At 46.0% G+C, this 144,179-nt stretch overlaps 1 protein-coding gene and 1 long non-coding RNA gene across 11 annotated transcripts; one reads left to right on the forward strand and one right to left on the reverse strand.

Moving 5' to 3' along the window:
* The first annotated feature begins 3,480 nt into the window (after nucleotides 1-3,480).
* VSIG4 (V-set and immunoglobulin domain containing 4) lies at nucleotides 3,481-72,751 on the forward strand. 10 transcript variants are annotated; one of them, XM_030210403.1, is made up of 11 exons: nucleotides 3,482-3,693; nucleotides 21,117-21,464; nucleotides 30,810-30,875; nucleotides 37,478-37,543; nucleotides 47,421-47,486; nucleotides 48,939-49,004; nucleotides 56,023-56,370; nucleotides 62,129-62,476; nucleotides 64,159-64,284; nucleotides 67,522-67,543; nucleotides 72,530-72,751. In XM_030210403.1, the coding sequence occupies exons 1-11, from the start codon at nucleotides 3,639-3,641 to the stop codon at nucleotides 72,735-72,737; spliced, it is 1,719 nt and encodes a 572-aa protein (XP_030066263.1). In that variant the 5' UTR covers nucleotides 3,482-3,638; the 3' UTR covers nucleotides 72,738-72,751. The 10 variants fall into 10 exon arrangements, with proteins under 10 accessions (XP_030066266.1, XP_030066263.1, XP_030066265.1 ...); XM_030210402.1 differs by having other exon boundaries at nucleotides 3,483-3,693; nucleotides 56,014-56,370; XM_030210408.1 differs by having other exon boundaries at nucleotides 3,487-3,693; nucleotides 56,014-56,123; nucleotides 62,230-62,476.
* Nucleotides 72,752-82,086: 9,335 nt separating this feature from the next.
* On the reverse strand, nucleotides 82,087-104,296 carry LOC115474565. The gene is made up of 2 exons (XR_003942873.1): nucleotides 104,158-104,296; nucleotides 82,087-82,702 (listed from the first exon to the last, which is right to left on the reverse strand). It is a non-coding gene; the product is annotated as an uncharacterized LOC115474565 (long non-coding RNA).
* Between the last annotated feature and the right edge of the window lie 39,883 nt (nucleotides 104,297-144,179).

Raw genomic sequence — 144,179 nt, forward strand, 5'->3', positions numbered from 1 at the left:
GGGAATATACTTCGAGAAGGGGGATTATAGGCTCTACAACTGGGATAGGTGTCTCCAAGAAGTGAAGGGGAGGGTGGATAGATGGAAGGGGTGGAAAATGACCATGGGGGAGCGGGTACAGCTCATCAAGGCACACTTAGTTCCTTTGTTTCTGTTCGTCAGTTACATCTGCCTGCTGCCGGAGAGCCGGTACACGGCCTTGTATGGGGTGTTCTTCCGGCTGCTCTGGGGCAACAGGACGAATCCGGTAAAACGGAATGTTACCTATCTGCCTAGGAGGGAGGGGGGGGTGGGCATGATAAACCCAGTCCTGTTTTTCAGCGCTTTGTTCCTGCAGTTCAATCTGGGGAGGGCGGTAGGGCGGGAGCCACCGGGGTGGGCTAGGAGTGTCCTGCAGTGGTGGCCGAGATATTGGGACCTATGGCGGGAGGGGGGGAGGGTAGTGGCACTGCGAAGGGGGGCTCCGGGGGGGGTGAGTTATTGCAAGACCCTAGTGAAATTGGTGAGGGTGTGGGGGCTGACGGTGGGGGAGGTGAAGGCAGGACAACGGGGGGTCTGGATGGACAGAGTACGGGCGCAGGTGTTCTCAGCTCCTCTGGCGCTGAGGGACGCGCCGGCCCCACGGATGCAGCAGGGGTTACGGTTGATTGCTTCGAACCGCATCCCGGTGAAGTATAAAGACCTGGCGTGGCTGTCCTTTCACGGTAGGACTGTACGTCCGAGGAAATTTGAAATATCGCAATGTGCGGGATAGAGGGTGCCCACGGGAGGAATGTGCTGGAACTGAAGAGACGATGGAGCATTTCCTGGTGAGGTGCCCATTTACAGTCCAGGTCTCTGACCGGGTTTCCTCGTTGCTGCAGATCCCCAGTTTCCGCAACTACAGCTATGCGGACTGGGTGTATGGCCCAGAGGGTGGAGAGGGACGCGGGGATCCGGTAACACGCTTTCTGATTTCGGTGATATTGCGGTACTGCCTCTGGATGGCGCGCTGCAGGGTGTCCCTGTACCAGGAGGTCCGGCCGGCGGAGGTAGTCAGCTGGGATGTGGTAAGGGCGGTGCAGGAAGCGGCGAAGTGGGAAAGGGTGGAAAAAGGGGTGGGGGTGGCTTCGAGGTGGTGGAGACACGTGAGGCTTAAGCCGCCATGAGGGGACATGCTTCCCAGGGGATTGTGTGCCAGTTGTCTGAAGGGGTTGTGGGGGGTCGGGGGGGGGGGGGTTGATCCATTGTATTATTGAGGAGGGGGTGTACATAGATAGGCAGACCATGTCTAGCTAGGAGCCTGGGGTTTGATTTGCATGTCCGGTTTTTTTCTTTGGTCTTTCTAATAAACAGTTTCCACTGTACTATTGAGGAGGGGGAGGGGGTGTACATAGATAGGAGGACCGTGTATAGCTAGGGGCTTGGTTTTGATTTGTATGTTATTTGTTTTTAGTTTTTTCCAATAAAAAGAGTTTTCCAGTCTGCCCAACAAGATAAACTCATTTTACATGGTATGTGATACTTTATATGTATACCTGACCTTGATTTGTCCTTGCCATTTTCAGGGCACAGAACTTAGAAGTCTGCCTTGTGCTTACCCCACACATTTTCGAATTCTCTTACCAGATGGTAAAAGAATTCAAAACTGTGCGGGATAAACACAAAGGAATCCTGTTTAGAAGGAATGGATCCACAGAAGCTTAGTGGAGATTGGGTGGCAATGTGGAAATTATACACATTGGGAAGCAAAGCCTAGCACTAGCTTTGCTTCACAATCCAGCTTATAATCGAAAGAGAAAAACGCCTATATTGCGACCCAAGTCGGGAGATAGGCGTCTTTCTCCCGTGGGCGCCCAAATCGGTATAATCGAAAGCCGATTTTGGGCGTTTCCAACTGCAATCCGTCGCGGAAACGGGTAAAGTTGATGGGGGCGTGTTGGAGGCGTGGTGAAGGCGGAACTGGGGCGTGGTTATCGGCCGAGGAGAGATGGGCGTCTTTAGCTGATAATCGAAAAAAAAGGTGTTTTTACCGTGATTTTGGGTCACTTTTTTTGGACCCTTTTTTTCATAAACAGGTCCCCAAAAAGTGCCCCGACTGACCAGGTGACCACTGGAGGGAATCGGGGATGACCTCCCCGGACTCCCCCAGTGGTCACTAACCCCCTCCCACCAAAAAAAACCCATTTTACAAACTTTTTTTCCAGCCCTATGCCAGCCTCAAATGCCGTACCCACCTCTATGACAGCAGAATGTGTTCTATCCTGTGACAGCCTTTCCCTGGTTCTGATGTGGCTCTCGGGTGAGTGTGACACCTTTTCTGTTATGCGCACTGCAGAGTCACATCAGCAATGCATTGTGGTGGGTTTAGGGTATTGGGCTCCGTGATTCCAGTAGCTTGTGGCAAATGCTCACGATGTTGGTAGTTGGTAGGCTCTACTCCCATGGTGCTTTTCCCCCTGCTTACTGGGTCAGAGTGTGCCCTGTTTTGTTTCCGGTAGTCCATGAGGTAGTGGCCATTTTTGTAAGCCAGTTTTAGATCCCTTTCACGTGTTAGCCACGTTACAGAACTTAGTTCTTCCCTTGAATGTGTCTGAAAGAGGGCATTGTACAGCATTCTGCCAGCTCTGACCTACTGCTAATCTCAGTACCAGGGAGACTCGTTGCCAGTGGGGCACAACCTCTGATCTTTAGTTAACTGTGAGTAAACATGCTTATTCCAATAAAGGACGTTTTCAGAGAGATTAGTCTTCAGGTGTAAACTGGTGTGCCAATGTTATATAGTAGCAACCAGTCCTAGAGGCCTGCATGTATGCAGGTCCCTGGAGCACTTTTAGTGGGTACCGCAGTGCACTTCAGCCAGGCGGACCCAGGCCCATCCCCCCCTACCTGTAACACTTGTACTGGTAAATGGGAGGCCTCCAAAACCCACTGTACCCACATGTAGGTGCCCCCTTCACCCCTAAGAGCTATGGTAGTGTTGTACATTTGTGGGTAGTGGGTTTTGGGGGAGGGGGTTGGGGGTTCAGCACCCGTGGTAAGGGAGCTATGCATGTGGGAGCGTTGTCTGAAGTCCACCGCACTGACCTCTAGGGCGCCCAGTTGGTGTCCTGGCATGTCAGGGGGGGCGAGTGTACTACGAATCGTGGCCCCTCCCACCACCAAATGGCTCGGATTAGGACGTTTTTGAGCTGGGCATTTTTAGTTTCCATTATCGCTAAAAAAACAAACGCCCAGCTGAAAAATGTCCATTTTTTTTCGAAAATACGGTCTGTCCCGCCTCTTCACGTACCCGTTTTCTGACAGAGACGCCCATGGAGATAGGCGTTCGCGTTCGATTATGCCCCTCCACGTGTATCATTTCCACATTTAAAGTTGCAGTGGCTGCCAGTGAACACTGAGCTCTGCTTTGTTGATGAAGGGATGAAAAAGCCTCTGTCCAAGGTTTGGCCTTGAGCCCCTCCTCCCCTGGAAACTCCAGTGGTCTCTGTATCCTTCAGTGTCTACTCCCTCATTTCAAGCACATCGGAGGAGGCAGGAACAAGCTGTATCTTCCTATTCTCTGAAATAAGGAAGGAAGGAGGGAGTAAATAATTTCACATGATATATGGAAAGAGAAAAAGGAAGGAGTCTCATTGTGCCTCAGCGTGTCCAGCAGAATGGAGGCGTTTTACTGGCTAATTCTGCTCACTAGTGTCTTCGCCTGCAGCCATGGTGAGTACCAAAGTGATTCCTTTCACTATTCGCTATTCCTACCACACAAATGCAAGTGAACTTTCTGGGAACATCGTCCACTGAACTGAAAAGACATATTTTCTGCCTTCCCAGTGCGGTGACCTTCATCACAAAAATGCAATCCTGACTCACAAGGATTTATTTATCCCCCGTTCTCTGTGGGCAAAGCTGAGCAAATCAGCAACTCACCTCTTTAACATTGCTTTTGACTCGTAACCACTTGTAACCACTCGCCTCCACCTACCCTCCTCTCTTCCTTCTCGTTCACATTAATTGATTTGATTTGCCTACTTTATTTTTTGTCTATTAGATTGTAAGCTCTTTGAGCAGGGACTGTCTTTCTTCTATGTTTGTGCAGCGCTGCGTTCGCCTTGTAGCACTATAGAAATGATAAATAGTAGTAGTAGTAGGGTCTTTGGAGCCTTTTCACAGGCGTTTGCCGCTTCTACACGTGTAAATAACAACATTTACACGCGCAAATGACTAATGTGTGCAAAGAGGTATTTTAAAAGCCACTGTTTACACATATAGATCTGTAGGGGGGCAGTTTCCTAGAGGGCGTGTTGGGGGTGTCTTTTTGAGCACCCTGGAAATGTCTCCATGTATTCTAGTTTTACAGTGGAAGACACGTGTAATTAAAAAAAATGCAAACAAGGACAGGGTGGCATTCACACCTTTTCTGAGGCAGGAGATAAGTGTCAGTTAACTTGGTATTTGCACAAGCAAATAGTGTTTAAAGAAATAGAGAGAGAGAGGTCCGTCTGTCTCCCCCCCCCCCCCCCCCCCCCCCCCCACACCTTTGTTGCTTTAACGGCTCTTCCCGGACCTTGAGTTTTTTGCAATCTGGGACTAACCTCTTCAGATTGTAAAATCTGGCACTTACACGTTTGAAACCCCACGTGATGCTGCCTATTTTGAATTTCTTATTAATTGACTGCTCCAGCTGACATGCATGCATTTATTTATTTAGATTTTGCTCACACCTTTTTCAGTAGTAGCTCAAGGTGAGTTACAGTCAAGTACTCTGGATATTTCTCTGTCCCAGGAGGGCTGACAATCTAAGTTTGTACCTGAGGCAATGCAGGGGTAAGTTATATATCTTCCCTCCCAGCACCCTTCTATATTTATTTACATTCAACAGGTCTTTCGTAAAATACCACAAACATATAAGTGGTGACCAAATTATAGTGACTTCTGCTTTCTCAAAAGTACTTTTTTTTTTTTTGCAAATTTTCTTTTTCTTTTTCATAATTTTTTCTCTTCATTTTTGTTTATTGGAAGAAAAAGCCTCTGTATGTCCTCGGTCATAGATATATTTCATGTGACAATTCTTCACTGGCTAAAAACCTTCATTTTTATTCATTAGCCTTATAGCCTTTTTGATAAAAAAAAAGATGTGTTATATGCTATAAAGCTAATGAAGCTTAAAGCTATAAAGCACTTGAAAACTCTGCTTTAGGCAGCCGACTTCCCCTTCTATTGCATTGCCCAAACCCAAGAGCTGTGATATATAAAGTTTTGTTTAATGGAACTTTCTCCTATAAGTCATTGCACTGGTGGAATCTATTACAATCATCTACATATTAACATAGTAGATGACGGCAGAAAAAGACCTGCAAGGTCCATCCAGTCTGCCCAACAAGATAACTCATATTTGCTGCTTTTTGTGTATACCCTACTTTGATTTGTACCTATGCTCTTCAGGGCACAGACCATATAAGTCTGCCCCGCACTATCCCCGCCTCCCAACCACCAGCCCCACCGCCCAACCACCGGCTCTGGCACAGGCACAGACCGTATAAGTCTGCCCAGCCCTATCCCCGCCTCCCAACCTCCAGCCCCGCCTCCCGATCTTGACTAAGCTCCTGAGGATCCATTCCTTCGGCACAGGATTCCTTTATGCTTATCCCACGCATGTTTGAATTCCGTTACCGTTTTCATTTCCACCACCTCCCGCGGGAGGGCATTCCAAGCATCCACTACCCTCTCTGTGAAAAAATACTTCCTGACATTTTTCTTGAGCCAGCCCCCCTTCAATCTCATTTCATGTCCTCTCGTTCTACCACCTTCCCATCTATTCGGCAAATTGCGCACTACGCTTTATTTAAGAGAGCTATTAAAACTTATGTTTATGATCTTTTTAAAAAACTTTTTAAAAGGTTTAATTTTTGTTAGTATAAAATTACTACTACTACTTATCATTTCTATAGCGCTACTAGACATATGCAGCACTGTACACTTGAACATGAAGAGACAGTCCCTGCTCGACAGAGCTTACAATCTAATTAGGACAAACAGGCTTAATGTCTCTTACCATATCTCTTACTGTATTGTGTATTTATTTTATTAATCTTATGTAAGCCACATTATGCCTGCATGTGTGGGAAAATGTGGGGTAGAAATGTACCATAAATAAATAAGCGATAAGGACAAAGAGTAGCAAGATTCCATGCAGAATCCCAAAGAACAGCAAGATTCCGGAATCCCAAAGAGTACAAGATTCTGTGCAGAATCCCAAAGAGTAGCAAGATTCTAGAATCTCAAAGAATAGCAAGATCCCGTACATAATCTCAAACACTAGCAAACATTCCGGAATCTTACAGACAAGATTCCGTACATAATCTCAAACACTAGCAAACATTCTGGAATCCTACAGACTACTACTACTTACCATTTCTATAGTGCTACTAGACGTACGCAGCGCTGTACACTTGAACATGAAGAGACAGTCCCTGCTCGACAGAGCTTACAATCTAATTAGGACAGACAAACAGGACAAACAAGAGATAAGGGAATATTAAAGTGAGGATGATAAAATAAGGGTTCTGAACAAGTGAATAAGGGTTAGGAGTTAAAAGCAGCATCAAAAAGGTGGGCTTTTAGCTTAGATTTGAAGACGGCCATGACATATGTCCAGGATATGTCCGGCTTCTTCGCTCTGTTCTTTCCATACTCTTTGGGGGTTTGCGGTATGGAAGGGTTAATGTATTGCATTGTATTGTAAATTGTGGACATTAAATATGTGCAACCTGATATTCAGCCTGTGATGATAAGCGGCATCGGAGCTGCTCACAGCCACAGGCTGAACTGACCTCAGATATTAAATGCCGAGGCATGCGCCATAGCCAATACTGAATATCCAGATATCAGCGATCACCTGGAAGTTAACTGCGCACTGGCCGATATTCAGACCGGTGCCCTGTTAACTGTACAGCATAAAGCTAGAACAGACTTTTTACTATCCTAACTTTGGGTTCCTTTTACTAAGCTGTGCTAGGGCTATTGCACAGGTAGTGTGCGCCAAATCGACCCTACCGCCGGGGGGCGCCCTGTGTTAATCCTGAAGTTGGCATGTGCAGTTTCCCACAGTAGAAAATCATTTTCTATTTTCTACTGTGGGGAGTGTTCCCGGCGGTAATTGGCAGCGCAGCCACATTGGTGCGTGCTGGCTGATTACTGCAGGAGTAGCGTGTGATCCCTTTCCGTAATGTAAATAGCTGCATGCTACTTTTCATAATTAGCATAAGGCCATTTACTGCCTCATTTAAAAAAAGGCCCTTTTCCCAGCCATGGTTAAAAAAATGGCCCAGCATGTGCCAATTTAATGCTCATTTCATTTTTTACACGCGTCCACTAAGCACGCCAGAAATTTTCCGGCACGTGGCGCTAACCGGGCAATAATCAGTATTGTACCCATGTAGACCTTACCACTAGGTCAGTGGATGGCGATAAGGTCTCAGGTCCAAAATGGATGCACGCCATGTGGGGTAGAAATGTACCATAAATAAATAAGCGATAAGGACAAAGAGTAGCAAGATTCCATACAGAATCCCAAAGAACAGCAAGATTCCGGAATCCCAAAGAGTACAAGATTCTGTGCAGAATCCCAAAGAGTAGCAAGATTCTAGAATCTCAAAGAATAGCAAGATTCCGTACATAATCTCAAACACTGGCGATAAGGTCTCAGGTCCAAAATGGATGCACGCCAATTTTTATTTTGCTGCACATACATTTTTGCCCCCCCCCCCCCAAAAAGGACTTTTTTGCAGGTGCGCTGAAAATTGGACCTGTGCAAGTCCAACGCACGTGTCTACCGGGGCATAGCTACGTGGGGCTACGGGGGCATGGGCCCCCGTAGATTTGGCCCTGGCCCCCTCTGCCGATGACCCTCTGGACCTGCCACCAACCCGCCATCGCCATCGGGTACCTTTGCTGGCATGGGACCCCAACCCCCGCCAGCCGAGGTCCTCTTCTCCGGCGCAGCCATGTTGCTGATCTGCAAGGCTTCGTTCTGTTTCTGTGAGTCTGACGTCCTGCACATACAACGTGCAGGACGTCAGACTCACAGAAACAGAACGAAGCCTTGCAGATCAGCCAGCGAGGTCCTCTTCTTCTGGCGCAAGGCTTCGTTCTGTTTCTGTGAGTCTGACGTCCTGCACGTACAGACTCACAGAAACAGAACAAAGTCTTGCAGATCAGCCAGCGAGGTCCTCTTCTTCTGGCGCAAGGCTTCGTTCTGTTTCTGTGAGTCTGACGTCCTGCACGTACAGACTCACAGAAACAGAACAAAGCCTTGCAGATCAGCCAGCGAGGTCCTCTTCTTCTGGTGCAAGGCTTCGTTCTGTTTCTGTGAGTCTGACGTCCTGCACGTACAGACTCACAGAAACAGAACGAAGCCTTGCAGATCAGCCAGCAACGCGGCCGCGCCGGAGAAGAGGACTTCGGCTGGCGGGGGTTGGGGTCCCCCGCCAGCAAAGGTACCCAACGATGATGGCAGCGGCGGGGGAGGGTTAGTGGCGGTGGGAAAGGGGGGGTCGAAAGGGTTGGCGCTGGGGGGGGGGTCAAAGTTGGTGGTGGCGATGGCGGCAGAGGTGGAGGGGTCAAAAATGGCATGGGGGTTGTCGGCGCCGGGGGGGGGGGGCTAAAATGTGCCCCCTCACCTCGGGCTCTGGACCCCCCTCCCACCAAAGTATGGCTACGCCCCTGGTGTCTACACCAGCACAGGTCATTTTTTGGCACACCTTAGTAAAGGGCCTCTCAGTCTCTTAAAGATGCGCAAAGAAATTAGCTTAAATTCTATGATAGATTTCATCAACGGATATTAATCAGATACTAGATCACAAACTTAGTGGCATTCTTTGAAAAGATCCATTCCAGCTGTTTCCCCAGTATCTTAAAATAACAGCTTGAGCTCACTATATAATGATCACATGGGGGACGGGGACGGGGGGGGGGGGGGGACGGGACAAAAAGCACTGGGAGATTAAGGAGGCAGGCCTGCTAACATTACATCTGAGATTCAAAGCATTTGAACTTCAGCTACCAATGAAACAAATAATCTCATTTAATTTGGCCATTTCTAACCAGCCTCTATCCCTTGTACGATGGATTTTGGAACGTGCCCTCATTACAAATATATTTGCAAAACAAAGTTTAATGTGTAAAAGTGTGATGTTGAAATGTGTATCTAGGATTGTTCTGGGAAGGGTACCGTTAGAATGATCATGATTCTTGAGTGTAATTATCATCTTTGTGGGCTGACAGGAGTCGCTGGATCTCTGGCATTGTGAAAGTTAATCGCTATAACACCTGCTCTGGATCATATGATTGTTTACTTCAATGTTACGCTCTAAGAATGTTTCTAGCTCATTATCAAGTTTGTCGGACCTGGCTGGTGCTGTCTAAATCTTTTTGTTTTCAAGGTACAGCACTCTCTCTCTCTCTCTCTCTCTCTCTCTGTCTTTCACTCATTACTGAAGTTAGATGAAGTATTTAATTGACAGATAATTTCTTTTTTTTAATTTTGTAATTTTTTTATTTATGTAGTTTTAATATTACAACATCCAAGCGTTACACTTGTAAAGAAAATATAGTGTAATATGCAAACAATATCCCAGATGCATAGTGAGGCAGCGATCTGCTAACAGTCAGAGCAGCAAACCACAGAGAGCAGACCACAGGTGTAGAATCGTACAATTTATTCTAACCAGATACCTGAAGTGACCACATTAAACCCAATTGTGGAGGAGTGGCCTAGTGGTTAGGGTGGTGGACTTTGGTCCTGGGGAACTGAGTTCAATTCCCACTTCAGGCACAGGCAGCTCCTTGTGACTCTGGGCAAGTCACTTAACCCTCCATTGCCCCATGTAAGCCGCATTGAGCCTGCCATGAGTGGGAAAGCGCAGGGTACAAATGTAACAAAAATAAAATAGATACTATTTTGGAGATTCTACATGGAATGTTGCTACTATTGGAGATTCTACATGGAATGTTGCTATTCCACTAGCAACATTCCATGTAGAAGGCTGCGCAGGCTTCTGTTTCTGTGAGTCTGACGTCCTGCACGTACGTGCAGGACGTCAGACTCACAGAAGCAGAAGCCTGCGCGACCACATTGCTGATCTGCAAGGGCCGACTTCTACATGGAATGTTGCTAATAGCAACATTCCATGTAGAATCTCAAATAGTAGCAACAGTGGAGGAGTGGCCTAGTGGTTAGGGTGGCGGACTTTGGTCCTGAGGAACTGAGTTCGATTCCTGGCACAGGCAGCTCCTTGTGACTCTGGGCAAGTCACTTAACCCTTCATTGCCTGCCGCATTGAGTCTGCCATGAGTGGGAAAGCGCAGGGTACAAATGTAACAAAAAATAAAATTAAACTCTTTGTGGCTTACATAGTACCATCAAGGCGTTTGCCCAGTCTGTTGATAACAGATACAAGGTTGTATAGTGATCAAATGAGTTATAAGTGGAGAGTCGCAAGGGATGAAGATTGCTTGTTGTCTGGTACGATTATAGTCAAGCAGTGTTGCTGGGTGAAGAGGGTTACGTGGGGTCATTGGGGTAGGCCATTTTGAAGAGGTTGGTTTTTAGTGATTTCCTGAAGTTCAGGTGGTCGTGCATTGTTTTCATAGCTTTTGGGAGGCCATGCCATAGTTTTGCGCTTATGTAGGAGAAGCCGGATGCGTGGGTTGTTTTGTATTTCAGTCCTTTGCAGTTTGGGTAGTGTAGGTTTAGGTAGGATCGAGATGATTTGGTTTTGTTTCTTATTGGCAGGTCTATAAGGTCTGTCATGTAACCTGGGACTACACCGTATATGATTTTGTGGACTAAGGTACAGATTTTGAAGGTAATCTGTTCTTTGATTGGGAGCCAGTGCAACTTTTCTCGAAGAGGTTTGGCACTTTCGAAGCGAGTTCTGTTGAATATCATCCTGGCTGCTGTGTTTTGGGCGGTCTGTAATTTTTTCATGAGTTGTTCCTTGCAGCCCGCGTAGATTCCATTGCAATAATCTGCATGGCTTAGGACCATTGATTTTAGGCCAAAGCTTAGGATAGAACGAACAGACACTACACAAGACCCCAGCTACCAAGCCCTGCCCGCAGACACGCAACCAACTTGCACTACCAGAAAGGGGAAGATAGGGCATTCAGGCGGGTCTCATGGCCTAACAGGAACCCACTGTCTCAGAATACAGTCATGCGGGCCTCACGGCCTATCAGGAACCGAGTCACACCCAGGGAAGGGTGAAAGGCAACACGAGGGTCCCCATGGGGACTAGAGCACCAACACACACGAGGTGCTCCCTAAAACACAAGGGAAAGGGAACTAAGAGAGGTAACAATAGGAAACACGTCAGGCTGTACCCCACAGCGTACAAGGGAAAATAAGGGACTGTGGAAATATGGATACCGAACGCAGAGACCCACAGAAAACAGGGGAAGGCAAGGCATCAAAACTAGAGTGCAGGATCTGACACTAAACAGTAAACAGACACTGGGACAGTAAACAGAACTAAAACAGAACACAAGGGAAAAGACTGCTCTGAACACACTGCTGCCAAAGGGAGGAACACTGCAGGCAAAAAGGGTTAACCAGGCTGAGGACTCACAGCTGCCCGAGGCAGTACACTGCAGTCAGGGATTAATGTAAGCACAGGGAAGAGAAATACTGCTGACAAAGGGTTAACCAGGCTGAGGACTCACAACTGCCCAAGGCAGTAGAGGATTAACTAAGCACAGGGAAAGAACAAACAAACAACCCCCACAGAGATAAACAAAGGGCTACAAGGGAAGGACACACCAGACCAAAAACAAACACAGGAGAAAAGGGTAATTCCAAGAGCAGGGAAGCCAAAGGAACAACAGAGACAGGACTAGGCAGAAACTCACCAGATAGCCCAGAGCCCTAGAGAGAGAGCGAATCCCAGGTGTCATCTTCGACTCCTCCCTCTCCTTCTCTGCCCATATCCAGCAGATAGCCAAGACCTGTCGCTTCTTCCTCTATAACATTAGCAAAATTTGCCCTTTCCTCTCTGAGCACACCACCCGAACTCTCATCCACACTCTCTCATTACCTCTCGCCTTGACTACTGCAACCTACTCCTCACTGGCCTTCCACTCAGCCATCTATCCCCCCTTCAGTCCATTCAGAACTCTGCTGCACGTCTTATCTTCCGCCTGGACAGATATACTAACATCACTCCTCTCCTCAAGTCACTTCACTGGCTTCCGATCAGGTACCGTATACAGTTCAAGCTTCTCCTACTAACCTACAAATGCACTCGATCCACAGCCCCTCCTTACCTCTCTACCTTCATCTCCCCTTACGTTCCTACCCGTAACCTCCGCTCTCAAGACAAATCCCTCCTTTCAGTACCCTTCTCCACCACCGACAACTCCAGGCCCCGCCCTTTCTGCCTCGCCTCACCCCATGCGTGGAACAAACTCCCTGAGCCCATACGCCAAGCCCCCTCCCTATCCATCTTCAAATCCTTGCTCAAAGCCCACCTCTTCAATGTCGCCTTCGGCACCTAACCACCACACCTCTACTCAAGAAATCTAGACTGCATCAACTTGACATTTCGTCCTTTAGATTGTAAGCTCCTCTGAGCAGGGACCGTCCTTCTTTGTTGATCTGTACAGCGCTGCGTAACCCTAGTAGCGCTCTAGAAATGTTAAGTAGTAGTAGTAGCAGAGAAAAGGGTTATTAGACACAGGCTGTAAGCACCCGGCAGACAAAGATAGACTCAGAAGGCTGAAGCAAAGTAGGAGTAACTAAACTCCACTATAACACAGAGCAATAGCTCAGACAGAGCGCAGAAAAAGAATACGCCAAAACAAGAGTTGTCAAGAAGGGGAAGCTTAAGTAGCTCAGACTGACGTAGCTCAGCCCAGGTGGGACAATCAGGAACAGTTCCAAGCATTCCCCTGTCAGAGTAGCAGAGTTCACACAGAATCATAACAGCTACTATGCTGAGGCCACTTTTAGCATGGCAATAAAATGGCCGCATTTGTCTTTTTTCCCCATAATGGCCATGCATTAATTTCCCAATTAGCATGTGGTCATTAGCGCGAGAGACCTTACCGCCACTCATTTACTAGGCAGTGTGCCAATCACCGCATGTTAATCCTGTGCTAGGTTTTATCCTTTAGTTTGGGAGGTGTGTTTATGGGTGGAGAGTAGGTGTGCCACATGGGTACTTTGACACGTGCTGCTTGATTAGCACACTATCGTGGGATGCCTCAGCACATTCTACAGCAGTGCTTTCTGGTGCACAGTACACACGTGAAAGTGCCTGTCATGGCCATGAGCGGAGGAGTGGCCTAGTGGTTAGGGTGGTGGACTTTGGTCCTGGGGAACTGAGGAACTGAGTTTGATTCCTGGCACAGGCAGCTCCTTGTGACTCTGGACAAGTCACTTAACCCTCCATTGGCCCAGATACAAATAAGTACCTGTATACAATATGTAAGCCGCATAGAGCCTGCCATGAGTGGGAAAGCGTGGGGTACAAATGTAACAAAAATAAAAAAAAAATTAATGAATGGGCCCCTATATAAAGATACATTGTATAACCAGTGTCAATACATAATGAGAAGCATAGAAGCACTGCTGTGGTAGCAGTGGCGTAGCTACGAGGGGCCACGGGGGCCTGGGCCCCCGTAGATTTGGTCCTGGACCCCCCCTGCTGACAACCTTCTCGAGCCCCCCCCCCCCCCCCGCCATCGCCCATCGCCTACCTTTGCTGGTGAGGGGACCCCAACCCCCGCCAGCCGAGGTCCTCAGACTCACAGAAACAGAACGAAGCCTTGCGCCGGAAGAAGAGGACCTCAGCTGGCAGGGGCTGAAAGGTAGGCGGCGGTGGGAGGAGGGGTCGAGAGGGTCGTTGGCAGGGGGGCAAAGTTGGGGATCAATAATTATCTGTTCTTTTAAAACTAGCTAGAAATACATCCTTAAATTTGGTCGTCCCTAGATTTGGTCATCCCTAGACATGGACGTTTCTGATTTTCGACGATTTTCAAGACCAAGGACATCCATCTCAGAAACGACCAAATGTAAAACATTTGATCGTGAGAGGAGTCAGCATTTGTAGTGCATTGGTCCCCCTGACATGTCAGGACACCAACTGGGCACCCTAGGGGGCACTGCAGTGGACTTCATAAATTGTTCCCAGGAACATAGTTCCCTTACCTTGTGTGCTGAGCCCCCCCCAAAAAACCAAAACCCACTACCCCCAACTGGGCACCACTACCATAGCCCTTACGGGTGAAGGGGGCACCTAGATGTGGGTACAGTGGGTTTGTGGTGGGTTTTGGAGAGCTCGCTGTTTCCTCCACAGACATAACAGGTAGGGGGTGATGGGGCTGGGTTCGCCTGTCTGAAGTGCACTCACCTACTAAAACTGCTCCAGGGACCTGCGTACTGCTGTCATGGAGCTGAGTATGACATCTGAGGCTGGCATAGAGGCTGGCACAAAATATTTTTACAGATGTTTTTTTGAGGGTGGGAGGGGGTTAGTGAACACTGGGGGAGTAACGGGAAGTCATCCCCGATTCTCTCCGGTGGTCATCTGGTCATTTAGGGCACCTTTTTGCGCCTTAGTCATAATAAAAACAGGTCCGGGTGAAAACGTCCAAGTGCTCATCAGAGACGTCCTTTTTTTCGATTGTGGGTCAAGGACGTCCAAGTGTTAGGCACGCCCAAGTCCCGCCTTCGAATGCCTCCAATACGCCCCCTTGAACTTTGGCTGTCCCTGCGACGGAGTGCAGTTGGGGATGTCTGAAATCGGCTTTCAATTATATCGATTTGGACGTTTCTGTGAGAAGGATGTCCGTCTTCCGATTTGTGTCGAAAGATGGGCGTCCTTCTCTTTCAAAAAAGAGCCCGATAGAGAGCCAACATTCTTAGTAGACTGGCCACACAGTTTTATTTATTTATTTATTTATTTGTTGCATTTGTACCCCACATTTTCTCACCTATTTGCAGGCTCAATGTGGCTTACATAATACCGTCAAAGGCGTTTGCCCAGTCGGTGGATAACAAATACAAAGTTGTATAGTGATTGTATCAAATATAAGTGGAGGGTCGAAATGGATGAAGATTGCGTGTTGTCCAGTGCGATCATAGTCATGCTGTGTTGGTAGGTGAAGAGGGTTACATGGGGTCGTTGGGGTAGGCCTTTTTGAAGAGGTTTTTTTTTTTTTTTTTAATTTGTTTATTTCTCATTATTACAATAATTAAACAAGCATATCACTTGCAAAGAAAAGTTCACTATACAATTAAATCCTGAAACCAATTCAGTTCTCAAAATTAAATTAAACCACCATTATATTCATGTTACAGTCCACTAAGGGAGTCCAATATCCGAATATATGGAGAAATACTATATAAAAGAAAAGAAAAGAAAATTTCTAATGATCTCAATTAAAGTACAGACGTGTTTCAAGTTCAGTCATTCTTAAACAGGCACTCTTTTTGTTGTTAAAAATAAGGACAATTGGTCAGGGTGAAAATACACATATTTCACAGCTTGATATGTGATTAAACATTTACAAGGAAATTTGAGATAGAACGTTGCACCTAATTGCAAAACATCTTTTTTCATTTGCTAAAACTTTTGTCGTCTTTTTTGAGTTTCCCTCGATAGGTCCGGAAAAATACATGTTTGTAACCCACGAAAAACTTTTTCTTGCCTCTGAAAAAATTTCTTAAAAATCCAGACCTTATCTGAGGGTAACACTACTGTCGCTATTAAGGTGGTAGCTGTAGTTTGATCTATGTCAGGCATTTCCAATAAAGCAGATACATCAAGTGATTGATCTTGTAGAATATTATTTCTTTGTTGGCTATCTAGTCCTTTCACAGGAATATAAAAAACCTGTGCAAAAGGTGGAAAGTCTTTCTCTTCTATCCCAAGAATTTCTTTAAAATAAGCCTTCAGCATTTCTCTCGGGGAAACAAATGGTTGTTTTGGGAAGTTAATAAAGCGTAAATTATTATTTCTTAAACCATTTTCCAACATTTCTGATTTTCTCCTCAAGTTAATCAAATCTTTAAGCATTGTAGATTGTAATGTTTGTGTTTGTAAGAAATCTTTTTCTTGTTTAGCCAAATCTGTTTTAAGTAATTTCACTTCTGTATCTATTTCTTTAACCTTCCCATCTAATAATGCTACCTCTTTAGTCACTTTTTGCATTTGAGGGCACAAAGTCTTTCCCATTTCAGCAATTAGTTGCCATATGTTATCCAAAGTAACTTCCTTTGGCTTCTGAAAAGTCTTTGCAATATCAGTATTCTCAACTGGCTCTTGTGAAATACGTTTCTCACCTTCCAATGTTTTTAATATCTCCTCCATTCCAGCCGTAGCTCCCTGGGAGAGAGTTGTAAGTTCTCCTCGTTCCTCCACCATCGTTGGTAGTGCTTCCCGTCCTAGACTATCCCGTAGCATTTCCGCATTAAGGGCGTCTGACGCTGCTAGTGGGGAACTGCTTCTTGCCAGCTGGGGAGGAGGAGCCCTTGCGTCGGGGCTCAAGGAAACTTCCAGTTCAGGGATCAATGCTGGGTCTCCACTCCCGCAGCGATCCAGCGAACCGCTCACCGACGCCAAATTCGAACCCTGTGCCCTCCGCAAATATGTTTCAATCAAAGCTGAAGCGGGAGGTTTCAGCTGTTGGGATGCGGCAGCAGCAGCTTTCCCCCTCCGTTTCGGCATATTGAGGTAATTTTCAAGCTGAAAATCGGAGGAGCAGTGGAACACGTCTGCCTTAGTCAGCGGCCATCTTGGACTCCTGAAGAGGTTGGTTTTTAGTGATTTCCTGAAGTTCAAGTGGTCGTGGATTGTTTTCACAGCTTTTGGGAGCCCATTCCATAGTTGAGCGCTTATGTAGGAGAAGCCGGCTGCGTAAGTTGTTTTGTATTTCAGTCCTTTGCAATTTGGGTAGTGTAGGTTTAGGTAAGATCTTGATGATCTGACTTTGTTTCTTATTGGTAAGTGTATGATGTCTGTCATGTATTCTGGGACTATGCCGTATATGATTTTGTGGACTAAGGTGCAGATTTTGAAGATGATCCGTTCTTTGATTGGGAGCCAATGCAACTTTTCTCAGCAAAGCAGTGGGGCACCCAAAGAGGCACTGCAGTCACATAAAAGGTCTCAGGTATACATCTCACTGCTACCCCCTTATATTGTATGTGGAGCCCTCCAAAACCAACGAAAAACCTTCTGTATCCAACTGTACACCACTACAATAGCCCTTGTGGCTGCAGGTGTCACCTATATGTTGGTACAGTAGGTTGTAGGTGGGTTTTGGAGGGCCCACAATTTCCACCACAAGTGTACAGTTAGAGTGGGATATGGCCCTGAGCCCCTTTCTCTACACTACACTGCACTAACCACTAGGTTACTTCAGGGACCTGCTTGTTACTCTAACAGGACTGTCTATAACATCTGAGGCTGTCATAGAGGCTGGTATGTACTGTTTCTTTTACACCTTTAGGGGTGGGAAGGGGGGTCAGTGATCACTTGGGGAGTAAGGGGGGGGGGGTCATGCCTTAATCCCTTCAGTGGTCATTTGGGGCACCTTTCTGTGACTTAGTTGTTATTAAGGCAGCAGGAAAAAGTGGGTGATGGACCACGGGTTCCAGAGACAAGAGAGACAATCTTAAGTTGAAAAAATGTATTGATAAAAGATTTGACACAACGCTGTGTTTCGGCCACAAAGCCTGCTTCAGGAGTCTAAAAGCAAATATACATTTATAAATAAAAAAAAAACTTGTACAATAATACATAAATGATTTAAAAAATAATATTAAAATATAATTTAAAATAAAAAAGTACGAAGGTAAATATATGTATAAAGAATGTATGATTGAATGATAAATTCTTAATAATTATATAGATATATAATTAAATAAAAATATCAGAAATATATGTAAAATAAATAGACAAATATAGGTATGTATATCACTAAATGTATATGAACACACAAAGCAAATAAATACATAAATGACTAAATAAACCAGTGCATAAGTTATGTTCGACAGTTGTAAAGAGCATTAACCTAATACCACATATGAGGAATATATTTTAAAAAAACTTTCTGACCTTAATTTTTAATTCGCCCACACAGGGTTTTTTTTTTGTCCCCGCAAATGTGATACTGTGAAATGTTATTGGGCACTTTGATAGCCTGGTGAAACAGATGTGTAGGTTTCTGAAATGGCTGACATCACGTTTTATGTTAAAAAAGGGAAAAAACAAAAAGCAGAACAAACAACAAGAAAAAGGGGAAGTGACCACTGAACTTCCAACTCTGGGGTATTTATAAACAAGTTAAAACCATTCAACGGACACCTTAAATATGGCTCAACGTTGTCCTGCGTGCCATGATGGTAATTATGGAATATTTTGCTGTACCCTGACATCTATAGAAGTTGATGCACCGATTCATCCCTAAGACTCCTGAAGCAGGTGCTTTTTGTGCCGAAATGCAGGACTGCGTCGAGTCATATTTCGGGTGTTCATTATACGTTTTTGACTTGTTCATAAATACCCCAGAGTTGGAACTTCAGTGGTCATGTCCCCTTTTTCTTGTTGTTTTATCGTGTTTTATGTTGCCACGTTCACTTCATTGATATTTCAGACTTTGATACTTGTAAAATGGACGTTCCTACAAAAGGTAACCAGTACATAGAAACTGCTTCCAGGATGGGTTTTAGAACAGGTTCTATGTTGGCAGATCCTGTTCCAAAATACTTAGTGGAAGTTGAGACAATCTCAACCTAGACCTCTCAGTTCCGACGTGTACCTTCTGTCTAAAATGTGCCTCTTAGGCTCCAAAGTTAGGATCCTAAATCTGACCACTTTTACTAAGCCGCGTAAGCATCTATGCGTGCCCAATGCACGCCAAAATGGAGTTACAGCACAGCTATCCTAAGTACATAAGTACAAAAGTATTGCTATACTGGGAAAGACCAAAGGTCCATCAAGCCCAGCATCCTGTTTCCAACAGTGGCCAATCCAGGTCACAAATACCTGGCAAGATCCCAAAAAAGTACAAAACATTTTATACTGCTTATCCCAGAAATAGTGGATTTTCCGAAGTCCATTTAATAATTCTCCTTTAGGAAGCCGTCCAAACCTTTTTTAAACTCCTTCATATGTTACTTTCCCCTGTTTCTGTCTTCCTGTGCTGCTCTTTGCCAAACTGCTGAAAGGATAAGGGGGAGAGACTTTTGGGAAAGAGCATCAGTCAACATTCTTCAGTCTGTAACTGTCTCCTGTAGAAAGCAGCAAGAATTAATTGGAGGCTTAATTCTCCGAAAATACTGGATTGGTGTTTCTAGTAGTCTTTAGATTCATCAGGGGGTGGAGGAGTGGCCTAGTGGTTAGAGCACCAGCCTTGACATCCAGAGGTGGCCACTGCTGCTCCTTGTGATCTTGGACAAGTCATTTAACCCTCTATTGCCTCAGGTACAAAATTAGATTGTGAGCCCTCCAGGGACAAGAAAACACACCTGAATATAACTCATTTTGGGCTACTACTGAAAAAGGTATGAGCAAAATCTAAGATATTTACATGTTCATTTTTCCTGCCAAATCTGGTGAAATTATTTGGCCTCTTTGTACAGGTATATGAGAGGGTGGCTGATTGACTCAACGACATGCAAGTCTGTGTTTGGTACTTCAGTTACTGACTTTTATGGGCTATTTTTTTAAATATATTTTTTAAAGTTTTATTTTTGTATGTTTTATGTGATTTTTATATTATGAATGTATGATGTGTGATCTACCTAGAACTTTGGATTGTGCGGAATATTTGTTTATTTATTTATTGTGAACATTTATATCCCACATAATCCCACCAAGGCAGGCTCTATGTGGCTTACAACGCTGAAGGGAGAGTAAAATACAATAAGTCACATGCAAGATGCAGTAGAGAGTAGAGGAGGGGAAGAGAGGGGGGTCAACAGGGGAGAGGAAAGAGGGAATGCAGGGGATCAAGCAGGAGTGGAGTAAGAACGATTACACAGGTAAGTCTTTAGAGATTTCTTGAATAGGCTTTGTTCGGCTGTCTCTTTTAACGGTGATGGTAGAGCGTTCCAGAAGCGGGGGCAAGTGTAGCTGAACGACGAGGCAAAGAGCAGCTTATATCTCAAGTTCTTGCAGTTAGGAAAGTGGAGAGTCAAATAGGTGCGGGAGGACTTCACGGAATTCCTGGGCAAGAGGTCAATAAGGCTAAACATATAGGTTTTTAAATAAATAAATAAATTGTATTGAGCCCATGGCAATCGCAAAGGCGCTGACCGCTTCAGGCTAAACATGACATGGATATTCAATGCCAGGCCTAACCCGAGCACCAGCGTTGAATATCCTAGTTTTCAGGAGCTGCTAGAAGTTATCTGGGTGTCAGGTGATATTCAGATCCATGCCCAGATCACTGTCCAGAAAAAGTTAGGGCAGCTTTCTTGCAATCCAAACTGTATCCAGGCATTTAGCTGTTTATTGAACTAAAAATCACTACTAACTGGGTAAATCCTGGCTCAACCTCTGCTTTGCCCCCAGACCACTCCAACACTAACTGGACAGTGTCATGGCAGTCTGTCCAGTTAAGTGCCACTGAATATCAGTAGCAGAGCTGGCCAGTGGGATTTAACTGGGTAGGAGCCTTCTGACCCAGTTAAATCCTTTTAAATATCTATCCCTATGTTCTTTTTGGTACATTGTTGTACTTACAGATAAATGTATGGAGGACATTGATCCCTTCTTATCAGTAGTGTAGCCAGGAACATTTTACAGGGGATGCATCTCCCCCTCCCACCACTCCCACCACTCCCACCCCCACCCCCTTTAAATGCTCCCAGTGTCTTCATCTGGCAGCGGGACAGTTCATAGAGGAAGTCCAGGAGCAGGCCACAGGCAGCCTATGAGTGCCGCTGCCGGGTGAAGATGCCGAGAGGATTTTAAAGGGTGGAGGGGGGGGGGGGTCTGAGAGGGGGTGCATACGCCACGATGCACCTACCCTAAGTACGCCACTGCTTCTTATATAATACTTTCCAACACTTCATAATCTGGAACGCATAAAAACAGACTCTAGCCTAACCCTAATTTCTTACTCTCTTGCAGCTGAACCTAATTTGTTTATTACGGAAGAGGTTATCGGTAAATGGCGAGATTCCGTCATCCTTCCATGTGTCTACGTGCCCTCGCCTGGTTATGTAGAAGAGGAAGTTATTTGGTCTTTTGGTGGAAAAACGATCCTACGAGTGGAAGGCCGTAGTGAGATGATCCCCTTGATTAAGTACAGAAGAAGGCTGAGCCTTGTGAGAGCCCATCCAGGTGACGTCTCACTCAACATCAGCAAACTGCAAATGGATGACAAAGGCCAGTACAATTGTGAGGTGATATGGAGGTCAACAGACACCAGTGACAGCATTCAGAAGGATGCCACAATTAAATTAAACATCATTAGAGGTCAGTACATCTATCGTTACCATTTTCTCAATCTGCATGGGTAAGACATGTGAAAGTGAATCAAAGCAGCAACTCACATCTTCTGGTTTGAGAACGTTAGGATGAGTTTAGACAGAGCTTTAATTCTGTTAGAGATCAGACCTTTGTAGATGTCCAGTGATCATTTCTGCCTGCATGCCCCATGCCGTACGGCAGGTTCTAGTTTACAGTCTACTTGGGTGACCAAAGTCAGGATATGAGCCGAAATCCGGATCTTCCATGTCAGACTTTTAAGCTTGAACCCATTCATACACAGTCAGTCAGTGGTGACTGCATTTTCTTCAAATTTGGTGAAATTATATGGCTGATACTGAGCCCCTGGGAGTCAGCGATTACAGAGGTTCTGACCGCTGCAGGCAGAGAATGACCCGGGTATTCAATGACAGTGTAGCATTTGCTCTACTGTATGGCTAGGAGGTGGTGATGAATGAAGGACATAGGGTGGTGGACTTTGGTCCTGGGGAACTGAGGAACTGAGTTCGATTCCCACTTCAGGCACAGGCAGCTCCTTGTGACTCTGGGCAAGTCACTTAACCCTCCATTGCCCCATGTAAGCCGCATTGAGCCTGCCATGAGTGGGAAAGTGCAGGGTACAAATGTAACCAAAATAAAATAGATACTATTGGAGATTCTACAAGGAATGTTGCTACTATTGGAGATTCTACATGGAATGTTGCTATTCCACTAGCAACATTCCATGTAGAAGGCTGCGCAGGCTTCTGTTTCTGTGAGTCTGACGTCCTGCACATACGTGCAGGACGTCAGACTCACAGAAGCAGAAGCCTGCGCGGACACATTGGTGATCTGCAAGGGCCGACTTCTACATGGAATGTTGCTACTATTGGAGATTCTACATGGAATGTTGCTACTATTGGAGATTCAACATGGAATGTTGCTATTCCACTAGCAACATTCCATGTAGAAGGCTGCGCAGGCTTCTGTTTCTGTGAGTCTGACGTCCTGCCATGAGTGGGAAAGCGCAGGGTACAAATGTGGACTAGCAACATTCCATGTAGAATCTCAAATAGTAGCAACAGTGGAGGAGTGGCCTAGTGGTTAGGGTGGTGGACTTTGGTCCTGAGGAACTGAGTTTGATTCCCACTTCAGGCACAGGCAGCTCCTTGTGACTCTGGGCAAGTCACTTAACCCTCCATTGCCCCATGTAAGCCACATTGAGCCTGCCATGAGTGGGAAAGCGCAGGGTACAAATGTAACAAAATAAAATAGATACTATTGGAGATTCTACATGGAATGTTGCTAGTGGAATAGCAACATTCCATATAGAAGGCTGCGCAGGCTTCTGTTTCTGTGACGTCAGACTCACAGAAGCAGAAGCCTGCGCGGCCACATTGGTGATCTGCAAGGGCTGACTTCTACATGGAATGTTGCTAGTGGAATAGCAACATTCCATGTAGAATCTGAAATAGTAGCAACAGTGGAGGAGTGGCCTAGTGGTTAGGGTGGTGGACTTTGGTCCTGGGGAACTGAGTTCGATTCCCACTGCAGGCACAGGCAGCTCCTTGTGACTCTGGGCAAGTCACTTAACCCTCCATTGCCCCATGTAAGCCACATTGAGCCTGCCATGAGTGGGAAAGTGTGGGGTACAAATGTAACTAAAATAAAGGAAAACAAGAACGGAAGAGTTGTTTGATGACCATTACAAACTGTAGTGTTGGGCCTATAATTTATACTGTGAATACCATGTCAATTAATTGTTTGCTGGTAATCTGAGTCCACTTATTCGTTTAGCCCCTGCTATCCACTGGCTATTGAACTGCATGACAGCAGCACAGCAGATATGCGAGATATATAACCAGCCTATGGATATACTGTAATAGCATGGCACGTATTCCATTAAGGGGGTAATTTTATAATTAATCAGAGCACATAGAACAATACGCACTAAACTGTCTAGGATATATGTGCAAGAAAGTAGACATGCAGAAAACATAGCGCTTACTTTTATTTTATAACACTTTTTAGACGTTTTTCTCTTTTGAAAATGAGCCCTTAGGTTCCTATATAACTTTGTAAGTCTATGTGCTTTTGAAAATGAGCACCTTAATCTCAGTCTCTCTCTCTCTCAGGGATAAACCACGGCATTCCCCAGGTCTACCTGAGTAATAATTGTTGATGGACTTTTTCTCCAGGAGCTTGGCTGAACCACTTTTAAACTCAGTTATGCTGAATACCCTGAGCACATCCTCTGGCAAACAAATTCCAGAGCTTAATTGTGCATTGAGGCCCAGATGATCAAAAGCCCTGCGCTGTTCCAAATAGCGCCGGGACAGCGCAGGGCTTTTCTGCATCGATGATCAAAGATAATGCATGCAAATCTAAGCAGCGCTATTATCTTTGATTATCATGTTTAAAGTGCGGGAGAATTGTGCCGAGCACGCGCTCAGCACAATCCTCCCGCACTTGTTTGACAGGTCTGGGCTGTCAAAAGCCCAAACCTGTCAAACAGCCTGCCCCGAGGCCCGAACAACGAGCCCCCCCCCCAAACCCCCAGAAAACATCGTGGCCGTCGCCGGCCAAACCCTCTCCCACCCTCCCACCCAGCGACGGGGGTGGGGGCTGGAGGTCCGGTGGGTCTCCAGCCCCCAAAACCCCCAGGATGCAGTGGGCGGTGCTGGGCGCCGCCATTTTGGGCTTCGACTGACTGGAAGAGGAGGGAGGCAGGCATGCTGCGTCCCTCCTCCAACACAAGGTAGGGGGGCTGGGAGGGGGCCGGGAGGGGGCCAGGGGGGTGTCACGACACCACGGACCACCAGGGAATTTAAGGTGAACGCTGGGGGGAGCAATGATTTCTGGGGGTTTTGGGGGCTGGAGACCCACCGGACCTCCAGCTCCCACCCCCCCGTTGATGGATCAACGATTTCTGGGGGTTTCGGGGGCTGGTGACCCACCGGACCTCCAGCCCCCGTTCGCGTTTGCCTTGGGGGGGAAGGGGGGCCTGCCAGCATGCAACTCCCCAATGATCCGCAAAATCTAACGCCAGCTCAGAGCTGGCGTTGATTTTGCTGCGGCCAGCGACCCAATCTTTGGCGCGCTGGTCGCTGATCATTGGGGATGAATGCGTTAAGCGCCAATTAGCATGCATTTGCAAGCTAATTGCGCTAGAAGCCCTGTTTAGCATGCATTTGCATGCTACTTGCGCTGAGAGCCCTCGAGTGCGCTGTTTCAGGCGCTCGAGGGCTCTGATCATGGGTCGGCTGCAAACTCTGGCGCTAGTATGGCGTTAACAGCCTCTAGCGCCAGAGTTTGCTTTTGATCATGAGGCCTGAGTGAATAAATGCTTTCTTTATAAGCACACAAGAAAAGCCCCGCTGAGTCAGACCAAGGTCCTTCAAGCCCAGCATCCTAACTTCAATAGCAGCCAGTCCCGGTTGCAAATACCTAGCAAATCCCAATTTAAAAAACAGATTTATTTCTCAGAACTCATTTCTAGGGATGAGCAATGGCTCTACCAAGTCTCCCTGGCTAATAATTTATTATTATTAGCATTTGTATAGCGCTACCAGACGCACGCAGCGCTGAACACCTGGCACAGAAAGACAGTCCCTGCTCGATAGAGCTTACAATCTAAAATAATACAGACAGACAAGACAATTAAGGGCAAGGGAAGTACTGGGTGAGAAGGAACAAGGGGAGGGCAAGTGAGTAGTGGCTACGAGCCAAAAGCAGTGGTGAAAAGGTGGGTTATCAGCATAGATTTGAAAACAGGTAGAGATGGAGCTAGACGTACAGGCTCAGGAAGTTTATTCCAGTCACAAGGTGCCGTGAGAGAAAAGGAACGAAGCCTGGAGTTAGCCGTGGAGGAGAAGGGGGACAACAAGAGAGATTTGTCCAGCGAGCGGAGGTCACGGGGAGGAATGTAGGGAGAGATGAGAGTGGAGAGGTAATGGGGGGCTGCAGAATGGGTGCATTTAAAGGTCAGTAAGAGAAGTTTGAACGGACAGGGAGCCAGTGAAGTGACTTGAGGAGTGGGCTAGTGTGGGTATAACGATTTTGGCGGAAAATAAGCCGTGCTGCAGAATTTTGGACAGACTGGAGAGGAGAGAGATGGCTGAGCGGAAGACCAGTGAGAAGTAAATTGCAATAGTCCAAGCGAGAGGTGACAAGGGTGTGTGGATAAGGGTTTTGGCAGTGTATTCAGAAAGGAAGGGGCGAATTTTGCTAATGTTGTAGATAAAGAAACGACAGGTTTTGGCGATCTGTTGAATATGCGCAGAGAAGGAGAGAGAGGAATCAAAGTATGACTCCAAGGTTACGAGCCGAGGAGACAGGGATGATGTGAGAGCCATTAACAGAGATAGAGAATGTACTTTTCCTCCAGGAACTTGTGTACACCTCTTCCCAACCCTGCTATATTAGCCACCTTCACCACATGCCCCAGCAACAGATTCCACCGATGAATTAAGTTCTGTGTGAGAGAAACTTTCTATGATTTGTTTTCAATATGTTGGTCATTTCATGGAGTGCCCTTGCTTTTGTGTTTAAAAGGTTAAACAGCCCTTCCCTATTTAATTGTTCCTCCCAACTCAGGATTTTATAAACTTCTCTCATATTTGCTTTCGGTTCCCTTTTTTCTAAGCAGACCTAATCTTTTTAGCTTTTCTTCAGAAGGGAGGCGTTCTAACCCCTTTATCATCTTCTCTGTTATATTTCCACTATATCCCTTTTTGGAGGTGAGGTGAGCAGAACTGTACACAGTACTGAAGGTGTGGACATACCATGGACCTGTACAGAGGCTTGATGATATTTTCAATTTTGTTCTCCATCCCGTTTCTAATCATCCCTAACCTATTTGCTTTTTTTTTTTTTTTTTTTTTAAACAGCCACGGCATACTGGGCTGAAAATTTCAACATACTGTTCACAATAACTTCAAGATCTTTTTCTTGGGTGGTGACTCCTGACTCAGAGGCCATAAGTACATAAGTATTGCCATATTGGGAAAGACCAAAGGTCCATCAAGCCCAGCATCCTGTTTCCAACAGTGGCCAATCCAGGTCACAAATACCTGGCAGAAACTCAAATAGTAGCAACATTCCATGTAGAACCCAAAGAATAGCAATATTCCAGAATCCTAAATAGTAGCAACATTCCATGTAGAACCCCAAAGAGTAGCAAGATTCTAGAATTCTAAAGAACAACAAGATTCCATGCAGAATTTCAAAGTGTAACAATATTCCATGTAGAACCCCAAAGAGTAGCAAGATTCCATTCAGAATCATAAGTACATAAGTACATAAGTGTTGCCATACTGGGACAGACCAAAGGTCCATCAAGCCCAGCATCCTATTTCCAACAGTGGCCAATCCAGGTCACAAATACCCGGCAAGATCCCAAAAAAGTACAAAGCATTCTATACTGCTTATCCTAGAAATAGTGGATTTTCCCCAAGTCCATTTAATAATGGTCTATGGACTTTTCCTTTAAGAAGGCGTCCAAACCTTTTTTAAACCCCGCTAAGCTAACTGCCTTTACCACATTCTCTGGCAACGAATTCCAGAGTTTAATTACACGTTGAGTGAAGAAAACTTTTCTCCGATTCGTTTTAAATTTACTACATTGTAGCTTCATCGCATGCCCCCTAGTCCTAGTATTTTTGGAAAGCGTGAACAGACGCTTCACATCTACCCGTTCAACTCCACTCATTATTTTATAGGCCAGTTTTTGTACTCGTAGTTAGGTTATTCCCCCCCCCCCCCCCCCCCCATGTCCATCACTTTGCTATTGTGGACTTAAAATTTTCGTCTGCCTTTCTTCCTGTGAGGCTGTCATCAAAACGCCATTGTGTTTCACTTATTTATACTGATGTTTGCCAACATTTGCTTAATTCTGATCTGAAGAAGAAGGGCTACCTTCGAAAGTTAATCAAAAAATCTATTAAGTTAGTCCAATAAAAAAAGGTATCATCTTATTTTGTTTTCTCTGTTTTATTTCTATTTATTACCTTTAAAAGTGGACTAATACAGCTACCAGATCACTTTACTCAATATGTTCTCCACATTGATTCCAAAATCTGGGAGAAAAGAACTAGGATTGCTCTTTTCTGTGTGCAACACTTTACATTGGTCCACATAAAGAGGCCAATTCTATAAACAGGGTGCTTCGAATATTATTTCTGGGAGAATTCTGTGCAATTTTTTTTAAAATTCTGTGCAAATTGTTTGAAAATTCTGCACAGACTATTTTAAAATTCTGCAAAGTGTATATGTTGTGTTTTCCAACTGCAGTTCTCCCTCCTTCTAAATCCCAACAAGACCCGTACTTCTCTCTGCCCCTATAGTCTTCTCCCGTATGCAATACTCCAACCTCTCATTCTTTCTCCTCCCCTTCCCAGCTATCATTGTATCACTCCCCCCCCCCCACCCCCAACCACCCCCACCATCCCCTATGGCACATGAGCAGGTTTGATTGCCCACACACCAGTAACACACCTTCACCTTGCTGCTCCCACCCACATGGCACATTCAGCCCTTTCCTCTGCCCCAATCCCTCATGGCACTCACCCTTCCTCTGGCACCATTTTATTTTCAACAACAGGCAGGCGCAACAGCTCCGCTGACTCTCTCTTCCCCTTCCCCGCTGAGCTCCTGTGGCAAGAGCTGCACATCAGGTCACTTCCTGCTCCTGTGCCAGCTTCGATTGTTTACGTGAACCATGGGACCTCCACTCCATAGTGGGTGTTTTCAAAGGGGAGGAGCATGGGCAGAGGATAGGCCTGACTCCCACTTACATGGGTAGCTTACAGAATACTGTACGTTGTCCGCATTCTTGCTGCATCTAGTCACTCACACCAGTTCTTTGTGGCATAGCTGTGTGCACCTATAGGTTGCATATATGCTGATCCTGGATTACACTTATATCCTGGGCTCTGAGACTCCTGTGTAGAATAAGCTCCTACCACGGCCTCAGGACAGCGAAATGGAGACGCTCAGTTATAGATTTTCTCCCAAAGAGGGTAACTCTCTAACAGGTGCCCACCAGAGGCGTTAGTGATGGAACCTGTTTTAAAGAGAGATTGGCATTACATGGCTGAAAACATGACTACATAGCTGGACTAAATGCCTACGCCTAGATGTTAGATGTTAGAGTTCTGTAATTTACATACACACTCATGTGCTCCTCCCACACTATGTGCAAACTCCGCCTATGCCCACACCCATTGGCAAAGTACATACCATCTCATCGTGGTGTATCCTTTCCTGCTAGGTGGTTTTCTGTAAGAGTTCATTTGTCTGTGTAAGTGGCCAATTAATACGCATTAATGACTACAACGCCACCATTTCTGCTCCTTCCTGTCACCTAAAGCTATTCAGCTCCTTTTTGAATTGCACCCTAAATTTTATTTCCCATTTAGACGTCCATGTCTCCAGACTGGCAAGGTTGGACTGTATCGTTCCTCACGGCCTGCTCAAGTTTTAAATACTTTGAATATTTTTGTGTCATCTGCGAATTTGATCAATTCACTCTTTGTTCCTTTTTGCAGACTGGTAAAGAATAACTTAAACAGCAAAGATCCCTGAGGCAATCCACTATTTGCCTATTCCCATTGGGAAAAGTGACCATTTAGCCCTATATGTTAACTAGTTACCAGTCCACAGTAAGACATCACCTACTATCTCATGACCGTTTAACTTCCTGAGGAGTCTTCCGTGATGGGCTTTATCAAACATCATCTGAAAATTCAAATACGTTATAGTCGCCAGTTCACCTCTTGTTCACACGTTCATTGAACTCTATGAGATTAGTAAGGAATGGCTTTTCTACGCTAAATCTGGGTTGGCTTTTACCCAGGAAGCCATGTTTATCTATAGGGCCACGGTTTTGTTCTACTGTTTGTGGAGGACAAGTCCATTAGCCCTTATTACCAGAAGCCTCTTGATGCAATCATGATTGCCTGCCTGCTGCGCTTATGACCTGAGTTCAAATCCTTCACTGGAACTTCTGTTAGGTGGCTGGCCTCTGACCAAGACAGCCATCCTTTCATCCACTTTTGGCCAATAAATGAGTACCCGGCCTTAATCCAGGGGGGGGGGGGGGCGGCTTATGATGACAGGAGAAGGCAATGACAAACCACCTTGCTAATAGTCTGCCAAGAAAATGTCAGGCAAGTGGCAGCCCCCCTTTCATGAGCTCATACTTTTGTACAAGGGACTAACTTTACCTTTGCCCAGGCAGACATGCGGATTGCCAAACGTCTACATCTGGAATGAGTCAATGTGCTTCCAACTAAGACTTCCCTGGTATTTCCAAGTAACCTGGACTTTCCACTATTAGAGTCATGAGTACTGGTTTTGAAGGTCCATTGGTCTGACCCACCATGACACTTCTTAAGTTCAGATCAATGTCTTCACGTACTTACCTCAATGCACACCTTCCCAACTGCAAAGGAATTAAATGCAAAACCTATTATGCATCCAGCTTCTCCTTTTTAGGCAGCCAGATTTGGAACGCTCTACCAAAATCCATCCGAACAATCAACGAATATCTACCCTTCAGAAATATGTTGAAAGCCCATCTCTTCAAGCAAGCTTACCCAAACGACCCGACTTAAACTTACAACCCACCCACACGACTCCTGCTTCGACGATGATCATATTTTAGACCACGTCTCCCAAGATCCTTCATGCTCATCCCCTAGTCTTTTCTTTACCTTCCTCCCTTCCATCCCTCCCAATCTCTTTTCTTCTGCTTATCCTACCTTTGTTGCACCTTTCTATGTTCAACCCACATATTTTTAAGGCCTCTCTATTACTATGTTTACTACAGTTTGTAATATTCTCCTTACAAATCTTTGTAATTCCATTTACTATTTACTATGTAAGCCGCATTGAACCTGCTATGTGTGGGAAAGCGCGGGGTACAAATGTAATAAAATAAATAAGTTCTTAAAAGCAGTGGCGTTCCTAGGGGGGGCGGTGGGTTACTTCCTGTTCTGGGGCAGAGAAGAAGCATGGAACAACGGAGGACAGGCGCACGCGGCACTCCCCCCAGCAGCATGCACCCGGCGGGGGGGGTTTCCTTCGCGGGGGTGTCCTTTAGCCGGGGGGGGGGGTCCGCGCTGCATCGGGGGGCGCTGCACCCGGGGGGCGGGGTGCATCGGCGGTCTGCCCCGGGTGCCAGCCCCCCCCAGGAACGCCACTGCTTAAAAGATGAGCTGTGGTCTCAAAGAACAGCAGGTATAGAAATGAAGGGATGCCTATTTGACATATGTATAAATAAAGCTATTAATAAATGAAATGACTGTGAATAATCCTGTGAACACTTTGATCATTGTTAAATACTATTTGCAGCTTCTCCAGCTACCAAGATACCCACAACCGAGAAGATCAGCACCAAAAGGCCTGAACCTACAGCAGGTAGGGTAGAGTAACCGAAGAGATATCCTTAAATCAGAGAGATTAAGCTTGAGACACACAAGAAAGCCACTTACCACAACTAAAAAGAGGGAAGTCTTAGTTATAGTTGAAATGTCAGAGCCTGCTTTGTTAGAGGTCAAATGTATTGCCCAAGGTTACAGGGAGTTAGGAGCCTTTTTCTAATAATGTGCTAAGCAATTAGGGCCCAATATTCAGATCACAGGAGTTAGCCCAGCTAACTTTCACGGTCGGTGCTGAGCCTGAATATTCAATGCTGGGCTGTTTCCAGTGACTGCTATTGAATATTCGGTTTATTTATGGCTGGTTCAGGCTTAACCGGCCAAGTTGATATTCAGCATTGGCTGGTTAAGTTTGAACCTGCCAAAGATAGGCCTGGTAGTCATGTAGCTAAATATGGCCGCCAAACTTGCGCTGAAAATCAGTGGATAGCCAGTTATATCACTTGATATAACCGGCTATCCACCAGGGGTGTAGCCAGACACCCAATTTTGGGTGGGCCTGGGCCCAAGATGGGTGGGCAGAAGAACCTCGCCCCGTCCCACAGGTGATTTGGTCTCTCAAACATCCCCCCTCCCCCGCATACCTTTTAAATAGCAGATTTTCACCAGCAGCGAGCAGCAACTAATACACACTGCTCATGTTGGCCCCACACCCTTCCCTCTGATGTAACTTCCTGTTTCCGCCTAGGCAGAAATACATCAGAGGGAAGGCTGTGGGGCCGGTGCGAGCAGTATGTGTATGTATGTCACTGCTCACTGCAGGTGAAGATCTGCTACTTACAAGGTATGCAAGAGGGACACTTGTTGGGAGTTTTCGGCTGGTGGGGCTTGGGGATCCCTGCCAGCCACATCAAAGGTATGCTGCTACTGGGTGGGCCTGTACCCAAAGTGAGCCCACCCTTGGCTACGCCACTGCTATCCACTAGCTGCTAACCGCAGATTTTCAATGGGTCACGGCCGGCCATGTCCCACTGAAAATTCATGGGCAGCTGGCTATGGTGTATTTAACCATCCAGGTGTCGATCCTGGCCAGTTAAATGCTTTTGAATATCAGGGGGTTCGATTTTAGTTTATTACTTGATCTACTGCCCTTCGACATTTTTTAGCGTGTGCCAACTGTTAGAGCATGGCACCACCAACAGCAACCCACCCAGTGTGGTTTCAAATGCAATGCTTAACTGCTTAGCGCAGGGTGGGGCAGCAACTGGGTGAGGCATGGGCGGAAATTGAGCATGGACTGGATTTGCAGTTTGTGTACAATAATTAGCGCACGCTATCAAATGTGCAAAAGAGGGCATTAGCTGCATTTATGGTATTTGCACTTGATATTAATATTTGATAGGGAACTTGTCTTTTAGTTAATTGGAGGTGAAATGCTGGACACACCCTCAGCAGTTACCTTTTTTGTTGTTGATGTTGTTTTTTAAAACGTGGCGGCGACAGCGGCAACAGTGATTCTCATAGGCTGCCCTGCCACCAGTCCCGCCCCCTTCTCTCTACTGTGGCCGCCTCTCTGAAATAACTTCCTGTTTCCTCAGAGGCGGGCCATAATAGAGAGAAGGGGCCGGGACTGGCGGCAGGGCAGCCTATGGGAATCGCTGCTACCGCTGTCGCTGCCACGTTTCAAAAAAAAAAAAAAAAAAAGGTAAGTTTGAGGAAAGGGGTTGGGGAAGGACAGGAAGGGGGGGGGGAGATGCTGCATCAGAAGAGTGAGGTTGTTTCATAAGGAGGAGCTCAGAACTCATTTCTGAGACACTGCCAGTGCTTTCTATTGAGGAGCCTTGTGCTTCTGTGTCAGGAGTTCCATGTTCGTCGATCATGAGGGAGCTTAGAGGTCCTTCTAAGGCCTTCCCAATGCATCCAGACATTCAGGACCTGATTACAGCAGAATGGGTCTCAACGGATGTGGGGCTGAGACTTAGTTCTGGAGGAGAAAGATAAATTGCAGGTTGCCAGGATGGCTTTCCTGGTTACAGCAATGACTAAGAAGACAACCTTGCCAGTGGAAGAGGACATTTCCTTGAAAGACCTACAGGATAGGACGCTAGGAGGATCACTGAAACAAGCCTCTTTGGGCCTTCAAGTGAGTGTGCAGCTAATATTTGGCCCTGCGTGTTTATTGGTGAAATCTAATGTGGTTGTTCACGAAGAGATTAATGGTCAATGGAATGAAACTGTTGCTACTTTATGCACGTGTATGTCATCTACTGAGGAAGCAGAAGAGACAGTTATTTGGTCTTTTGGTGGAAAAGTGATTCTACAACTAGAAGATTCTGTGAAGCACATCTACTTGAGATAGACACAGGAAGGCTCAGCCTCAGTGGAGGAGTAGCCTAGTGGTTAGTGCAGCGGACTCTGATTCTGGGGAACTGGGTTCGATTCCCACTGCAGCTCCTTGTAACTCTGGGCAAGTCACTTAACCCTCCATTGCCCCAGGTACAAAAGAAGTACCTAAATATATGTAAACCGCTTTGATTGTAGTTGCAAAAACCACAGAAAGGTGGTCTTTCAAGTCCCCTTTCCCTTTCCAGGAGCCATTGAAAAGCTGACATCCCACTCAGAATCAACTATCTGAAAATGGATGACAAGGGCCAGTTATGAGATCACACGGAGTTCAAAGAGCACCAATGCCCAGATTCATAACAATGCAACCTCTAAGCTAAAAGTCATTAGAGGTCAACTCAGCTATCATAGTTACTTCCTCTTTCAGACTTACTCTGCAGGAATAAGAGAGATCTGTCTCCTGAGCAAGAATCCAAGCACCAAGTCACATCCCAGTGAACAAGAGAAAGGGTGTGAACTGGGCTGAGAAAAAGATTAAGAAGAGTCAGCAGTAACTTATCTTGGTTATATGCTGCAGTAACGTCCAACGGAGATCCCCGCTTCGGAAGCTCCTTCTTCATTCTGCAGTTCAGTAGAAGACTTATGAAGTGCAGTTGCAATTTCCCAGCCTTTAGCACCCCTGAAGAAGGAGCTTCTGAAATGGGGATCTCTGTTGGACGTTACTGCAGCGTATAACCAAGATAAGTTACTGATGCTCGTTACATTGGGAGGTGCTGGGCAGAACTGTTTGTTATATTTATTTGGAAAGTGTCTTCTCTACTAAATTTGATAGAACTCTTGTACTATTATTGAAATTCACTATCAGTGCAGGGGCGTAGCCACGGGTGGGCCTGGATGGGCCCTAGCCCAGCCACTTTTGCTCCAGGCCCGCCCAGCTTCTTCTGTCCGCTCTCCCCGTCCGCATGGTCTGCTTACTTTTACTGCCCTAAAGCGCCGTTCTCCCTCCAGCACCGGCAATTCCCCTAGCCAGCCTTCTGCCAGCGCGCGTCGTCGGGGCCTCTTCTCAGGCACATCCCGCCTACTCTGCAACTTCCTGCATCCCACCTTTGCGGAAAACAGGAAGTTGCAGAGTAGGCGGGATGCACCTGAGAAGAGGATGCAATGACGCGGGCTGGCAGAAGGCTGGCTATGGGAATCGCCGGTGCTGGAGGGAGAACAGCGCTTCAGGTAAGTAAAAATGACCAGAACTGACCATGTGCAGTGGGCTGTTGCGGGGGGGGGGGGGGGAGGTAGCGGATGGAGAGGAAATGCAGCAGCAGCGGGCAGATGGAGAGGAAATGCAGCGGCCGGCTGGGCGCGCGGGGGGGGGGGGGTAGCGGGTGAAGTGGAAATGCGAGGCCTGTGCCCACCCAGTCCACCTCCAGGCCCATCTAAAAATTAAACTCTGGCTACGCTACTGTATCAGTGAATAACTATAGAAAAAAATTTATATTAAAAAATATTGGAATATTTTAAGGGAACTGGTGAATGTAAAGAACAGCTGTTTGTCGACTGGGTTCATTGAGACTTAAGCTCTGCTGAAGGTGCAGCTTATACTGAATTCTCCTATACTCCTTTTACAAATTTACGATAGTGCGAGTTCTTGAGTTTGATTTAAAGGCTATTGGGATTGTTTTTTCTTAATTTTGGTCTTGGCAGTTATATTTACCTCTCCCTTAGCGAGGTTCCTTCTAGTTTTGAAGCGAGTTACACATGTACTCCTGCAGGTATTTTACAAATAGCTGCGCGTTGGCCGGTACGCATTTCTAAACTATCACTGGAATTGAGCACATTCTGACATGAGGGTCTCAATTCAAATCAATACATTTGGTATAAAATGAGGCTGTACACTGTTATAAATTAGCCCCCAGATAACCTGAAAACCTATACAAAAATAGGACTCATAAAATCAGATTGATGAAACAAAGCTTAATTAAGCAATTTATTATTCAAAAATCAAAAGTCATCCTTGCAAGAATGGATGTCTGTTCCGGCAGCTCTAAACTTGGATCTTGCATACACACACACATGATTGCTATAAGATTCCACAGCTTTTATAGTTACATTTAAGTGTCTGCCCCTAAGTTTTTCTCATTGGCCGATGGTCACCTGCCTGTCTGCTAGGGTTCTGTTAACAGCAGCTGGGACTTCTCACTCTCTTCCCCCCTCCCTAACTTCCTCTCTGTAGTCTCTTTGTTCATAGTTCTCTGCTATCTCACAGATGTCCAGTTCCCGCCTCCCGACCTTGCCTCATTCAACAGTTTATTTCAGCTCTGGGGCCTGACTAAAGTTTCCCCTTCCTCCCCCTTCTCCTGTTCCTGCGTCTTACAGAAAACTTCTTTTTGTTACAAAGGAGCTAGTTAGAGCCTCAGTTATACATTTACACTGTTATATGGAAACACAATACCTTTATTTCTTTCCAACAACACTGACCAGCTCACCTTCATCCAGAATGCTTATTCACCACCTGAATGACCACTACTACTACTACTTATCATTTCTATAGCGCTACTAGACGTACGCAGTGCTGTACACTTGAACATGAAGAGACAGTCCCTGCTCGACAGAGCTTACAATCTAATTAGGACAGACAAACAGGACAAATAAGCGATAAGGAAAAAGAGTAGCAAGATTCCATGCAGAATCCCAAAGAATAGCAAGATTCCGGAATCCCAAAGAGTACAAGATTCTGTGCAGAATCCCAAAGAGTAGCAAGATTCTAGAATCCCAAAGAATAGCAAGATTCCGTACAGAATCTCAAACACTAGCAAAGATTCCGGAATCCTACAGACTACTACTACTAATCATTTCTATAGCGCTACTAGACATACGCAGTGCTGTACACTTGAACACGAAGAGATAGTCCCTGCTCGACAGAGCTTACAATCTAATTAGGACAGACAAACAAAGCAAACAAGAGATAAGGGAATATTAAAGTGAGGATGATAAAATAAGGGTTCTGAACAAGTGAACAAGAGTTAGGAGTTAAAAGCAGCATCATAAAGGTGGGCTTTTAGCTTAGATTTGAAGACGGCCAGAGATGGAGCTTGACGTACCGGCTCAGGAAGTCTATTCCAGGCATAAGGTGCAGCAAGATAAAAGGAACAGAGTCTGCAGTTAGCAGTGGAGGAGAAGGAGGAATGTAAGGAGAAATGAGAGTGGAGAGGTACTGAGGAGCTGCAGAGTGAATGCACTTATAGGTCAATAAGAGGAGTTTGAACTGTACGCGGAAACAGATAGGAAGCCAGTCAAGTGACTTGAGGAGAGGGCTAATATGAGCATAACGACAGTGGTGGAATATTAGTCATGCAGCAGAAGTTTGAACAGATTGAAGAGGAGAGACATGGCTAAGTGGGAGACCTATGAGGAGAAAGTTGCAATAGTCTAAGCAAGAGGTGATAAGAATGTGGATGAGGGTTCTGGTAGTGTGCTCAGAAAAGAAAGGGCAAATTTTGGTGGTATTATAGAGAAAGAAACGACAGGTTTTAGCAGTCTGTTGAATATGTGCAGAGAAGGAGAGGGAGGAGTCGAAGATGACCCCAAGGTTTCAAGCTGATGAGACAGGAAGGATGAGAGTGTTATCCACAGAAATAGAGAATGGGGAAGGAGGAGAGGTTGGTTTAGGGGGAAAGATAAGAAGCTCAGTCTTGGTCATGTTTAGTTTCAGATGGCGCTGAGACATCCAGGCAGCAATGTCAGAGAGGCAGGCTGATACTTTGGCCTGGAGTTTGGCTGAGATTTCTGGTGTGGAGAGGTAGATCTGGGAGTCATCAGCATAAAGATGATACTGAAAACTGACCAGAATTTGGAGGACAAGTCCATTAACACTTAATACCCAGGCTGACGTGCAGAGAGATTTGCATATAGTGGAGGCAGTGCATGCAAATATCTCTCATGAATATTCATTGTGGATATCCTGAAAACCTGACTGGCTGGGATGCCTCCAGTATCAGATTTGGGAATCACTGTCTTACATCCAGAACGTGTAACAGGGAGAGGATCTTCCCACTAAGATTTGCCGGATACTTCCAAGGGACCTGGACTGGCCACTGTTAGAGTCATGATACTGGTTTCGATGGCCCATTGGTCTGGCCCACCATGACACTTCTTAAGCTCTTAAAAGATGAGCTGTGGTCTCAGGGTAAGGTGGGTGTAGGAATTCAGAGATGCCAGTTTAACATGTCTAGGTATAAATAAAACTATGAATAAAGGAATGACTGTGAATAATAATGTGAACACTTTGATCGTTGTTCAATATAGTGTCTTCAACCACCAAGAAACCCAAGATTGAAGTGATTAACACCCAAAGGCCTGGATCTATAGCAGGTAGGGTAGAGTAACTGAAGAGATGACCTTAAATCAGAGATATTAAACTTGAGACACACGCCAGACAGTCACTTAATGAAAGAACTGCAGATACAGCATCTAGAAGGGAAGTCACAGTTGTAGTGAACATGTTTGTAGCAGGGGCGTAGCTAGACAGCAGAGTTTGGGTGGGCCTAGGCAAGAAGTGGTTGGGCACCAAGAGGGGCATAATGGAAAGATCGTCCAAGTACGAATTTAGGACGTTCTTACAAAAACGTCCAAAAATAGACATGTATAATGGGAAACTAGTGTGGGCGTTTTTCGATAATCGATTATCCCTGTAAGAAAACAATCAAATGACGAGCGCATAAGTGTGACTAAATTGGGCGCCCTAACACGGTCGATTATTGCAGATGCAAAGGACCAAATCACGTGGTGTGTAAAATAATGTACATAGGTGTATCGCAAGTACAGTACATGTTGTTCAGGCCATCCAGGTACGGGAAAATATGAGGAACGCGTATATGTGTCAACTACAGACATATCATGCTGCTCCACCCATACTTTCATCATATGTGCCCATCTGAATGTCCGGATCTGCATGCACTGTACACCTACTGAACATGCAGCTATATGTATATGTGAAAAGGGTCGGGTGGGGTGCGTCATACTCATCTATATAAGGCACGTTCCACACACGTGCAGGCATGTGCACGGCAAAGACGTCTATGCTTACGAGGGCGTCCACGTGCTGATAGGGGCCATATATGGAATGGTCATCCATATATGGAGCTGTGCATGAAACGACGTCCCTCACGCAAGGTCGTCTATATAAGGCACTTCTTTTCCAACACGTGGAAAAATGGCACAACGGCGAGAACCGAATTTTGGAGAGCAGGAGAGCCTGCTTCTCGTCCGGCTGTGCCTAAGGCACCGGCATCGCCTCTTTGTGAAGCACCACCACCTGCCCCCCAGGCTGCAGGCCTTGCGAGCCTGCTCCCGCATCCGGGACAGGCTAGAAAGGTAAGGTTATGGCCCAACCCCCCTCCCCTCCTGTACCTACACATATAACAGCTCCGTCATCAATGTTACCAGCAGTAACTGGAGTGTCCATGCAAGGATCATGAGTAATATAGGAACATGCACAATCACTAATAATTTGTATGTTATTGAAACGACCACCATTCCCACATCCCTACAAGAATGTATTTCGTTAGGTTAGGTATGTGACTATTGTATTAGTGTTATGTGACAATTTCGTTAGTTATGTGAAGGCCACATTTTCCAACCCCTCTTTGCAGCCAGTGGGTTACAACGCCTCCGAATAGTGGAAGCATGAGACCAATGAAACCTATACCATACTTTATAACATGGTCATGATAACACATATAAAGTAGTTTAACAAGCATACATTATAATGTATACAAACGGTACTGTCTGGCCTCATGCCCACCTCTCTGGCATCATCTGCATAGGAACCAACTCGGTGGCTGCTGTGGGTGCTTGACCACCCCACCCCCAATATCAAATATGTATGGAGGGAGGGGTCATCTCCACTGGGGGTTCCACCCCCCAAAATGTTAAAAAGGTGGCTCCTATGATTCACTACCAATGGAGATGCCCCCCCCCCCCCCCAACACTGTAGACCCTCTCTCTCTGGTATGTGAATAGCAAATGAATGTGTGCAGAGGACAAAAAGGACCAACCCCCCTGACCCCTGCTCTACAAACTTATATCTTACAGACGCTTTGGAGTCCACCGGGACCTGGAGTCCCTCAGGAGGCGGTTCCGCCGTGTGAGGCGGGAGAGGCCCGACCTCATCCGGGCGGTGCGAAGGCACCTCAGGGCTCGCCGTAAGTATTCAAAAACAGGACACCTGTACAGATTACTACATACATTTCATGAATAATGCAAATGTGTTGTACAATATCAATTCCCATGTGCCTAATAGCCACCTAGTAAGTAATACCATATCTGTCCCAGATCAAGGATGCAGGTTGCAGGGGTTCTCCCATGAGCGTGCCTGCAACTTCCGACCATCCCCCCGAGATGAATGAGATGATATGCCTCACTTTACTATTCCCCTTACTGTGGTGGCTGATTAGTGTGTCCTGGTACAGCTGCCTGAGGCCCTACTTTTACTGCATGTTATGGCCTAACTCACGTAAAAGAATTGTGCTCAACACCCTTCCCACTGCCCCCCCCCCCCCAATAACTCCTACAACAACTGCCCATCAACCCCTCGTTGCATCTCACAATGCAAACATGCTGGTCAGCAATGAATTTGGTATGGCAACATGTCCTGTGTGGTGTGTGTCAGAGGAGGATCCAGGGTTCTGTGTCATGTCATCTGATGCAGCTCATTCCCCATGGGCATAGGCTATGCCTTACCACACCCTGCCCCATCCCCTGCCTCATGCCACCCAGCTACTGCACTATGCAAGCCATGTTGTATGCGCTGATCTCAATCACACTCCTTTTACGTACACAGGGCTCCACCAGCAGGAAGCCGAGCGGGAAGATGAGGAGGGCCACCACCTCCAGGAGGAGGAGGAGGAGCAGGAGCAGGAGGAGCAGGAGGAGGAGGAACACCAAGAGGAGGGGCACCTGGATGAGGAGGAGGAGGAGGAGCAGCCAGGCCAGGAGGCGGGCCACCAGGAGGAGGACTCGGAGGACTCGGAGGAGGGGGTCCTCATCATTGATGAGGACATACATCAGGACCCCTCCCCACCTGCAGCTCCGTATGAGGCATCTCCCTCCCCTCGGCCATCTCCATCCCCTGAGGCACCTCCATCGCCTCAGGCAGCGCCATTGCCTGGCCCACCTCCATCTCCTGGGCCATCTTCAATGTCCCCTGGCCCACCTCCAGCCCTTGGCCCTGCAACAGTGGTGCGGCTCCTGCAGCAGCTGGTAGATGGCCAGCAGCAGCTTGTAGTTGGCCAGCACCAGCTGCTGCAGGAGGTGAGAGCCCTACGGCAGGGCAATGAGCAGCTCCAGGGCCCACTAAGGGTACTGCTGGGCCTGCTCATTGCCCTGCTACAGAGGGCCTTGGTCAGAGGGCGTGGCCGCCCTTAATTTAAATAGGGGGGGGCCTGTTGGGGGTGTGGGGAGTGGGTGGAGGAGGGAATTGTTGGGGTTGTGTGTGTGGGGGGAGGGAAATGTTGGGGGTTCTGTGGGTGGGGAGGGAATTGTTGGGGTGGTGTGGGGAGTTGTGGGGGGGAGGAGGGCATTGTTGGGGGTTATTTTGTAGGGGTGGGGGTGGGGGGGAAATAAATGTTTCTCTTACACTATAACTATCAGGGTGTGTGTGTGTGTTTGTCTCCCTTGTGCATTACATATCACCAAATGGTGCTGTTGAGTTGAGAGGAAGGAGGCAGCAATATGCATAGCATTAAATGTGCTGTGTGAATGAGAAGGTGATGTATGTCTGAGAATGTTGGCCATACAGAACGCCACCTGTTCATTCCAACCTGCATGGCCATATGTGCAGGGGGGTTGGGCTGGGGAGGCTGGATGGATATTTGTGTTCATGAATAAAAATGGCCAGCCAGCATCTCTCTCTCCCTCCCTCCCTCCCTCCCCTCCACCATACTGACCCACAATACAGAGTGCCATCAATAAGAGATTAATAGTGTACCACGTGTGATCTGCCAGGTAGACACTTCCACATAACTCCAGGTACCACATACACAGTGTTTGCTGTCTGATGGACACATATCCTTACCCACAAGCCACATTGGTGGGGGGGGGGGGGGGCCAAGAAGGACCTACAAACAGCTGGCTCATATTTTCACATTGAATACATCAGCTATGGTATATAATGCTGAGGAGCAAAAGGGAAACAATGGGAAACCCAATAGATGGATGGTTACTTCATCACAGTTGCAATGTAATGCTTGTGTTAGAGAAGGGCACAAATAAAAATGGTGCTCATTATTTGCAGCTGTGATCACACTTTCTCCAGTAGTCGATCAAGGTGTGTTACATTCAAGTATTCTGGGTTTGTGTCAAACTTTGTCCCTGAAGTGACTTGCCTTAGGTGGGATTTGAGCCAGCAACCTTACGGTTATAAGGCTGGTACTCTAACCACTAGGCCACAGCAGCCACCAGGCTTTAGCCACCAGCAGGTACTTTGGGTTGGGACCTGTACACACACACCTCTCCCTCACCACCACGTCATAGGCCTCAGTGGCACTACCTGTAGCCACCTCGATCATTTTGTCCAGGCTACCAATTAAAAACAATGTGCATGTTCCCTACTACCTATGGAGCAATTTAGGAAGGTGTTCCATAATGTGCTATACACATCCATTGCATTAATCATTCTCCCCTCCCCCGCCTATGGACCTTGAGAATGGGTGGCCACTTCATAAATGGGGACTGGGGTACACCACATAAACAAGGAAGATGGAAGCTACCGGGAACCAATACAGCACCTCCAACAGCTGGCCCACACCACTGAGAACCTGCCAACCCCACAGTACAGTGCACAGGAACCTGGTGAAAAGAGAGCTACCTAACATCTGACTCCAGACTACATACATACAGTGAATGCACACTCCTTGACTATGAGCACAAAGAGAAGAGGTGGCAGACAAATGAGAGCTTACCATGAACGTCTGTTTCAAGACTGTGTAGTGCGCCTTTTATCTTCTGGAACATTAGCTGCACATCTCCCTGATTGAAATGACCCTTACCGAGGGGTGCTTGATTTGGGCCGACTGTACTAAATTCGTGGCCCCCACACACTGCCTGCTACAACCAGGCAGAGAGAATGGGAGAAAGGAAGGGAGCATCAGGGGATGTGGAAGACAGGAAACGGAAGGCGTGGTGGCTGAGGGCCAATAATAATTCCCCCCCCCCCCCTAAATACACAGGTGTACCCAAGCATACATTGCTAAACACATACCTTCATATAAGTGAGGGTAAAACCATGTAAATGATTATTACGAACAACCGGCAAGGTCTCAGTGCAGGAAATGGCAGGTAAAATGGCAATGAAGAAAGGGAAGGCAGGTGGAGACGCCCATACTTATCTACTCATAATCGAAACCATGTGTTCCTAATCGCTATCTGAGCTGGGCACGCTTAGGAATTGTGTGTATAATTGAACAACAAACGCCCATATCAGAAACGCCTATTCCCCGTCTCAATGGGTGTTCTTGGCGCCTATATAAACGCCCACTCCGTATTTTCGATAACCCCATTGGTACAATGCCACCACGCATGCCGCCGACCCGGAAGGGTAATTTTGTTGAAGCAGAGGTGGAGCTCCTGGTGCAAGAAATACTACAGCGGCACCGGAGTCTGTTTGCTCCCACAGGGCAGAGGCTGGCTGCAACAACAAAGCAGCGCGAATGGGAGGCAGTACGGGACAGCCTGAATGCTGTGTTCCATGCTGGGAGAGACGTGGAGGATTGCAAGAGGAAGTGGCGGAAGCTGAGGAGGGATGTTCGGAGGAAGGCGGGGGCCAATCCCCCAGGCAATGACACTGCCAACCTCACGCCCATGGAGCTGATGGTGCACTCCCTCCTACCCCAGGAGGGCATCCATGGGATTGGCTCCCTGGACACCTCGGGCCAGGCTGAGGACTCAGGTAGGTGTTTCATTATGCAGTTGGGGTATCTGTTGTGCTGCAGTACACTTGTGTTATAGAAGTTGGGGTCAGGGGGAGGGAGGTGAGGAGTGGGGGGCAGGAGGAGGGAGGTGGGGGGGGAGTGTCTCTGGCTGTCCTTATGTATATTAACAGGCCACCTTTATGATGCTGTTGTGACCTGGTAACCCCTACTCACTAGCTCTCTACCCTTACTCCCTATCCGTACCGTTGTCATTGGGTTTCCTCTTACTTGTCCTGTGTGCCCATATTTATTGAATTGTAAGCTCTATTTGAGTAGTGGTAGTGGTCATGTGTGTTATAGGAGCAAGCAGACAGGGTGGGTGCTGTGTGTGTGTGTGAGCACCCCCAATATTGAGGAAAGATCATGTAGCTGTGCAGGGAGGAGTGTTGGTCACTGGGCTTAGCACCCCCAATACTACTTTCCAGTTGGCTCCTATGGGTGTGTGTAGGTTACTACTGTGGCAGAACTTTGGGGGCCGTCCTTCCCTACTACTCCCTCCTATTTTCCCATTAACAAACTGTGCCTAGTTCCTCCTGTGACCTCTGTGCTCTACTGAGTGTGGGCCACATGCATTCAACTGAAGGAGCCTGTAATGGGGGTCATAAAGCAGTTCTATGCAGTTTAGCAAGTCAGTAGTAACACAACACATGCTGCAATGTTGTTCAATGTAACAATTATACAACTAACAGCTTGTCCACAACGTTGTGAGTGGTGTCCTTCTCTTGGCTGCTCATCCACCACCTCTACCCAGCTGCCTGTGGGGCTCTCTCTTTCGCACCCGTGTCAATTCCATTCCTCCTCACCATCTCTTTGCTGGGTCATCAGGTTGGGGGACATGCCAATGTATATGAATGCTGAAAGACAAAAGTGGGTTATTTGCACCAACACTATTCCTCACTCTTGTGCTATACAGGTGATGACTCAGAGGAGGCTGGCCCTAGTGGCCTGCAAGGCCAACGCCCTACACCAGCAGTCCAGCCTCAACCTCCACAGCCTGCAGCACCAGCAGTCCAGCCTCCACCACCTACACCAGCTGTGCAGCCTCTGCGTCCACCACCACCTGCACCAGCTGTCCAGCCTCTGCCTCCACCACCACCTGCACCAGCTGTCCAGCCTCTGCCACCACCACCACCTGCACCAGCTGTCCAGCCTCTGCCACCACCACCACCACCTGCAGCACCAGCAGAGGCCGCACCTCCAGCACCGGAGGACTTTGGTGAGGAGGAGGGCCCAGCTCCCCGCCAGAGGCCATCCGGCCAAAGGAGGCAACTCCTGCGGCTGGCCACGGAACTACTCCGCCACAACGTGCGCTTGGAGGAGTACCGGCAGCAGAAACTCGAGCTGCAGCGCCAAGCACTGGAGGCACAGCAGCGAGCTCACCAGGAACTCCTCCAGGCGCAACGTGAAGGCCACCAGGAGGTGCTCCAGCAACTGAAACGGCTGGAGCAGAGCATCCAACACCTGCGCCTTCAGGGCACAGCACCTACTCCAGCCCCCGTGCTGCTGGAGCAGCCCCTGCCATCAACGTCCTCCTCCACTGACCACCACCAACCACCAGCTAAGAGGTGGGCGTTGCGATCATCGGCCTCCGCACCCACTCCTGCAGCACCCACCAAATCTGCTCCCATTCTGGGTCCTGTGGCCAGACCACTAGAACCAACAAGGTGGCCCGATTTCCACGGTGCAGCCGAAGCCGCAGGCTGCCGTGGGGATAGGGAGGAGGAGACTGGGAGCAGCAGCTCAGAAGAGGGTGAAGAGACTTCCCGTGCAGCACCAGCTGCAAAGGAAGGGCGTGGGAGGGGTAGGAGGGGACGGGGGAAGGGAAAGGGAAAATGATGGGACATGCTGTAGGGTGAGGGTTGGTGGGAGGGGGGTGGGTGTGGGAGGGGGGTGGTGGTGGTGGTGGTGGGGTTGAACACACACATGCACTTAATGAAAATAAATAAATGTTCACTTACTTTCACCTAAAACTTGTTTCAATGAGTCTTTGTCTTGCTCTTACGCCAAGCTGGTAGGCATTGAGCTCTGCTCTGTGGGCTGGGGGTGGAGGGGGCTCCTCTTCCAGCTCATCTGGGGCCTCTTCTGGTGGTGGCTGTGGCTCCTCTGGGAGAGGCTGTCCTCTGCGCTGGGCCAAATTGTGTAACATACAGCACGCCACAAAGATCTTGGCCACCTTTTCTGGACTGTAGAGCAGCTCTCCTCCAGACCGGTCCAGACAGCGGAAGCGGTTTTTCAATAAACCAAAGGTGCGCTCAATGATCCCCCGGGTGCTGCGATGTCTCCTGTTGTAGGTTTCTTCTGGCCCTGGTTGTGGGTGGATCAGGGGGGTCATGAGCCATGTCCTCTGCGGGTAGCCTCGGTCACCTTTGCAGAAAAGCAGAATGAGATAGATGAGTGTGTATCGCTTGGAGCAGGTACAGGGGGGGGCGGGGGGATTTGGATAGTGGGTTGTGGTGGAGGAAGCCAGGGCGGAGGGTTGCCCAGTGGAGGAGGTCTAGTATGGGTGGTACATGCATGTTGCACTTACCTAGTAGCCATCCACCAATGAACTCCCCTCGCTCGAACCTGCGGAAGATGCCCAAGTGCTGTAGGATGTACGCATCGTGGCTGGAGCCGGGGTACCTGGCACACACGTCTAATATCTCCCCCTGGGCATCACATACAACTTGCATGTTCATAGAATGAAATGCCTTCCTATTTCTGTAGGTGGCTTCGTGTGGCCGGGGGGGTCTGAGGGCTACGTGTGTGCAGTCTATCACACCGATGACCGAGGGGAATCTAGCAAGAGCATAGAAGGCGGCCATGTTGTTGTGCAGGGCCTGGGGGGTGGTGGGGAAGTGATGTAGTGTGAGGTGTGAGTGATAAAGGCATCCAGGAACTGGGTGAGACAGTGTGAAATAGAAGCCTGGGTGAGGCCTGTGTTAGCAGCTAATACGGATTGAAAACTGCCAGTGGCCAGGACAAAGAGAGCGGAAGTGATTTTGAGGTGGGCAGGGATGGGGTTATTCCTACGTGTCTGGGGCTGAAGGAGGGGTTTCAGCTGCTCACACAGCTGACGAATGGTGGCCCTATCAAACCTGAACCTTGTTAGACACTGCTGGTCAGTGAGTTGTAGGAAGGTGGTGCGGGGCCTAAACACTCGGGGCCGTGAATACCTCCTGCGGTGGGTGGCCTCTTCGTGTAGCATGCATGCCACAAGTGCATTAAGTGCATCCATATCCCCACCACCAGTGCAAGTATTAGGACTAGTAGTCAAACAGCAACACACACAGATCTGTCACTTCCAGCCACCACGCCCTCTGGCCACTCACTCGCCAAACAGTACAGGAACACAGAGACAAACGGAGGTCAGGGAATAGAGTATACACGTGGGAGGAGTGAATGGGGAGGGATAGGGGGAGGGGAAGGGGGCGATGGAGCAAAGGAGTAGGAGTAAGGAACGGTGAAAGGGTATGACACAAAAAGAGGCAGGGCACACAGACGACCGTCACAGGTACTGAACACGCTCGGCTTTCTCTCTGCAACCACCACTTCAGCTCTTCCACCAACAATATCGCCACTCTCCAACTACACACAATCGCTAATGGGTCTAAAGACGCTTTCCCCCTTGCTCTGGTCGCTTTTATTTCGGGTCCATCATATTACGCCCATCTTCCCGCTCAACCAGAGCCATTTCGCTATTCGTTATACGTTGTACCCGTCCACGTCGTATCACCGCCCCTAACATGCCCCCAACACGCCTCTTATTTGGACGTTTTTACGTGAACGTACGAGCGACATGGACGCACTGAAACATTGGTTTCCATTATATGGATTTACTCGTTTTTGTGAGATTAACGTCTATCTCCCGATTTAGGTCGTAATATAGGCGTTTTTGTCTTTCGATTATAAGCAGGCAAGTGTTCTCTCCCCCCTCCCCCCACTCCCTCCACCACCAAAAAAATATCTCAGCTGGTGGGAAAATGCTTCTTTCCACCTTGGCAGTCTGCAGCAGGCATGCGCTGAAAACTGAGCATGCGCAGGTGCTGGTATCATGGACAGTAGCGTTTTCATTACCATCAGGGGGAAGTTTTCAACTGGCGGTTCTTGGGATTCCCACCAGCTACCGCTAAATGTGTGCTACTGTTGGGTGGGCCTGAGCTCTAAGTGGGTGGGCCCTGGCCCACCCAGGCCCACCTGTGGCTACGCCACTGGTTTGTAGTGAACATAATATTATTAATTAATGAAATGATTTTGAATAATAAAGCGAACACTTTGATCATTGTTCAATACTATTGCAGTATCTTCAACCACCAAGAAACCCAAGACTGAAGTGATTAACACCCAAAGGCCTGGATCTATAGCAGGTAGGGTAGAGTAACTGACCTTAAATCAGAGATATTAAACATGAGTCACACACCAGACAGTCACTTAATGAAAGAACTGCAGATACAGCATCTAGAAGGGAAGTCACAGTTGTAGTGAATATGTTTGAAGCACAAACCCACTGTGGTGCGCCACGTGTTAAGTGAGATCAATTAGTTCAGGTCAATGGCTGGTATAAGTGGGCATGCCTAGGTGCATTGATCAACACATGCAGGCACCTGGTCAAAAGAAACCAGACAAAAAAGCTCCAAAGGGAAAAAAGGTTCCCGACATAAAAGTCCCTGACAAAATAGACTCCCGACAAAAGGGCCTGATGATATAGATTTATTTTTGAATGGTGCGAATTTGAAGGGTACAAAGAAGTGGAGAAGCCATAAATTACTGAGAAAGTCCACAGCTTGTCACTTGAAAGTCCTGGCACCTGCCTACGGCTTGACTTCACTATCCACACTTGGTATCTAGTGAGAACCATAAATCTGCTTGAAAACATAATCCAGCTTGATTAAGAGTCTATTTTGTCTTGGGTTGTTTTGTTGTGGGGTTTTTGGGGGGGAGGGTTTTTTTTGTCATGGTCTGTTTTGGTTTTAGTCTGTTTTGTTGGGGGTTTTTTGTCGGGGTTTTTTTGTATGGTCTATTATGTCGGGGTGCCACACATGCATGGCCTGCCCATGCTCTGCTCAAGTGAACACCCCCCCCCCCCTGCAGTTACAAGCTATAGCAATTAGGGGCCCTTTTACAAAGGTGTGTAATGGCCTACGTGAGTGCAACATGTGTCAAATCAGCATTACTGTCTGACTATCGCATGCACCTGGTGGTAATTCCAAATTTGGTACACACCGAAAACCTGCGATAGAAAATCATTTTCTATTTTCTACCGCGGGGGCGTTCCCGGCAGTAATCGGCAGTCGGCACATGCTGGATGGTTACCATATGGTTAATGCCTGAGTTCTTACCGCTAAGCCAATGGGTGGCGTAAATAGACGTGCGCTGGTTTTCATTTTGCTGCACGTCCATTTCTTGGCCCCCTCCAAAAAAAAACCAATACACGCGCCCACACTACCGTAGGCCACTTTTTGACTTGCCCTTGTATAAGGGCCCCTTAGGCAGTAACGTATAGATCAGCACCTAGTGCATACGTGCATCACTGTCCATTATTGGCGCCAATGACATGCGTGTGGTGCCCGTGTACAGAATTTTCCCAATAACCTGTAAAATCATTTCCTGCCCTGAAATCGTGCAGCCCATAATGAAAAAAGCACACAGATAAACAGTGAGCTGTAATCCCAGGCTAAGGTGGACATAGGAATGCAGGGATGCCTAGTTAGCATTTCTATGGATATGTAATACCATTCATAATATATAGTATTATTAATTAATGAAATGATTTTGAATAATAATGTGAACACTTTGATCATTGTTCAATACTATTGCAGTATCTTCAACCACCAAGAAACCCACGACTGAAGTGATTAACACCCAAAGGCCTGGATCTATAGCAGGTAGGGTAGAGTGACTGATCTTAAATCAGAGATATTAAGCTTGAGACATACAGGACAGTCACTTAATGATAGAACAGCAGGCACAACAACTAAAACGGGAGTCTAGTTATTGCGGACATAGTGAAGCTTGGTTTGGTGGTGAGGTCATGTGTGTTGGCCAAGATTACAGGGATGTAAAGGAGCATTTTCGATATGACGTCAAAATCCAAATTGGGACATTTCGCTGAAAAAAATGGTCTAACTCACAGCCATAATTAAACCAGATAAATGTCTAAATTTCTGGTTCGATTATGGCTTTGAGCTAGATATTTTCATGCTCAACACGTCCATCTGTAAATACCTTTTTCAAAAAACAAGTCTCAAAGAAAAATGTAGAAAAGTAAGCCATAGAGACGTCTGTCTGACAGCATTCCTAGTAAACTGGCCAAACAGACACCCCAGCAGTGCAGAGGGGCAGCCTAGTGGTCAGTGCAGTGGGCTTCACTTAAAGGGACCCAGGTACAAATCCCATCAAAACTCCTTCATATTGTATGGTGAGCCCTCCAGGAACAGAAAAAACCTACTGTACCTAAAGAAATGCACTCAATCTGCAGCCCCTCCTTACCTCTCTACCCTCATCTCCCCTTACGCTCCTACCCATAACCTCCGCTCACAGGACAAATCCCTCCTCTCAGTACCCTTCTCCACCACCGCCAACTCCAGACTCCGCCCTTTCTGCCTCGCCTCACCCTATGCTTGGAATAAACTCCCTGAGCCCATACGCCAAGTCCCCTCCCTGCCCATCTTCAAATCCTTGCTCAAAGCCCACCTCTTCAATGTCGCTTTCGGCACCTAACCATTGTACCTCTATCCAGGAAATCTAGACTGCCTCAATCTTGATTGACTGCACTTTTTTGTGCTTTAGATTGTAGGCTCCTTTGAGCAGGGACTGTCCTCTGTGTAAAATTGTACAGCGCTGCATAACCCTGGTAGTGCTTTATAAATGTTAAGTAGTAGTAGTAGAAATTAGGTCTTACCTATTAATTTTCATTCCTTGAGTCCCCCCCCCCCCCCAAAAAAAAAAAATCAGTACAGAACCCTTCCAATCAGTAATGTTTTTCTTCTTTCTGGATGGCGAGAGCAGAGAAGTTAGTGAATGCAGAGTTCTGAGAGGATTTTTTTGTTCCCCCTGTTCAAATTTTGGATCTGGGAAGTGTTGTTTACTGTTAACAAGTTTGTAATTTGCTGGAATGTTTGCTTACCTCTGGGTTTTAGGGGATAGTTTATTTATTTTACTGTGCTTATATCCCACAATTTCCCACCTCTGGCAGGCTCAATGTGGCTTACAACAATTAAATAACAAACAGACAGGGTACAATAAACGGAAAGGGGTAAGCAGGACAGTAAGTTAGAGAAAAATAGATGGGTCAGTCCAGGATAGCAGCGTCAGTCCATACTGGTGGCTTCCTGAGATTAACGAGACCGAACAGGATCTTTGGGGTAGGCTTGCTCAAAGAAGCAGGTCTTAAGCAATTTCCTAAAAGCCAGGTAATCCGGAACCGTTCTCACTGATTTTGGCAGGGTATTCCACAAGTGAGTGCTGACGTAGGTAAAGGTGGAAGCATACATGGTCTTATACTTCAGCCTAGAACACGTAGGGTAATGGAGGGTTAGGTATGAACGGGCAGTCCTGAGTGAGTTTCTAGGAGGGAGGTGGACAAGGGCGTCCATGTACGCTGGGGCTGCTCCATAAAGTATCTTGTGGACTAGGGTACAGATTTTACAATGTATACACTCTTGCACAGGAAGCCAATGTAATTTCTCACGGAGTGGACTGGAACTGGTGAACTTGGAGACACCATAGGTGAGTCGTGCTGCTGTGTTGTGGACGGTTTGTAGCTTCTTTAAGAGTACGCCGGTGCACCCCGTGTAGATGCCATTGCAGTAATCTAGTCGGCTCAAGACTAAGGATCTGACTAGATGGCAGAAAACTTCTCTGGGGAAATACAGTTTCACTCGCCTTAGCTTCCAGAGAGAGGAGTTTACTTTGTCCATTTTGCTTTGACAACAGTAGTAATACAGGATGGTTCAGGACAATTGAGATAGACATGAGGGAAGCCACTGCTTCCCCCGGGATTGATAGCATGGAATGTTGCTACTAATTGGATTTCTGCCAGGTACTTGTGACCTGGATTGGCCACTGTTGGAAGCAGGATACTGGGCTAGATGGACCATTGGTTTGACCCAGTATGGCTACTCTTATGTTCTTATGTCCACCATTACAATAGCCCTCAGGCTTGCAGGTCACTTATATATTTAGGTACAGGAGGTATTTCTATGTTCCAGGAGGGCTCACATATTTGTACTGCACTGACCACTAGGCTACTCCATCCACTTGCTTACTGCTTTCTTAGGAATGGCCATAATATCTGGAGCTATCATAGAGCCTGCTATCTACTGTCACTGTCCCATCTTTGGAGGGATGGAAGGGGTTTATTGACCACTGGGAGATTAAGGGGGGGGGGGGGTCCAGTGGCAGCATATCCAGACAAATATATTTGGGGTTGCAACAGGGGAGCAAACTAAGTATGGAGGGGGGGCAAACCAAAGCAACATTTCTACACATCATGCCCTCCACATCACACACCCCTCCTCTCTCCACCCCTATTTTTAAATTAGCAAAATAGGACACCATGGCCTTCTATGCATAAAGAAACCCTCTCCCTCCAGCTAGTTTCAGCTACCAGGCAAAACCACCATTATAATTGATAGCGTCATTCAATAAATTATTTTGTGTGGTGTGAAGTCTGGCTTCTCTATAGGACTGGACAGAATCTCAATATATCATAGTAACATAGTAAGTGATGGCAGATAAAGACTTGCAAACTCCATGTGCCCCAACAATGGTGCTATTCCTCTTACAACACGTTACACCAAAAAATTATTCAGATTGCGATTATCACCTCAGGAACAGCAGATGCTCCTTCCATTGCCATTCAGATGGGATTTTGTTTGTTTGGTAACTCTACAGGATGTGGAGACCATTAGTATTGAGCATTTTAATTTTGGGTACCAAGGGCCTGCTTTCAAATAGTACATAAGTAATGCCATACTGGGAAAAGACCAAAGGTCCATCGAGCCCAGCATCCTGTCCCTGACAGCGGCCAATCCAGGTCAAGGGCACCTGGCAAGCTACCCAAGTAATGCCATACTGGGAAAAGACCAAAGGTCCATCGAGCCCAGCATCCTGTCCCTGACAGCGGCCAATCCAGGTCAAGGGCACCTGGCAAGCTACCCAAGTAATGCCATACTGGGAAAAGACCAAGTAATGCCATACTGGGAAAAGACCAAAGGTCCACCGAGCCCAGCATCCTGTCCCTGACAGAGGCCAATCCAGGTCAAGGGCACCTGGCAAGCTACCCAAACGTACAAACATTTTATAATAACGCCAGACACTTTTCAAAATAACACGAAACCCTGCAGAGACATGTTCAAGACCTACATAGCAAACCTACCAAACCATAAGAGCCCTAAACCACCTATGAAATAACAGTGCTATAAATATTACACTGGGTCCTAGAGCACCAATATACCTACTACTGGGAAACTAGAACAAGCTGGACTGTTACAACTTCCTACACAGACACCACATGATAGCAGAACCCTTCTCTTCAGTTGCACATGCAGAACACAGATGGATCCACACCATAGGGGACCACAAAGAAACAGGGACAAAAACTGAAACAAAGAAATCCCCTCTGCCCAAGAAAGCCAGATTCTATAGGCAAGGCAATACTGGTAAAAGAGAAACAAATGTATTTTGTCCTGTACTCTGCTAAATAGAAAAACAGAAAAGTTGTACGTTTCCCAATGTGGCACATCCCAATCCTTTAAAAGTATTAAATATTATTTTGGGGGTTTTTTACTGTTGTTGTCTGAGGTTTTTATTTTTCTGATTGGGCTAATCCCAGTCTTTTCCACTTTCCTTGTGTCAGTCTTCTCCCAAATTATTTTCCAGGTTTGCCTTTCCATTTCTTATAACCTCTTGTCTTATTTTCATTCTCTAAATCTTTCTGTCACTGAATTCTCTTTTCATGTTTTCTTTCCAGTTTTCTCTTCCCTGCGTTTATATCTGCCCATTTGATTTTACCTTCTTTCTCCCTTTTTCTCACCCTCTTTTTAGTCTCCTCCTCTTTAGCTCTCATCTACCTACCAGCTTTTCCCATCTCCCTTTCATCCCCTTTCCAGTATTCCCATTACCTCCTCTGTCTCTCTCCTTCCCTAGTTTCCTATCCCCCTCCTCATCTTTCACCCATTCCTTAGTCCTCCATTTCCATCCTCTGTACTCACCCTCTCAACCCTCACCTACCCTCCACTGCCTCTCATCCCCTCACTAGTCTCTTTCCTTCCCTTGCCTCCAGGCTATTCTTCTATCTCTTACCCTCTACCCCATCTCCCATTGCCTCTGTTTCACCATTATTTTAATCCCATTTCCAATTGCCTGCTTGATTTTTAAGATTTTTACACAACAGGTTTCAGAGATACTGGCAACGAGACTTCAAGTATACCAGCCAAATCGCTGATTGAGATCAGCATCTCAGAATCTACTTGATATTCCATCTCATCATGTAATATGTTCAGATGATAGAAGTAAGATTTTTTTATGTTGCTGGTCCAGCTTATTGAAACAAGTTGCCTCTTCGAATTAGAAATATTATTGACTTTAACGAGTTTAAAAGAGAGCTCAAGACTTTGCTGTCCAATCATGCCTATAGTTGGGGCAATGAATGATGATTAGAATCTGCTCTGGGATTTTGATTTTTAAGTTATTCTGTTTTGTCTTTTTTGATAATGTCAAATTTTTTTTGTACATTGTGTATGTAATTTGTAATCCGCTGTGAACTACGGATCAAGCAGAATAAAAGTTTTAAATAAATCAACTCCAACTTCTTCAGAACACAGTGGCAAAATTAATTTATAGGTGTAAAACGTTTGATCGGATATCTCCTTTACTGTGTAAACTACGCTGGTTGCCTGTTGAAGGTAGGGTAGAGGTTAAGGTGGTGTGTTGGGTGTATAAAATTATTATAGGAAATTGTTCATTATCTTTTACTGAATAATTAATTTTCCCCTCTAAGAGGCTTAGTTCTCGTTTGAATTCTTTACTTAAACTGGGATTTCCATCGGATAAGAATATTAAACTGAAACGACTTCATGTAAGCTCTTTTCGTTATCTGTCCAGCAAGATTTGGAATATGGTACCTTTGCAAACTAGATTCTTGTCTAATTATTTTCAAATTCATAAGGATTTAAAGACCTTTCTTTCTAGTAAATTTTATGATTTTAGTTAGTGAATTTTAACTTTGATCTATAATCTTTTCCTATGGTGAATTAGCTGCCTTGGTATCTGCTTTATACTACCCGCTTTGATTCCTGAGTAGTTATAAGCAGGATATAAGCACCAGAATAGAATAGAATAGAATAAATACATTTCCACTCTTATTCAAACTCTTCAGAGACCCATCCTCTTCATCTCATATCCTTTCCCAATTCTTCCATCCCTTTTCAATACCTTTCATCCTCTCTCCTGTCTTCCCGGTAATGCACAGCTCAACTTTTCCCCACATTTCTTCCCCTCTCTCTTACCCCTTATTTCACTCATTTTCCCAACACATCAACACACTCCCACTCATACCTACCAGTCTTGCGAGGCCCGCTGCGCGGCTTGAACTCTCTGTAGCCATTTTGAATCGGCTCCAGAATGGGAGGCAGCAAGACAGTCTGTAGCCGCTCTGAGCAGGAAAGAGGGGGCTCTTTCCTACCCCAAAGAGGTCACTAGACCACCAGGGTAGTACAGTAAGGTAAGGGGAGGGGAAGGTAGGATACACCTAGGCTCACCCGCCTGCCAGCCTGCCCATTTGTCCGCAAATCTGGACAAACAGGCAGGCTGGCAAAACCTGCCCAGTTGCACGGCCATGTCCTCAAAAAGAGGATATGTCCGGGTAAAACCAGACATATGGTAACCGTACCCAACCCCAACCCCAACCCTGTGATCAGACATTTGCCTGGCCACCCGCGAGTTCAGCATCTTTATTTTCCCTGCTCCCCAGCATGGTGCAGCGCAGCCGGCACCTCCTCTCTATTCCTTTCCTCCCCATCTCCTGGTGGTCTTCCAATTATTTGGTGCATTGCCAGCAGTGTCAGCTATTCAAGCAGACTACCGCTAGTTGACTGGAGAACTGTTCTGTGTGCTGTGTCCTGCCTACGCAGGAACAGGAAGTTGCATCAGGGTACACAGGATGCAGCACTGAGAACACCTCTGGAGCTGGCCGGCAGTGACTTGCCTGAATGATTGACACTGCCGGCAACGCATCAAAAGTTGGAGGACTGCCGGGGGGGGGGGGGGGGAGAGAAAGGTGGAGGAAGAGACTTGAGAGGAGGTCCCGAGGAAGAGGGAAGAATACCGGGCCTCGGTGGGGGTGGGGGGGGGGGGGTAGAAGATGCCAGATAAAATTTGGTGGCAAAGGGGTGGCAAGCCATTTTGTTGGCCACCCCATGCCACCCTGTAGTGATGCCTATGTGGGAGGGGGTCAGCTGGTCAGATAGGACACCCTTTTTTTTTTTTACTTAATTTTGACTGAAACAGGTCTAGATAAAAATGTGTACTTCTTTTCTGCCCTGGACTTTGTTTTCTGTTTCATTATTGCTGAAAAACATCCAGATTTTAAGCCCATCCTAGTCTTGCCCAAAACACACTTCCAACACACCTCCTCGCGATTTAGAGGAACCGCGGAGTAAATCATCCCAATTTCTAAGATTCAAAAATAGTGACTTAGATGTTTTGTGAGAAAAACTTCTATCTGCCTCTTGACATTTCTCTCTTTTGAAAATGAGCGCCTTGGTGACAGAGTAGGGCTAGAACTCACAGAATCCCCAAAATCTCTTTTCTTATTTCCCTGTGTTCTAACCAGTATTTCATTTATGTAACTGAAGACCGTCTATACCTTACTTCTGATTCTAATTCCTGCAGTTTATGCAGGTGAGCCTGTCTTGACCATTAGAGAAGAGATTACGGGTCAATGGAGAGAGTCTGTCATCATTCCATGTAGCTACATGCCCTCCACTGAGTACGTAGAAGAAGTCGTTATTTGGTCTTTGGGTGGAAGAACAATCCTACGACTGGAAGACTCTGTGGAGCATGTCTACTTAACTAGGAACAGAGGGAGGCTCAGCCTCTCCAGAAGCCATCCAGGTGTGGTCTCACTCAGAATCAACAACCTGCAAATGGATGACAAAGGCCAGTACAACTGTGAGGTGATATGGAGGTCAAGAAAAACCAATGGCAAGATTCAGAAAGATGCAACGATTAAACTAAATATCGTTAAAGGTCAGCACATTTATTACTTCTCCCTCCTCTGAAGCTAATCTGTCATGTGCGCATGAATTGAAGTACTGGTTCACATCCCAATAAATTATAGAGACAGTGTAAATTGTGCAAGGAAGGACATTGATTACATGCCATTTATCGGCTGCTATTTTACGTACAAGATCCAGTCAAAGCAGCTTACATGACAGATTGCAAAAGCCTAATCAAAATATTTAAAGCTGCCTGTCTGATTTTTCAATGTGCCAAAGTTGATAACCCTGAGTTTTTGGATTGAAGGCATAAATCCCTAGATGTGTAGCGTTTCAAGGTCTTCACAATCTGTTTATTTATAGGCACATGCCTTTTATTTTCTAACACAACACAAAACACAGTCAAAAACTCTGGTTTGGTAGAAACATAAAACCAAAAAAAGCCCTCTGAATTTCAGTTGTTTTGTTTTGGAAATGAAAAAAACCTTGAACATCAAAATTGGAAACCCATCCCAGGCCCTCCCCTATGGCAGCTAATGTCCTCCTACAGATCCCACTTACCCATCTTTTGGGGCATCATAATCCAAGTGAAACAAGAGAGATCTCCAGTCGCTCATGTCCATTGTGAAAATGCTGATGAGCAGCTTCGGTGTAAGGACCTCATAATCCCAGCTGAAGGGTTTGACGACCCATTAGTTGGTCAAAATCCACACTCTGAATAGCTCAGACAATGCAAGAGCAGCCCGCGCAAGTCTGGAAGAAAGGATAACATCTACACAAAAAGAAAATGATTACTTAGACACTTGGTGTTTGGTCTTTGTTCTACATTCATTGTGTGTAGATATTGTTTATCAGTTTTGTGGATTATTCTCTTTTCGGATTGTAAATTGTCTTGTATGGAATAAAGCACAGGCACAGTCCATAGCAAACAGTAGGGGTGAGAGAATCCCCTAAACACAGCCTGGCGTGCAGAACAGTCCGGGCAGACAGGAGAATCCTCTCCCCAAAGTCATGAACAAAAGACAGTCGGTAAGGGATCCGCTCTCCACATTGTGGAATGAGGGGATCTTCTCCCCAAGGTCCAGAACAGAGGAAAGACAACTCAGGTGAGGATGACGTCTCTCTACAGCCCGGAATGATGGGCATAAAGAGAACATTTCTATAAAGGGCACCTCATTGCAGTCTATTAGGCACCTACTTTTCCTTTATAGCAGAGCTTCCCAAATGGGGTCATGAAACCTGTGTTTGAGGTCGTGTCCTGAGCAGGTGCCTCACAGGACATCATTGTCTAGGGTCATGGAGGCAGAAAGATTGGCGAGCAATGTCAGGTATACACACTCATGCAGTTAAGTGCGAGGACTTACGCCAGCTGTAGAGGTGGTGTAAATGTTTGCACCTAGATTACGGAATAACACATTGGGCCAGGTTCTATATAAGGTGCGTAAAAACATCCACGTGGTAAACTCTTCCGGCTAAGCATATAAGATATGTAGCACCTAGAGTTAGGTGCGGTATATAGAACAACCTTAGTTGATATCCCAGTGCCTAAAACTATCCGCCTCTATTTACACCAATGAAAATGTGGCGTAAATCCCAGTGCATAGATTTACGTCCACTGGGCCATGTTCTATAACTACATGCATAAATTTGGGAATGCCCACAAAATGCCCATGACCACGCCCTTTTTGAACTTCGCACATTCAAATTTAGGTGCAGTTCATTGCAGAATATGCTTAGCGAGTTATAGGCGTAAATTTTAATTGTAATTAGCGCTCATTATTACTTGTTGGGTGCTGTTATTGACGTTGATTAGCTTGTTAAGCCAATTAAGTTACATGCGTTGTTAGGGAAAATGCTTAGATTTCAAGGTGGAACATTAGGCGCGCTATATAGGATCCGGCGGATAATTTGTAGCATACCATAACCTATGTGTATAAGAAAGTCCTTAAATCAAACAAGTGAATACTATGAAACTTGGAAAACCAAAATAATTTCAAATGACCTAAACGGCTATTGTATAATTTTTTTATCCAATAGCCGTATAGGTCATTTGAAATGATTTTGGTTTTCTACTTTTCATAGTATTCATTTGTTTGATTTAAGGTTGCACTTATTAATATTCCAGTGAATTAGATCCTGCGGTTCGACTTTTGTATAAGAGAATTCTGCCAACGTTCACCTCTGTATACTTCTACCTGGATAATATGGTTCTCAAACATGTCCTGAGGGACCAGCAGCTAGTTGTATTTTCAGGGTATCCCTAATGAATATGCATCTTTTACATCAAATGGGTAAATAAATTGCAATACCGTTGTAATCCTATTAACTGTAATATATTACCGCAACTATGAATTATCCAAACATTTTATTATACACTTCACAACTTGTACTAAAATAGTATGAAAATATAAGATTGTATGCTTACAGTAATGCTGTATACAAAACCTAAACACCTTCAACCACTACCCTTTATATCACCCCAACTATACTACCTGCAACCCTGCTGTATAACAAGATCAATATATCCAATCAAGTCATAGTAACATAGTAAATGTCGGCAGAAAAAGACCTGCATGGTCCATCCAGTCTGCCCAACAAGATAAACTCATATGTGCTACTTTTTGTGTATACTCTACTTTGATTTGTACCTGTCCTCTTCAGGGCACAGACCGTATAAGTCTGCCCAGCACTATCCCCGCCTTCCAACCACCAGCCCCGCCTCCCACCACCGGCTCTGGCACAGACCGTATAAGTCTGCCCAGCACTATCCCCGCCTCCCAACCACCAGTCCCGTCTCCCACCACCGGCTCTGGCACAGACCGTATAATTCTGCCCAGCACTATCCCTGCCTCCCACCACCGGCTCTGGCACAGACCGTATAAGTCTGCCCAGCACTATCCCTGCCTCCCGCCACTGGCTCTGCCACCCAATCTCAGCTATGCTCCTTAGGATCCATTCCTTCTGAACAGGATTCCTTTATGTTTATCCCATGCGTGTTTGAATTCTGTTACCGTTTTCATTTCCACCACCTCCCGTGGGAGGGCATTCCAAGCATCCACTACTCTCTCCGTGAAAAAATACTCTACAAGATGTGATGTGATGTCCTTATCTCGACAGTCCTCCAATGATGTGTTCAATGAGAAGTCAACCTTGATCCGCACCACAATAATGTGGTACAAGCAGCCACAAATCCGAAACGCGCTCCATAAACAATATATTCTTCAATCGAACCACCCTCCAGAGATATAGCAATCCCGAAAATCTTGTATGCAGTAGGGCGCCAGCGCTATATTATTCCATAAAGCCATCATCTTCATCGGAGGACTATTGAGATAAGGACATCACATCTTGTAGAGACTTGATTGGACCTATTGATCTTGTTATACAGCAGGGTTGCAGGTAGTATAGTTGGGGTGATATAAAAGGTAGTGGTTAAAGGTTTTTAGGTTTTGTATACTACCAACTGTAAAATCCCAAGGGAGAGACAAACAACACAAAAACTCAAAAACAGTTAATCTCAATACATGGGAAGTAGTATAAGGAAATCCAGAAAGAGCTACACATGCCTGTGACAATAAGGAGAACGTGATTGAAAAAGGGACAAAAGGAGAATTCAGTATAGGCTGCTCCCACAGCTGAGCTTAATTTTCAGTGAGTTTAGCCGTTAAGAACGGCTCACTTACAATCTCTACACATCATTTGTACTCCTTGATTTGTAACCCATTAATTTTATTTCTTTTTTATATATAAAACGAATTAAGTCCAAACAAGAGTGCGCAAACTTCAATGGAAATCCTTATACACCCTCCCCAATACCGTTGACTGAAAAAACTAATCAAAACCAATCAAAAAAATATGTCCATACAAAACCACCAGAATGTTGAGAAGCAGAAAGGAGCAAACTTATCTTAACTTGTATTTCCTCACTTTTTCACTTAGCTGCTAAACTCAATGAAAATTAAGCTCGGCTGTGGGAGCAGCCTATACAGAATTCTCCTTTTGTCCCTTTTTCAGTCAAGCTCTCCATATTGTCACAGGAGTGTGTAACTCTCTGGATTTCCCTATACTTATTGACTTATTGACTTATTGACAGTTATGAAGTGTGTAATAAAATGTGTGGATAATTCATAGTTGTGGTAATTTATTACAGTTAATGAGTATGCATGAGAGAGATTTACAAGCCTGTTATCTCTAGTATATGCAAATCACTCCATGCATATTCATTAGAGATATCCTGAAAACCTGACTGGCTGGTGGTCCTCCAAGACAGGTTTGAGAACCACTGAAGTAAGATTTGTGTGTATTTACAGAGTAGTGCATTACTGGATCTTTGGGAGGCTGGGAGGGGGATATCGGTGCTAAAACAAACAAACAAAAAGTTATGCAGGCCCAGCTGAATATTGCTGGAACCTGAATAAGCTCTGGAGATCTTGCCCCCTTCTGTTAGCCCCAGATATTCAGTGCTGATACTTGTATATTGCCCGGCACTGAATACTGGGGGCTAATCTAGCTGGCGGCAATCGGCGTTTAAAAAAAAACTCTGACCATCACCGGCTGAATATTGGCCGGAGTATCTTTTAGGTGTTTCTGGATCACTAAATAATCATCTATCTCACTCAAACTCCAGATGTCTGGAGCCACTATATACACTTCTAAACCGATGTAATAGAGGAGCGACGTAGGCACTTATAGATGGATGATTGCAAGGGCCCAGATGTCTGATACTGTGAAACCTTTTCAGGTAACTGGGGCCTGTATTCTCTTAAGACTTTAAACATAGAACGTTCTTGAACTGAACTCTTAAATTTATTTATTTATTTATTTGTTACATTTGTATCCCACATTTTCCCACCTATTTGCAGGCTCAATGTGGCTTACATAATACCATAGGCGTACGCCAAGCCGGTAAAGAGCAAATACAAAGTGGTATTATGGTAGAATAAGATACTTGTGTTAAGGACATATTTGGGAATCGCAGCGAGGAGGAGTTGCGTTGAGTCCAATTCTAGCTTTAGTTAGTTCCACTAGCAACCACTGTAAACTCACTAACGACGGGGTCTTCGTTTCCCAACATCTGCCTATGATATTATCAACTTTACCACCGAGTTCTGCAGCACTTGTAACCGTTTCACAATTTTCTTAGGGAACTCCTACATAAATGCCGTTACAGTAATCTATATGGGCAGAACCACTGATATAAAACAATCTAAACACCTCACCGATTGCAACTGCCTGGGGGGGGGGGGGGGGGGGCATTTTTAATCTTCAAGTTTTTTTGTTTCCAAACCAAAAAAAAGAAAACTCTTACATTTGAAGGGCCTTTTGTTGTTGTTGTTTAATTTTCTAATGAAACTAAACGACAGTTTTTCATTTCATTTGAAAATGAATCTAAAGAATGTCCTCCTTACCATTTCACTCACTAGAAAACAAATGAATGGAAAAGGATGGGCAAAAGATGGCTCCCATCTACCATTTTCCATAGGTTGCCTCTACTAAATTAAACCCCTTATGGAAGGGTCACAGTGACTATGCCAAAGGGGAGCAAAGGGATGTGATACCTTCTCAGTTATACCTGGACAATGTGAAGCAAAGATCAGGTGAAGGTGCAACTCATTTTCCAAGGAGAGCACCAAATGAGGGGCAGAACCAGGACTTGAACTTAGGTAATCCCAGCAGTTCATTTTGTCCTGCGTTCTAACCATGCCATCCCTCTTCCTGCTCTAACAGTGGAAATCGTATTGTAAACAGACTGTATCTCACCCCCCCGATCCTGACTCATGTTCTTCCAGGTGAACCTAGCCTGGTTATGAAAGAAGAGATTAATGGTCACTGGAGAAGCTCTGTTGTCATTCCATGTACCTACACACCTTGCCCCGATTATGTAGAAGAGGTCGTTATTTGGTCTTTTGGTGGAAGAACAATCCTACGACTGGAAGACTCTGTGGAGCATGTCTACTTGACTAAGAATAGAGGGAGGCTCAGCCTCTCCAGAAGCCATCCAGGTGACATCTCACTCAGAATCAACAACCTGCAAATGGACGACAAGGGTCAGTACAACTGTGAGGTCATGTGGAGGTCAAGAAGCACCAATGGCAAGATTCAGAAGGATGTAACTACTACATTAAAGATTATTAGAGGTCAGCACACCTATCATTATTGCTTCCTCTTCTATAGGGGTGAGAGAGATCTATTCTGATTGAAAATGGATAAAAAACACTAATCTCATCTGCTTCTTGCTAAATAAGAGTGTGTTCAGAAAAGGTCAGTCTCAGGAGGTCTTTGTTGAATGAGTTTAGTTCTCTTCTGGCTGTGTCTGCCTATATGCCCCATGCAGAATCAAGCGGTGTAGACTAGACTAAGCTGCAGGCCAGAGAGTCATCACATGCCAGACAAATTGCAGAATAGTTCTCTACACTTCAGTTACACTTTGTAGGTGACCACCCTGGTTTTCACAAACTAAGAAGGCTGGTGTATGGATTCAGCATCAAGGAAAATGTGATGCAGTTGCTGTCAACAAATTATAGGCGAAAACTTACTGCTGGACCAATGCAATAATTCACCCTCCTCCTGGAGGTGGTCCTTGGGTTTGATTACTGTCTGCAAACACACTGCCTCTCGTACAGTTCCCCACCTCATCCCTACCCTTTCGCTTTACGACTCTTTACAGCTTTCAGAACAAACTCCACAATACAGCTATTATAATACAGTATCCTATTTAATAAAACGCACCTCCAACATTCTGAAGCCGAGAAAGTGAAGCCTTCAAGCCTTGAAGCATTCCTGCAACGTTGCGGAACTACGTGTCGTCAATTGAGGAGATGAAGCCTTACAGAGCGCACGAATGCTTCAAGGCTTGAAGGCTTTACTTTCTCACACACACACACTCACTCTCTGTCTCTCACATACACTCTCTCTCACACACTCTCTCTCTCACACACAGACTCACACACACACTCTGTCTCTCACACACACACTCTCTCTCTGACACAAACACACACATTCACACACACTCTGTCTGTCTGTCTGTCTCTCTCTCACTCATTCTCTCTCACATACACACTCCATCTCTCACCCACACTCTCTCTCAAACATACACACTCAGAGGAAAGGGGGGCATGGAACACGCTGGGGAGGAGAGGGAGGGGGACATGGAACTTGGAGGGAAGGGGGGCAAGAACTCAGAAGGGAGGAGAGAGAGGGAGGGAGGAGAGGAGGGAGAGGCGAAGGAGGGAGGGAGGGGGCCTGCACCTCGTACGGAAGGGGGGCCTGGAACTCGGAGCCCCCCCCCCACACACACACTCACTCTCTGTCTCTCACATACACTCTCTCTCTCTCTCTCTCTCTCACTCACACACACACACTTTCTCTCTCACACACACACTTTCTCTCTCTCTCTCAACCATACACTCTTCGAGGAAAACCTTGCTAGCGCCCGTTTCATTTGTGTCAGAAACGGGCCTGTTTTACTAGTATTGTATATTTAGCCGCATTATCTGTAATTCATTCTGCGTGGAAGAGCTCTCGAAAGCTGTCCAATAAGAAACTTCTTACCTACAACTTCTAAGCATCAAGAACAACATGACTTTGTACAACATTTTCCAAAAGAGACTTTGCTGTCAGGTTGCCTATCAAATAAAGTCAGCTCCTGACAGGTTCCAATGCCTTGTGACCATACAGGAGCTGACTGGGCAAACAGGAAGTGATTCTTTAGCAGTAAACTGATGGAAATAAAGCCGAATAGCTTCATATAAGTAAAGCATAAGTGACTTTTTGTACCAAAGGCTGCTTTAACCAGTCACCTTCTTCTGCTTTGTTCCAGCTTCTTGGGCGGTGGCTACTCTTGGCATCCCACTCTACCTTCTCATCTTGATATGTGTGCTCTGCACTGCCGTGGTCGCTACTGTGGTTATCGTCATCCTGATCACCAAGAGAAGAAAAAAACTCAGTAAGTAATCTTTAGTGACTGAGCTCTGCGCAAATAAAGCATCATCTGGCTGGGAAAACACTGGTAGAAAAGGTGTCTGGCCTGGTGAGTTTTGCTTTGACGTTTTTAGCTGGAATCAGGGCTTTTTTTGAGGGGGTACTGAGTACCAGCACCTTTTCCATTGTCTGCTAAAATTGACCCATGGTCCCCAAGTTTTAATGAAAGTGCTCAGGCTCTACACATCAATTCTGCCTTGTCATAGATTCTGTGACTGGTTGCAGGGGGACTGGTTATTGTGGGGTGGGTCCCTCAGTGATCACCTCACCCCTTAAGGGTGGCCTGGCATTTGAGTACAGGCACCTTTTTCGGGAGAAAAAAATGCACTGGCTGGAATACTTGCTGTTCCCAGTTCTCTTGAGGATTGCAAAACAAGGACCTCAATTAACCCAGGAATCTAAAAAGAAGCCTCTTCTCGTTTTCCTGTTGTGTTGACAGGACTCCTAGTCCCAGAGGCCCTATCGGCCAGCTTCTTATTCCATGGCTGTAAGCAGGATCGTTACGCTCTCACTCCTGCCCACGCTGGCTGCAGCCTGAAAATGGCTGCCGTGAACTCTTTCTGCAGTCTCGTGGTACTTACAGTAGTTGGATAAGTACCGGTGGCCATTTTATACATGGCTATTGAGCACTAATATCTGGTTACAGCCTGGTACTGAATGCTACTACTTGACATTTCTAAAGCGCTACTAGGGTTACGCAGCGCTGTACAATTTAACATAGAAGGACAGTCCCTGCTCAAAGAGCTTACAATCTAAAGGACAAGTGTACAGTCAGTCAAGTAGGGGCAGTCAGATTGGCTCAGATTGGATGAATACCTGGGTATAAGAAACTGTGGCATCTGGCATTTAAAAAAAGCATTGACCGCCTCAGGCTGAATATTCCACCCCCCCCCCCCCCCCCCCCATAGTTTACATATGTGGCTTTTCGACACTGAAAAAAAACAGGTATGGCCTGAGTCATCTGGACCACATGTATAACTTTTTTTTGCGCCCTGCAAACTCTCTTCCCCTTCTGTGTGAGCATTACCTACCTTCTAAAGAAGTTTATTCAAGATTTGTTTCTAACTGTTTCTAGTCCTAACTTCTCTCTTTGCTGTATCTTCAGTTCCGAGAGCTCCCTTGGTGGCTATTTAGACCTTGAACACTGTCTGCACACAGACCCTCTAAATATAACTCAGTAACCAAACACACGTAAATGACCAAGAAACTACGTGGGAGCTCTCGGAACTGAAGATACAGCAAACAGATAAGATAGGACTAGAAACAGTTAGAAACAAATCTTGAATAAACTTCTTTAGAAGGTAGGTAATGCTCACACGGAAGGGGAAGAGAGTTTGCAGGGCGCAACCAGCTCCCTGCTAATCTCAGTCTGCCCAATATTTAAAACCATTTAACTGGCCGGTTGAATGGCACTTAACTGGCTATCTGGCAATATTCAGTGGCAGATCACTGGTTATCTCCTGCTGAGTATTGCTGGTTAGCGCTTAGCAGTTAACCAGTTATATCCAGGGGTGTAGCCAGACTTCGGCGGGAGGGGGGTCCAGAGCCCGAGAAGAGGGGGCACATTTTAGCCCCCCCCTGGCGCCGCCGACCCCCCTCCACCATTGCCAACACCCACCCACCCCCGCCGCTGCCACCACCAACTTTGCCCCCCCCCCGACGACCCTCTTGACCCCCCCTCCCGCCATCGCCGACGTCAGAAACAGAAGGAAGCCTTTTGCGGGAAGAAGAGGACCTCGGCTGGCGGGGGTTGGGGTCCCCCGCCTGCAAAGGCAGGCGACGGCGGGAGGGGAGTCGAGAGAGTCGTCAGCAGGGGGGGTCCAGGGCCAAATCTATGGGGGCCAGGCACCCCTGGCCCCATGTAGCTACGCCACTGGTTATATCCAGTGGCATAGCTATGGGGGCCTGGGCCCCCCCCAAATTTGCTCTGGGCCCCTGGTTGGCTGGCGAGGGTCCCCAACTCCCGCCAGCTGAAGACTTCATCCAGCACTGGTCTGAGGTGGCAGCACCACCGCATTGCCTGCCCTGCTCTCTCTTTCCCTCACGTCCATCACGCTCCTTTTAGTGAAATTGAGAGTTTCACTAAAAGGAGCATGCCAGACGTGAGGGGAAGAGAGAGCAGGGCAGGCAATGCGGCGGTGCCGGAGACCAGCGATGGATGAAGTCTTCAGCTGGCAGAGTTTGAGGATTCTCGGCAGCCCAGGTATTTGCGGTGGCGGTGCTTCAGCTGGTGGGAGTTGGGGACCCCTGCCAGCCAAGATGTACAGCAGCAGCAGTGGATAGGGAGTGGCAGGGCGGCAAGGCAGTGGAGGGGGCAGCGGTGGCGGCAGAGGGAGGGAGCGACGGCCTCTGGCCCCCTCCCACCTCGAGGTCTGGCTACGTCCCTGGTTATATCACGCGATATCACAGGCTATCCGTTAATATTCAGCGCATCGCTGGCTAAATTTGGCAGCCAAATTAGGCTGCTGAAATAACAGGTATATCTTTGGTCGGTTTAAACTTAACCGGCCAATGCTGAATATCAACATGACTGGTTATGTTTAAACTGGCCAAAAATAAGCCAGATATTCGATACCGGTCACCAGAAACGTCCCACCATTAAATATCAGGGTTCAGCGCCGACTACAAGAGGCAGCCCAGCTAATTCCCGTGGTCTGACTATCAGGCCTACATGGTGACCTTCTGAGGTATATAGCAGAGAGACACTGGGAATATCGTCACAATTTTGATTAAAAGGACAATAAAAGATGGAGTCTGACTTGGAAGGGATGTTGGTGAGAAATCACAGGAAGAAAGGAAGGGGTAGTGAATGACTGTCATAGGATGAGGGAGGTGCTGAGGGGTTGTAGGGATAAGGACAGAGACAGAAATGGAGTTGTGGGATGTGAGAGAGTGACTGTCTTAGGTTGGAGATGCCACTGAGGGATCACAGGGAGTCAGAAGATGTGATCTGGAGATAGGGTAGCCAGAAGATTCCACTTCACGTTTAAAACACTGATCCAGCCATGGATTTTCAACCCTGCAGGACTAGCATGGAAAGACCGGGGTAAAACTGTGTCTGGACCCGGCTATTGTAGCATAGCCATGTAGTAACTCAACTGTACCACAAGAGGTCACCACTGACACGCTCAATATAAATCATTTTGTGCCGAAAGATCTTGAATGTCCAACGCTCATCATATGATTTCCTTGTTCTTTCCAGGTGAGATCTACGAAGTGCCAAAGTAAGTACTCTAAACCAGTTTCTAGTCCTTTCCAGCTCTTCCTCTGCGCTTGTGCTGCTGACACACACACGCACTCCGGCCCCTTTTTTTCAGGCATTTGGGACAGAACACAAGCTGTGCAGATGTGTCCAGATGTTTGGATTGTTTAGAGGTTTCAATTCCTTGTGCTATGGAGCAGTGAGACAGGTTAATTAAGGGGTCAAGACAGCACGTTGCAGTTTTCTGTGAAACACACCCTTGAAGAGAGATACATGGAAGCTGTAGCCGTCACTGAGAGCAGTATCTTCATTCTGTGTGTTCCCTGCATTGTCCCTCACACAATCACTGATGCTCTCATGAGGACCATTGAGCTTTCCCCCCCCCCTCCCCCGGGTCTACTACTACTATTTAGCATTTCTATAGCGCTACAAGGCATACGCAGCGCTGCACAAACATAGAAGAAAGACAGTCCCTGCTCAAAGAGCTTACAATCTAATAGACAAAAAATAAAGTAATCAAATCAATTAATGTGTACAGGAAGGAGGAGAGGAGGGTAGGTGGAGGTGAGTGGTTACAAGTGGTTACGAGTCAAAAGCAATGTTAAAGAGGTGGGCTTTCAGTCTAGATTTAAAGGTGGCCAAGGATGGGGCAAGACGTAGGGGCTCAGGAAGTTTATTCCAGGCGTAGGGTGCAGCGAGACAGAAGGCGCGAAGTCTGGAGTTGGCAGTAGTGGAGAAGGGAACAGATAAGAAGGATTTATCCATGGAGCGGAGTGCACGGGAAGGGGTGTAGGGAAGGACGAGTGTGGAGAGATACTGGGGAGCAGCAGAGTGAGTACATTTATAGGTTAGTATAAGAAGTTTGAACAGGATGCGAAAACGGATAGGGAGCCAGTGAAGCGACTTGAGGAGAGGGGTAGTATGAGTAAAGCGACCCTGGTGGAAGACGAGACAGGCAGCAGAGTTTTGAACCGATTGGAGAGGGGAGAGGTGACTAAGTGGGAGGCCAGCAAGAAGCAGATTGCAGTAGTCTAAACGAGAGGTGACAAGCGTGTGGACGAGGGTTTTGGTAGAGTGCTCGGAAAGAAAGGGGCGGATTTTACGGATGTTGTAAAGAAAGAAATGACAGGTCTTGGCGATCTGCTGGATATGAGCAGAGACGGAGAGAGAAGAGTCAAAGATGACCCCAAGGTTTCGAGCTGAGGAGACAGGGAGAATGAGAGAGCCATCAACAGAAATAGAAAACGGGGGGAGTGGGGAGGTGGGTTTGGGGGGAAAAATGAGAAGCTCGGTTTTGGTCATGTTTAATTTCAGGTGGCGTTGAGACATCCAGACAGCAATGTCAGACAAGCACGCTGAAACTTTGGTTTGGATGCAAGGTGAGATATCAGGGGTAGAAAGGTAGATTTGGAAGTCATCAGCATAGAGATGGTAGGAAAAGCCATGGGATGAGATTAATGAACCAAGGGAAGAAGTGTAGATAGAAAAGAGGAGGGGACCAAGAACAGAACCCTGAGGTACGCCAACAGGCAGAGGGATAGAAGTAGAAGAGGATCCACCAGAGTGAACACTAAAGGTGCGGAGGGAGAGGTAGGAAGAGAACCAGGAAAGGACAGAGCCCTGGAATCCAAGTGAGGACAGGGTATCGAGAAGTATGCTGTGATCGACAGTGTCAAAAGCAGCGGAAAGATCAAGAAGAATGAGGATGGAATATTGACCTCTGGATTTAGCCAGTAATAGGTCATTGGAGACTTTAGTAAGCGCAGTTTTGGTTGAGTGGAGAGGGCGAAAACCAGATTGTAGTGGGTCAAGAATAGCATGTGAGGAGAGAAAATCAAGGCAGCGGTGGTGAACAGCACGCTCAAGTAATTTGGAGAGAAAGGGAAGGAGGGAGATGGAGATGGGTCGGTAATTAGAGGGACAAGTAGGGTCGAGTGAAGGCTTCTTAAGGAGAGGTGTGACCACAGCATGTTTAAAGGCAGCAGGGACAGTCGCAGTGGAAAGTGAGAGGTTGAGAATGTGACAGATAAAAGGAATAAGAGCAGGAGAGATGGCATTAAGAAGGTGGGTGGGAATGGGATCAGAGGAGCAGGTGGTACATTTTGAGGAAGAAAGGAGAAGTGTAGTTTCCTCTATAGTAACTTCAGGAAAGGAGGAAAAGGAATGAGGGGAAGGAGAGAGAGGGGAACGGACTAGTGGAGGGAGAGGTGGCGAGGTAGAGAATTCAAGGTTTATCTTTTGAACCTTGTCATGAAAGAATTCAGCAAGGGTCTGAGGAGATAATGAAGGGGGAGTTGGGGGAGGGGGCACCTTGAGGAGAGAGTTCAATGTGGTGAAGAGAAGACGAGGGTTAGAGCCAAGAGAGTTGGTCAGTTGGATATAATAATCCTGTTTGGCACATAAAAGAGCAGATTGGAAGGAGGTCAGCATGAATTTAAAGTGTAAGAAATCAGCAAGGGCCCGAGATTTCCGCCAGAGGCATTCGGTGGAGCGAGTACAGGAACGTAGGTAGCGGATATTAGAAGTCAGCCAAGGTTGGGGTTTTGTCCTGGTGCTTCCCTCTTCCCCTACCACTGATCTTTTTTCCTTTGGTCCTGCAGCTAAATCGGCCATCTGCTGCTGACACTGGAACTTCCCTCTTCTGCGGGCCATGCTTGCGGAAGAAGGAAATGACATCGGAAGGGGTGGGCCATGGCAAGGGGAAATTGCAGTGTCAGCAGCAGATGGCCGATTTACCTACCGGTGCTGCTGCCTGCGAAGGTGGGAGGGGTTCAGGGACGAGAGCGCAGGAGGGGAGGAGATGGGGTCATCCCGGTCCTGGTTCCGGAGGAGAGAGAAGGACGTCACACATCGGGCATGTGGGAGGGCAGCAATGGGCCCCCCCTCCTACAGCCCTGGGCCCTCGACTGCACGGTTGCCCATATGGTCAGTGAGAGATATTCTACCGGGTGTTTCTTCCCTGCAGTCAGTCTGCCCCTGCTCTCAATCAAGGCTGCTTGGGAAGAGTGAACTTGGAAAGGCATCTACCCTGGGTGACAAGACCAGGGGGGGGGGGGGGGGGGGGGCGGGGGGAAACAGCTGCATCACACTTTCAAGTCAGTATCTGAGTCCACAATGATATGAATCTGAAAGAACAAAGGAACACCAAAAGCAATCCCTCCCTGGGATCAGGGAGGGCCGGACACGGCAGACTGGGAAGGCCAGAGGTGTGCTGGTGTGAGAGGAGGGGGCTGCAGGGAAAGGGAGACCCATGTAGCCGGGGAGGGTGCGGAGACCCATGTGACCGGGGGGGGGGGGAGGGGTTGCCACAAACTGAAAAAGTTTGGGAACCCCTGGCCTAGTGTGAGTGACATATCTTCCACTGGCTCACTTAGAATCTCCTGCTCTGCACCATGAACGTCTGGCACCGGCTGAGTTTCTATCTCGCCATGTCTGTTCTCTTGGGGGTCCAGCCTTCACAAACTCACCTGGCAGCAGCTGGTCTGGGGACTTTTCTATCCACATAATTTCAGCACATTTCAAACACACTCTACCTGGATAGTTTCTTTTGAAAATTTGCTAACTCACAGAAAGGTACAAAAATGCCTGTAATCTTTGTCCCTGTTACACCTACAGATGAGGTGGATGGAAACTGTCTGCGTACATTTCGTTATCCACTGTTTAGACGCTTCCTTCTCTTCGTCGATCAATGTTAAGCACCAGCAATGCCCCACATTTAGTCCAGCTATGTTTAGCTGCTTCGCACAGGGCAGTTTTTGCGCCAGAGAATCTGAAGGGCAAATCTGTAACAGGCTACCACATTTCCACGTTACTTACCCACCAAAGTGCCAGCAGGGCAACCGAGCCTAAACAAATCCATGCAGAAATCGTTTCCGCCTAAGCGTATTCATAAGCGGCACCTAGATTTAGGTGCGGTATATAGAATACGCTTAGTTGATATCCCAGCGCCTAAAACTATGCGTGTCCATTTACACCAGCAAAAACATGGCGTAAATCCTGGCGCGTAGATTTAGGCGCAGTGGGCAATATTCTATAACTATGCAGAAAAATTGAGGAACACCCAAGAAATGCCCATTTCCCTGCCCATAAACACACCCCTTTTTGCCTGCGCGCATTAAAATGTAGGCGCTCTGCATTACAGAATACGCTTAGCGATTTGTGTGTGTAAATTCTAATGACTGTCAATTAGTGCTTATTATTGCTTCTTATGCGCTGTTAGCTACACTGTGGCTTACTGGTTAGAGCAGCTGCTTGTAACCATATACGAAGAGCAGAGGGTTGTGGGTTCAAGTCCTACCTCTTTTACATTTACTGATAGCCTAGCAGTTAAGGCAACCGGCTTGTCATCCCGCCTTTATGGGTTTGAAGCCCAAGCCACACTATCTGTTGAGGCAAGCCTCCGTTTCCCTGCACAAAGGACAAAAAGGAATATTGGGAAGGTGTGTAGCCTATGCAGTTGTAATGGACTATCCGTTACGCACAATAACCTGCCACAAAAATACCTTCACAACATCTTCTTCTCTTATGAGTGGAGGAGTGGCCTAATGGTTAGTGCAACCTCAATATAACAGTGAATCGAAATAGTCAAACAGCAGGTAAGAAGAATGCACCCGGGGGGGGGGGGGGTGCATGGAAGTAATGCGCTGGGGGGGATGACACTGCACCCGGGGGGGGGGGGGGTCGAGCGGTGATCTGCCAACCAAGCGGCAGCCAACCAAGGAACACCACTGCCCAGGTGCCATTACAGAATAGGCTTTCACTGTTCAGCATTGGGGCAGCTATAAAGAAGACACCCAGTTGTAGACCCACGTTCCTACCGACTAACGCCTTAGCCAGTTCTAATTATGTAGGAATAACTACAATGAAAGTCCTAACATCCCTCCCTCTGCCCTTGGAGGCTGCCGTGAACTGCAGGGACCAAAACTGGTAGACAGACTGAGATTTAGTTGAGCAAAGGCTCAACGGAAATCTGGAGTCGTTGTTGAGGAATTGTCTCCTTATCTTCCAGCATGAGCACTCTGTTGGCCAGAGAAGGTGAGTCGCATTCACAAGTCAACGGCGGCCAGAGGTGCGAGGAGCCCAAGAGCAGGAATGAGAATGAGTATGAGCCATCACCCGGCGGGGGAGCAGCGAGAGAGGGAACCTACGAGAAGATGGAGTTTGTGAAGGAGGCTGAATATGAACTGTTGATCCCAGAGAGACAGGAGAAGAATTAAACTCTTAAATTTGCCTTTGTCTTTTTTTTTTCAGTCGGCGGCAAACTATGAGTGGGGAGAGAGAAAAGTTTCATTTTTTATGATGGATAATTTTATAAAAGGACAGCCTAATTGAAAAGTCTAAAAAGATGCCTATGTGCCATTATCAGATAGACAGTGATGCTCAAGTTTACAGCTGCCCCGATGTTGCAAATGTGTCCAGGTACTTCCTGGGAAATGACTAAGCACGGTGAATGTAGACACTGGACTGGCCCGACCACTAAGCAGAATAGGCAAATGCCTAGGTCTGCACAATTGAGGGGTGGGGGTGGGGGTGGGTGGCAGCACTAAGGCTTGTCTATAGAAGCCTTATCATGTCCATCACAGGCCTTCAGCATCTGCATATGCTCAAGGCCTGCCAGGTTCAGCCCCCTTTGAACTCGTTTTGGATGGGGTGGGATTTGGCAAGCTCTGAGCATGTGCAGATCTTCAATGCCCTGCTCCAGATGTGATAAGGCTTCTTTAAACAAGCTGACAGCAGCCTTTGTGCTCCCCCAGAGAGGGTAGGGCAGGGAAGCTGCTTAGCACCTCAAGGTAGGGAGGTAAGGAAGGAGAGATGCTGAGCACCTGGGGCGAGGGGGGGGGGGGTTGGAGAGTAGGATCAGAGAAGATCATGAACACCTTTGTGTGTGGGGGGGGGGCAGGAGAACAGGAGCAAAGAACCTGGGGCGAGGGGGGTTGGAGAGTAGGATCAGAGAAGATCATGAACACCTTTGTGGGGGGGGAGGCAGGAGAACAGGAGCAAAGAATCTGGGGCGAGGGGGGGGGGTTGGAGAGTAGGATCAGAGAAGATCATGAACACCTTTGTGGGGGGGGGGGGGGCAGGAGAACAGGAGCAAAGAACCTGGGGCGAGGGGGGTTGGAGAGTAGGATCAGAGAAGATCATGAACACCTTTGTGGGGGGGGGAGGAGGCAGGAGAACAGGAGCAAAGAATCTGGGGCGAGGGGGGGGGTTGGAGAGTAGGATCAGAGAAGATCATGAACACCTTTGTGGGGGGGGGGGGAGGCAGGAGAACAGGAGCAAAGAAGCACAGAGAAAACAATGAACACCTTGGGGGGGATGCTGAATATCTGGGGGGGGCTGGGGGGTAGGGAGAAGATACTTAATACCTCACGGGGAGGTAGGGAAGCAGAGAAATGCTGGACATTTCCTTGCAGAGGGGAGTTAGGAAGTGGAAATGATAACCTATGGAGGCGTAGTGAGGGGAAGGGGAGATACTAGACATGGGGGGAGGTCCTTGAGCAGTCCCTTAGTGAGGGGCACATGGCTAAAGGTTTGTGTAGGGTGTCAAGTACCCTTGGCCTGGCCCTGTATATGTGATCTTGTGAGTGTGCATAACAGTGGCATAGCCAGATGGTGAATTTTGGGAGCACATGATACATTTTCTGTCTGATTCCCGCCTCTCCCCCTGTTCCCTCCCTCCTCAAGTTAAAATTTAAATGCCTTGGCTGGCAGGGATCCCCCAAGCCCCAACATCTGAAGACATCCAAAGCCAACCCAGGGAGTCAGCAGTATCTCTCCCTGCCACCAACACTGGCATTCTGCCCATGGTTAGTTCTCTTGCATGAAATGAGCATGTGTGATAACGAATATGTGTGATAACTCAGCATATGTAATAGAGCATATGTGATAACTCAGCAAGCATAATAACTGAGCATGTGTGATCACTGAGCATGCATAATAACTGAGCATGCATGTAAACTCAGCTTGTGTGATCTGAGCATGTGTGTTAACTTAGCATGCATGATAACTGAGCATCTGTGATAACAAGTATGCAAGATAACTGAGCAGGCATGATAACTCAGAACATGTGACGTGTGATAACTAAGCATGTTTAACTGAGCACATGTGTTAACTCATCATTCATAACTGAGCATGTTATAACAACGTGTAATAACTGAGCATGCGTGTTAACTCAGCTTGTATAACCAATCATGTGTGATAACTGAGCATGTTAACTCATCATGTGTGACATATGTAATAACTGAGCATGCGTGTTAACTCATCATGTGTGATAACTGAGCATGCATGAGGTGCCAGCTGAGTAACGCTGAGGGGAGTTATGGTAGGCTGCAGTCATCTTCAGCTGGTGGCCCTGAGCCAAATATAGAGGGGCCCAGTCCCTCCTGTGCCCACCCCAGGTTATACCCCCAACACGTAAATGGCTACACAGTTTTATAGAAGGGCTTTTATGTGTGGGAAAAACACTTATAAAATTACCTCTATAATGACCCTTGTGAGATGCTACCCTTTGTTGCTTCTCACCGTCTCTCTGAGGGCAACCCAGCAGTGTGAGGGAAAGGGAAATGGGACTTGATATACTGCCTTTCTGAGGTTTTTGCAACTACATTCAAAGCGGTTTACATATATTCAGGTACTTACTTTGTACCAGGGGCAATGGAGGGTTAAGTGACTTGGCCCAGAGTCAAAAGGAGCTTAAGTGGGAATCAAACTCAGTTCCCCAGGATCAAAGTCCACTGCACTAACCACTAGGCTACTCCTCCACTAGCAACAGTCTATGTAGAAGCCTGCCCTTGCAGATCAGCAATGTGGCCACGCAGGCTTCTGTTTCTGTGAGTCTGACGTCCTGCACATACGTGCAGGACGTCAGACTCACAGAAACAGAAGCCTGTGCGGCCGCGTGGCTGATCTGCAAGGGCAGGCATCTACATGGAATGTTGCTAGTGGAATAGCAACATTCCATGTAGAATCTCAAATAGTAGCAACAGAATCTCAATAGTAGCAACATTCCATCTAGAATCTCCAATAGTAGCAACATTCCACGTAGAACCTCAACTAGGGAAAGGGAAATGGGACTTGACATACCGCCTTTCTGAGGTTTTTGCAACTACATTCAAAGCGGTTTACATATATTCAGGTACTTATTTTGTACCAGGGGCAATGGAGGGTTAAGTGACCTGCCCAGAGTCTCAAGGAGCTGCGGTGGGAACTGAACCCAGTTCCCCAGGAGCAAATTCAGCTGCTCTAACCCAATTCCCAAGTTAGCGTGGTGGTTTGCCGGAATTGGATTCTCCTATACAAAAAATATGAGCAGACTGCAGCAAATTCTATTATTGGACACCAGTGGCGTAGCCACAGGTGGGCCTGGGTGGGCCATGGCCCACCCACTTAGGGCTCAGGCCCACCCAACAGTAGAACATGTTTAGCCGTAGCTGGTGGGGATCCCAAGATCCACCAGCTGAAGACTTCCCCCTGACAGTAATGAATACACTACTCTCCACGATACCGGCACCTGTGCATTCTGAGTTTTCAGTCAGGCCTGCTTCAGTCTGCCAAGGTGGAAAGAAGCGTTTTCCCGCCAGCTGAGATGGGGGGGGTGCCTACCCACTTCTTGCCCACCCACTTCTTGCCCACCCACTTCTTGCCTAGGCCCACCCAAAATCTTTTGTCTGGCTACGCCCCTGTTGGACACGCCTCTAGTCTTCAAAAATGGAAATCTTTAGACCTTTTTCTTTCGCCTACAGACTAATGATCAGACTTGAACTCAGCTTGGTGTGTTTTCTCATGCTGTTCTATTTTTGTATTTGTTGTATCTTTAAACTCTAATAAAAATATTTTTAAAAAATCAGTGTAATTTTACAAGAAAAAACTACAGCAAGATACAGGGTCTCAGTCCTCATAATTGTCAGACATTAAAGATTAACACACAAACCTTATGATGGAACTTCATTTTATAAACTTATATATATATATATATATATGAGTGAAGAAAGTTAATTAGAGAAAATTACAGGCACAAAATTTTGTCAACATTGTTGCAAAAGCACAGATTGTTGGCAATGCCTTGTAGGGTTAATGCCCTGATTACATTAAAATTCGCTGAAAATTTGCGGTTAGCGGTTAGCCAGTTATATCGTGCAATGTAACCGGCTATCTGCCAATTTTCAGTGCGAGTTTGGCAGCCATGTTTGGCCACGTAAATACCAGGCCTATCTTTGTCTGGGTCAAACTGAACTGGGCGGCACTGAATGTCAGCTTTGGCCGGTTAAGTTTGAACCAGCCAAAAACAAACTGAATTTTCAATGCTGGTCACTGGAAACAGCCCAGCACTGAATATCCACGCTCAGTGCCGACCGCAGGCATAGGAGCCAACTTTTCAAAATGATTGGTGGTGCTGAATTTTTTTTTTTTTAACAGGTGGTTCAGTCCCCCCTCCCCCTCGTCCCCCTCCCTCGCCCTCCCTCGTCCCACCTTCACCTCCCTCCGAGTTCCAGGCCCCCTCCCAGTTCCAGTCCCTCCCAGTTCCAGGCCCCCTCCCTCCCTCCCCCCCCCTCCCCCTCCCTCCAAGTTCCAGGGTGCTCCCTTCGAGTTCCAGGATCCCCCTCCCTCCCAGTTCCAGGCCCTCCCAGTTCCAGGCCCCCCTCCCTCCCAGTTCCAGGGTCCCCCTCCCTCCAAGTTCCAGGCCCCCTTCCCTCCCTCCCCCCTCCCTCCGAGTTCCAGGGTCCTCCCTCCAAGTTCCAGGGTCCCCCTCCCTCCCTCCCAGTTCCAGGGAGGGAGGGTCCCTCCCACCCTCCCAGTTCCAGGGTCCCTCCTTCCCAGTTCCAGGGTCCCCCCTCCCAGTTCCATGGTCCCTCCCAGTTCCAGGGTCCTTCCTCCCTCCATCTGAGTTCCAGGCCCCCTCCCTCCAAATTTTAAAAGTCATCTATCTTACTTTGTCAGGGTTAGAGCAGCAGCAGTGGTAAAAACAATGCAGGCTCGGCTCGGTGCTTAGTTCAGTTTTCCCTTCGCTCTCTCTCAGCTCTGGTCCCGCCCTCATTTCCTGTTTCCGCAAGGGTGGGACTAGAGTTGAGAGAGAGCGAAGGAAAAACTGAGCTAAGCACAGAGCCGAGCCTGCATGGTTTTTACCGCTGCTGCCGCCCTAACCCCGATGAGGTAAAATAGATGACTTTTAAAATTTGTAGGGAGAGGGCCTGGAACTCGAAGGGAGGAGGGAGGAAGGGAACAAACTTCCGGTGGGTGCACAAACTTCCAGTGGGTGCAATATTGGGGGTGCTCGAGCACCCACAGCACCCACGGAGTCGGCGCCTATGACCGCAGGAGTTAGTCGAGCTTACTCCCATGGACTGAATAACAGGCCCTTTGTTTATAAGGGGACTGAGGGTGTGTGTGCATGCTTTAAGTGGTAAAATATAAACCTGCTTGGCAGTATTTTAGTTCTTGACTAACATATCTGGCCATGTAACACATTAAAGCCCGTAAAGAACACTCACATATCTCTTCTTCTCTACGATTCTCCTAATGTGTCTGTAACGCATGAACCTCTTTCGACAATAACCTCACTTTGTATTTGTTTCATCACCGGAGGTAGCTAACGCCTCAGGGTACTATGTAAGCCACATTGAGCCTGCAAATAGGTGGGAAAATGCGGGGTACAAATGTAACAAATAAATAAAATAAATAAATTAACGGCCTCTTGTACAATACTGTGCAGTGTAGAAGTCAGCAGGCTCACATGATGGCAATGTACTTTTTTTTTAATTTTATTTTATTGATATTTATTTTAACATTACAAGATTAACTTGCAAACTGCAATACAGAGAAAATTACTACTACTATTACTATTTAGCATTTCTATAGCGCTACAAGGCATACGCAGTGCTGCACAAACATAGAAGAAAGACAGTCCCTGCTCAAAGAGCTTACAATCTAATAGACAAAAAATAAAGTAAGCAAATCAAATCAATTAATGTGTACAGGAAGGAGGAGAGGAGGGTAGGTGGAGGCTCAGTCCACCAATAAGAGCCAACTTCATCAGTGATGTCACAATGGCTTGATTGCCTGATACTTGGCTCACTTCTGATATTGTGATGTCATAAGGGAAAGGGAAATGGGACTTGATATACCGTCTTTCTGAGGTTTTTGCAACTACATTCAAAGCGGTTTACATATATTCAGGTATTATTTTGTACCAGGGGCAATGGAGGGTTTAGTGACTTACCCAGAGTCACAAGGAGCTGCACTGCACTAACCAATAGGCTACTCCTCTACTACTACTACTATTTAGCATTTCTATAGTGCTACAAGGCGTACGCAGTGCTGCACAAACATAGAAGAAAGACAGTCCCTGCTCAAAGAGCTTACAATCTAATAGACAAAAAATAAATAAAGTAAGCAAATCAAATCAATTAATGTGAACGGGAAGGAAGAGAGGAGGGTAGGTGGAGGCGAGTGGTTACAAGTGGTTATGAGTCAAAAGCAATGTTAAAGAGGTGGGCTTTCAGTCTAGATTTAAAGGTGGCCAAGGATGGGGCAAGACGTAGGGGCTCAGGAAGTTTATTCCAGAAAATCAAAATATAAGAAAATATCCATCATAGGTTATTTATATGTTCTCTTTCTTAGACCACTAATAAAAGAAGAAGAAAAAAAGAGGGGGGGGGATTATTTCAGATGAAGAGATCATTAATTATAAAGAAAATATAAAAGGAAAAATGCCTAGCCTGAATACTCCATCTTATTCAAATTCTTAATCAGTTGTCATTCAAATTTAGAGTCTATTTGGTTATTCTTTTCGTTTCCAGAAAAGTTCGAAGTTGTTCTGGTTCAAAAAATACATATTTGTTACCCAAGTATCTTATAAGGCATTTACACGGATAAGCCAATAGAAATATTGCTCCGAGTGCCTTAGTCTCTTCTCTGAAAGCTAGAAATTTTTTCCTTCTATCTTGTGTTGTCTTTGTAACGTCTGGATATATCCATATTCTAGAACCGCAGAAAATCTTTGTTGAGTTCTTAAAATACAGCTTTAATACTGTATTTAAGTCTTGCACGAATACAAATGAGCTGGCCGGTTTTAGTTTCCATTATCGCTAAAAAAAAAAAAAACGCCCAGCTCAGAAACGAACAAATCCATGGCATTTGGTCCGTACAAACCGTATTTTCGAAACAAAACAAAGACGTCCATTTTTTTAAAAAATACGGTCTGTCCCTCCTCTTCACGTACCCGTTTTCGGACATAGACGCCCATGGAGATAGGCATTTGCGTTCGATTATGCCCCTCCACGCCAAACTTTGTATTGTTATTTGAATATTCTTACTGCTGTCTATTGCTCATGTTTGATTTATTCTTATTGTACACCACCTTGAGTGAATTTCTTCAAAGATGCGGTAAATAAATTCTAATAAATAAATAAAAATAAATTCAACATAAGGGGATCCTTCACATGCTCATCTTGAAATGTCAATGTAAAACATGTGAAGAAGGGTGCTATATTGGAGAAGCAAGCCAGATGCTAAAGACGAGGCTCAATTTGGCCTCATTTGGCGATCATTTGATGCTGTTTAAGAGCAAGACCGCTCAAGCTAAGTAACAATTTTCTTATATACAGTTGTTGAAAGAAAGTTATTGGGAATTAAAACATACACAATTTTTTTGTCTATTCAACAACAGTTAATAGGAGGATTTTTAGACCAACTACACATAAAGGAAAGAGCAAGTTCCAAGAGTGTAGTTTAAGGTCTAAATAAAGTATTTTCCTCCTAAGTTTTAATTTTAAGCATCAAAACGTTGAGAAAAATAAGAGACTTTACTTCAAAAAAATGTTTAATTTTAATTTCAATCAAGGTACCATATAGTGTAGAGGTATTCTACTGCTTATATGTGTGGTACTAAGATCCGTGGGTATGATTGGGGTTTCTTTTTTTTAAGAAGCATGATGTCATGATCTATGTCTGATCTTCAAGGCCCTGAAAGGAAATGGCCCCGAGAATCTGAAGAATAGGATGATCCTCCACACACCACCAAGGACACTAAGGTCCTCCCAAGGACTTTCACTAACTACACCCTCTCCAAAAGACATTACACGATGTGATACCCGCAAGCGAGCCTTCTCCGGAGTAGCCCCCACACTCTGGAATGCATTGCCTGAAAGGCTTCGCTTAACACAAGACTACCTGTACTTCAGGAAGCAGGTGAAAGCTTGACTCTTCAACCAAGCCTTTAACGGAAGAAGTAACTAACTTGTTAGTCTCACTCACAACACAAGGATTGACTTGGGCTGGACATACTGCAGCGGGACATGTTTATCCACTCCTACCCTAGCTGAGATAATATTTAACCATCTCTCTGACCTCACGTGCAACTTTCTTCAAATCAGTCACCTTACTTTCTAATTCTTCCTACTTTCTTACTCATCTATATGTTACAACTGTGCCTTACCCCTCACTACCAATTATAATGTTCTAGTACATATTTTGTTGTCATTGCAAGTAGTATACCATGCCATATTTTGTATTGTTGTTCGAATATTTTTACTGCTTTAATTGCCTACTACTCATGTTTGATCTGTTCTTACTATACACCGCCTTGAGTGAATGCCTTTGAATGCAGGGGGACTGGAGCCGAGGAGGAAGGCAGGTGAGACCGGGGACTGCAGCACTGGTGGCCTGACCCCGGCGCCGGACCCCCCTTGGAAGTCTGGGCCCGGGGAATTTTTGCCCCCCCCCCCCCCCCCCCCCCCCCCCCCCCCCGGTGGCCTTGGCTGCAGTCACCAAAATGCTGATTACCGCTGGCTAAAAATTGGGCTTCTTGAGTAACAATTTACACACTTAGCCCTAGTAAATTTTCAAAAAGGCTAATTTATGAGCATAGGTCTTAACTCCCCGCCCCCTTTTAAAAAGCCACGCTAGCGACTGCCAGTGCGGTAATGCCGACACAGCCCATTCAAAGTGAATGGGCTGTGTTGGCATTACCGTGCGGCTTTCTAAAAAGGGGGAGGGGATTTAAGAGCATAAATGTTTCAATATTGAGCTCAAAATAATCATTTCTGAACCATATGGGGTAACAGAAGAGAAGGTAAAACAGGATACAAACATAAACAGCAAAAAAAAGCACAACTGGGCCTTCAGGATTGAGATACGTGTAGTCCTTTTAATTCTGAAAGAGAGCCGACATGGGCTATGTTTCGGCATACAAACGCCTGCCTCAGGGGTCTAGCACTAAAACATATAAAAATAAACAGTAATCAAGAAAAACAAATGCAACATATATGTTAAAAAACAATGGTAATTATATAAAAAAAACATTTATATAAAATATACACATAATAAAAACATATAAAATACCATTTTCACAAAATGATAAAACAACATAATAGTATCGAGCAATTGAGGACCAAAAGATTTCAAACAGTTATATAATACAAGAGGAAACCACTACCAATGAAGATATGATGTAACAAAGGAATGGTGTGTCAATCTTACCCAAAGGTTCTTATAAATAAAATAATACAACGTTGAAAAGAACCAAACAGTCAAGGTATATCGCCTATCATAAAACAGAGAAGAAAATGGTATTTTATATGTTTTTATTACGTGTATATTTTATATAAATGTTTTTTTTATATAATTGTGCCTTTTTTGCTATTGAACCATATGGGGCTGATACTCCAAATGCAGACTTCTTGACCCCCTTATCTTATTCCTTGTGGAGCTCAACAGAATCAGTTTCTCTTTACTTAGAAAGATATCAGAATTTATGTTTCAAAATATGGGAAGGAGCTTCCTGTTAGGAAAGTCATTGCATGATTATTGTAGAAAAGTTTCCCAGAATCCTGACTCGAGTATACTTTTGTCACATTAAACTGAATGGATATCCAAAACAAATAACACTTTTCACTGAAAACATTTCTAAAATACATCTATATGTAACAGAATTTCAAGATTCACGAGAAGAGATGAAGAAGGATCAGTACTGCATCTGCGCCCTTCATGGACTGGCCTGGAGACTAAATGAGACAGGCACGTTCGGAGGGTAGTGTGGCTGCTGATCAGACGCCTCGCTTAGAATATTTGATAAACTGACACTCTACCACAAATGAGTGTCAAATTCAGCTTATCAAATATACGGAGCGCAACGCCGTGCCCAGATGTCCACGTGCCATCGATGAGTCAGCATCAGTGGTCAGTTCTGAAAAGGAAAGAGAAGGACGTTAGACCTGCAAAACATGTTCCCAGATGTTTCTGACACAAAGAAGAAGAATCATTAGTCACTAATTTACTGTGTTCCCATGTCACAGTGCCTCTGTCCCCTCTCCATCTTCAACTCTGTGGAACAGCAGAAAAAGGGCAATCTGGTGTGCCCGCCTGCAGCCTTAGCCTGCTCCGTTGGGTTCTCATCTCAATCAGAATGTGCCCCAGCTTTCGCTCAGGTGCCAGGAGTGTTTCATTATTTTTCTTATTTTCAAGTTTATATAATACACATCTGAGCAAAATAATGCTTGTTGAGAAAGTGAACAGTGTAAAGAAATAGTAAAAAAAAAGAATAAACATCAAAGGAACACCACAGAAATGCAGAATATTAGCACGCAAAAGAGAAGGTACAGAAGCCACTCTCCTATGTCTAAATTCTAAGGGGTCCTTTTTACAAAGGCACACTGGTGTTTTTAGTGTACAGATCTTGCTCACACCACTAGGCCACTCCTCCACCCTAAAGAATCTTGTTACTCTTTGGGGTTCTACATGGAATGTTGCTACACTTTGAAATTCTGCATGGAATCTTGTTATTCTTTAGAATTCTAGAATCTTTATTTAGATTTTGCTCACACCTTTTTCAGTAGTAGCTCAAGGTGAGTCACATTCAGATACTCTGGATATTTCTCTGTCCCAGGAGGGCTCACAATCTAAGTTTGTACCCAGTGGCGTACCTAGGGTATTTGACACCCGGGGCCGGTCATTTTTTAACACCCCCCTCCAAAATCCTGTACTAGGCATGCCGAGAATACAAAACACTCAGGACCTATAGAGCAATTCTACCATACCATAAGCAGTAATTTCTATGAGTCACACAAGGAAAAGGAAAGCATCTTAAACACAACTGTGAGTCCTAGAACATCAATTCACCTATTGTAAAATGAAACCAGATAGAATAGTACAGATGGTCAATCCTGCACAGTCAGTGCCAACTAAAGCCCTGTCTTTTCACAGACACACCCTAATCCACTATAGAATAAGTAATCATAAACTTTCTATTTAGACAAAAATTAAACGGAACCCCCGATGCCAGACTCTGCATACAATGCAACACCACAGAAACAGAAAATGTCCCCTAGTACTGTGCAAAATATAAAGACAGCAGATGTAAATTTGAAAAAAACTAACAAATACCAATCACCACTTTACAAATTAACAAACAGAAATAAAACAAATACAGAAAATAAAATCATACCATATTATTGGACTAATACATTTAGCTTTCAGAGGCCAAAACCTCCTTCCTCAGGTCAATACAGTATAGTGCTGTTACAGTATCCTATCCTGTCCTGAGGAAGGGGGGGTTTGTTCTCCAAAAGTTAGTCAAATGTATTAAAATTAGTCCAATAAAAAGATTACGTTATTTCCATGTTCTATTTATAAAAACATTTATTAACACAGCTACAATACTACTTTATCCTAAAGCAAAAAAAAAAAAAATATTTTATTTACAGTTTGTTGTCTCTGGTTTCTGCTTTCCTCATCTTCGTTTCACTGTCTCCCTTCCATCCAGTATCTGTCTTCGCTCTCTCCCTACCATCCAGTGTCTACCTTCTCTCTCTCCCTGCCCCTTCCAACCACTATCTGCCCTCTCTCTCCCTTCCATCTAGCGTCTGCCCTCTATCTCTGCCCCTTCCATCCACCATCTGCCCCTGTCTGCCCTCTCTCTCTCCCCCTTCCATCCACTGTCGGCCCTTTCTCTCTGCCCCTTCGATCCACCATTTGCCCTCCCTCTCCTATCCATCCAGGGTCTGCCCTCCCTTTATCTCCCCCTTCCATCCAGGATTTGTCCCCTCTCTCTCTGCCCCCTCTTCTCAGCCCCCAGTTCCAGCCCCATTATCCCACCTGTCCCTAGTTCCATCCCCAGCCCATGTCTCCCACCTGCCCCCTCCTTTTCAGCCCCCAGTTCCAGCCCCACTATCCCACCAGTCCCAAGCTTCAGCCCCAGCCACTTCTCCCTGTCCCCTTCTCAGCCCCCAGTCCCCACAGTTTCATCCCCTGCCCATTTTCAGCCCCCAGTTCCAGTACTAGCCCCCTTATCCCACCTACCCTCCTTTTCAGCCCTCAGTTCCAGTCCCCTTAATCCACCTGCCTTGCATTAGGGCCCCCCCTTTTCAGCTCCAGCCTCATTCTCTCACCTGCCCTCCTTTTCAGCCCCAGACCCATTCTCCCACCTGCCCCTGTCCCAGGCATGGCCCCATTCTCCCTCTTGCCCCCTTCTCAGACCCCAGTTCCAAATCCAGCCCCCTTTTCTCATCTGAGCCCCCCCCCCCCCCGACCCAGTCTCCTTCTCCCATTTGAGCACCCCCGACCCAGTCCCCTTTTCCCATCTGAGCCCATACGCCAACCCAGTCCCCACCTGCCTACCGTCAGCTCCCATGACAGCCCCCTTCTCTCTGCCACCCGACTGGCTGCAGTTTAAAAATCGCTGAATCGGCGGCGCCCCGGGTGTAAGAACGAGGGGGGGGGATGCTCCGCTCCCGCTGCACCTGACTGAAAGGCTGCTGGCACCGCAGCCAGCTCCTTCGACAGCCCCTTGACCTGCTGCAGTTTAAAAATCACTGAATCGGCGGCAGTGAACCCCCTCATCAGGCCTTCTCTCACTATGTCCCACCCTTGCGGAAATAGGAAGTTACACCAGAGGAGGGCAGGACACATTGAGCGAAGGCCCTCCACTTCTTTTACAGGCCGAGGCAGTTCACTGCACACTAGAGCTGTGCTCCCAATTCAGCGATTTTTAAAATGCAGTGGGTCAGGGGGCTGTTGAAGGAGCTGACTACAGTGCCAGCAGCCTTTTGGCCAGGTGCAGCAGAGCACCCCCCCCCCCTCTCATTCTTACACCCAGGGCAGACCACCCCCACCACCACCCTGCCCTTGGTACACACTGTTTGTGCCTGAGGCAATTGGAGGATTAAGAGACTTGCCCAAGATCACAAGGAGCAGCAGTGGGATTTGAACCGGCCACCTCTGGATTGCAAGACTGGTGCTCTAACCACTAGGCAACTCCTCCACTAGCAACATTCCCTCTAGAATCTCAAATATTAGCAACAGAATTACTAGCAACATTCCATGTAGAATCTCAGATAATAACAACATATATTTTGCTCACACCTTTTAGTAGTAGCTCAAGCTGGGTTACATTCAGGTACTCTGGATATTTCTCTGTCCCAGGAGGGCTCACAATCAGTTTGTACCTGCGGCAATGGAGGGTTAAGTGATTTGTCCAAGATCACAAGGAGAAGGAGCAGCAGTGGGATTTGAACTGGCCACCTCTGGATTACAAGACTGGTGCTCTAACCACTAGGCCACTCCTCCACCCCAAAGAATCTTGTTACTCTTTGGGGTTCTACATGGAATGTTGCTACACTTTGAAATTCTACATGGAATCTTGTTATTCTTTAGAATTCTAGAATCTTTATTTATTTAGATTTTGCTCACACCTTTTTTAGTAGTAGCTCAAGGTGAGTTACATTCAGGTACACTGGGTATTTCTCTGTCCCTGGAGGGCTCACAATCTAAGTTTGTACCTGAGGCAATGGAGGGTTAAGTGACTTGCCCAAGATCACAAGGAGCAGCAATGGGATTTGAACTGGCCACCTCTGGATTGCAAAACTACCGGTGCTCTAACCACTAGGCCACTCCTCCACCCCAAAGAGTCTTGTTACTCTTTGGGGTTCTACATGGAATGTTGCTACACTTGGAAATTCTGCATGGAATCTTGTTATTCTTTAGAATTCTAGAATCTTTATTTATTTAGATTTTGCTCACACCTTTTTTAGTAGTAGCTCAAGGTGAGTTACATTCAGGTACACTGAGTATTTCTCTGTCCCTGGAGGGCTCACAATCTAAGTTTGTACCTGAGGCAATGGAGGGTTAAGTGACTTGCCCAAGATCACAAGGAGCAGCAATGGGATTTGAACTGGCCACCTCTGGATTGCAAGACCGGTGCTCTAACCACTAGGCCACCACTCCTCCAATGCTAGAGATGTCCCTAAGAATATAGTATATGAATTTAAACGGTCCAAGTAAATCAGTGGGGGATACCAAGGGCCCTGAATTCTAAGGTGCGTTAGCGTTTTTAATGCGCCTACAATTAGCACACATGCTAACTGTGTAGGCACCTATAGGGATATTATAGGCACGTACACGTTTAATGTGCGTTAAAAACACTAACCCGCCTATAGCGCAGCTTAGTAAACAGGGTTCTAAGCATTCAAAGAAGAAAACCCAGCTGTACTTAATTGCTTTTTTCTTTTTTCAAACTCAGTTCCAAACAGCACAGCAAAGTTCTTGAGAAGCTGAAATATTTATTATCAAAAAATCCAATATATATCCTTGACTTTTACAAACGTATTTCAGTTCTGTAGAAAAGTTTAAAAACACTCCAAAATAGTGATCCTTCATGAATGAAGGATCACTATTTTGGAGTGTTTTTAAACTTTTCTACAGGCATAGGAATATATGGGCATCTCTAGCGTTTAGATAAAAACATAGTAACGTGTACGGTCCATCCAGTCTGCCCAACAAGATAAACTCATATCTGCTACTTTATATGTATACCTGACCTTGATTTGTATCTACCATTTTCAGGGCACAGACCGTAGAAGTCTGCTCAGCACTAGCCCCGCCTCCCAACCATTAGCCCCGCCTCCCAACCACCGGCTCTGCCACCCAATCTCCGCTAAGCTTCTGAGGATCCATTCCTTCCAAACAGGATTCTTTTATGTTTATCCCATGCACGTTTGAATTCCGTTACCATTTTCATCTCCACCACCTCCCTCGGGAGGGCATTCCAAGTATCCACCACTCTCTCCGTGAAAAAATACTTCCTGACATTTTTCCTGAATCTGCCCCCCTTCAACCTCATTTCATGTCCTCTAGTTCTATCGCCTTCCCGTCTCCGGAAAAGGTTTGTTTGCAGATTAATACCTTTCAAATATTTGAACGTCTGTATCATATCACCCCTGTTTCTCCTTTCCTCCAGGGTATACATGTTCAGGTCAGCAAGTCTCTCCTCATACGTCTTGTAACGCAAATCCCATACCATTTTTGTAGCTTGCGAGTGGTTAGTGCAGTGGACTTTGATCCAAGGGAACAGCGTTCAATTCCCACTGCAGCTCCTTGTGACTCTGGGCAAGTCACTTAACCCTCCATTGCTCCTGGTACAAAATAAGTACCTGAATATATGTAAACTGCTTTGAATGTAGTTGCAAAAACCTCAAAAAGGCAGCATGTCAAGTCCCAGTTTCTTTTCCCTATTTGAGGTTCTACATGGAATGTTGCTACTATTGAGATACTGTTGCTATTATTTGAGGTTCTATGTGGAATGTTGCTACTATTTGAGATTCTGTTGCTACTATTTGAGATTCTACATGGAATGTTGCTACTATTTGAGATTTTGTTGCTACTATTTGAGATTCTAGATGGAATGTTACTACTATTGGAGATTCTAGATGGAATGTTGCTACTATTGAGATTCTGTTGCTACTATTTGAGATTCTACATGGAATGTTGCTACTATTTGAGATTTTGTTGCTACTATTTGAGATTCTAGATGGAATGTTACTACTATTGGAGATTCTAGATGGAATGTTGCTACTATTGAGATTCTGTTGCTACTATTTGAGATTCTACATGGAATGTTGCTATTCCACTAGCAACATTCCATGTAGAAGCCTGCCTTTGCAGATCAGCAATGCGGCTGCGCAGGCTTCTGTTTCTGTGAGTCCGACGTCCTGCACGTATGTGCAGGACGTCAGACTCACAGAAACAGAAGCCTGCGCGGCTGCATTGGTGATCTGCAAGGTCAGGCTTCTAGATGGAACATTACTAGTGGAGGAGTAGCCTAGTGGTTAGTGCAGTGGACTCTGCTTCTGGGGAACTGGGTTCAATTCCCACTGCAACTCCTTATGACTCTGGGCAAGTCACTTAACCCTCCATTGCCCCTCATACAAAATATATGTAAACCACTTTGAATGTAGATGCAAAAACCTCAGAAAGGCAGTTTATCAAGTCCCATTTCCCTTTCCCTTTTCTTTGCACTGCTTCAATTCTTTTTACATCCTTAGCAAGATACAGCCTCCAAAGCTGAACACCAACGACTTGTACAGGGGCATCAACACTGCACACGCTAAAAAAACTAGCACGCCTTTGTAAAAGGGCCACTAAATGCAGTGTTAGAATTCTTCAGACTGTGTGGAAATAGAAGGCACCTCCTCACTTTTAGCAGCCTGGAAAGAGGATATTTGAGAGGGAAGAAAAGAAACCCATGCATTTGACAGTAAGGGCGATGCCTGATTACTGCCGGGTTAACGCCACGCTAGAAAAAAATAAAACATTTTCAGAGCACTGGAAATGGCACATGCTCGACCTGAAACTACTGCTTTGTAAAAGGACCCCCCCCCCCCCAAAAAAAAGCATTCCAGGAATTATGTACCAAAAAATAGACACCAAAGAAATACAATGTATTAAATAGAATAGTATTTGCAGTATTCTGGCAATATATGAAGGTGCTTTCACACTTGGCTCCCAGTCAGCCCTGGCTCCCCAGTCCAGCATCTTCCTGGTGATCATGTGGTGTTCAGCAGCACTGTAACAGAAACTAGCAACCATATATTTACCTGTCAGTGTTTAAGGTTGGTTGCCAAATGACCACCAGGCTTCAGCTATGCTAGCCTTTAGTTTACAGTGATGCAAGTTCCCCTATACTGTGCAAAAGATGAAGACAGTAGAAGAAGTCGATGCTATTTGTAAACAAATGATTACACCTGTTTTGATAAGAGTAGCCATATTGGGTCAGACCAGTGGTCCATCTAGCCCAGTATAGCATCCTGTTTTCTAAACAGTGGCCAAGACAGGTCACAAGTACCTGGCAGAAACCCAAATTGTGGCAACACTGCAGAACCCCAAAGAGTGACAAGATTCCACGTAGAACCCCAAAGAATATCAAGATTCTGGAATCCTAAAGAGTGACAAGATTCCATGCAGAATCTGAGAGTAGCAAGATTCCATACTTTAAATCCCAGGGCAAGTAGTTGCTTCCCATGTCTGTCTCAATAAAACAGACTATGGACTTTTCCTCCAGGAATTTGTCCAAACCTTTTTTAAACCCAGATACGCTAACCGCTGTTACCACCTCCTCCAGCAAAGAGTTCCAGAGCTTAACTATTTGTTGAGTGAAAAAATATTTCCTCCTATTTGTTTTAAATGTATTTCCATGTAACTTCCTTGTGTGTCCCCTAGTCTTTCTAGTTTTGGAACGAGTAAAAAATCGATTTACTTCTACTCATTTTACACCACTCAGGATTCTGTAGACCTCAATCATATCTCCCCTCATTCGTCTCTTTTCCAAGCTGAAGAGCCCTAACCTCTTTAGCCTTTCCTCATACAGGAGTAGTTCATTCCCTTTATCATTTTGGTCGCTCTTCATTGAACCTTTTCTAATTCTGCTGTATCTTTTTTGAGATACGGCGACCAGAACTGAGGAGGAAGAGTGTTTAGTTTTAACCAATGATATTCCGGTAGATCATTTTTTGGAGCAGATTTGATTTAATAACGGAGGAGGAAACTCAAAGTTTGGTTAAGGGGTATTCAAAGGCTAATTGTATCTTAGGTCCGTGTCCTGCTCGTTTGAAGAATGCTATGAATGATGAGTCTGCATCTGTTCTTACAGTCTGGTTAAACTATTGCCTAGAAGCAGGTTAGTTTCCATCACATTTGGGGAGAGATTATAGTAACATAGTAACATAGTAGATGACGGCAGAAAAAGACCTGCACGGTCCATCCAGTCTGCCCAACAAGATAAACTCATATGTGCTACTTTTTGTGTATACCTTACCTTGATTTCTATCTGTCTTTTTCAGGGCACAGACCGTAGAAGTCTGCCCAGCACTATCCCCACCTCCTAACCACCAGCCCCGCCTCCCAACCTCCAGCCCCGCCTACCACCACCGGCTCTGTCACAGACCGTATAAGTCTGCCCAGCACTATCACCATTCCAAAAAATGTTGCTGATGACTTACGGACTTGAATATGTATGTTGAGGACTGCAACTTGTTAAATTTATCACAGTCTGGTTTTTCTTTTAAATAGAAATCAAACCAAATAAAACATGGAAAAGAAAATAAGATGATACCGATCTGAGGAAGAAGGGCAACCTTTGAAAGCTAATCAAGAAATGTATTAAGTTATGTCCAATAAAAAAGGTATCATCTTATTTTCTTTTCCATGTTTTATTTGATTTGATTTCTATAGATTCTACATGGAATGTTGCTATTCCACTAGCAACATTCCATGTAGAAGTCGGCCCTTGTAGATCAGCAATGTGGCCGCGCAGGCTTCTGCTTCTGTGAGTCTGACGTCCTGCACGTACGTGCAGGACGTCAGACTCACAGAAACAGAAGCCTGCGCAGCCTTCTACATGGAATGTTGCTAGTGGAATAGGAACATTCCATGTAGAATCTCCAATAGTAGCAACATTCCATGTAGAATCTCAGTGCGGCTCACATGGGGCAATGGAGGGTTAAGTGACTTGCCCATTGTCCCACTAGCAACATTCCATGTAGAAGTCGGCCCTTGTAGATCACCAATGTGGCCGCGCAGGCTTCTGCTTCTGTGAGTCTGACGTCCTGCACGTACGTGCAGGACGTCAGACTCACAGAAACAGAAGCCTGCGCAGCCTTCTACATGGAATGTTGCTAGTGGAATAGCAACATTCCATGTAGAATCTCCAATAGTGGCAATATTCCATGTAGAATGTCCAATAGTAGCAACAGAATCTCAATAGTAGCAACATTCCATGTAGAAGTCGGCCCTTGCAGATCACCAATGTGGCAGCGCAGGCTTCTGCTTCTGTGAGTACGTGCAGGACGTCAGACTCACAGAAACAGAAGCCTGCGCAGCCTTCTACATGGAATGTTGCTAGTGGAATAGCAACATTCCATGTAGAATGTCCAATAGTAGCAACATTCCATGTAGAATCTCCAATGGTATCTATTTTACTGTCATAGTAATGCTTGAATGTTTTCACTTATATACACTGTCAGCTGCACATTTGCTTCTTTCCGATCTGAGGAAGAAGGGCAACCTTCCAAAGCTAATCAAGAAATGTATTAAGTTATGTCCAATAAAAAAGGTATCATCTTATTTTCTTTTCCATGTTTTATTTGGTTTGATTTCTATTGATAACCTTAAGAGTGGACTAACACGGCTACCAAACCTCTCTTTTTTTTAAATAGAAATTTCAATTATACAATCCAAAGATAACTTTGTCAAGAAAAATGCCATAAAAAAGGAAGGAAACAAACAAATAAAGGGAATTGCCCAATAAATGTTTGCACAGGCTTTATAGGTCCACAAAAGGGGAGGGGGAGGGGCAAGCGTGAACAATACACCATGACCTGAGAGAAGGCAATCAAGAAAAAGAAAAGAAAGAAATAAAGAACTCAGCACCTAAAATAAAACTTAAAAGTCCAAATATCATCTCACTTAGGAGTTCTTGCATCTAAAAAAGTGACGAGGCTGCGAAGTTCGAAGAAACGAAAAGTAGCATTAGTCAGCTGAAGAACACATTTACAAGAGAACCTTAACTGAAATCTTGCCCCCAAAGCCAGGGACTCCTGTCTCGTAGAAAGAAGCTTCTTCCTTCTCTCCTGTGTCCGTCTGGCAACATCAGGAAATATACAAATTCTCTCTCCCATAAAAGTACCCGAGGTAGCTTGTTGTAACATACGTAGTAACACAGTAACATAGTAGATGATGGCAGAGAAAGACCTGTACAGTCCATCCAGTCTGCCCAACAAGATAAACTCATATGTGCTGCTTTATGTGTATACCTGACTTTGATTTGTATCTGCCATTTTCAGGGCACAGACCGTAGAAGTCTGCCCAGCACTAGCCCCGCCTCCCAACCACTAGCCCCGCCTCCCACCACCGGCTCTGCCACCCAATCTCCGCTAAGCTTCTGTGGATCCATTGCTTCTGAACATTGCTTGTTGTAAATACAGCAAAGCTTCCTTATCCTGAAGAAAAACGAAAGCTACCAGGAGGGTGGCTCGAGAAGTCACCTCTTCCTGGGGGAACTTTCCAACAAAGCTGAAACATTCGAGCTGTCAGAGGAATCACAGTCTGGTTTTAGGAAGAATTATAACTTTTTCCAACAAGCAGAAGCAACAGCAGGCAAAACAAGAAGAAACAGGTGTAGGGCCCACCGCCTTCAGGTGCCTGCTGTCAGCTCTGTGGGTCCTCTGCCTTCTCTGATATCTACTTCCTGTTCTTGGACAGAGGACCGGCAGGGCAGGCAGCGCACACCTGAAGACTACAGCCTTGTTCTGGCTTCTTGTTTTGCCACCATCGCCACTGCTGGTTGGAAAAAGAAGCAGCAGCGGTGGCAGCAGGAGGGAGGCAGGGAAGGTTATATTTGAGGCTGGGAAGGCTTAGCCTTCCTCAGTGTGTTTTTTGTAGTGAACAAGGTGCAGGTACTCAAATGTCAGGTCACCCTTCAGGAGTGGGGTGATCACTGAGGCACCCACCCTAGAATAGCCAGGCCCCCTGCAACCAGTCACAGAATCTATGACAAGGCAGAATTGGTGTGTAGAGCCTGAGCTCTTTCATTAAAACTTGGGGATCATGGGTCAATTTTAGCAGACAACGGAAAAGGTGCCGGTACTCAGTACCCCCAAGTACCCCCTCAAAAAAAGCCCTGGCCTTCCTAAGCCTGTTCTACCGGATGCCTTTGCTGAGACCCCCCGCACTTAGCTCACCAAATGCACCTCCCTCCTCCTGAGGATAAGGCACTTTCTACTGTTCCAGAACCTCCACACACAGCTCTACCAATGCACCTGAGTCTTGTTATTCCAATGCTGAGACCTCATTCCTACCCAGCTCTGTTAATGCACCTCACCCCTACCTTGAGCTTCCCCCTCTGCTGTGACTTTAACATCTAGTACTGAGCTTAGTACATAGAGCCCAGTGTCAAATATAAGTCTTGCAGGACTCTGGAAAGTGCTGTGGATTTCTTGTTCTTTGGTTCCATGAATCAGCTGGCAAAACAGCAATTTTCCCAAGAGGTTTAAAAAAATTAAAAAACAATCTTAAAGTATTGGGGTCTGAGAATGATCCTTTCCTCTGCTAAAGAACAATTTCCATATAAGGCAACATGTGCCGTTTAGCCAGAACTGACAATTTGGTGGGGTTTGGAGTTAATGTGGGGGAGGGGGCACAAGGCAGAAGAGATGCTGGCATCACCTCAGTTCTCCTGTTACTGGTGTAGTTCACGTGGCAGCCACTAGGGCCCACCCATACCACTATACCCCTGTTAATGAACGGTCAGCTTTAAGGTTTAACAGTCTTGTGCACTGGTTCGTGTGACAGCAGCAGACTTGTTAAAACTACGTCAATTGTCAAACCAAATAATTTAAGAAGCCCTTTATATTATTTATTTATTCCAAAGGAAGTATTCGTGATTTTGAAAATCCTTCCTCCAATGACTGCTGTGAAGACCTTCCTCAGAGCACATAAAGAATGAATACAGCATAAACGTTAAATGTGTATATTTTTGATACTGTTTCACAGTAGTTCTATTATTAGGTTTCAATTTACTGTTTTCAAGTTTACCTCATTTATTGTATTTATGTTTATGCTTGATTATTTTACTATTGTTACGCTGTTAACAAATTGCAAGTTTTATGCTAAACTTTGCCCGCTGTACTTCGCCTTGGCTGAATCTCTTCATAAAGGTGATTAATAAATGCCAATAAATAAATAAAAGTAAATAGCTGAAGAACAGATCTTCATTAAAGCCCTATGCAGGTGTTACAATGATACATGTAATTCATGAATACAGCACGGATTGCTGAAGAGCAGATATTCCTCAGAGTCCCATGCAGGCATCACATTGATATAAGTAAAGCATGAATACAGCACGGACTGCTGAAGAGCAGCTATTCCTCAGAGTCCCATGCAAGCATCACACTGATGTAAGTAAAGCATGAATACAGCACAGACAACTGAAGAGCAGATCATCAGAACTCTGTGCAGGCATCACACTGAAACCACGTGAAGGATGAACACAGCACAAAGAACTGAAGAGCTGATCTTCATCGGAGCCCCACGCAGGAATCACATTGATATGCATAGAGCATGAATACAGCATGGACAGGTGAAAGGCAGATCTCCATCAGAGCCCTATGCAGACTTCAGACTGAAACAGGTAAAATATTAACAATCTTCAAACTGATTTATTGGTGTTTAAAAGCCAGGGTGTACACAGGTCTCCCAAAGCACTATTTTGGGAATACACAATGTCTTTCACAGAATAATGGAGAAGTGGCCTAGTGGTTAGGGTGGTGGACTTTGGTCCTGGGGAACTGGGTTCAATTCCCACTGCAGGCACAGGCAGCTCACAGAAGCAGAAGCCTGCGCGGCCACATTGGTGATCTGCAAGGGCCGACTTCTACATGGAATGTTGCTAGTGGAATAGCAACATTCCATGTAGAATCTCAAACAGTAGCAACAGTGGAGGAGTGGCCTAGTGGTTAGGGTGGTGGACTTTGGTCCTGAGGAACTGAGGAACTGAGTTTGATTCCCACTTCAGGCACAGCTCCTTGTGACTCTGGGCAAGTCACTTAACCCTCCATTGCCCCATGTAAGCCGCATTGAGCCTGCCATGAGTGGGAAAGCGCAGGGTACAAATGTAACAAAAATAAAATAGATACTATTGGAGATTCTACATGGAATGTTGCTATTCCACTAGCAACATTCCATGTAGAAGGCTGCGCAGGCTTCTGTTTCTGTGAGTCTGACGTCCTGCACGTACGTGCAGGACGTCAGACTCGCAGAAGCCTGCGCGGCCACATTGGTGATCTGCAAGGGCCGACTTCTACATGGAATGTTGCTAGTGGAATAGCAACATTCCATGTAGAATCTCAAATAGTAGCAACAGTGGAGGAGTGGCCTAGTGGTTAGGGTGGTGGACTTTGGTCCTGAGGAACTGAGTTTGATTCCCACTTCAGGCACAGGCAGCTCCTTGTGACTCTGGGCAAGTCACTTAACCCTCCATTGCCCCAGGTACAAACAAGTACCTGTATATAATATGTAAGCTGCATTGAACCTGCTATGAGTGGGAAAGCATAGGGTACAAATGTAATAAAAATAATACTACATCCCTCAACAACCCCCCCTCCACACACACCCAGGCCATTTATAGTGCTTCAGAAATCAGATCCTTTTTAACTGTAGAAATGAGGTCAGTAAGCTGATAATGGAGCAAAGCTCTGAAATGCTCAGTGATCTGATAAGAAAAGAAAAGGTCACAACACCCTATAGGAAAAGGAGGCCTGCGGATTCCTTCATGATCACTGATGTACATTAAACACCTACACTGACCCTCAAATCTCTTGTTTTTATGTTTTTAATACACCTGGGGGAATCTGGTGCAAACATTTTGAAAATCCTGATTTCTTTATTTGTAATTGTTTGTCTAGAATTCCCCTCATCATAAGGATGTGGCTCCTCCATGCCCTAGGCTTTCCCCCTTTTCTCCTTCAGGCTCAACCCCCCACCCTAGCAGTCTCACTCCCCCAACTAGCTTGAACCCCCATCCCCTCCCCCGTGACCCCTGACAGGATCAATCCCCAGCATTCTCTGCCCCCTTTCCAGGGTGGACACCCTTCAGCTTTCTTCCAGGCCCCCAACAGGACACCTCTTCCCCACCCCCCTTTTCCCAGTTCCTTGTTCATCCATCTCTTTCTTAAGCCATGCCCCAGTCTCACACACACACACACACACACACGCATGTACACACGCACACACACACGCACGCACACACACACACACACACACACACACAGATCTCCATAGCTTTCTCACATTTCCTTCCTGCACACACATGCCTATGCTTCTCTTTCTGAAACCACTACCCCCCCCCCCCCGACCCACACAAACAGCTTGCATACATCCATAGCTTTCTTTTGAGCCCCTCCCTGACCCTGTCTCATAGCTCTTTCTCATGCTCATACTTCTGTTTATATATTTTGTTATATACCAACTAAGGATCAATGCGGATTACAAGTTAAATTAAAAACACGGCCATCACTAGGAAAAAAAATATACAGTTATACAGAGACCAATTAGTATTATGTCAATACCATAAGCACAAAATTACATTAAACAAATGGAAAACAGATAAGCCTTTAACAATTTACAAAAGCGTAGGTAAGATTCCACCAATCTCAACTCCAAAGGAAAGGAGTTCCAACGTTGACCTGAACAATAGATAAAACCGGAGCTATGAAAGGACCTTATACCTCACGTATTTTACAGAAGGAAACTGCAGCAGACAATGGTCCTTCGATCTAAGGGGACGAACCGCTGTTCTTACAGTAAATAGCTCCACCAGGAGCAAATCTGGAGCAAAACCGTAGAATAATTTGTGGATAAGTATAACAAGCTTAAATTTACATTGTGCTTCTACAGGGAGCCAATGGAGAGATCGCAATAAAGGAGTGACATGATTGAACCTATGTCTTCCACAGATCAATCATCCTCTACCCCCCCCCCCACCAAGTTTACACCCATAGCTCTCTTTTAAACCCTTTGCCCTCATACACACCCATAGCTCTCTCTCGACCACCCATACATACAACCCCCCCCCCCCCATAGCTGTCACTCAATCACCACCCCCATGGCTCTCCCTCAATGATCACCCCTATAGCTACACTCTCCCATACATCACCCCAAATCTCTGTCTCTCCTCCACATTTGCAAGTGCATTACCAGCTCTCCCCCCCCCCCCCCCCCACCAGCTCTATTCTCTCCTGCTGATTCTCAGCACAGTGTTGATTCAGTTCTCAGTTTACCCTGTTGCATGTAGAGACTTGTCCTCATTTCCCCATTTGTAGTCCCTAAGAAAAGCAAGACTACAAGCCCCAGCATGCACTGGGGTAAACATAGGACTAGATCAACCCTGTCCTGCGAATCTGAAGCCAGTTGGCAGCCATAGTGGAGTAGCCTAGTAGTTAGTACAGTGGACCTTGATGCTGGGGAACTGGGTTCCTATTCCCACTGCAGCTCCTTTTAACTCTGGGCAAGTCACTTAACCCTTCATTGCCCAGGCACAAATAAGTACCTGTATAAACTATGTAAACTGCTTTGAATATAGTTGCCAAAAACACAGAAAGGCAGTATATCAAGCCCCTTTCCCTTCCCTTATGTATTTCCCCTCTGTATACTGATACTCTGCTCTCTTCTCTCCTGCTGCATCCCCCTACCCCCATCACACACAGATACTAAAGTTCTCTCCCCTTCTACAGCTCTCTTCCCTCCCCCATGTGGATATACGCCAGAGCTACCCAACTCCAGGAAGGAGATTTTAAGCCAATCCTTGATTTCTGACAACCTTATCTTGATGCATTATGGGACCTGAAATGCTCATTTCAATTGGTGGAATCAGAAACTACAAATCCCACACTGCTTTGCAGTGCAAGTTTAAAAATACTCTTCCTCTTGAGTAACTTGGCAACTCAAACATCCCCACAGCAAACCCAGCCTGGCACTGAACACCAAATGCAGAGGGGGGAGGGAAATGGGCCTTGATATACTGCCTTTCTGTGTTTTTGGCAACTACATTCAAGGCAGTTTACATATTATATTCAGGTACTATTTGTACCTGGGGCAATGGAGGGTTAAGTGAATTGTCCAGAGTCACAGGGAGCTGCAGTGGGAATTGAACCCAGTAGGGAGCTGCAGTGGGAATTGAACCCAGTTCCCCCAGGATCAAAGTCAGCTGCACTAACCACTAAGCAACATTCCATGTAGAATCTCAAATAGGGAAAGGGAACTGGGACTTGATATACCACCTTTCTGAGGTTTTTGCAACTACATTCAAAGCGGTTTACTTATATTCAGGTACTTATTTTGTACCAGGGGCAATGGAGGGTTAAGTGACTTGCCCAGAGTCACAAGGAGCTGCAGTAAGAATTGAATCCAGTTCACCAGGATCAAAGTCCACTGCACTAACCACTAGGCTACTCCTCCACTCAGAGGGTCACTCTCCACCAACGCACAGCTGCTCTCCTCGTTGGTGGAGACTAGAGTCACATAAAGAGAGCGCAGTATACCAATCTCCTCTTCAGACTTTCTGTCACTTACAGAGAATTGGAGGCCTTGTGCTCCACAAATGTTTTGGCATCATTTGGCTCTTCCCTCCAGTTACCTACTTGCCATTGGCATAGCTAAGACTTAATGGGGTCTGGGTGGAAAATTTGAGATGGGCCCCCTTTAATATCATTCGTCCTAGGGCAATGGAGACTGGGGGGTGGGGGGAGGCAGATTTCGCAAAGCTGACATATTACAAATAGAAAAAAAAAACCTTTTTTCCTACTGTTATCTGAACATTGCTTTGGTCCTATTCCTACTGTCTCTCTTCTGCTCTTCTCAACTCTCTCCTTTTGACATTTCTTCTCTATGTTCATCATTCATCTTTCCTGTGTGTCCCTATCCATCTGCCAGTGTCTCCCCTCTGTTTCCCTGTCCCTATTCTGCACGTCTCCTATGTGTCCCTATCTTACTCAGTTTAGCATAACTCTCAATGTCCCCATTCCTCCTCTAATGTCCAGTATTACCCTCTGTGACCCTGTCCCTATGCTTCATCCACTGGCAGCATTTCTTCTGTGTCCCTGTCCCTCCACATGTCCTGATTCTCTCCTCTCTCTTCCCTTCTTCCTGCACCCCCACTCCCTACCCTGCCTGATCTGTTGGTCCAATGTCTCATTCTCTCTTCCCTCTGCTCCCCATCCCCAGCCAGTCCTGCATCTGCCCCCTCCCATCTGGTCCAAGTCTCTCTCTTTTTCCTTTGCTCCCCCTCCTCTCCCAATATTTTATTTTATTTGTTACATTTGTACCCCGCGCTTTCCCACTCATGGGGCTTACATGGGGCAATGGAGGGTTAAGTGACTTGCCCAGAGTCACAAGGAGCTGCCTGGGCCTGAAGTGGGAATTGAACTCAGTTCCCCAGGACCAAAGTCCACCACCCTAACCACTAGGCCACTCCTCCACTGTTGCTACTATTTGAGATTCTACATGGAATGTTGCTATTCCACTAGCAACATTCCATGTAGAAGTCGGCCCTTGCAGATCACCAATGTGGCCGCGCAGGCTTCTGCTTCTGTGAGTCTGACGTCCTGCACATACGTGCAGGACGTCAGACTCACAGAAACAGAAGCCTGCGCAGCCTTCTACATGGAATGTTGCTGGTGGAATAACAACATTCCATGTAGAATCTCCAATAGTAGCAACATTCCATGTAGAATCTCCAATAGTATCTATTTTATTTTTGTTACATTTGTACCCTGCGCTTTCCCACTCATGGCGGGCTCAATGCAGCTTACATGGGGCAATGGAGGGTTAAGTGACTTGCCCAGAGTCACAAGGAGCTGCCTGTGCCTGAAGTGGGAATCCAACTCAGTTCCTCAGGACCAAAGTCCACCACCTTAACCACTAGGCCACTCCTCCACTGTTGCTACTATTTAGTATCTCTCCCCCTCTCTTCCCCCTCTGCTTTACTCTATGTCTCTCTCTCTCTCTCTTCCTGTCCAGCATCTCTCCCCCTTCCCCACTTGGTCTGGTATCTCTCAATGCCCCGCCCCCCTCCGTACCTGAGTTTGGCATCTGTCTAGCTCCCATCCCCTCACTGGTTCTTCAAATGCTGCAGCACATCACTGGCAGAGGCCATGTTGAAAGCTGCCTCTTTCTGGCCGGCAGAGCTTTTCCTCTGCACATCCCACCCACAGGAAGTTGCATCATTGAGGCTGGATGCGCAGAGGAAAGGCTCTGTCTGCCAGAGAGAGGCAGCTTTCAGCGCAGTCTCTGCAAGTGGCACGCTGCAGCACCAGCAGGAAACAGTTACTCGCAGTGCGTTTTTTTTCTAGCAAAAAAGGTGCCGGTACTCAAATGCCAGGCTACCCTTCAGGGGTGGGGTGATCACTGAGGGACCCACCCCACAATAGCCAGGCCCCCTGCAACCAGTCACAGAGTCTATGACAAGGCAGAATTGGTGTGTAGAGCCTGAGCTCTTTCATTAAAACATAGGGTCCATGGGTCAATTTTAGCAGACAATGGAAAAGGTGCTGGTACCCCCAAGTACCCCCTCAAAAAAAGCCCTTCTAAAGAGTGACAAGATTCCATGCAGAATCTCAAACAACAGCAACATTCCAAGTAGAACCCCAAAGAATAGCAAGATTCTGGAATCCTAAAGAGTAGCAAGTTTCCATTCACAATCTCAAAGAGTAGCAACATTCCATGTAGAACCCCAAAGAATAGCAAGATTCTGGAATCCTAAAGAGTGACAAGATTCCATGCAGAATCTCAGAGTAGCAACATTCCATGTAGAACCTCAAAGAATAGCAAGATTCTGGAATCCTAAGGAGCAGCGTGTTTTATTCTAGCGAAAAAGGTGCCGGTACTCAAAAGCCAGGCCACCCTTCAGGTGTGGGGTGATCACTGAGGGACCCACCCCATAATAGCCAGGCCCCCTGCAACTGGTCACAGAATCTATGACAAGGCAGAATTGGTGTGTAGAGCCTGAGCTTTTTCATTAAAACTTGGGGTCCATGGGTCAATTTTTGCAGACAATGGAAAAGGTGCCGGTACTCAGTACCCCCCAAGTACCCCCTCAAAAAAAGCCCTGGTTACTCAACAATTGCATTCATTTGTCTGGTTTCTGCTGGATGCTTGGACACATTACTGGAGTCATACGTGAGTGAAAGAAGGGTAATTTAGGGTACAGCAAATGATGTGGCCTCCTGAAATCTGGCACTGCAAAGATCAGATCTCAAACGACTTTCTAAAATTAGAGCAGGGACAGAAGCGACAGGCCTATTCTGTGAAGAGAAGTAGGTTTATAACCGGGTACATAAGAATAGCCATACTGGGTCCGGTCAGTGGTCCATTTATTTATTAGGATTTATTTACTGCCTTTTGAAGGAATTCACTCAAGGCGGTGTACAGTAAGAATAGATCAAACATGAGCAGGAGGCAATTAGAGCAGTAAAAATATTCAAACAACAATACAAAAGTACGGCATGGTATACTACTTGCAATGACAACACAATATGTACTAGAACATTATAATTGGTAGTGAAGAGTAAGGCAAAGTTGTAACATACAGATGGGTAAGAAAGTAGGAAGAATTAGAAAGTAAGGTGATTGATTTGAAGAAAGTTGCACGTGAGGTCAGAGAGATGGTTAAATATTACCTCATCTAGGGTAGGAGTGGATAAACATGTCCCGCTGCAGTATGTGCAGCCCGAGTCAATCGTGTGTGTGAGTGAGACTAACAAGTTAGTTACTAGCCCTGTATCCTGCTTCCAACAGTGGCCAATCCAGGTCACCAGTACCTGACCGAATCCCAATTAGTAGCAACATTCCTGGACACCCAAAGAGCAAGGAATTCCTTACTACTGACCCCAGGGTTAAGTAGTGACTTTCTCCATGTCTACCTTAATAGAAGATTATGGACTGTTCCTCCAGAAACTTGTCCAAACTTTTTTCTTTTAATCCAGATACGCCAACTGCTGTTACCACATCCTGCAGTGAGTTCCAGAGCTTAACTCTTCGCTGAGTGAAAAATATTTCCTCCTATTTGTTTTAAAAGTATTTCCATGTAACTTCCTTGAGTGTCCCCTAGTCTTTGTACTTTTTGAAAGAGCAAAAAATCGATTCAGTTCTACCCGTTCTACACCACTCAGGATCTTACAGACCTCACTCATATCTCCCCCCTCAGCCATCTCTTTTCTAAGCTGAAGAGCCCTAACCTCTTTAGCCTTTCCTTATACGGGAGAAGTTACATCCCCTTTATCATTTTGGCCGCTCTTCTTTGAACCATTTCTAATTCCGCTATATCTTTTTTGAGACACACATACGTAGTTAGACACGAGCATGGTATAAATGCTTGTGCTTAGATAAGAACAAGCACTGCCATACTGGGAAAAGACCAGTGGTCCATCAAGCCCAGCATCCTGTCTCCGACAGCGGCCAATCCAGGCTTCAAGAACACGGCAACCCCCCCCCCCCCCCAAAAAAAAAAAAAAAAAAGAAAAAATGAATAATGTTCAATGGACATTTCCCTCAGGAATCTGTCCAAACCCCGTTTAAATTCCGTAAGGCCAGCTGCTGTCACTACATTCTCCAGCAACGAGTTCCAGAGTCCAACTACACGCTGAGTAAAGAAAAACTTTCTCCTATTTGTTTTAAATCTACCATATTCTAGCTTCATCTTATGCCCCCTGGTTCTATTGTTGTTTGAAAGTCGGAGATACACAAGTAAATTATAGTATTCCAACCCACTTAGATTTCTCGATAGTGCAGGCTGTAAGTCTGATAAGTAAATAAGAAATGTTATGCATGTAACTGGGAGACCTGCCTAGGGTCCACCCAGACTCCACCCATTTGTATATTTAACTGTCAAATATGTGCTATGCAAGCTATGCGTTTATTTACAGAATAAATACTTAGGTGGATTTATGCACACATAAGCACATATATGATGGCAATCGAAACATATACACATGTAATTGTTATGTTAATGTTCTCTCACTTTATTAAATTATTCTTTATGTGCTTCACTAATTTTCCAACTTTTCCTAGCATAACCCCTGCCCCCTTCAGTTCTGGTTTCTGCTGGGCCCGTGGGACACATTACTGGAATCATAAGATGCCAAGTAGGTCTCCCCGAAAGAAGGGTATAGGATAGAGCAACATGCTGGAGCCTTCTGAAACCTGGCACTGCAAAGATTAGAACTCAAATTCTCAAAACAGAACAGAAACAGCCGACACATAACCCCCCCCCCCCCCCCCCGGATCATTTCTGAAGCCCTGTACAGTGGTGTGCTGAGGGAGAAGGATTGAGAAACGGGGTGGGTTAATCAGGTCAGCTATATCTTCTCCGCCAAGGCAGGTGGCCTTCATTTCCAAAAACCACTGGTGAAGACCTGATAAGAACCGATCCCCAGTCAGCTGAATTCTTCAGTACTTAGAAGCAGGGGTGGAGAGGTGTCAGTAACCCAGCAAAGTTCTAAAGTTCTCTATTAAGATTTACCAGGGCTTTATTTTGAGGGGGTACTTGGGGGTACTGAGTACCGGCACCTTTTCCACTGTTTGCTAAACTTGACCCATGGTTCTCGTATTTTAATGAAAGAGCTCAGGTTCTACACACCAATTCTGCCTTGTCACAGATTCTGTGACTGGTTGCAGGGGTCCTGGCCATTGTAGGGTGGGTCCCTCAATGATCACCCCACCCCTGAAGGGTGGCCTGGCATTTGAGTACCGGCACCATTTTTGCTAGACAAAATGCACTGAGATTTACTGACCTGCAACGCCCTGACCAAAGCCAAAAGTTACCTGCTGCCCGGAGGCCCAAGCACTGATCCAGGTACTCTTTCTGTCCGAGATGCTGCAGGTCTTACAAGATCACAGCTGGGGGGGCTCAGGCCCCGGCCAAGAGGCAGGGAACAGCAGCAGGGCAAAAGAATGTCCACCAGAGGAAGACTGCCTGTTATGAAGGCATCTGCAGTCATTGAAGAGGAAGCTGACAATGAGGAAGATAAGAATGTGGTCCACTGGCAGGAAATATCTGGATCTGAAGTGACAACATGTCAGAATTGTGAAACCAGCTGTTTGTGTCTCCAGCGACAACTCAGTCAATTTTTTAATAATACTTTTAAACAAATGTAGGGGTTTAACGGTGAATACAGCATAACTTCAATAGAATGTACAGTAAAAGGGATCATTTTTATTGCAAATTTCCTAACTTGTGCGGCAGATATGAGCAATTTCAAAGAGAAACAATGCACGTACTTTCCCTCACACACACCAATCCTTTCTTTTGCATGCATTTAAGTGCTTTTTTTTTTTTGTTACATTTGTACCCTGCACTTTCCCACTCATGGCAGGCTCAATGCGGCTTACGTGGGGCAATGGAGGGTTAAGTGACTTGCCCAGAGTCACAAGGAGCTGCCTGTGGCTGAAGTGGGAATCAAACTCAGTTCCCCAGGAACTAAGTCCACCACCCTAACCACTAGGCCACTCCTCCACTGCTGCTACTATTTGAGATTCTACATGGAATGTTGCTATTCCACTAGCAACATTCCATGTAGAAGTCGGCCCTTGCAGATCACCAATGTGGCTGCGCAGGCTTCTGCTTCTGTGAGTCTGACGTCCTGCATGTACGACGTCAGACTCACAGAAACAGAAGCCTGCGCAGCCTTCTACATGGAATGTTGCTAGTGGAATAGCAACATTCCATGTAGAATCTCCAATAGTATCTATTTTATTTTTGTTACATTTGTACCCTGTGCTTTCCCACTCAAGGCAGGCTCAATGCAGCTTACATGGGGCAATGGAGGGTTAAGTGACTTGCCCAGAGTCACAAGGAGCTGCCTGTGCCGGGAATTGAACTCAGTTCCTCAGGACCAAAGTCCACCACACTAACCACTAGGCAACATTCCGTGTAGAAGTCGGCCCTTGCACATCACCAATGTGGCCGCGCAGGCTTCTGCTTCTGTGAGTCTGATGTCCTGCACGTACGTGCAGGACGACTCACAGAAACAGAAGCCTGCGCAGCTCTCTACATGGAATGTTGCTAGTGGAATAGCAACATTCCATGTAGAATCTCCAATAGTATCTATTTTATTTTTGTTACATTTGTACCCTGCGCTTTCCCACTCATGGCAGGCTCAATGCGGCTTACATGGGGCAATGGAGGGTTAAGTGACTTGCCCAGAGTCACAAGGAGCTGCCTGTGCCTGAAATGGTGGGAATCAAACTCAGTTCCCCAGGACCAAAGTCCACCACCCTAACCACTAGGCCACTCCTCCACTACAAGATATTCACATAATACCAATTCTGCACCTGGCTTTATGTGCATAAGTTTAGTGCATTGGCCAGGGCAAATCTAGAAAAGGCCCTTTGTGTGCATTAAACAATATTTCACTGCACAAGGAATAGCCTAATGGTTAGAACAGTGGGCTGCGAATCAACTCCCACTGCAGCTCCTTGTGATCTTGGGCAAGTCACTTCGGGGTCCTTACACTAAGCTGTGTTTGACACTAGCACACACCTAACACAACAAAAAAAGCCTAACGCAAGATGCTCTAAAGCGTTGCGTATTCGTTTTTGCATATGTGCGCACCAGGGGCGTAGCTAGACACCTCATTTTGGGCAGGCCTGAGTCCAAAGTGGATGGGCACAACAGCCTCACCCTCTTGCCCAGCATCTCTCCCACCTAACTCCACTCCCCTGACCTCCCTTCCTGTACCTTTAAATCCTTTAGGTCTTCACCAGCAGTGAACGTCAACTCATTCCCTTTGCTTGAGCCACCTCCGGGCCTTCCCTCTGATGCAACTTCCTGGTCCCCCCCATCTCCTGGAGGGAGATGTGCCAGGAGTCTCCAGCTGGCAGGGCTTGGAGATCCTTGCCCGCTGCTGGGTGGGCCTCAGTCCAAAGCCGTGGCTATGCCACTGATGTGCACTAGCCACGCGGTAAAATATTTAAAAAACATTTTTTTTGGTGCATTCTTATCACATCTACATTAATGCACACTTGCAGTTAATGCACAGGTAAAGCAGGAGACCTTATTGTCTACAAAATAGGTGTTGATAAGTACTCACATGGTAAGTTTTTAAATGGCCACATATTAAAGTAGTAACATAGTAGATGACGGCAGAAAAAGACCTGCACGGTCCATCCAGTCTGCCCAAGAAGATAAATTCATATGTGCTACTTTTTTTATTTGTACTGTCCTCTTCAGTGCACAGACCGTATAAGTCTGCCCAGCACTATCCCTGCCACCCACCACCAGCTCTGGCACAGACCGTATAAGTCTGCACAGCACTATCCCCGCCTCCCAACCACCAACCCCGCCTCCCAACCACCAGCTCTGGCACAGACCATATAAGTCTGCCCAGCACTATCCCTGCCACCCACCACCAGCTCTGGCACAGACCGTATAAGTCTGCCCAGCACTATCCCCGCCTCCCAACCACCAACCCCGCCTCCCAACCACCAGCTCTGGCACAGACCGTATAAGTCTGCCCAGCACTATCCCTGCCACCCACCACCGGCTCTGGCACAGACCCTATAAGTCTGCCCAGCACTATCCCCGCCGCCCAACCACCAGCCCCGGCACAGACCGTATAAGTCTGCCCAGCACTAGTCCCGCCTCCCAACCACCAGCCCCAGCACAGACCGTATATGTTTGCCCACACTAGCCCCGCCTCCCAACCACCAGCTCTGCCACCCATTCTAGGCTAAGCTCCTGAGGATCCCTTAAAGGTGAGATCAATCACCCAGGTGGAGGAACAGAGATCACACCAAACTTGACAAGTCGAAGGAATAGTGTGGTGAACAAAACACATTCAATAACGCCAGGGAGACGGGAGAAATCATGCTTAATTGATTTCATAGACTTGATGACTCGACACAGCACCATGTTTCGGGCCACAGTACCTGCCTCAGGAGTCTACAAAGTACAAATAGGTGAATAAACATCCAAACACGTTGCATCAAAATGCAAAATAAATTAGGAGTAATAAATAAATTGTGCATGATTTCTCCCATCTCCCTGGCGCTATTGGATGTGTTTTGTTGAGCATGTTACTCCTTTGACTCGCACATTAATGGTATCGTTAGCATATGGAGGAACACCGCAAAAGTGGAGGAGTGGCCTAGTGGTTAGGGTGGCGGACTTTGGTCCTGGGGAACTCAGGCACAGGCAGCTCCTCGTGACTCTGGGCAAGTCACGTAACCCTCCATTGCCCCATGTAAGCCGCATTGAGCCTGCCATGAGTGGCAAAGAGCAGGGTACAAATGTAACAAAAATAGATACTATTGGAGATTCAACGTGGAATGTTGCTACTATTGGAGATTCTACTTGGAATGTTGCTATTCCACTAGCAACATTCCATGTAGAAGGCTGCGCAGGCTTCTGTTTCTGTGAGTCTGACGTCGGACGTCAGACTCACAGAAGCAGAAGCCTGCGCGGCCACATTGGTGATCTGCAAGGGCCGACTTCTACATGGAATGTTGCTAGTGGAATAGCAACATTCCATGTAGAATCTCAAATAGTAGCAACAGTGGAGGAGTGGCCTAGTGGTTAGGGTGGTGGACTTTGGTCCTGGGGAACTGAGTTTGATTCCCACTTCAGGCACAGGCAGCTCCTTGAGACTCTGGGCAAGTCACTTAACCCTCCATTGCCCGCTGCATTGAGCCTGCCATGAGTGGGAAAGCACGGGGTACAAATGTAACAAAAATAAAAATAAATAAATACTATGTCAAAGAACGCCAAATGAAGGAGTAGTGTGACCAGTAAAGCTCTCCCATAAAAAGACAGCAAGATGAGGAATATAATGGAAAACAATCTTTATTCTTCAAGATCTAACACAGCACTGCGATTCGGCAAAAAGGGGACTGTTCTCCAAATCAATGGAGGATATATAACACAATGTAATTACTGTGATAGCTGGTTAACAGGTCCACGTCCATTTTAGTTTTGTTTATTAAATTGCCTTTCCAATAAAAACCAAAGCGGTGTAGAATCTAAAATCAGAAAAGAAAAGGAATAGGACAGGAAAAGACAGAAAAAAAGTTGTTAAGCTACTGGACCCCCGGAAATGCAGAGATGAATAAATGAGTCTTTAATGCTGCCTTAACTCTGAACGAAGGTCAACTGGGAGAGAGGTCCAAGTAACACACCAGTTAGCAGCACATGCAAACAGGTAAAATACCGCAAAACACGTTAACCTGTTTTTCCTTCGCTAAGGCACCGATGATCACTTCCCCACACTGTTCCGAAATATAATGCTGGAACAGCGGGAGAATTAACTCCTCAATGATCTACGCTAATAACATGGACATTTAAGCACGTTATTAGTGTTGATCATCCAGGGAAAGTGTGGGAGGATTGTACCTAAGCATGCGCACTTTTGTTTGACAGGTCCAAGCTGTCAAAAGCCCGGACCTGTCAAACATAGGAGATGGAGGTCTGTGGAACCCCTGGACCCCCCCATTGCGAGGCCCTTTTAGCCTAGTGCCCCCCAAGCCCTCCTCCAGACAGCGACACAGAGGACTGGAGATCTGGTGGACCTCCAGCCCCCTGACCCCCCCCCCCCCCCCCCCCTAGATACAAGGGTATGAGGGGGCTGGAGATTCAGTGAATCTCCAGTCCCCTTAACCCTTCCAAAAAATCCCTGGTGGCTCAGTGGACTGCAAATATAACCCCCCTCCTTCCTGGTGGTCTAGTGGCCCCCTTCCCTCCCCGTACCTCCGTGTGATGGAGGAGGGAGTGGCCATCCAAGAAGTATGCTCATTTGGCTGGGATCAGGTCTTCGGCTGGCGGGGCTTAGGAATCCCTGCCACTAAGGGAGATGAAATTTTGGGTGGGCCTGAGCCCAAATTGGATGAGCCCTGCCCCACCCAGCCCCTCCTGTAGCTACACCACTGCTCTGCACAGGTTGAACAATGGAATCATAAAGAGGGCAGTCGTCAACATTCCGTACCAGCCTCATATAGACAATCTTGGAACCTACCATTGCTTTCAACCCTAAGAATGTCTTCCCCTCCCCTACCGCTGACTAGTATCATTTATTCACTAGCATCATCATTCTACCCCTCTTCCCCATAGACAAACACAACACCTGCAATCATAGCATATGTTTTCGAAGAGATTAGGATGCGCAATCTCTCCCTGCCAATTTGGGGGCACAGACCATAGAAGTCTGCCCTGAACCAACCCTACTTCCCAACTTCTGGACTTGCCGTTGAAACTCACTCCAGCCTTAATCCAGATATATCATTGACATTTACGGGATCCAGACCATAGAGGTCTTTGGAGCTGCTGTCAAAGCTCACTCCAGCAATAGATCATTTAAGTTTTGTTTAAATTGGATTCCATTCTTCTTTTACGTATATAAGGATCCTCTCTGTTTATCCCAAGCATTCTTGAATTCTGTTGCCATTTCTGTCTTCACAACCTCTCCCCGGGAAGGCATGCATAACGGTTACTTGGAGCGAGTGGAAATGTATGCAACAAGCCGTTTGACACATGTGTTTGAGGGACCACGTTCTCATTTGCTAATTGCTATCCTGTGTTATGAAGACGCTTTTGACCCCCTGATGAAGGCAGCGTGCCGAAACTTGGCCGAGTCAGGTCATTACTTAACAAAATTGCATGTGGCAAATCCACGATCGTCTCCTCTTTCCCTGGACCACTCTGCTTTGTGTAGATGCCATCAATCCACCAACCTTTCTATGAAAAAGCATTTCCAGATGTCACTCCTATGTCTCCCACCCTTCAACCTTAACTCATGACCAAGTTGTACCACTTCCCCCGTTTTCTGAAAAAGATTAGTTTGCATGTTAATACCCCCCCCCCCCCCCAACCCTCCTTTCCTCCAGGGTATACATTTTCAGGTCTTCACATCTTTTCTCATATGAGAACAGTAGAGTTCAAGAAGCCCTGGGGAAGATATAGAGAAGCCCTGGCTGTGAGAAAGTGAAGGGAAAGCCAGAAATAAGCTGGAGTGTGTGACATCGCACCAGCAAGTAAATTGGGTAGAAGAGATGGGCCTTGCAGTCCTTATCTGTCTGTTGTCTCTTAACCTGTTCCTATAAAATGCTCATAACGGAAGTTTCAATTACACAGGCTCAGTTGTTTTCATTTCCCACCAGCCCCCTGCTACCAAAGTTAGATGAAAATGTTAAATCACCCAAAGAAAAAATGCAAAAAAAGAAACTGATCTTTATTCTGTCTCAGCTTTCAAAAATGGTGGCCCTGTGTGAATGGAAAGCTCTGCGATGGAAGATATGGTCCTGTTGATTGACAGCTGCCTTGACTAGCGGGAGTTTTTCATTCTAGCCAACACCGGATCACACAGACTCAAGATTCGGAGGGCTCTCAGCTGATCGGAAAGTGTCTCCAGTCTTGTCTATTTTATAATAATAAACTGTCTGTCCAGAAGGATAGAGACCACCCCTCTCAGCTCACACAAAGGATTTAGTTAGCTTAACTTAAAATATCCAAATATTCCCTCACTTAGGCCCCCTTTTACTAAGGCGCGCTCACGTTTTTAGCGCACGCTAAAATTGTAGGCGCGCTAAACGTTAGAGATGCCAATGCATTCCTATGGGCCAGGGGCATAGCCAGACTTCAGCGGGAGGGGGGTCCAGAGCCCGAGGTGAGGGGGCCAACCCCCCGCCATTGCCGACCCCCCCCCCCGTGCCGCCACCAACTTTGACGACCCCTGCCAATGACCCTCTCGACCCCCCACCCCATCCTGCCGCCAATCCTCCCCCGCCGTCGCTGTGGGCTACCTTTGCTGGCGGGGGACCCCAATCCCCGCCAGCCGAGGAGGTCCTCTTCTTCCTCCGAAGGCTTCGCTCTGTTTCTGATGTCCTGCACGTTGCATGTGCAGGACATCAGACTCACAGAAACAGAACGAAGCCTTGCAGATCAGCCAGCGAGGTCCTCTTCTTCCGGCGCAAGGCTTCGTTCTGTTTCTGTCAGTCTGACGTCCTGCACGTATAACGTGCAGGACATCAAAACAGAACGAAGCCTTCGGAGGAAGAAGAGGACCTCCTCGGCTGGCGGGGATTAGGGGTCCCCCACCAGCAAAGGTAGCCCACGGCGGGGGAGGGTTGGTGGCAGGAGGGGGAGGTCAAGAGGGTCATCAACAGGGAGGTCCATGGCCAAATCTACTGGGGCCCAGGCCCCCCAGGCCCCACGTAACTACTCCACTGCTATGGGCATCTCTAACGTTTAGCGTGCCCACAATTTTAGCGCACGCTAAAAACGTGAGCACGCCTTAGTAAAAGACACCCTTAGAAAGTAGATTTTTACTTATAGCATAAGAAGTATAAAGAGACACTCTCGGGCTTGGAGAAAGGAGAACTGGAAAGCCTTAAATAGATTAGGTTAATCTTGGCATTCATTTATTTAGTTACTGTTTCTCATTTCCTAGCCTTGTGACTACTTTATTTAAACTTTAAATAAAATTATGAGCTGAGCCACGTGTACAACAGACAATGATAGTCAGGTCTGGAGCTGGAGCGTCACAATTGCTGCTTTCCCTATATCCGGCCCTCCAGGCTGTTTTCTAATGCCCCTGCCAACCCTAAAACAGAAGCAGCAAGTGACAAGAGAAAATTCAGCTGTGGTGGGTCCTGCCAGTGCCTGCCCCTCCCCCACTGACAGGCTTTGTGGAGCTCCGCCTCTCACATGGGAAGTCCCTGCAGGAGGTGGGAACAGGGCATGGAGGGCTTGTTATTGTAAGAGGGCAGGCAGGCTGAGGGGAGATATGATAGAGGTCTATAAAATAATGACTGGAGTTGAACGGGTGGATGTGAAGCGTCTGTTCATGCTTTCCAAAAATACTAGGACTAGGGGGCATGCGATGAAGCTACAATGTAGTAAATTTAAAACGAATCGGAGAAAATGCTTCTTCACTCAACGTGTAATTAAACTCTGGAATTCGTTGCCAGAGAATGTGGTAAAGGCGGTTAGCTTAGCGGAGTTTTAAAAAGGTTTGGACGGCTTCCTAAAGGAAAGGTCCATAGAGCGTTATTAAATGGACTTGGGGAAAATCCACTATTTCTGGGGTAAGCAGTATCAAATGTTTTGTACATTTTTGGGATCTTGCCAGGTATTTGTGACCTGGATTGGCCACTGTTGGAAACAGGATGCTGGGCTCGATGGACCTTTGGTCTTTCCCAGTATGGCAATACTTACGTACTTATGTAGACAGGCCTCCAGTTGAATTTTCTGTTACAACTTGCTGCTACTACTGCAGGGTTGGCATTGTTGCCAGAAAACTAATGGCACAAAGATGAGAGGGGACTTTGTATTTGTTATCCACCGACTGGGCAAACGCCTCTGACGGTCCTATGTAAGCCACATTGAGCCTGCAAATAGGTGGGAAAATGTGGGGTACAAATGCAACAAATAAATAAATAAATCTGGACAGTGGCAATCGGAGGGAGAGGGAATGAATGATCCTCGCCCTTCCCTATGAGCATGTATAATGTAAACCCACACTTGATGATCAAATGGGTTAAAACAGTGCCACTGCAACAGAGATATGCAGATTAAAGTAGCTGAAATGAAGGCTGTCTGAAATGTGTCATTTAAATTCAAGTATTATTACTGCTGCGCAGAGCAGAGCTATCAACCAATCCTGACTTTCAGACAGCTCCACTATAGGCACGGCCAAGCAGACCCTGTTCATGGGCAGTCTCTGGGGCTACACGAACAGTAGGATGATGGATCTTGTGAGGTGGGAGGGTGGGGAAGAATTATTTTCATGAGAAGCCTGGTTTGAAAAGAAGGATTATACTGAAATTACATTGAATTAAATTTAAACTCTCCTTTCATTGGGGTACATGGAATCACATCTTCACCTCATCTCTTTAGTACAAATGGATTGATCTGTTTTGAGCATGCTTCAGGGACAAGTGGTTTTCATAAGTCAAAATAATAAAAATAAATCTTTCCTTTCATGCAGATCTCCCATTTGTTTAAACATAACTAAATGGGCTATAAGCCTCTAATGCAATCTATTGGTTTTCTTATATTTTGTCATTGTGATGACTTATATTGTGCTAATACTGGAAATACATTGAGACAGAATAATAGATTTGTTCCTCTTTGGTTAAGTTTTTAAACAAAAAGCTAAGAAACGATTTACTCTGGTCTTTCAACAAGGACAATCCATGAAGCTGCGCAGCACCACTTGGAAAACAAAATGTCATTCAGCTCCAACTGTTCTATTGCTGCTTTCTCTTAGCCATCATGATTCCTAGGACTCATCTATATACAAACATGCTGGGAGACAAAGATTAACCCCTCCTCCCCCCCCCCCAAAAAAACATGCCTTTTATAACCAGACTTCAAGAAGAAATAAATATATATCACAGAACTGGAAAATGTTGTCACATTTAGACTGCCTCTGGACTTCTGCATGAAGGTAGCTCTGCCCTCATTATTCAATACCTCTCTTCTTTTAAATAGTAGTAATAAACAATATTAAGTGCATTTTTATAATATACCACGGCATTCCACAAAATAAAAGGAGCAAGTTCCCACAAACCATTTTTCTCTTTTGATCTAGGCACAGAAAAAAAAAAAGATTTTAAATGCTCCCAGGTTTCAACATAATTCATGTTTGATGTGGGACATAAAGGTCATAAATAAGTAAATAGATAGATAGAAACTCTGAATGTTGAGCACCTGATTCTCATAATATGATGTCTGATTTAGTGGCCCTTTACCAGGAGAAAAAAATCTCTGCACAGAAACAGTATTAGTCACCCTAATGACCAGATTCAAACAAAGAATTGCAACCGGCAACAATATACTCCTCTTACAATTCGACATGTCCAGCGCCTTCGACATGGTTGATCATGAAATCCTAATACACATACTTGAATACTTTGGCATCGGAGGAAATGTCTTGAATTGGTTCAAGGGGTTCCTAACCCTGCGCTCGTATCAAGTCACATCAAATTCAACCACGTCCAAGGCATGGATACCTGAATGTGGAGTCCCACAGGGATCACCTCTCTCTCCAACTATATTCAACCTAATGATGATCCCTTTAGCAAAACTCCTATCAAACCATAACCTCAACCCGTACATATACGCCGATGATGTGACAATATACATCCCATTCAAACAAGACATCAAAGAAATCTCCAGCGAAATCAATAAAAGTCTACACATCATGAACACATGGGCAGATGCATTCCGCCTGAAACTGAACGCAGAAAAAACCCAATGCCTGATACTCACCTCCCAATACAACACAACAGAATTCAACGTGATAAACACACCAAACCTAAAACTTCCAATCTCAGAAACACTAAAATCCTTGGAGTGACTATCGATCGCCACCTAACACTCGAAACTCACGCAAACAACATAACCAAGAAGATGTTCTTCAGCATGTGGAAATTGAAAAGAATTAGACCATTCTTCCCAAGATTCGTCTTCCGCAGCCTAGTGCAATCCCTCGTCCTTAGCCACTTGGATTACTGCAACTCATTATACGCTGGCTGCAAAGAGCAACTACTAAGGAAACTTCAAACAGCCCAGAACACAGCAGCCAGGCTCATCTTCGGAAAACCTAAATATGAAAGGGCAAAACCACTACGAGAGAAACTACATTGGCTTCCACTCAAGGACCGCGTTACTTTTAAAACTTGCACACTAGTCCATAAGATCATTTATGGTGAAGTCCCAGTGTACATGTCTGATTTAATAAACCTACCACCTAGAAACGCCAAAAGATCATCCCGAACTCACCTCAACCTTCATTACCCAACCTGCAGGGGCTTGAAGTACAAGACGATACACGCGTCAACCTTTTCCTACAAGAGCACGAAGTCTTGGAATACATTACCACGCAACCTAAGAATGATCAACGAACAAGCCTCCTTCCGTAAACTACTGAAGACACACCTGTTCGAACAAACTTATGGAAAGAGCCAAAACACATAGAGACCACTCACTGTCCACAATGCAATACACATCCACATCTGATCCATCATCCCTTTATCCAGTCAACCATACATTCGTCCACGGAACTATGTACACTATATGTCTAGGCGCCTAATAATGCCCTTTTTTCCCATTGTCTCTTTCTAATGTTTCTATGTTTTGTCCCATTGTTATACTACCAACGATATTCGAATGCCTCGCACAACTCTGTTCAATGTAATCCATAACTTAGTTGTAACAAATGTATTTCTATTATTCAAGTCTTATTGTAAGCCACACTGAGCCCGCAAATAGGTGGGAAAATGTGGGATACAAATGCAACAAATAAATAAATATAACATGTGCTAGGGTGTTCTTATAACCAGCCCCTCCAAATGATACACTGATTACGATTTATAACAAATTACTACTGTACCCTCCTGGTCACTCACTGACAGGTCTGCGGAGGCATGGAAGAAATAACTGAAAGCTTAGCTTAGCTTCCCTGCCCTGTCCCTCACTCACTCGTTCAACCCGCTGCCTGCCCAGAACCTTGGCTGAGAACAAAATGAAGCTGCACACGGGGTCATTATAGCTCCGTGTGCGCCACTACCGGTTTCCCTCCTCCTCTGCCCTTCCATGATGTAACTTCCTGTTTTGCAGAGGGCAGAGGAGGAGGGAAACCGGTAGTGGTGAACATAGAGCTATGATGACCCCACTTGTGGCTTCATTTTCTTCTCAGCCAAGGCACCAGACAGGCAGCCAATTTAAATGGAAGCTGCAGGTGACATGACTTGCCTTAATTCACCCCCCCCCCCCAACTGGGCTCCATCTAGGACTGTAATCTTATAATGGATTATACATTCCATGTAAGCATGATTGGCTTTGTCTGGCTCACCAGATAAAGTGTGGAGAGCCACCCAAGTCATCTAACCTCTGGTTTGTGGTGACAGTCCAACCACAAGTAGACAGTGAGTTGACAGCTCAGGTCCACTATTCCCCTGGATCTACAAGGTGGGGTGTTGAAAATTGTATCTTAACTTGCTCACCCATTGCTCATTCAGGCCAAGTTCTAAGCATTTAATCTTGATTATCAGACTGCACCGCCCATCTTGTGATTTAAATATTCTTGCCACCTTTCAACATGCTCTGAGATAAGTCATTTTCTCCTCCATGACTTTGGAGTAACTATGTTGCTCGTATTTACTTGGACATTCTTTGTGGGACATTTAATTATTTACCTTAGGCAGTAGTGAGTATTTTTCACTATTTCAGGTTCTACGCTGTTTTGATTTGGGCATGATATTTTATGGTTTACTCAAGGTTATCAATAGAAATCAAACAAAATAAAACATGGAAAAGAAAATAAGATACCTTTTTTATTGGACATAACTTAATACATTTCTTGATTAGCTTTCGAAGGTTGCCCTTCTTCGTCAGATCGGAAATAAGCAAATGTGCTAGCTGACAGTGTATATAAGTGAAAACATTCAAGCATTACTATGACAGGGTGGGAGGATGGGGGTGGGTAGGAGGTATGCATGGGGACATCAAAGCATATCATTGATATTCTAACAGGATGGGTGTGGATAGGTGAGGGGTGGGGTGATCAACAGAGACATACAGCTTTATGGTTTATAATGGGCTAGGAACCCCAGATCCTTGTTAAGTCCTTTCTGTTGGGTGTTAAAATATTCAATCATTCTGACTTCAAAGGTCTTACGTTCTTGTATGGTTTTAAAGTTACCTTTCAGTATTCTCACTGTGAAATCACTGGTACAGTGTCCTGGTTCTGTAAAGTGCTGTCCCACCGGGGTGGGGGCCCTACTGGCTGTATTGTTCATGTGATGTCTATGTAAATTGAATCTTGTCTTAAGCATCTGGCCTGTTTCTCCAATATAGCATCCTTCATTACATTTTTTACACTGAATGATATATACCACATTGGAAGATGAGCAAGTGAAAGATCCCTTTATGTTGAATATCTTTCCTTTGTGGATGACTTTGGGGTCCTGTGAAATATTTTGGCATAGTTTGCAACTGGATAAATTACAGGGACGTGTGCCCTTCTGTTCCTTTTCAGTCTGTGATGGAAGTTTACTTCTGATTAGCTTGTGTTTTAAGTTGGGTGGCTGTCGGAAGGCCAGTACTGGTGGGGATGGGAATATCTCTTCAGTAATTCATCCTCCTGGAGTATAGGTTGTAGATCTCTTATGATTTTCCTCAGTTTTTCCAGCTCTGGATTGTATGTCACTATTTCTATTGATAACCTTAAGAGTGGACTAACACGGCTACCACACTCCTCTACTTAAGATGGTTTACTCAAGAATGCATCTGGACGTTAACTGAGAGTCCTGATGGGCTTTTTCACTGCTATTTATATGCCTGCTGAGTCAAGGGTGTGGTTCACCGTGGCTCAGATAACTGAGAAAAAAAACATTATTTCATGAATATTTTTTTTATAGACACACTCTTTACTATTTCCATTTTAGGTAATGAAAACTATCAATACCGCTTACCTTTCAATATGATGCAGCAGGAATTCAGTTATATGCATTCTCCTCTCTTTCCTGCTAAATGCTGATAAACCAGAGAGCATGCAGGTGTCCACACAGGGGTGCAAAAACATATTGGAAAGCATGGGTGATAAAAATCGAACCCTGAGACACCCCCACAAATCAAACCTCTACCTAATGACATCATGCCATCCCATTGAACAATGAATGAATGACCTGATAGATACAAGACAAACCAGCTATATACAGCCCCTCTTACACCGTTAGACCGAAGACTCTGCAACTGTGCAGAAAAATATAAAGTGCCAAAGGCATCAGTTAGTTATACAACGAGTAACAATCCCATCTTCTGTCACTTTGACCTCAAAAATAGTCCAATAATTCTCATAGTATTGATTCCATTCCGTTTTCTTGCCACAGTCTGAACTGGTGAAGAATCCCTCTATCCAAAAGGTATTTTGATATTTGGCGGCTGCTTTTTTAATCATTTCCCCTAAAAATGGCTGGTTTGTAATTGGGCAATAATTACTAAAGGGAAGGAAAAGGGGACTTGATATACTGCCTTTCTGAGGTTTTTGCAACTACATTCAAAGCAGTTTATTTATTTTTATTCATTTGTAGGATTTGTATCCCACATTTTCCCACCAATTTGCAGGCTCAATGTGGCTTACATTTGCCGTAATGGCGGTTGCCATTTCCAGGTAACAGAATTACAAATGGTGTTGCGTTAAGGTGCATACATACATGGAACGTAACATACATGGAACAGTTCATGGTATATATACATACCATGTGCATACATACATGGTAGAGAAGAATACATTATGGTATTGCATGAAGGTTCCTACAGTGTGTCATCGACTATGGAGAGACCATGTTCGACATAAGGACAGAAGTGATAGTGCTTGTTCAATAATAGCAAAGAGGTTAATCAGTCAAGTGATAAGATTTCAGTTGTGTCTAGGTCGTATTTAGTCTTATTATTTAGTATTTAAGATGGATGTTTGTGGTATGCTTTCTTGAACAGATCTGTTTTCAGTAGCCTTTGGAAGATAGTTAGGTCTTGCGTTGTTTTTATGTTTACATATATTCAGGTACTTATTTTGTACCAGGGGCAATGGAGGGTTAAGTGACTTGCCCAGAGTCACAAGGAGCTGCAGTGGAAATCGAACTCAGTTCCCCAGAATCAGAGTCCGCTGCACTAACCACTAGGCTACTCCTCCACTCCATCCCACCATTTCCATTAAATTTCCTGGGTTTTTTTTTTTTAAAGTAGATCTAATCTCTGCCCTTGTTAATTTCTTCTATAAACTGGTTATATTTTCTCTCTGCTATTTCTTATGGCTCCAGTACAGTTCCTCTTTTTGGCACTTTCCCTTCCCAATCTCTTTCTTCATCTGAAACCACCGTATACTGCAGGAACACATTGCCCACATTCTGCTTTCATCATCTCGCCCTTCCTTTTGTCTCTCCCTTCTTCTCAGCTCTCACCTTCAATGTTTCCTTCCTTTCATTCAACTATCTCCATTCTGTCTGAGTACCTCTTGTCTTTGTCGCTGTCATCATGCCTCTTCTAATCGTCTCCATATTCTCTTGCTCCTTCTCCTGCTCTCTGCTGGGGATATCAATCCCAATCCTGGTCCTCCACATCAGCTCTCATCCTATTCCTGCAGTGATGTCGCCAATCTAAGTTCTGATCCTCTCCTCTCCCCTTCTTCTCTCTCTTTCTCATGTGCTCTGTGAAATGCACGTTCTGTTTGTAACAAACTTTCCTACATCCTCAACCTCTTTATCTCTCGTACTCTCCGTCTGCTTGCCCTAACTGAGACTTGGCTTTGCCCTGAAGACTCTGCTTCAGCTGTGGCCCTGTGTCATGAAGGTTACCTTTATTCCCATACTCCTCGCCCGGTTGGCCGCGGAGGTGGTGTCAGGCTACGGCTCTCACCCTCTTGTAGATTTCAGCCTCTTCTTCCGTCTTAGTCTCACTGCTTTTCTTCCTTCAAAGTCCACTCCATCCGTCTATTCACTTTCCTACCTCTCTGAGTCCCTTTCTTCCTTTCTCGCTGACTTTGACTCCTGGCTTTCCTTCTTTCTTGAACCTTCATCTCCTTCCCTCATTCTTGAGGATTTTAACATTCATGCTAATGATCCCTCTGACTCTTATGCCTCTCAGTTTCTCACTTTAACATCCTCTTTCAATTGTCAACTGTGCTCCACTACCCCTGACGAAAAGAAGGAGTGGGAGGTGGACCACTGGAGGGACATAAACTTGAGTAAAAACCGTTTATTAATAAAGACTTGGACACAATGTTGTGTTTCGGCCATTAGGCCTGCTTCAGGAGTCTAAAAACAAATATACATTTGTAAGTAACAACACAAAGATATATAAAATAATACATTAAAAAAAAATATATAAAAAGTATAATTTTATTTTGTTACATTTGTGCTCCGTGCTTTCCCACTCATGGCAAGCTCAATTCGGTGGGCAATGGAGGGTTAAGTGACTTGCCCAGAGTCACAAGGAGCTGCCTGTGCCGGGAATTGAACTTAATTCCTCAGGACCAAAGTCCACCACCCTAACCACTAGGCCACTCCTCCTGCAATTTATACCTTTATAAGGCCATATAATACAAATTATGCCTTTATAAATGACACATAAAAAATAACAACAAAATAAAGTGTATATATATACCAGTCATAAAACATGGAAAAGATATAAATAAATTAATAAATAATGACTGAGACAGTAAAAATAACCTGAAACAAAACAATTTCATTTCAAATCCCATCTCCTTATCTGAGTGGATCCCCTGAACAGGATTCAACAACTGAATCCTTCTGCTGCTGCAGTCTCTGCCTGTTCCCTGTCCCGGAACAGAAGATGACATCAAAGGGGACATACGTGCAGGACGTCAGACTCACAGAAACAGAAGCCTGCGCGGCCGCATTGGTGATCTGCAAGGGCCGACATCTACATGGCATGTTGCTAGTGGAGGAGTAGCCTAGTGGTCAGTGCAGCGGACTCTGATTCTGGGGAACTGGGTTCGATTCCCACTGCAGCTCCTTGTGACTCTGGGCAAGTCACTTAACCCTCCATTGCCCCTGGTACAAAATAAGTACCTGAATATATGTAAACCGCTTTGAATGTAGGATGCAAAAACCACAGAAAGGTGGCATTGTCAAGTCCCAGTTCCCTTTCCCCATTTCTGTCTCAAACTGCCTATGATCCTTGCAGTTCACATGCTGCTCTGGGATACCCTGAGTGAAAAAGTCTCCATGCTTCTTGCCTGAACTCTTCCCTCTTTACACCTTAAAACCAGAACCACCCTTTGCCATATTTAGCAGTGAGTGTTTTTTTTGTTAAAAAGGAAGCTTCTTTGCCCATCTGTGTTTTTCCTGCTTTCTTTATGATCTGCTCTGAACAGAAAGTATGTTTAAAAAAAAAAATAGGGTAGTGAAAGCTATCTAGGCTTTCTTATCAGTCATAGCCACTGGAAACAGAAACTGCATATACTTAATGCTCAGCCCTTCTGCTGCCTTTTTGTGGCATTTTTTTTTTCTCACAAATGCTTAAAATACACGTGTGAAGGATAACATCTCCTCAACCACCAACTGCAGCAGCTCGTGACGGTAGGAGGTCCCTTCAGTTTACAGTTTTAGAAATTAAGAGGAGATCTAGAAAAGGCTGGCGTGTGTCCATCTGCTCTCGAAGTCAAAGAAAATAAATAGAAATAACCCTCACCCCCCCCCCCCCCCCAAAAAGAAAGAAAAGAAAATGATACCTTTTTCATTGGACTAACTTAATACACAGCTATTCAAATATTTGAAAGGTATTAATCCGCAAACGAACCTTTTCCGGAGATGCGAAGGCGGTAGAACGAGATGACATGAAATGAGATTGAAGGGGGGGCAGAACTCAAGAAAAACGTCAGGAAGTATTTTTCACGGAGAGAGTGGTTGGACGCTTGGAATGCCCTCCGCGGGAGGTGGTGGAAATGAAAACGGTAACGGAATTCAAACCTGCGTGGGATAAGCATAAAGGAATCCTGTGCAGAAGGAAGGGATCCTCAGGAGCTTAGTCGAGATCGGGGAGACCGGGACTGGTGGTTGGGAGGCGGGGTTAGTGCTGGACAGACTTATACGGTCTGTGCCAGAGCCGGTGGTTGGGAGGCGGGGGCTGGTGTTTGGGAGGCAGGGATAGTGCTGGGCAGACTTATACGGTCTGTGCCAGAGCCGGTGGTGGGAGGCGGGGATAGTGCTGGGCAGACTTATACGGTCTGTGCCAGAGCCGGTGGTAGAGACGGGGCTGGTGTTGGAAGGTAGGGATAGTGCTGGGCAGACTTATACGGTCTGTGCCAGAGCCAGTGGTGGGAGGCGGGGCTGGTGGTTGGAAGGCAGGGATAGTGCTGGGCAGACTTATACGGTCTGTGCCAGAGCCGGTGGTGGGAGGCAGGGATAGTGCTGGGCATACTTATACGGTCTGTGCCAGAGCCGGTGGTAGGAGACGGGACTGGTGGTTGGGAGGCGGGGTTAGTGCTGGACAGACTCTGGACCCCCTCCCTCCAAAGTCTGGCTACGCCCCCTGGCATGGCCATTAAAAAAGAATTGCACTAATTAAAAGGAATTGGCACAGGAGCAATTATCAACACCTGTTTCATAGGTGTAAGTGTTCACATCGGTAATCTGGTGCTATCCAGTTAACATGTAGTGATGTGGATGTACTAGACTGATTAGCACAGGGATTCCTACTCTCTGCCCCCCCCCCCCCCGCCCCCCAGGTATGCCTCCTCCAACAAAAATTGTTTTTAGCACACGAGTACCATGCAGATTTGGAACTTACTGCAGTCCCGAAGCTTAGTAAAAAGACCTCATAAATAGAAAATGGAAATAAGGTGGTATCTTTTTATTAGACTAATTTTATACCTTTTTGAATAACTGTTGGAAGCCAAAACTTCCTTCCTCAGTCAGTATAACAGCAGAATACTGTCCTGACTTGAGGACGGAGGTTTTGGCCTCTGAAAGTGAACTGAAAAAAACGTATTTAGTCCAATAAAGTGTATGATCATATTTTCCATTTGTTAATGTGTAATGAGGTGATTGGAATATATCAGTTTTTGAAATTTAAATTTGTTGTCTTTATATTTTGGAGCAATGCATCACTTTTTCTGGTTTTGCTCTGTGGCTTCTTGGAGGTTCAGTTTAATTTTTATCTAAATATTCCTGTTTTCAATTTGTGGCTACTTATTCTATACTGGGTGAGAGTCTATTTGTGTTCTGTGTATTGAAAGATATGTGGTTTTCTGTTAGCATTGACTGTGCTGGATTGATTTGTACTATTTATTTATTTCGATTTTGCTCACACCGTTTTCAGTAGTAGCTCAAGGTGAGTTACATTCAGGTACTCTGGATATTTCTCTGTCCCAGGAGGGCTCACAATCTAAGTTTGTACCTGAGGCAATGGAGGGTTAAGTGACTTGCCCAAGATCACAAGGAGCAGAGTGGGATTTGAACCATTGCAAGACCGGTGCTCTACCCTCTAGGCCACTCCTCCACCCCAAAGAATCTTGTTACTCTTTGGGGTTCTACATGGAATGTTGCTACACTTTGAAATTCTGCATGGAATCTTGTTATTCTTTAGAATTCTAGAATCTTTATTTATTTATTTAGATTTTGCTCACACCTTTTTCAGTAGTAGCTCAAGGTGAGTTACATTCAGGTACTCTGGATATTTCTCTGTCCCAGGAGGGCTCACAATCTAAGTTTGTACCTGAGGCCATGGAGGGTTAAGTGACTTGCCCAAGATCACAAGGAGCAGCAGCCGAATTTGAACCAGCCACCTCTGGATTGCAAGACTGGTGCTCTAACCACTAGGCCACTCCTCCACTCCACACTAAGCTGCATATTTAGTTTTCCAATAGGTTTACTGATGTTCTAGTGCTCACTGCAGTGTTGGTAGTGAGGCCTTTTCCTAGGCAGGTCGTTGTTGCATGAATCGTGGAAGTTACTGCTAGTATGGTATGGTAGAATTGTTCTGTAGGAACTGAGTGATATTTGTAGAGTTTTGTATTACTTCACAATATGCCTGGTACTGGATTTTAGATTTGGGTTTAAATCATGGCAACATTCAGGAACAGTAGGTAGTTTTCTTACCCTGGAGAGCTTATAATTTAAGTTTTGAACCTGAGGCAATGGAGGGTTAACTGACTTGTCCAAGATCTCAAGGAGCAGCAGTGGGATTTGAACCCTGGCTTTACTGGTTCTCAGCCTAAGGGAGGGGGCGTAGGGAAGGAGAGAAGTGCTGGAGACCATGAGGGAGAAGTGAAGAGAAGAGAAATGCGAGGCAGCACGGGGGAGGGGGGGAGGCAGCAGTGAGAAGAAGAGGAGGACGCAAATGTTGGCCACCATGGTGGGGGGTTCAGAGGTAGGGAAGGATGCTGGATACCATGGGGGAGAGGACTATAGGATGGTAGGAAAGGGAAGGGGAGATGCTGGAGCTGGGAGTGGACCTTGAGTGAAGTTTGAGGAGGAGCTTGGCCAGGTTGGGGGGTGGAGCTTGCCCCCCCCCCCCCAAACAAAAAGGCATTCTGCTGCCCCTGGGTCCAGGAACTGACAAGAGGAGGAGCTAATTTAGATCTAGTCCTTAGTGGACTAGGTGCAAAAGGTAATGGTGTTGGGTCTGCTTGCCAACAGTAATCATAGCATTAAGTTTCAGATAAGTGGAATGAAGACACTGAGGAAATCTACTGCAACAGTATTTAACTTTCATAAGGGCAGCTTTGATAAAATGAAGGAAATGGTTTCAAAAAGCTAACGAGAACAGCTGAAAATGTTAAAATGGCAGCTGTATAATCTAGACACCACGTGTACATGACCATTGCATGTGTAAATGTCTTGAATACTGGCATTATGTGAGCACTTACCCAGGTCAATGCTAGCAGGGTGCATACGTGCTCTTCTCTAATACCTGCTAAATTCCTAAGGGGACCCACACAGGGCGGAGCATGGGCAGACCAGTGGCTTAGCCACAGGTGGGCCTGGGTGGGCCAGGGCCACCTACTTAGGGCTTAGGCCCAACCCAACAGTAGCACAAGTTTAGCAGTAGCTGGTGGGGATCCCAAGCTCCACCAGCTGAAGACTTCTGCCTAATGGTAACAAAACGCTTCTCTCAACGATAGCGATCCTGCGCATGCTCAGTTTTCAGCACATGCCTTTGCAGACTGCCAAGGTGGAAAGAAGCGTTTTCCTGCCAGCTTAGATATTTTTTGAGTTGCGGAGGCAGCAGAGAATACTTGGTGCCCACCCACTTCTTGCCTAGGCCCACCCACAATCTGTTGTCTGGCTACGCCCCTGGGCAGGACATAGGCAGGGCTCCTACTTACACTTGGAACCTACAGAACACTAGACATTAGGCATCTGTAACTGGCACCATAACCCCCTGATATTCAGCCAGCGGTGATCAGTGTTTGCTTATATTAGTCCTGGATAATCAATGCCAGGCTATGTCCAGGAACAGGCATTGAACATTCAGGGCCATGTGGGCATATGGCTGGCGGCCAGACCTGAGGAAGGTAGGCATAGAGGTGGGCAGCGAAGAGAGATGCTCCCATCGCTCTGCAAGCAGTTTTTAATGCAGGGCTGATGGAAGAAGAAGGCTGGGGGGAAAGTGGGAGAAGGGCACTGAGGCTAGAGCTGGGGGTTGAAAAGGGGGGGGGGGGAAGTGGGAGAAGGGCAGCTAGGCTAGATCTGGGTGCTGAAAAGGGGAGCAGGTGGGCGAAGGGGGCCGGGGACTGAAAAGGGGACAGAACTGGAAGAAGAGTTCTATGCCTGAAGCTGGGGGCTATAAAGCAAGAACCAGGTGGGAGAAGGGGGCTGGTACTGGAGCTGGGGGCAGGTGGAAGAAGAGGGTGAGGGCTGGAACTGAAGGCAGGTGGCAAAAAAGGACAAGGGCTGGGGCTCGGCTGGACCTGTAGTTGGGGGGCATATGGCAGAAGAAAAGCTGAACTGGGCTGGGGATTGAAAAAGGGGGGTGAGTGAGAGAAAATGGCCTGGGGATTGAAAATGGCCCTGATTTAGATGCTAGGAGAAAGTGGCTGAGGATAGCAAAAGGTGGCTGATGCTGACAGATGGTAGGGGTGACAGAAGTGGTCTGATGCTGGGGGCAGAAGCAAGAAAGGGCTGGTGCTAAGGTTGGGGCATAGAGAAAGGAGAACTTGGCTATCAGACTGGGGTTAGGGGTGAGGGTGGGAGAAGGGATCTAATGTTAGGCATGTGTGAAGGGGGTCTGGGTTCCGACATGGGACAAAGGGGGGAAAAAGAGGATGACAGACACTGTGTGTGAAAGGGGATAAAGAAGGAGAAGATGGAGGAGCAGAAGGAAGGGTACTGGAATACAGGTGGAGGAAAGATACAGTCAGGGCTTTTTTGAGGGGGTACTTGGGGGTACTCAGTACCGGCACCTTTTCCATTGTCTGCTAGAATTGACCCATGGACCCCAAGTTTTAATGAAAGAGCTCAGGCTCTACACACCAATTCTGCCTTGTCATAGATTCTGTGACTGGTTGCAGGAGACTTGGCTATTGTGGGGTGGGTCCCTCAGTGATCCCCCCCCCTGAAGGGTAGCCTGGCATTTGAGTACCGGCACCTTTCCATTGTCTGCTAAAATTGACCCATGATCTCCAAGTTTTAATGAAAGAGCTCAGACTCTCACACCAATTCTGCCTTGTCATAGATTCTGTGACTGGTTGCAGGAGACTTGGCTATTGTGGGTGGGTCCCTCAGTGATCACCCCACCCCTGAAGGGTAGCCTGGCATTTGAGTACCGGCACCTTTCCATTGTCTACTAAAATTGACCCATGATCCCAAGTTTTAATGAAAGAGCTCAGACTCTCACACCAATTCTGCCTTGTCATAGATTCTGTGACTGGTTGCAGGAGACTTGGCTATTGTGGGGTGGGTCCCTCAGTGATCACCCCACCCCTGAAGGGTAGCCTGGCATTTGAGTACCGGCACCTTTTCCATTGTCTGCTAAAATTGACCCATGATCTCCAAGTTTTAATGAAGAGCTCAGACTCTCACACCAATTCTGCCTTGTCAGAGATTCTGGTGACTGGTTGCAGGAGACTTGGCTATTGTGGGGTGGGTCCCTCAGTGATCACCCCACCCCTGAAGGGTAGCCTGGCATTTGAGTACCGGCACCTTTTCCATTGTCTACTAAAATTGACCCATGATCTCCAAGTTTTAATGAAAGAGCTCAGACTCTCACACCAATTCTGCCTTGTCATAGATTCTGTGACTGGTTGCAGGAGACTTGGCTATTGTGAGGTGGGTCCCTCAGTGATCACCCCACCCCTGAAGGGTAGCCTGGCATTTGAGTACTGGCACCTTTTCCATTGTCTGCTAAAATTGACCCATGATCTCCAAGTTTTAATGAAAGAGCTCAGGCTCTACACACCAATTCTGCCTTGTCATAGATTCTGTGACTGGTTGCAGGAGACTTGGCTATTGTGGGGTGGGTCCCTCAGTGATCACCCCACCCCTGAAGGGTAGCCTAGCATTTGATACAGTACATAAATACTGGAGAAGAAGGTAGATGGATGGATGCTAGAGAAATGGAGAAGACACAGAAGCAAAGGGGAAAACCAGAGGGAGGGTTGCGAAGAGGGAGAAGGACAAAGGAAGGGGACAGATCTTTGAAGGAGGTGAGAAAGGGTAGAAATAGGAAAGGTAAAAGGGGAAATGTGAACCTGAATAAGGGGATAAGACATAAAGGAACTGGAGCTGGAGAGGGGATGAATGACAAAAGAAGGAACTAGGGCTGGTAGGGAATGAAAGACAGAGATAGATAAGCTGGAGAGGTAATGAATTCAGAGGGTGGAAATGGGAGACTAGAAAGTGGGTGAAAGACAAGAAATAAGAGACTGGGGGCTAAGGAAGTACGTGCAGGAAGTAAAAAGCTGGTAAGTAGGTGAACAATGGAGACTGACGATTGGGGGGAGGGGAGAAGGAGAAATAAAATCTAGTTTAAGGTAGGTAAAAAAAATGCAAATGAGAGAAATGGAGGAAAGAACAAAGCAGAAGGAATAGAGTCAGAGTTAGATATTCGGTGGGGGGGGGGGGGGCGAGAGAGGGAAGAAGATGGGCGGTGAAGAAACAGAAAATGTCACTGATGCAACACCCGAGTTTGAACATAATGTCTTGTAATTCTACTTCTGCTCTGTACCTGTTGCAGTGAGTTTTATTGATTGATTTGGAAATCGCACTATAATAATTGTGCTTTTTCGGCTCCATGTATAGAATTCACCTCCCTCAATGTGCAGCGTCACATGAATTGTGGCGTCCAGTTATAGAATTGCCCCCATAGAGCATAATTTATTCATTCCCATGGGGACATTCCTTCATCCTTTCGGAACAGTCTCCCCCTTTCCCAGAATGTTGCCCAGTTCCTAACAAATCTAAATTAGGAAAGCCTGGCAAACTGTGCAACACGATAATAATGGATGATTTCAATTACCCCAATATTGACTGGATAAATACTACATCAGGGAACGCTATGGAGGTAAAATTTCTAGATGCAATAAACGACAGCTGCTTGGAGCAACTGGTCCAGGAACCGACAAGAGGGGGAGCCATTTTGGATCTGGTCCTTGGTGGCATGCTGGGTATAATGTGAGAGTTGGCAGTGTTGGGTCCCCTGGGAAACATGATCATAACATGATCAAGTTTGAGCTACTATCTGGGATGACCCCGCAAAGAACATAACTAAGAACATAAGAATGGGCATACTGGGTCAGACCAGTGGTTCATCTAGCCCAGTATCCTGTCTTCCAAACAGTGGCTAAGCCAGGTCAGAAGTACCTGGCAGAAACCCAAATCATGGCAACACTCCATACTACAATCCCAGGGCAAGCAGTTGCTTCCTATGTCTGACTCACTAGCAGACAATGGACTTTTCCTCCAGGAATTTGTCCAAACCTTTTTAAAAACCAGATACGCAGCCACTGTTACCACAATCCTCCGGCAAAGAGTTCCAGAGCTTAACTATTCGTTGAGTGAAAAAATTTTCCTCCTATTTGTTGCAAAAGTATTTCCATGCAACTTCCTCGAGTGTCCCCTAGTCTTTGTACTTTTGGAACGAGAAAAAAATCGATTTACTTCTACTCATTCTACACCACTCAGGATTCTGTAGACCTCAATCATATCTCCCCTCAATCATCTCTTTTCCAAGCTGAAGAGCCCTAACCTCTTTAGCCTTTCCTCATACGAGAGGAGGTCCATCCCCTTTATCATTTTGGTCGCTCTTCTTTGAAGCTTTCCTAATTCCGCTATATCTTTTTCAGATACAGTGACCAGAACTGAACACAATACTCAAGGTGCGGTCGCAGCATGGAGAGATACAGAGGCATTATAGTATTGTTATTTGAATATTTTTACTGCTGTAATTGTCTATTGCTTTTGTTTGACTTATTCTTGCAGTATTCCACCTTGAGTGAATTCCTTCAAAAAGGCGGTAAATAAATGCTAGTAAATAAATCAGTGGCGTAGCCAAGGGTGGGCTTGGATGGGCCCAGGCCCACCCACTTTGGGCTCAGGCCCACCCAGTAGCAGCACACCTATGATGTAGCTGGCAGGGATTCTCAAGCCCCACCAGCCAAAAACTCCCAACAACTGTCCCTCATAAGTACATAAGTACATAAGTAATGCCATACTGGGAAAAGACGAAGGGTCCATCGAGCCCAGCATCCTGTCCACGACAGCGGCCAATCCAGGCCAAGGGCACCTGGCGAGCTTCCCAAACGTACAAACATTCTATACAATCAAGCCATTGTGACATCACTAATGAGGTTGGCTCTTATTGGTGGAATGAGCCACTATGACATCACAATAGGTTAAATCACTGCTCTATGTAATAAAAGTGAGCCAAGTAGAGGACATAAGTAATGCCACACTGGGAAAAGACCAAGGGTCCATCGAGCCCAGCATCTTGTCCACGACAGCATACAGTATCTTGTAAATAGCAGATCTTCGCCTGCAGCAAGCAGCGACTGATACATACTATTTGTACCGGTCCCAAAGCCTTCCCTCTGATATATTCCCGCCTATGCGGAAACAGGAAGTTGCATCAAAGGGAAACTGTGGGGCCGGTGCGAATGGTATGTATCAGTCGCTGCTCGCTGCAGGCGAAGATCTGCTATTTACAAGGTATTCAGGGGAGGGGGATGCTTTTAAATATCATCTGGCATGCAGGTGAGAGAGGGAGAGACCAAATCACAATTGGGACAGGGCGGAGTTCTTCTGCCCACCCATTTTGGGCCCAAAATTGGGTGTCTGGCTACGCCCCTGAAATAAATAAATAGACACTGCAACTGCTGAGCAGGGAAGGTGCGGACAGGGTAAAGCCGAGAAATGTGAAAAGCAAATGAAGGCCATACGAGATATTATGCACAAAGAGATTGACATGTAATTGGTTTTACTCTCTAAAGCTATTGAAAAATGAATAGCATTTCTCTCTGCAGCAAGCCCAGGGCCCAGTTATATGGGGCCACATTTGGTTGTGATTTGTAGAAGCAGAACAGTCACTGCTGGCAGGCAAGGAGGGGAACAGCTCATGGTCCCAAGCTGGTATTTCAACACCTGACCTCTCCACTGCAGAGTCATTACTGTGGGGAAGTTAATGACAGCCAAGCCTGAGCCACGAGCTCGTTACTCAAGAGGGGCCGTTAAACTTTCATCAGCTGTAGCCTTCTTTGGCAATGGAACAATATTTCTCAAATGGGTGAACCAAGGCCCATCTGGAGCAATAGCCTTGCTTTTCTAGTATGCTGTGTTCACAGAACAAAATGGCGTCCCAGTCAAGGGTTTTCACGGATGTCTCTCCTTTACTTTCAGCTTGGCAAAACTGATTCAAAGCACAGCGTCGTATCCTCACTCCCTCCTTGCCCGTCTTTGTGATAGTTCTGGCAGATGTGCCTTGGGCAAGTTGGAATCGAGTTCTCTTCACCTGAAAAATAACTTTGCCGAGGCCTATGGCCAATTCTTCTCCAAGCCACACCATCCTGCCCTTCCCACACCCTAGGCAAAGAGGAGTTATGTGCCATTTCTGTCCATTTAAAAGTATTTTGCTTGAGAATTAGCCCTTATAAGGAGTTCCCTCAAGGAGGGGAAGGTCTTAGTGCATGTTTGAATTCCGTTACCGTTTTCATCTCCACCACCTCCCGCGGGAGGGCATTCCACGTATCCACCACCCTTTCCGTGAAAAAAATACTTCCTGACATTACTCGGTACTTTCCAGCACTAGTGGACATATTGAAAAAATATTTCCATAGGGGGTTATCCGGAGGTAATTGCTGCCCTGTTACTGCCACCTCAATGGTGGTGGTAAGTGCTCCCCCCCCCCCCCCCCCCCACAAAATGGCCATATGGCCATTTCATTTTTGGCTATTTCACCCACTGTGGTAAAAGGGTCCCTGGTGCACAGCAAAAATGGCCGCCACCGCTACCACAGGGCTGCTTTTACTGCAGCTAATTAAAAGGACCCCTATGTCTAAAATTAGAAAATTAAAAAATATATAACAGTCCTGTTGGTCTGTCCTAATTAGATTGTAAGCTCTTTCGAGCAGGGACTGTCTCTTCATGTTCAACTGTACAGCGCTGCGTACATCTAGTAGCGCTATAGAAATTATAAGTAGTAGTCTTTAGGATTACGGAATCTTGCTATTCTTTGGGTTCCGGAATGTTGCTACTCTTTAGGATTCCGCAAAGAATCTTGCTACTCTTTGGGATTCCGGAATCTTGCTACCCTTTGTCCTTATCCCTTATTTGTCCTGTTTGTCTGTCCTAATTAGATTGTAAGCTCTTTCGCGCAGGGACTGTCTCTTCATGTTCAACTGTACAGCGCTGCGTACATCTAGTAGCGCTTTAGAAATGATAAGTAGTTCACATTATTTAACACAGACCTCATTATTGTCAGTGGGGCCTCTTTACCAACAATGCCTGCTCAATGAAGTAATGCACAATAATGCATTAACACAGGTTAGGATATCGAGCCCCACAGTTTTATTACCTATGGGGAAACTGGAAGTATTCCAAGATAAGGAATTCCCTAAGGGGTCCTTTTACTAAGCTACGGTAAAAAGTGACCTGCGGTAGTAAGGGCATGTGTTTTGGGCGCTCGCTGGGCCAGCTTTTACCACGTCTGGGAAGAAGGGCTTTTTTTTCAATGGGCCGGGAAAAGGGACCTGCGGTAAAATTGAAACCAGCGCGTGCCTATTTACGGCCTGAGCCCTTAACACCACCCGTTGATCTAGCGGTATGGGCTCACGCACTACACACACGGTGGCCGGTAGTCATACGTCAACTGCCAATTAACGCCGGAAATGCCGCTTGCAGTAGGAAATAAAAATAATTAATTTGTCCAGGCGTTATGGGCGCACGCCAAATCCAAAACTACCAGCATGGGTGCACGCTAGCCTGGCGATAGTCTTGTTTTGGCACATGCTGCGATCGCATAGAGCGTACTGCGCCTTGGTAAAGGGCCCCTAAAAGAAAGAAAATGGTGGAAAAGATCAAACATCTCACAGCTTCAAGACGGCACATCTTCAGTAGAGAAAGAAGCACCAGGGTAAAGGGGCCTGACCTGTGACTTGCTGAGGGCTGCCTTATTCCATCTGGCTGTGCGACTGGACTGCAGCAATTCCATCTGCCCTTGTCCTCCATATTTCATCGCTGAGCCCTGCCAGGACAACTGCTGGCTTCACCCCCGGTGACATCATAGGGACATGCAGTTTATTGCTTCAGGGTTTTACACTGGAGGTGCTGTGTGCTGACAATGGAGTGCAATTAAGGAATTCCTTGGGGCACTTCGTTGGGTGCACTTTGAAGGACCTTGGGTACTATAGGGTGGGTCTTTGGGTATTTGCTGTGTGTTTGTAGGTTCAATATAGCGCTGATAAGAGGGGAGGGGGAAGTATGCTGCTTTCTATTTGGTTCTAGGCAGTAAATGGCTGGTTCCAGGTATTACTGATGCATTAAGACAAGTAATGATTATTCTGATAAGAATGAAGGGTGATGTGCTAAAAATTGGACTTGTGAATGCAAGATCTGTTAGGAATAAAATGTTATTAATTTACGTTCAGCCAGTCAATCGGCTGCAAAAGCTCCTTCTTCTTCCTGCAACCCATTGGTCAGACAAGCCAACCAATAGGCTGCAGGAGGAGAAGGGAGCAGAAGCATCTCCCTCCTGCTCTACAGCATGGAGCTTCCTTCTACAAATGTAATGAAGTCCAGCATGTGTCATGGATTGAGGGAAGGAGCACTGGGTCATGGTGAAGTTGGCTCTACCTGTGCTTGGTCGGGACTAGCCGCTAATTTTCAGTGGCACTTAACCGGCTAATTGCCACTGAAATTCGTGGTTAGTGCTGAACACAAAGTCGACGATGTTGGGGGCGGAGTCAGCACTTGGCCGCTTTAAGTGGCCAGGTTTAGCGCATAAATGGGACCGTGTAAAAGCCTGTCCTATCTTTCTATGCTAAACTAGGATTACCATATGTCCGGTTTTACCCGGACATGTCCTCTTTTTGAGGACATGGCCAGGCAACCTGGTGGGTTTTGCCAGCCTGCCCGTTTGTCCGGATTTCCGGACCTCTTCAGGGCAGGAAAGAGCCCCCTTTTCCTGCCCCCAGCGCCTGCATACTGTTCCTTGCTGACGGTCCTGGCACCGATTCAAATAGCCGCTGGAGTTGAAGTCTCGAGAGGCCGTGTCAACTCTCGGCGGCCATTTTGAATCGGCACCGGGACCGGAGTCAGCAAGGACAGTATGTAGGCGCTGGGTGCAGGAAAGCTTTCCTGCCCCGAAGAGGTTACTAGACCACCAGGGCGTATAGTAAGGTAAGGGGAGGATAGGACACCCTTAGGGGTGTGTGATGGGGGGTGAAAGGGGCAGGGTGGAATGTGACAGGGGCAGGATGGGGGTGTGAAGGGGGTGGGATGGGGGCATGGCGGGCATGTGTCCTCTTTTTGGGGGAAGTAAATATGGTAACCCTATGCTAAACCATGTTTGCTTAAGTGCTGCATGTTGACTTCAGCGGCTATGTATCAGCCAGCTCAAAAATAACTGGATATCCGGGAATAACTCTGTTGAACAGTGAGCAAAACACTCACCAGCTGAATATTGACCCCTGTGTTAACAGGCTTTTAATATTGTTGTGCTATGCTCACTTTCTCTTGTTTCCTGTTTTTGACGTTTCATTTTTATTTGGTCTGTTAGAATGAATGTTCTGTTTTTTAGCTCACTTTATTTTGAACACCCTTGATATCTTGGATCATTTGGTATCACAAATGTTCAAATCAAAGAACAATAATAAAATAAATAATCTCCCACCTCTCTACCCCTTCTACCATCCAGTTCATCTCTCTGTCCCTCTCCTCCACCCCCACTATCCAGCACTGCCTCTGCCTGTTGTCTCTCCCCCTACTGCTACCTCCACCAAGCCAATAGTAGTAATTCAAAAGCAAAGTAACACAGGACCAGCTCTTTGTGTGCTGCTGCCAAGGAGGTTTGCTAACAGAAGATAGCGTGATGTCACAAGGCTCAAGCCAGTCTCCACCCACTCCACCCAAGGAAGTTTTAATTCTCCTCAATGCAGCTGCCGCCATCTTGGTACACCCAAAACAATGAAACTGATAGGGCGACAAGCTCCACCTACTGGCTTCAGCCCACATAATGGGCCAGATAAACTCATGCTGCTATCAAACCTTCTTGGCTGCTGCTGCTTTTGCTGCTAGTCCCTCCTCCTCTGATAAAACTTCCTCTTTCAAAGGAGGACAAAGTCAAGGGTTAGCAAAGACAGCAGCAGCAGGGCGCAGAGAGCCAGTCCAATGTGTCTTTGCAGTTTAATTACTACTGCGGGCCCAGTGGAGGTGGCAACGGGGGGGGGGGGGGGAGGAACCAAAGGTGCTGCTGATGTCAGTTGGGGTACGGAAGAGAAAGAGAGAGAGAGAGAAATAGGGCAATAGTGATGGAGGGGATGAAGGCAGAGGATCCGGTGGGTGGGGAAGATTGGAACAATGATGTCACTTCATTGAGCCCTAAGAAGTGCCGGAATGTTGTTGCACACCCCATTCTGGAGCAAATTAAGCCCTGGCATCTAGTGCCTGCTCATGCACTGAAAGCCATAGATGGGTTGTTGGGGGAGCAGCAGGCAGACGGTTGCTTAGGTTCATGTTAAAAGTGCTTTATTATGGTTCTGTTTCCATTGAGAACAATTTTCCAAAGCTTGAAGGTATCTTTTTGCAAATCGCAGTCATGTTGCAAGACTCCTTTATTTGATTTCTATTTTAGAACAAATTTCCAGTCTGAAGACACACTTTGGCCTAAAACAGACCGATTTTCCCACAACAGCATGACCCTGTAATTAGGTTTTAGTGTAATGGGAAGAGCTGCATTTTTTTTAATGTATAAGAATTTGAGGTTTTGTATATATATAGACAGATGCAAACTTGAATTTTGTGATCTTCCTTGTTAGTGATGTAAAATTAGTTCACATTCTTACAATCCCACCCAGTGACGACAGATGGTAAGTGGCAGATCGCGGTTTGGAGAAGGCTTCTGATTCGTAGGGAACAAGTCTTTAAGATGAGTGTGAGAGAGGAGAGGTTCTATATAGCATTTTTTAATTTCCGGCTTGCCTTTCTAATAGATACTCATAATTCAAATATGATTGGTCGCTTCCCCCAAAGAACTTACAATCTAGTAGTTACCTGAGGCAGCAGGAGGTTACAATGACTTGCTCAAGATCATGAGCGTAATTGGGAGAAGTGGGATATAAATCCTGGCTTTCTGGTTCATAGCCCATTGCTCTATTAGACCATCCCTTCTCATATATGCAGCAGAGAGGGCTTAGACGTACCTCCAGTGAATGCAATGCAAGTACTCTGAATTCCCCAAGGGCATGGGAGAGTCTTTCAAAGACCAAACGGCATCACAGAGAGGCAGGAACAGGAGCACCACTTCTGGTATTAGAGTCCATTGGTTCAGTGTCATGCGAAAGGTAAACTCAGGAAGCCCATTTCTGAACTTTACTGGTTTTCCAGAGGGGCATAATCGAATGGGGATGCCCATCTATAAGGACATCCTGGCGAAGGGGCGGGGAAACTCGCATTATCGAAACAAAGATGGGCGTCCATCTTTGTTTCAATAATACGGTCGGGGACGCCCAAATCTCAACATTTAGGTCGACCTTAGAGATGGTCGACCTAGATGTTGAGATGGTTGACCTTAGAGATGGTCATCCCTGGTTTTTGGTCATAATGGAAACTGAGGACGCCCATCTCAAAAATGACCAATCCAAGGCATTTGTCATGGGAGGAGCCAGCATTCGTAGTGCACTGGTCCCCTGACATGCCAGGACACCACCGGGCACCCTAGGGGGCATTGCAGTGGACTTCACAAATTGCTCCCAGGTGCATAGCTCCCTTACCTTGTGTGCTGAGCCCCCCACCCCCCCCCCCCAAAAAAAAAAAAAAAAACCACTCCCCACAACTGTACACCACTACCATAGCCCTAAGGAGTGAAGGGGGGCATCTACATGTGGGTACAGTGGGTTTCTGGTGGGTTTTGAAGGGCTCACATTTACCACCACAAGTGACTTGGTTTGATGCGCATTGGTTGTCAGGGTTAAAAGTCAGAAATTTAAAAGACCAGTTTGGAAGCCCAGATAAAATATATTCCACATATTTAAAAAAAAGTTGATAAAAGGCAAACGATAGTCAGCATAGTTTAATGTGAGGTGGAAAGGCAGTGGAAGCCAAAAGGGCATCCTTTAGAAATTGGAAAAGCAAACACTAATGAATAAAATAGAGATGACATGGGCAGTTAGATGTAAAACAGTAATAAGCAGCCCAAGAGACAGTTTGATAAGAAACTTGCTGTAGAGACAAGAACAATACTAAAAGGTCTTTCAACTACATCTGAAGCAAAAAGCCTTTAAGGAAGTTAGTTAAACCACTGGGCAACCAAGTGGAAAAAGAGCGCTCAGGGAGGATGAGATAATACAGAAGAACTAACAATTTTTGTGCGTTGGTCTTTAACTGAGAAAGATATTGGGGTCATCCCCACACCTGAACCTTCTTTGATGAGATGATTCAGAGCAACTAAAGAATATTACTGTAAATCTAGAAGATACAATAGTTCAAATTGATAAAGTCAAGAGCAACAAATCAACAGGACCTGATGGTATTCACACCGAGAGCCCTGAAAAAGCAAAGTGATTGAAGCTATACTTAAAAACAAAGGACCTGATTAAAGTGATTTAGCCAGCTGCTGACTGTTTGGTCAGGGTTAACTGCTAATATTCAGTGTCATTTAACCGGCTGAGTGCCGCTGAATTTATTTATTGAGATTTTGCTTAAACCATTTTCAGTAGTACTTCAGGTGAGTTACATTTAGGTGAATATCGTGGTTAGCGCTGAACACAAAGCCAGCTATGTTGGGGACATTCCAGGGGCGGAGTCAGCATTTGGCTGCTTAAGGGCTGATATTCTACTAACCCTAATATCCAAATTCAAGCTTGAAATTTCAGTTGGAAATAACATCCTTCTCTTATAGTTTGATTTATCTAATGCGTTTGACATGGTAAACCAGGATATTCTTACAAAATTACTGGATAAACTAGGGATTAGCGGGAATATCATCAAATGGCTAAAAGGTTTCATCACCACCTAGATCTTATCGAGTCAAAACAACTTCATCAACCTCGTATCCTTGGTCTTCAACATGCGGGGTACCTCAAGGATCGCCTCTATCTCCGATCCTCTTCAACCTCATGATGACCCGTTGGCCAAGTCCCTATCCAAATCTGGCCTCAACCCTTCATTTATGCAGATGACATCACTATATTCATCCCATTTAAATCCAATTTAGCAGAGATTTCTGATAAAATAACCAATGGAATGAATATCTTAGCCTCCTGGGCCAATGCTTTTAAGATGAAATTGAATAAGGAGAAAACACAATGTCTAATCCTCTCATCCAATGTCTAATCCCTTTGCACCCATCCCAATCACGCTCAGCACCCCAGACGTCAAGATTCCCATATCTGACAAACTAAAAATTTAGGAGTAACATTAGACAACCATATAACTCTGGAAAATCATGCAAATGCCACAACAAAGAAAATGTTTAATATGATGTGGATGCTGAAATTAATAAAATCTTACCTTCCTTTGAACACCTTCCGTAACTTGGTTCAATCCACTGTATTGATACATGTTGATTACTGTAACAGCATTTTCCTTGGTTCCAAGGCCCAAATCCTGAAAAAACTTCAGATCGCCCAAAATACGGCTGTCTGACTTATTTTTGGTAAGTCAAGATTTGAGAGCGCAACTCCTCTCCGTGAAAGACTCCATTGGCTTCCTATTACTGAATGAATACACTTCAAAGTCCACATGTTGATTCACAAGATTATCTACGGAGACGCCCCAGGTTACATGTATAATCTGATAGACATACCAGCCAGAAACAGTTTAAAATCTTCTAGAACATATCTCAATTTGCATCTTCCGAATTGCAAAGGACTTAAGTACAAGACATATTATGCATCCAACTTCTCTGTAATAGGCAGTCAAATATGGAATGCCTTACCAAGATCCATTCGAATAGTCAATGACCTTCTACCTTTCCGGAAGTTGCTAAAAACTTGCCTCTTTAATCAAGCTTACACAAATAACCTGAATTAAATAATAAGTCCATGCGTACCACTAGACCAATCCAAGAATTCAGAACCGGAATGTACTCCCCTATTATTCCCTTAACATACTCCTTTTTTTACCCACCTCCACACGATCTATTATATCCTTCTTCTTACCCCTCCCTTACATTTTCCCTATAATAACTACATGTTATTATAATAACTTGGTATCAATTTGTTATCCTGTTTACTATGTAAGCCGCATTGAGCCTGCTATTGAGTGGGATAGTGCGGGGTACAAATGTTACAAATAAATAAGTAAATAAAAATATTCATAAACGGGACCACATAAGTCTGTCCTATTTTATGCAGTAACCCATGGCTGCTTAAGTGATGATGTTGACTTAAGTGGCTATCGGGCCTCATTTTCAAAGCACTTAGCCTCCCAAAGTTCCATAGAAACCTATGGAACTTAGCCCTCCCAAGTGCTTTGAAATATGCCTCTATGTGTTAGTTGGCTTAAAAATAACCAGATATTTAATTTAGTCTAGTGGTTGGTGCAGTGCACTGTGAGAAGGGAACCCAGGCCCATATCCCACTCTAACTGGTACACTTGTGGTGGAAAGTGTCACCCCCCAACCCCCCTCCAAACCTACTGCACCCACATAAAGGTGACACCTTAAAGGGCTCACTATACAATATAAGAGGGTAATGGTGAGATCTGTACCTGGGCCCTTTTTTGTAAAGTCCACTGCAGCGCCCCTTAGGGATCCTCACTGCATGCTGGGATGCCTGTGTGACCAGTGTACTAGGAAAGCTGGCTCCTCCTATGTCTCAATGTCTTGATTTGTGAATTTTTCCTGGACTTTTTCATGGGGGGGGGGGGGGATGGTGCAAAAAAGATAGATGTACTAAGCTCGACATCTAGAAAAATGGCCATTTTCAAACGGCGTAGACTGGGGGGGCGAGGGGGGGCAATGCCCCCCCAAACGACGCGAGGCGCCGCCGCGCCATTAGTTTAAAAAAAAGAAAAGCACATGCAGGCACGCGCTCCTCTCCGTCCGCTTGGCTTCCCTGCCCTCTCTATCTGCGTCCCGCCTTCCTCTGACGTCATTTTCCTTCGGGCGGGACGCAGACAGAGAGGGCAGGGAAGCCAAGCGGACGGAGAGGAGCGTGCCCGTCTACCCCTCTCTCTTCCTCCCTCCCTCCGGCGCAGGCAGCAGTCTTTTCCAGCGTTCCTGGCAGCGGTAGCGTTGTACACGCTGCCTTTGGCTCTGCCCCGAAGCCTTCTCTTCAAGTTCCTGTTCCCGCATAGGTGGGAACAGGAACTTGAAGAGAAGGCTTCCGGGGCAGACCGAAGGCAGCGTGTACATCGCTCCCGCTGCCAGGGAACGCTGGAAAAGACTGCTGCCTGCGCCGGAGGGAGGAGGAAGAGAGGGGTAAACGGAGTCACCATCTTGGACCTCGGGGGGGGGGGTGGGAGCAGAGGGAAGATGGATGGGACGGAGGGATGGGTGAGCAGAGGGAAGGAACAGAAGATGGATGGGACTGGGAGGGGTGGAGAGGCAGAGGGAAGGAGCAAGAGATGGATGGGACTGCGAGGGGGGTGGGGAGCAGAGGGAAGATGGATGGGACGGAGGGATGGTAGCAGAGGGAAGGAACAGAAGATGGATGGGATTGGGAGGGGTGGGGAGCAGAGGGATTGGACCAGGAGATGGATGGGATTGGGAGAGGTCAGGCACAGCAGAGGGAAGGAGCAGAAGATGGATGGGACGGAGGGATGGTGAGCAGAGGGAAGGAACAGAAGATGGATGGGACTGGGAGGGGTGGGGAGCAGAGGGAAGGAGCAAGAGAGGATGGACTGCGAGGGTGGAGCAGAGGGATGGGATGGCCAGGAGATTGGATTGGGAGAGGTCAGGCACAGCAGAGGGAAGGAGCAGAAGATGGATGGGACGGAGGGATGGTGAGCAGAGGGAAGGAACAGAAGATGGATGGACTGGGAGGGGTGGGGAGCAGAGGGAAGGAGCAAGAGATGGATGGGACTGCGAGGGGTGGGGAGCAGAGGGATGGACCAGGAGATGGATGGGATTGGGAGAGGTCAGGCACAGCAGGAAGGAGCAGAAGATGGATGGGACGGAGGGATGGTGAGCAGAGGGAAGGAACAGAATGGATGGGACTGGGAGGGGTGGGGAGCAGAGGGAAGGAGCAAGAGATGGATGGCGCTGGGGGGGGGAGCAGAGGGATGGACCAGAGATGGATGGGATTGGGAGAGGTCAGGCACAGCAGAGGGAAGGAGCAGAAGATGGAGTGGGACGGAGGGATGGTGAGCAGAGGGAAGGAACAGAAGATGGATGGGACTGGGAGAGGTGGGGAGCAGAGGGAAGGAGCAAGAGATGGTTGGGACTGGGAGGGGGGGGGAGCAGAGGGAAGCCTACTGGAAAGAAGACACTGCATAAAACAGAAGACACTGGGATCAAAGCGAATAGAAAAACTAAATGATCAGACAACAAGGTAAATAAAAGTATTTTATTCATAATTTATTAATTGAAATGTGTCAGCTTTTTGAAATGTGCATCTGTGATATTTTGCCTGTAAATTTCATTTCCTTCCTCACATTAGCATATTCATTTGCATATGTACCTGTATATATGCAAATGATATGCTAATATGCTCCGCCATTCTTTGCCCCCCCAAATGAAACAGTCAAACTACGCCTATGGAAAAAAGATATTTTCCTGGTTTTGAAAATGGTCATTTCACTACTTGATTTTTGGATGTTTTCAGCAACATGTCCAAACTCTTATTTAGATGTCATATCGACATTGTCCCTCATAGTAACTTAGTAGATGACAGCAATAAAGACCTGCATGATTCATCCTGTCTGCCCGAACAAACAGTGGGTTAATAGTAGATGATTGATATTTGATGGATAGTGTACTTGGATTTTCAGAAGGTGGTTGACACAGTCCCCCCCGTGAGAGAAATTCCATAGGAAATTAGAGAGTTATGGGATACAAGACCATGCCCTTTGGTGGACTACAAATTGGGTAAAAGAAAGGAAGTGAAAAGTAAGATGTATATGGTTGGTTATCTACACAACAAAAAAGGGTCAGTAGTGAAATGCACCAGGGACCCTGTACTAAACCCTGCGCAGAAATGATCTGGAGTTAAAAGAGACAAGTGAGATCATCAAATCTGTGAATGATGCAAAATTACTCTATCAGAGGATTGCAAGGATCTTGAGAGATTAGAGGACGGACATTCTAAATGACACATGTCGGCATTTGTGGAAGGACCTGGTGGCAGAGCTGTGGGTTTGATTCTTAACCCAGCAGCATGAGATAATTGAAAAGCTGATTTCTGATATTTTGCTAAGTCATTACTAAGATATTTTAAAACTGTGATACATCATATTTAGGTAAGGACCATTGCAGTTAATTCTATGAATGTTTTAGAACTACAGTGTGTATTTAGTGTATATTTTGATAGGTAGACAGTTTCATCTTTTGCACTGCGTGGTGGCATTGATATTTTGATATCATACATTGTAAAAATTGGAGGAGTGGGCCTAGTGGTTAGGGTGGTGGACTTTGGTCCTGAGGAACTGAGTTCGATTCCTGGCCCCAGGCAGCTCCTTGTGGACGTTGGTCAAGTCACCTTACCCCTCCATTGCCTACTGCATTGAGCCTGCCATGAGTGGGAAAGTGAGGGGTACAAATAAAAAAAAAAAATAAAAAGTAATGTAAGCGACATGCAAGCCTAATGAATGAAAAACTTATCCTCCCTCTATAGTGGTTTAGATATTCTAGACCACCGCATGGGTGAGTTTATACCTCTGAAGGCTGTCTCTAGCAGTAATTTGCATATTCATGCTGTGTGATGAGCAGTTTATATTAAAAGTCCCTAGACTACATAATTTAATTTAAGTGGAGGAGTGGCCTAGTGGTTAGGGTGGTGGACTTTGGTCCTGGGGAAACTGAGTTCGATTCCCAATTCAGGCACAGGCAGCTCCTTGTGACTCTGGGCAAGTCACTTAACCCTCCATTGCCCCATGTAGCCGCATTGAGCCTGCCATGAGTGGGAAAGCGCAGGGTACAAATGTAACAAAAATAAAATAGATACTATTTGAGATTCTACATGGAATGTTGCTACTATTGGAGATTCTACATGGAATGTTGCTATTCCACTAGCAACATTCCATGTAGAAGGCTGTGCAGGCTTCTGTTTCTGTGAGTCTGACGCACTGCCTAGCCAGCGTTCTGAATAAAGAGGCCTCCCTTTTGGGGGGGGGGGGAATGACATCTTATCTCTTGCCTTAACAGCAGATTGCCTTGGACCTCCCCTGAGGGAGCAGCACATAGCTGAAGGTTCTCCTGGGACATCAGAAACCCTTGAACAGATCCTGTTTATACATTTAAAAAAAATGTAATTGAAGCACCGTGTTTTTTGATGGCTTCATAGACAGTTGAAGGTTGTGATGTGAGGGTGGTGAGATAGCCACTGTCTCGTGGCCTTTCACCGCCACGGTCAGATACTTCTTTCTCAGCTGAGAATGAATGGATTAGGGAAGAGAAACTGCTCCAAATGACTCAACTGGAAACATTTTTTTTTTCGATTATGAAGCTGTTTCTGGATTGGCCACTGTTGGAAACAGGATACGAGGCTAGATGGACCATTGCTCTGACCCAGTATGGCTATTCTTATGTTCTTATGTGGAGTGGTGGAGTAGCCTAGTGGTTAGTGCAGTGGACTTTGATCCTGGGGAACTGAGTTCAATTCCTACTGCAGCTCCTTGTGACTCTGGGCGAGTCACTTAACCCTCCATTGCCCCTGGTACAAAATAAGTACGTGAATATATGTAAACCGCTTTGAATGTAGTTGCAAAAACCTCAGAAAGGTGGTATATCAAGTCCCAGTTCCCTTTCCCTATTGGAGATTCTAGATGGAATGTTGCTATTCCACTAGCAACATTCCATGTAGAAGCCTGCCCTTGCAGATCAGCAACGCGGCCGCGCAGGCTTCTGTTTCTTTGAGTCTGACGTCCTGCAACAGAAACAGAAGCCTGCGCGACCACGTTGCTGATCTGCAAGGGCAGGCTTCTACATGGAATGTTGCTAGTGGAGGAGTAGCCTAGTGGTCAGTGCAGTGGACTCTGATTCTGGGGAACTGGGTTCAACTCCCACTGCAGCTCCCTGTGACTCTGAGCAAGTCACTTAACCCTCCATTGCCCCAGGTACAAAATAAGTACCTGAATATATGTAAACTGCTTTGAAAGTAGTTGCAAAAACCTCACAAAGGCAGTATATCAAGTCCCATTTCCCTTTCCCTTAAGCTGAGCTCCACTTGGAAAAACTAAATACAGTACATTATTAGGCAGCCTAGTGCTTCCTAGTATGTATCTCACAGGGCTCCTGGCTGGCCACTTTCAATTTTTCTCATTATGAATGGAGATACTAGGAGCCTGTGGTAAAGCAAAGTCATCAACTCCCAGACACCTGTGAATAAACAATGAGCCATTTCCCAGCTGAAGCCTCAGTGGTAGAAGCAGGAGGTTGTACCATCATCAAACAGAAGGTGGCAGTGCTGTTCCTCCAAGGAAAGTTGAAAGCAGCCTGGGCTCTTGTTTAGTAAAGCCAGGGCTACCCTCTGTACAGGTGCTTAATGCTTAAATATATGAGGGATTTCTTGCTTAGATAT

Source organism: Microcaecilia unicolor, chromosome 7 (assembly GCF_901765095.1).
Source record: "Microcaecilia unicolor chromosome 7, aMicUni1.1, whole genome shotgun sequence".
In the NCBI taxonomy this organism is placed as follows: Eukaryota; Metazoa; Chordata; class Amphibia; order Gymnophiona; family Siphonopidae; genus Microcaecilia; species Microcaecilia unicolor.

Bases quoted from the DNA above. Each gene is read 5' to 3' on its own strand.
- VSIG4 (XM_030210402.1), top strand. From the start codon at position 3,639: ATGGAGGCGTTTTACTGGCTAATTCTGCTCACTAGTGTCTTCGCCTGC. The intron at 62,477-64,158 runs GTCAGCACACCT...GCTTTGTTCCAG, and splicing joins TACATTAAAGATTATTAGAG to CTTCTTGGGCGGTGGCTACT. The intron at 67,544-72,529 runs GTAAGTACTCTA...CTTATCTTCCAG, and splicing joins GAGATCTACGAAGTGCCAAA to CATGAGCACTCTGTTGGCCA.